The following is a 144,179-nucleotide window of genomic DNA, read 5'->3' on the forward strand; positions in this document are numbered from 1 at the left end:
TCTGTGTTTGTAGTTCAGGGTTCCTTTTACTTTTCTGTATATTGGGTTCCTGGGCCCCCGATTGTCCTTTAGTTTGGAATCTCTAGTATTTTGTAATTTGGGGTTCTAACCTTTTAGAACTTAAACCGTATGGTCCGAATTAAGGTCAAAGCCTCACTTGTTAGAACCCTTGCTGGTGTTTTGACCAGTTTACTGTTGGATGTCAAACATTTGGTAGTTTTTGACATACAATGTTAGAAAGGAAACCTGCTACATTTTTCCCATTAGTAGCAAGGATCTTTTATATGCATCGTCTCACAGACACATATACCTTTCATATACCAGTTATTGTGTACTGACTGGAATGAGAAATAGCCCAATGGGCGTACTGACGGGGATCAATTTTAAATGGATAGAACATCAGGCGAGTGCTATATCTCTGGGTTACATCCCACCCCTTGAACAGCTTCTTGGTCACAAGTTTGCAAAAACTGATTTTCCTCATCAAGAATCCTTCAGAATGAATTCCAAAGGATTGATGGGAATCAAATATCTGCCCAGAATCTGACTGTACATAATAGGCTTTATGTGTGGTCCAAATTAATGTTTTGACCAGTTACCATATAACCCCACTTCTCCATTTTATAGATCGGTATGAGCCAGATTATGCTCTGTGACTATATAGTTAAAAATAGTTCATATTAATTCACGATATTCAAAAGAAAAGTTATTAGTAATCTTTACAATTTTGTTCTGAAAATATTACAGATGTTTTTGTTTTCACCCCACTAGGTTATAGTTCGAGGAGCTGGACACATTCTTCCTTATGATCAGCCTGCGCGAGGAATGGATATGATACAGAGATTTATAGAGAACAGATAACTACAGCACCTGTTCATGTTACTCCATTTACCGGTTATAGAGAACAGATAACTACAGCACCTGTTCATATTATTCCATTTACCGGTTACATAAGTGTATGAGGTGGGGAGGGGGAACGGGTAGGAAGAATATTAACAGTTAAAAAAGTATCTGAACTATTTTTGTATCTTAATAGCAAAGCTCCATGCATTGATTTACTACCTGTCCCATCTCTCTCCTCCATGGAATATAACACCTGGACAATTTGTGATAAAAGGTCCATCACCAACCCCAGTGAAATAATAAGCATATCTATTTATTATGACATGGTGGATCAAACATAAAAGATTATTTATTTTTCTGAATATAACGAAATTTTATTTTTTATTTATCACTTCTAACATTGCAGTTGATTTATAATATACTATTTATGCCTGGTACATGCATTTGTACCTGTAACAAAACTGATGATATCAATGCATGTTGTGTATTTTTAGTGTTATGTTTCTTAAATAAACTAATTTTGAAACTGTGTATATAAGTATAGTTTTTGTTGTTGTGGTGATGTTTGTGTTCAGGGATAGATGCAGGATTTGTAGAGGGTGCAACTTAAAATGTGAACCTACTAAATTTCAAAATACTCAAATATAGATTAAATACATGTATAGAAAATGGTTCTCAAAAACATTCACCTGACCACAGTAAAAAAAAAAAAAATTATATATATATTCCTTAAATACATGATTTTCATAAATTTCAAAATTCATCAATTCTTCAGACACTTGTAGAGTCTGAAGGTGTAAATTAAAACTTTAAAGCTGATAAAACAAATTTAAAGCAAGACTTACATTGTTACACATTGAGATTAGATCTTGGAGGGGTACCTGCACCCCAAGCAGCCTTGCTTTTGAAGTCCTTGTGAAAACAGCCACTTGATCACAGCAGTCTGCAGAAGCAGATTCTCATCGACAAGAACCCTGCAGAATTAATTCCAAAGGGTTGTACACCACGACTGGTACATCAAAGGCCATGGTATATGCTAGCCTGTCTATGGGATGGTGCATATAAAAGATCCCTTGCTGCTAATCAGAAAGAGTAACCCATGAAGTGGCGACAGCAGGTTTCCTCGCTCAATGTCTGTGTGGTTCTTAACCATATGTCCGATGCCATATAATCATAAATAAAATGTGTTGAGTGCATCGTTAAATAAAACATTTCCTTCCCAAGTGTTGTAGAGACCCGAATATCTGTCCAGACTATGCAGTAGACTTCATGCTGCTGGCCTGAATCCAGCTAGACAACATGTTACATGCAGACACTGACACACACACTAAACACGTTGATTCAGTGTGTACATTCATTAAACACTTGATTTTCAAGCAGTTCAAAATTTTATAATTTTTGTTGTAGTATGTATGTGTTTATACCAACTTGTATAGCAGACAAAATGAATTTAAACACAAGACTCATTATGTTTGGATCCAGAGAGGTATGGATTACCAGTAGCCTTCCTTTGATGTTTAACTTAATTGAGTCTTGCTTTTAAATTTCTTGTGAAAACGTCTACTTAAAAAACGTTTGTTTTGTTTAACGACACCACTAGAAAATATTGATTTATTAATCATCAGTTATTGGATGTCAAACATTTGGTAATGTTAACAGTATTAGAGAAGAAACCCCTACATTTATCCATATGTAGCAAAGGATCTTTTATATGCACCATCCCACAGACATGTATACCTTTGATATACTAGTCATGGTGCACTGGCTGAAACAAGAAATAGCCCAATGGGCCCCATTAACTGGGATTGATGAATCGTAAACTGATAGGAAATCAAGCGAGTGCCTTACCACTGGGCTACGTCCCACCCCTGAACAGATATATTGTCACAACAGTCTGCAGAAACAGGCTCTCACCAGCAAGACTATTTCTCGCTCCAGCCAGTGCACCACGACTGGTATATCAAAGGCCATGGTATGTGTTATTTTGTCTGTGGGAGGGAATACAAATAACTGAGTACAAACACAGACATACATACAAACACATGTACATATGCGCACACACTCGCACAAACACGCACATACATATCCACATACCAACATACATATTGGAAGAAAGAGGTAAACAGTTTTGCATAATATCTATTCACATCACTATTGCAATACTATCACAATAGTATTTTAACTATCGCAATACTATTGCAATAGTAAAACCGACCACAATAGTCGCCCCTACCAAATATATGCCCAGACTGTATGTAATAGGCTTTATGCTGCTTATCTGCATTCAGATATACCACTTCAGGGTATTTCCGCTCAAACCTTCGTCAGCCCTGGATGCAATGAGCACAGCATGTCATTTGGGTAGCCAACGATTGGTGGCATGTCATATGCGCAGATAAGACAACATAAGTTTATTTAATGTAAACATTACACATTTGAAATAACAAAAAGTTTCAAACAATCATTACATTCTGTCTTGATGCATGTGTCTTAATAATTGTTTGAGAATGATTTGCCAGCTAACAAAAAGGAAGGAAATGTTTTATTTAACGACGCACTCAACACATTTTATTTACGGTTATGTGGCGTCAGACATATGGTTAAGGACCACACAGATATAGGGAGGAAACCTGCTGTCGCCACTTTATGGGCTACTCTTTTAACTAGCACAAGGGATCTTTTATATGCACCATGTCACAGACAGGATAACACATACCACGGCCTTTGATATAACAGTTGTGGTGCACTGGCTGGAGCGAGAAATAGCCCAATGAGCCCACCCACGGGGATCGATCCCAGACCGACCACGCATCAAGCGAATGCCAGCTAACATTGCTCATCATGATCTCTATGGAGATGGCAGTCTAATGGTCTGAGCTGCTATTCAGCTGGGTCATTGAACAGATCTTGTAACTGCCATATGAGGTGCAATGACTGATGTTCAGTATAGAGATAACATCATCACAACGGTTGTTGTTCCTGCTGCACAGCAACTTGATCTTAACTTCATCATGAATATACCGGCGTCGTGGTTAGGACATCATTCTACAGGCTGGTAGGTAATGGGTTCGGATCCCAGTCGAGGCATGGGATTTTAAATCCAGATACCGACTCCAAACCCTGAGTGAGTGCTCCGCAAGGCTCAATGAGTCGGTGTAAACCACTTGCACCGACCAGTGATCCATAACTGGTTCAACAAAGGCCATGGTTTGTGCTATCCTGCCTGTGGGAAGCGCAAATAAAAAATCCCTTGCTGCCTGTCGTAAAAGAGTAGACTGCGGGTTTCCTCTTAAAAACAGTGTCAGAATGACCATATGTTTGACGCCCAATAGCCGATGATAAGATAAAAAATCAATGTGCTCTAGTGGCGTCGTTAAATAAAACAAAATTTTACTTTCATCATGAATAACACTAGTAAATATACACCCTGTTGAATTGTCAGGAGGTTTTATAATTCTAAGCACTTTTCATAAATCGCCACGACCATATGTAGCTTAGCATTTACTCGACTTTTGTTAAAATTGGAAAATTATCTTTTGCGAAGTATCAGATGAATAATTAGATGGTTCGATGTGACTGCATGTGAAAAGAAATATTATTTTATACCAAAAAAACGTAGTTTTAACCGGAAATGTTACAGGAGGGAGGACCAATTCCTTTAAAACGCTTCTTCTAAAACGTATACTGCCACCAACATGTAACAGCAGTGGGGGTGGTGGGGGTGGGAGGGACATATATTCACTTTATATTCAAATGGGGGGAAAGCATTATCTTCAGAGTTGAGGGCATTGCTCCTTCCCTCCAAATTTGAACTGATACCAATGACGTTGTGGATAAAAATTTAGGAGGCTGGGCCCTCAGTGTTGGTTGCTAACGTTTTGCGCTTAATATTAAATTAATGTGACAGTATAACTTAAGATGGAAACCATCTTTAATTGTTTCCATATGACATTCATTTAAAGGCTGCATAATAGTGGCTTCCTGTCAAAGTTATTTACTATTAATTTTTGCTTTGAAATGTAAGTTATTAACATTGTACCTTCAGCAATGAAGAAATCTCGCCAACATTATTTATTAATTTCTGCTTTGACACATGTTACATTATATCTTCAGATACATGCCCATAAAAATTATACCAACTAATTTAAGTTTACCAGTAAAAAAAACCTATTAAATTATTAGAGAATCTTTATTAGAGAAGCCTTTATATATTGTGAATGTTGCCAACAAGTTTGCTGTCATTGTGCAACTCATTTGTCTGATCCATGTCTAACTAACGACAGTTATATTTCCAGATTTTGCCGAGTTCATACAACATGATTACAGGCATCCATAATCCGTCCCACAGGGAACGCCTTTTTCATGCTATGGTATTTACTACAAGTTATTTATTTTTAAGCCGACTGATTTCTACATTTCACACAAAAATAGTATTGTGTTGTTATTTCCAAAACCCTTTTACTTTTCTTCTTACGTGAAACCAAACTGAAATTATTTACAAAAAAATTATTTTAATTATAGAATGATGGGACGGACTATAGGGCCGTCGTACAAAACTTGACTCTTTGCACGGTGTACAATACAATTCCATTGCAATAATTATGTTGATTTGTAAATCTTTATTACAAATAATTAAATGTCAAAATAACGAAATATTGTACGATAGTTTCAACTTCCACCTTTAACATTTAAAGGAAACATGTCACGTAAACCATATTTGGCACCAACCATGTACAATTAATTATAAATTGAATCACCTAAAAATTTTTTTTATAAAAAATTAATTACTTAAAATATCTCCATAAAAGAACCCCAGATACGAGCTCTTAGCGGAAATTGCCGATCTTTAATGAGCAGGGCAATCACGAGGTCCGTGACGTCAGAGACGCGTCGCTTGATCTGACGCCTTACACTTAAAAGCATTAGTCCGTACCACGCATAAAGAATCTAAGACTTGCACAGCTTACCAAAACAATGAGTGTTCGTTCGCAAAACGTTTTGCCGTATCAATATGAGCTGTTAGTAAATGAAGAAAGAAACATTTACTTACAACAGTGATACTGAAGAAAAAACGGATAGCGAGTCGGAGGGTGGAGAAACTGATGGTGCCAGACCAGACCGGTCGACCAATTTACAGCCCGGAGCCCGAAAGTAACCCGGAGACAAAACCGAAAACTCGGATGCTAATGCCGAGGTGTATACTGTTCATATTTAGCATAAAGATACACCTCGATATGATGTATTTAAATATGTAAAAAATATAAATGTAGGACAAACATTTTTGGGTGGGTTTTTTTTAGAAAATATCGCATTTTTTATGTTCGGGCTGTACATAATGAAATCTGTATGCACAAACGCTCTAATTTACGACAAGGCGCTTCACTTTAATTAACCTGGCTTGTAAAACAACATAAATGACTTGAGAGTATAATCAACTTTTAAACTAAATATATTTCTATTTGCATCAATAGAACGAAATGGGGTTATAGTATTTTTCTCTCATAAAAAAAAAGTAGCATATTTATTAGGCTATTGGTTGGGTGCGTTAGAGTAAAAACGACCACTCACGATACCCAAGTGATAATTTTCTTTTCTTTGGTACTACGTAATTGGTCAGTTTTGTAATTTTAGATGGGAAAGTCTACTTAATCAAGGGTTTTACAGTACAGTAATGAAGCAGGGCGGCTGATAATGTCCATTAATATTGTACTATAGTCCCGACAGGTTACGCCACAATACCCTGTGATCTTAAAAAAACTGGCACGTATTTTGTACGTATGTCTAGACCGTGGTAATCACTTACCTGGTCGATACCCTGCAATATACACCTGCCAATCAGGAATCACATGTGCAGGCCACGGAAAGAAAGGACCAATTAACTAAACAACACTCCGATTCTCAAGTCAGCCCGTGAATGAAACATAATAGTTATTTCGACACCGACAGTAGTGGTTTATTTTGTATTGAACTTCGTGTTGCTTTGGGGCTTCGGGCGATGAGGAACGTTTTTTTGTGACGTATTCCGCCCGAAGATTAAAAACATTATTTAAAATTATTATTGTTTTCTACACGTTTTTTAAAAACATATTTAAATACATCGTACTGAGATGTATCCTCATGCCAAATCCCATGTTTGTATATGCCATGTTTGTATATGCCATATTTAATTACTTATTGACGTTTCCTTCTTCGGACGGTGAATACAGATTTTGTTATGTAGGCCTACAGCCCTAACATGAAAAATCTTTTTTTTTCCAAAAAAATAAATAAATAAAAAATTCTACATTTTTGTTTTAACATATATAAATACATCATGCTGAGGTGTATCTTTGTGGCCAAATATGTACAATGTACACCTCGGCATTCGCAACCGAGTACTGTATTTGTCTCCGGGTAACGTTCGGGCTCCGGGCTGTAAATAGGCTGACACCAAAGTACTATGTCGGTGTTGGTGTCCAATCTTTTCTTTTGCGATAAAATACACGCGTCTTTCTTCGGATACAATCCTTTGGAAAACCATTAAAAAGACAATCCCGATCGTTTAAAGTGTTTATTTTTACACCCAAAGGCCGCGCAGTACGGCACTGTTGGACTGAAAAGATCGTAAGCCCCTTACTCCATATATAAACAGTTAACAACAATGGAAGAGTACAGCGGCTCTGACGTCACTTCCCTTTTTTTCCGAACGCTCACGAAGAAATATGCATAAATCGTACTTTGATACTGATTAGCGTAATTTCTTCATTTTAAGTTAACTACACGTATTTTATTGTTATAAAGTTATTTGTATATTATTTTTATATCATTTTTCTTTTAAAATGAGCTATAATATGGTCTCGTGTCATGTTTCCTTTAAAGGGACATTCCCGAGTTTGCTGCATTGTAAGATGTTTCCGACTAATAAAATAGTTCTATGATTAAACTTACATATTAAATATATTTTCTTGTTTAGAATATCAGTGTCTGTATATTCAATGTGTTTTTGGTCGTCGTCATATTTGTAAGAAGCCCAAACTGGATTTTGTCTTCAAATAATTTCGTACGTACGAAAAAATCTTTTTTAAGAAATAAAATGAAATTTAACCTAGTACAAATATTAGAACAATCAGAAACACGTTTAATATACAGCCACTAATATTTTATGCAGAAAAATATAGTTGAGATGTAATTAAAATCATTAAAAAGTCTCTGTTAGTCGATAACATCTAAAAAAAATTGCAGCAAACTCAGGAATGTCCCTTTAATAGACGCAAAATCCTGTAGGGGCGAGACGTAGCCCATTTCGGTTAATGCGCGGTCGGTCTAGGATCGATCCCCGTCGGTTGACCCATTGTCTATTTCTCGTTCCAGCCAGTGCTCTACAACTGGTGTAACAAAGGCCGTGGTATGTACTATCCTGTCTGTGGAATGGTGCATATAAAAGATCGCTTGCTGCTAATCGAAAAGAGTAACCCGTGAAGTGGCGACAGCGGATTTCCTCTCTCAATATTTGTGTGGTCATTAACCATATGTCTGACGCCATATAAACGAAAATAAAACGTGTTGAGTGCGTCGTTAAATAAAACATTTCCTTCCTCCAAGAGCCTGTGTCGCGAGCGGTACCGAACGCTCGGCCTCCTGAACGCACATCTTTTGGGTAAAAATACCAGTCTAGCGAACGACCACGAGCACATCAAGTACGTTTTGTGGTAAGTTTTGGCAACATTCAAGTAATTTCGATTCTTCTTTTGTATTTATACAATGTAAGTTACTTGTTTATGTCATTTCTAACTTATACCAACGCATTTTAGTCTTGATAGTTTATTTTTTGTTGCATAAAGTAAATATATATTACTTTTTATTTAATGTTAATACATTTTCGTTATGGTCATAATATCGGGAATTGTATAAAATTATTTGTTGGGGCTCCAGTAGCCCGAGTACTCTGACTGTAAGAGAGCTAGACGGACATTTGGACATAAACACGCTCTCATTACAGTCAGAGACCAACCTATGTCTTTTTTTGGCAATTCCTGACTACCAAACGGTAGGCAACGAGTCCCGCTCTAATACCACAACAATCCTATGTTTGACGTCAAATACCTTTACATCAATCATTTTCGAGTTAAGTGATACAAAAAAATCCACATATTAATCACTAATACACATACTACAGAAAGAAACCCGACAGCACCCACATTCAGCTACGCTTCGTGACACTCCGTCGCAACAATTACAAAGCTCGGCGATCTATTTCGAGACGTAGACCACGTGATCGCGCATTGGCAATTCCGCCTTGTGCAGCAGTTACAGGGGCCGTCTCATATCAGCGAAGTTGCAACATGGAAGAGTTGGCTAATGCCGTTTTGGATGAATTTGGATTTCATTACGTCATTAAACCAAAACAATTACACATTATTGATTCCATTTTGAATTTGAAGGATACATTTGGGGTGTTATCGACAGGATACGGCAAAAGTATGTGCTACGTACTGCCTCCTCTTATGAGATGACCCCTGTAACTGCTGCACAAGGCGGAATCGCCCAGTCTCGAAATAGATCGCCGAGCTTTGTAATTGTTGCGACGGAGTGTCACGAAGTGTAGCTGAATGTGGGTGCTGTCGGGTTTCTTTCTGTAGTATGTGTATTAGTGATTAATATGTGGATTTTTTTGTATCACTTAACTCGAAAATGATTGATGTAAAGGTATTTGACGTCAAACATAGGATTGTTGTGGTATTAGAGCGGGACTCATTGCCTACCGTTTGGTAGTCAGGAATTGCCAAAAAAAGACATAGGTTGGTCTCTGACTGTAATGAGAGCGTGTTTATGTCCAAATGTCCGTCTAGCTCTCTTACAGTCAGAGTACTCGGGCTAGGGTGAGGTGGGGATTATGACTGACAGTCTTTGGTTCTAATTTACGAAATATAATAATGTAGTGACATTTAAAAAAAAAAAAAATGAATGGTGGCAACTGTCCCCCACCCAGCAGATGTTTAGTAATGATTTATGTTATAAGGCCCCCCCCCCCCCCCCCAAAAAGAGTTGGTGATCGTCCTTTTGATCACACAGATCAGGGTGTTTTTGGGGGTGGGGGTTCTGTGAAAAACTTTATAAAACCCTGGAGACCATTTTGTTTGCGGGAGTAGCAGCCAACAGCGCATGCATGATGATGCACCTGGATGTTGTAGTTCCTTCACTGGCCGCTAGATGGACCTGGTGATGGTTTAACCCGTTACGGTGCTTACGAAAGTTGAATTGCTGCTATCTTGACACATTTTTAACAGTTATTAACAAAATAAAAAATAAAATAAATTCAGAGGCGGGTGCATGTTTCAGGTAAGAGTGGGGACGATCACCAACTCTTTTTTTTTTTTTTTGGCCTAATATAAATATTATTATTAAGGTTGACCAACAAAGTTTATGTGGCAAGATTTCTGAACGTTCCAGCATTCAGTTCATTCAAGCTTAGGTTTAGGGTTAGTGATAGTATTATCATGCATGCTTGAATCAATGAATGTTTGAAAGTCTTTCCATTTAAGTGTTAAAAGCTGAAGAAAAAAAAAAGTATCATTCATCAAATATATCATATACATGTTCAAGTAAGAAAGATTATTTCAAATACTTCAGATTACTTTTTCTTCCAGATTACAAAGCAGTGTGTTTAAAAATAGAAGATGGATTTTCAGCATCGTGCTGGTGGTAAAACCGGCACTGGGGGCGTGGCCTCTGCCTCTGAAAGCAACCGTGATCGACGAGAGCGACTTCGACAGCTCGCCTTAGAAACTATCGACTTGAACAAGGTATGATATGCATGGATATGTATTCACAATGGTTCATCTTGTTAAGTGCAGCTATTTTTCCCCATTTTTAAATTTATTAAAATAAAGCATATTATACCCCCAGAAACAAAATGCTACTGTCCACTATTTTGTTCAACGTTAGATCCTTTCCAGTCCAGCTGGAGGGAACTATACTGCAGGCTTTGACCGTAACTTTTTTTCAGTGGTAGCCTACCAGGTTATAAAATCTGGCAGCCCTCAGTAAATATTGGTAGTCCCATAATTTTAATAAATTAAAAAAAAGAAAAAAAACCAAAATCATTTAATCACTCACCCCTGAATTCCGCGGTAGAATTTGATGAATTCTGCAACATATAAAACTGAAAAATAACACTTATAAATTAAAACTAGATGTTCAAAAGGTTACATATTTATTTGAAATTCGCTAGAGAGAAGACGATTTATGTTTTAAGCAGACGGGTGAATCATTAAAACTTGAAATGGAAACAATATGGAAAAAAACTCCTATTTTTACGCTTACGGATTCTTTGTTAAATGTGATTTGTGATTACTAAATACTTAAATATAGATGCTTAACATCACGATTCCAACAATCGATACTTATATGTTAATATAATTATTTTATATTAAATAGAATGGAATTGCTAAATCCTATTTCGTATTTGTGGAATCTGTCAAAGTGTAATTACAAGCCGCCTTTGTCGGTTTCCATAACCTACACACTGAGCATCGTTCGGAACATCTCGCCACAATCTATTGCGCTCTATCTTGCGAGAATTTCCGATTCAATGACAGAAACTAAAGGCTGATTCCAAACGCAGGTTATGCAGACTAGTAACTATGAGGCGGTTACCAGTCCAGACTGTAATAACTTAAAAGAAAAGAAAGAAATGCTTTGTGCTTCTATTTATTACTGCATGGAAAGTAAACACTATTAAAATTCCATGTTTAATGTTACAATTCAGAAACATCGAACATTTTGCGGTGTTTAAGACAAATTCCACGGCCTAAAATTATGAATTCTGCACGAAAAGTGATTTTCCGTGGACGAACAACTATTCTGCACGATGTTGCAAATTCTGCAAAAAAAATTTCGCGTCCATGGAATCGCGGAATTCAGGAGGGACTGTTTAATGCTACTTTTGATTAAACATGTTTTAGGTGGTTTAGTATAGATGTTTTAAGTGTGTTGTTGATTGCAGAGTAACTGGATGTGCAAATAACCCATCTAGTAGCCCAGCGGACTACTGGGTTTAGACATCTGGTAGCCCGAGCAACAAATGGGTAGTCAAAACAGGCTACCGATAAGGTTGAGCACTGCATATAGAAGTTGTTTCCGGTCACCTGTCTGTCTGACATGTAGTTTTCTGGTAATTTTTCTTCACCATACCTCAAGATATTTAGCTGAAAAAGCGTGAGAGTAAATTATTATTTATTGTTACAATATGAATTATCTCTTCTTGTTTTAGGATCCATATTTTATGAAGAATCACTTGGGCTCTTACGAATGTAAACTCTGTTTAACACTCCACAACAATGAGGGAAGTTACCTGGCTCACACACAAGGCAAGAAGCATCAAGCAAACTTGTGAGTACTTAATATTTCATTTCATTCAATTCTTCAGTACAACCTTAGGCGTAATAAAACAAATTGTTTGGTTCCGGTTACCCGACCGTCCCTAAAGTTTTGGTGCCGACCCTAAACTTTTTTTTAACCTTTTCCCAACCCTTTTTTTTTCCACCTGTTTTATTTAATAATCCATTAATATCAATCCTAATTTTCGTCGACTCTAAAAACAACAACTGCAGAGAGATGCCACAAGATCTGTCAGTCCAAGATCTCGTTACCAGAAGACCCGGAACACTTCGCGCGCAATTTTACTTCCGAAGAGTTCCAAATGAAAAGCTTCTGAGAGCCATTAGGAACTCCTCGTACATTTCCACGAAATATAAGCGTAGCGGAATGTGACGAGGTGTTCCGATTCCTTGAATGTCGTTTCATTTGAAATTGATTTAAATACATGTGTAATATTATTTGATTTGAATGAGCACATTTTTTACATTCTACTCTGTAAATGGAAGACGCCATTGACACCACATGCTCTTGGACGTGTTCTCGTACTCATTCGGAACTACTCGGAACTTGTGAATCAATCTTCAAAATGTTACGCTAGTTTACTGTTAAAAAGCAGAATGATACAAATTTCCAGTCTATTTTGGTAGGGGAATTCCCAAAAACGTAATCGAACTTCTAGAAATACCGAGTTACGATTCAATGTTAAACATATTAAGAGTAAACATGAAAATAGCCGATTATGCTGAAAAGATTACTTAAATTAAATATTTAGACATCAACTCTATCAATATTTTGCATTTGTTTGACAAATAACCCCTGTATTTATTATTAAATATGATGATATCCATGGCATTTGAAATGAACTGGTAGTACCCAAAACCTTAAGAAATGACAACTCTTTTCACATTTAATAGCGTCTGCAGTGCTGTAGTTGTGAGGGGGTGTAACCATGTTGTGGATCAGACCTTTAAAAGCAAAAATACAAACCTGTTTTACCTCTTTGTCAACAGTGCAAAGATCTCTGCTATGAGGATAGTTAGTATGGAGATCTTTTTGTTAACTTATTTTGTTAATTTTTATTGACATCTTCGTTGTGTTCATGATGTACATTTTGTTACTGCAATACTGGCAATGAAATAGGCCGGGAAGATCAGTGTTGTTGCTGTAGTTGTGAGGGGGTGTAACCATGTTGTGGATCAGACCTTTGATATTAAAACTTTTTTCCAATGAACAAATTATAGTGTTATTTTAGTGTTATCGTAGTTTATAACCTTACCGTGTAGTATTAGACTTGGGTGGTGTTTACATTAATACCGATTGTGGTTTGACTAGGTTACGACATGTTTTTTTTTATATAGAAAATAATTAATGATTCTCATTAGAGTATGTATTGTCAGTTGCACTGTAACACAAAGAAAGAGCTTTTAATATATTAATCTGCTATACTATTCAGGAAATATTAGCTCGAAAATGGGGGGGGGGGGGGGGGGGGGGAGTTTTCCCTACCTACCTACCCTATTTGTTTTTGGCATGTAACAGGAACCAAACAATTTTTTTTACTTGGCCTTATTAATGACATTTTTTTCCTGCTGAATCAAAATTATTGATGAAGGAATAATTTTTTGTGTTTAATTTTGAGTTAATTTCATACAAATGTTACTGGTTTAAAATTGCCATGGCATTGGCATGCTCAAAATTGCCATAGGCGAGCATTTTGCCAATGGCAGAAATTGCTGTAGGGAACAGATTTTTAAATTCGAGCCCTGCTAAAAATGTATTGCTACACTTGCAGAGCCAGACGAGCGGCCAAGGAGGCGAAGGAATCTCCCGCTCAGCCTGCTCCAGAGAAGACAAAAGTCGAGATCAGGAAGTTCGTTAAGATCGGTCGACCTGGTTACAAAGGTAAACAAATCAAAGGTTCAAATTCTGTTTTGAGAGTCAGCATGCGTATGTACAAAAGTTAAGATCAGGAAGTTTGTTAAAATCAGTTAACCTGGTTACAATTTTTTTTTTAATGGCAAACAAACCAGAGAGGTTCAAATTTTGGATGAAAGTGAAGATACATAGCCTATATAGACAAAAGTTGAGATCACAGGGCTAGCTCTAGGCGAGCAGAAATTTTCACCAAATCACCTATTTAAACGTCAAAAATGACAAACACCCAATTATTACAGGAAATTTATTGATCATATTAAAATAAACTCTGCCATTTGTTTTTAAAATTCGCAGCGGGCAAAGTTGATAAGTGTCGGAGCTAGCCCTGGATCAGGACATTTATTAAAGGGAGAGTAAACTAAAACATGAGCCATATGTGTTGGAAAGATGCATACCTGGACCACCAACACATACTGACACTTTAACAGATGAAAAATGCCAAATTTTAGTGTTAATGAAAAAACGCGATTATTCCTGCTAACTGGGGGCAGCCATTTTCTTTTCTTTTCGAGGCATCCGGTACAGCTAGCTTGAGGTGAAGTGATGTCAGCTCAGGACTTACCAACTCCTGTATGCAGTAATTTTCAACAATGTGCTTCTCTGTGATCAACCTGACTTGTAAAACAACATAAATGACATGATAATCGGTGCACTACAAAGCGAGTAAAATACTCGCCATGGAGACTAAATAAATTCCCTGGCATCTAAAAAATAAAATCACATTCGCCACTTGGCGACTGTCCAATAATATAACTTTAATCCGTAAACAAAACTGGACATCGGAAAACACAGTGGACCAGTACCAATTTATCTTCTATAAAACTTGATTTCTATTGGTAATTTGTTTGAAAAATAAGTTTGACACAAGTTATATCGGACTATAAACACAGGTATCCCCAAACATTAACGTCAGATATGTTACAGAAATGTTATATAATAAGAATATATATATGTAACTCAGTGCTAGCTCTGGGTTCAGAGAACATTTTGCCAAAGTATTTGTCAAACTTCAAAAACTGCAGAAACCCAATTATATTCTAACAAAATATCAATTATTTCCTGAAATTATTTCACCAAATTAAAATAAAATTCGCCAGTTGTTTTTGAAATTTGCAATTGGCGACTGGCAGAGCTAGCCCTGTTACTATTGTATTTGTTTGGGGGTACCTGTGACTATGAATAACGATTTTCCAGTGTTCAAGAGTAAACACATTAAGGGAGGTAATACTTCGTTATGATGTTATCTCCCTTTACTTGAATTTCAAGCGTTGGGAAATAATTCTGCCCCCAGTTGAGTTTTGTACCAAGTCGGTCCTGTCCCATTTAGAGCCCGGTTTTATTTATGTATTAAAATGAGTCACTGTTTGTGTTTACTTGTCTGTTTAAAACTCAAACATATGTGTTATGCTGCGCTCCAATCGTCTCATGCTTATTGTGATAACGGGTCCTTCCCACGATTACGACTTCTCCAGTCGTGAATGTCGTTTCAATCACGTCGGAAGTCATGTTCACCAACGGAGGATGAAAACATGTTTGTATTTTCATGACTAGACGTTAGAGACACAACTAGTTACAAAGGAGTGTTAATGAATTTACAAGGCAGTATGTGGTAGAAATAAATAGTATTTAAACCAAAAGTAAGGTAGCCGATTGGTAACAACTAGTAACACGTTGAAGCCTGGTATATGTTATCATAATGCTTTTATTTAACTTTTAATGAGTACTGCAATTTAAATGCATATCTTAGTAGTGCCATTAAAATATTAATTTCGTTTAATAAAATTATTGGGTATGGAATTAGCTAATAATAGTTCACTGTTTTAGTGGAAACGGACACAAACAGTTGTAATTACTAGTTTACAACTCTGAATTATCCCTTCACAAGTTCATGCGGATGTGATCTTAATAACAATTACGACATTAATAATGTGCCGTAAAATGGCACTAAAAGCACGTGGTTTATATATTAGCTGGCTACTAAGTATTATAAGTGGCTGGCGACTAAAATATTATATTTTACTGGCCAGGAAAGAGTAAATTTGAACTTGCTTCATAGAGCACTGATAATATAATAAACTATTTAACTAAATATATTTCAAGTTGCATTAACGGAACGAAATGGGGTTATAATATTTTTCTCTGTTAAATAATCCAAACAAAAAATGTACACTAATAGACCTATTGGTATGCTATGTTGGAGCAAAAATGACAACCCACGATACCCAAGTGATAATGTTCTTTTCTTTGGGACTAAGTAATTGGTCAGTTCTGTGGTTTTAGATGGGAAAGTCTACTTAATCAATGGAATGAAATGGAATGGAAAATTGTTTAATGCACCAAATTCAGAGCAAGCTGTTGTAGCACACGCCTGTCCTGGGCATATGTACCAGCCTCAACCGGTTCCTCCGTCCAGGATAGGAAAGGGTTGGGGTGGATGGAGGAGGGACCACCTGCACTGGCAGGTTCAAGGGAACACCAGCAGTCCGACCGTAGCCGGACTTCATCAATAGTTTTACAGAACTATTTACAGTAATAAACCATGTCCATTTTTATTTTAGGGGCGACAGGTAATAGTACACAATACTGGTATGTATATTTGTGTCTAGACAACATCAATTAATTGGCTCATCTGGTTACCACTCAAATACACACCTGCCAATCAGGAATCACAGGTAGAGGCAACTAACAGTTTTATTAATTAAATATAATAATATACTTGTTGATATTAAGCAATAATGTGCATGATATATCGTTGAATATGAATACCAGTCCAAAAGCCTTGCTTAAGCATTCCTTTAACTTTTTCATGTGTGTGCTGGAATGATGCCATAGATTGATCCTTTTCATGACATCAAATTAGTAGTGGATCGCAGTTCGCCATCATGTCCACAACATAATTAAATAGACAGCGTGCCCCATGCTTGTCACACTACGTACAGATTAAGACTACAGATTTTCGAAGCTATCTCAGCACTACCGTTGTAGACTATTATTTTTACTAAGACACACGCCACAGCTTACAACAGTTTTATGATATCGAAGCGCTAAGATAGCTTTGGAAATATGGGCCCAGATATTTATTTTTAAAATTTCAGGGTTACCCAAAACATGTTTAGTGGAGGCTGGCTTGGGGTATAGGCTTCCCACTGGCACATAGAGATCACTAAGTCTAGGATGGGGCTAATGTCGAAGTAAAAAATCCTCGCAAAATTCAGTCCCACACTTTAACTGGAATGTCACTCACTAATGGGGTCAATCTTTATTTTCAGTGACGAAACAAAGGGATCCAGAAACATTACAGCAGAGCCTCTTGTTTCAGGTAACAAACATGCATTTATTTTGTTATTTTTACAGAGTATGACAAATATTTTGAAAAGTCACTAGCCACAGGGCTAGTGGGTTTGTGAAAACCACTAGCCCACCAAGATAACGCACTAGCCCAAATTCCTGATCAACTATAACTGGATTTTTATATAAGTGTTGTAACATTACACATTTACGAGTATAACAGTAAAATAAAACAAACACTTAAATCATGTTGTAACTTTCTTTTTTTTTTGTCGTGTTGTACGTTTGGTTTTTTGTCAAGTGTGATCCATCGTCATTGTTACGTTTTCGCTTTTGCTCTCCCCCCGGGGACAAAATAATTGAGCAAACTCATGGTTGCTATCTAAAACCACTATCAAAATAATTAAATTTAAATGAGGGTACGACAGTGTGACACATGGTAATAGATGTTTCATAAAAAGTACCGTTTGTCAAATATATCATATCAAAAAATTACCATTGGATATGTTTTATTTATTGTGTATGAACCATAAACAAGGGTGTAAAAAGTGACTGTCGTTAACCTTAGAAAAAAAGAGTTAACATTAAGCTCTAACCCACTTAGTTACAGTTTTGTTTTCCTCATTTTATAAAAATCAGAGTTCGACAAATCCGCTAGCCCGACACTCGTGGCTAGTGGTTTTTAAGTTCGGGCTAGTGAGAAACGCAAAACCACTAGCCCTGCGGTTTCTGCCACAGGAAATAAGTCTAATGACATGCGTGTTTTGATTGGTTGGACACGTCATGTGGTGGTTAATCTCGCACATATGTTTTAGGCTAAGAACTTGGAAATCACCAATCGCGACGACAGTTTAATCTCAATCAAGTAAACCCCAGTCATGCTTTGAATTTCAGTGTTTGTTTTATTTACCTATTGTTTTCTAATATAACACTTCGCTTGGCCTATTAACGTGCAGCGGTCTGGATAAGATAATGCGTCACAGCTGCCGATACTAGATGATACCTTTTTGGTTCATCAATTAACAACGGATTAGATGTCGCTGTTATATTCTTTTGATATCGGTCTAACACGGGATAATGCCCTGTATTTGAGCAATTGACATCACCGTTCCTGGCGACATAAATAGTAGGGCCCTAAATGTAGGGCCCTACCGAATACACTTTCTTTCATCTTTTAAAACTTAAAATTAATATTTTGTCCAGAATTAGGAAAATAAAAACATTCCGACATGTAAACATTTTTATTTTAATGTAGTGAAGTATTGTAATAATATAGCTAATTTTGAATTTGAATGACGTCAGTATTCCAGTGACGTCATTTTGCATCTCCTTATAATAATCATAAACTGGGTACATGATGTTTCCGTTTTCAGAATGCTGGACAAATTTCAATGGAAAATTGCTATTGAATTCTTTTTGTTTGAATATTACTAATGTACCTGAATGTGTTGAAGAAAATTGTATGATTAAAAAATTGTACCTTTTACGAAATATGGATTTCAAGTGAAATTACGGTGAGATATGCTATATTTATTGTGTATGAAGCCAAAACAAGTGTGCGAAAAGTGTGTCGTCGACCTTATGGCTGAAAAATATTTGTTTGGCATATTGGTTTCAGTAAAAAATGTATTAAAAGTATTTATAAAAAGTTGATAGTGCACATGTAACACATCTTTCCAGATTGACTACCCTGAAATAGTTGAGGGACTACATCCAAGATACCGCTTCATGGCTGCGTATGAACAGAAGGTCGAGCCTCCAGACAGAAGGTGGCAGTATCTGCTGTTTGCTGCGGAACCGTACGAGACAATCGCATTTAAGGTAGTCAGACTCAACCTCGTGAGACAACTGCAATTAAGTTCAGATTTGATGAAACATTACATATGTGTTTAACTCCTGTTTTACCAATTGTATTAGACCACATAATTTAGATTTCACTGCTTGTCGAAATGAGAAAACTTGGGTCACATGTAGGAATTGGGGTTTACCCCCATTTAAGCCAATGCTATATTGTTTGTGGAAATGTGTACATAAAATATTCTAATACTTCTAATTAAAAAGACTAATCTAAAATAGTGATTTTCGTAACCAATATATAGCATGTATTCTATGTTGGTTGCCAGTCATACAGTATACTAAAGGAGAGAAATTAATTCTTTCCTTTCCTTTTGTGACATTTTTGTCTATTGTAAAGGTTTGAAATGCATTTGTTTATAATTTATTTCTAATTACATGCATTGTTAATACTAATGCTCCTAATGCAGGGACATAATTCAGTTAACTGGGTGCAAGCATTTGAGATACAAGTGCCATCATCTCTTCTATCATTACATAATGTCTAATATTTTAGTTTAGCAGTAACGTTTTTATTTATACATTGAACGTATATTTTTGTTGTGGTTTGCAGAACATAATTTAAACTTCAATTGTGCTTCTCTTACCAGGTTCCGAGTCGTGAAGTGGATAAAGATTCTAAAAAACTTTGGAATTTTTGGAACAGAGAAACAAAACAGGTTTGTTGAGGGGTTTTGTCTAACCTGTCATATATACACTGTAAAACCTGTTTAAACCGGATCCTGATGGGGACCTAATATTTATCTGAGTTAGAAGGTCAAGTTTTAGAATTTAGAAAAATCGGAACCATGAAACATTTTTGGTTTTGACGGGATTTGGGTTTGTTCAGGGTCTAGTTTAGACAGGTTTCACTGTGTGTGTGTGTTATGTTTTTGTGTGTCTGTTTGTGTGTGTGTGGGTGTCTGTGTGTGTGTTGTGGGTGTGTGTGTTGTGTGTGTCTGTGGGTGTGGGTGAGAGATCATATATATATATATATATATATATATATATATATATATGATTATATAAATGTCTGTTGTCTACTCCAATCTCTAATACATTTTAGTAGATTAACAGTTAGAATAGATTATTAGCCGCTGGCGGTCCAACTAGAAGGGGGTATAGATTCTGTCTGTCTGTCTGTCTGTCCATCCATCTGTCCCACATATACTTTTCCTGACTCTTTTTGCAATGCCTCATGCTATTGAGCTGACATTTTATGTATAACATTATCATGTAGTTAAAGGTGAAGTTTGCCCTTTTTTTTTTTTTTTTTAACGGAGTTGTGGTTCTTGAACTTTGGGCCATGCATAGCTTTAACAGTGCTCTCATAATGCTTGTTGATTGTTTCCCATGATGTGTTATTAGACTGCCATGTTGTTCATTATCTAAATAGAAGGTTATTTGAAAAAAATAGGCAGCTTTATTTGATAAATGCAGTGATTAATATACTCTGTCAAAAGGCAAAATATTCATGGAATTATCTCTTTAATACAAAGTGACATAATTTTGTTATGTATGAACGTATCACAGTCAAATTTGACATGAGTATGTGACAATTTTCTTGCTATGGACTGACGGCAGTGGAAGCATTTTTGTGACCAAACAGCGACATCTCCTTGGCATAGACTGAATGAGTCTCTGAATTCGGGCACATGGAATCCTAGCCCATTCTTCCTACAGTGCATGTAACAGTTGCAGAACTGTCTGAGGCTCCGGGTCACGCTGGCGTACACGTCTGTCCAGTTCGTCCCATAGATGTTCAAAGAGGTTGAGATCTGGCGATCTTGATGGCCATGGCAGCACATTAATGTTCTCATTCTGTAGGAAGTCCATTGTTACACGTGCCGTATGCGGCCTGGTATTGTCCTGCTGAAAGAGTTCTCTCTGTCAATCCAAAATGGGAAGCATGTGACGGCGAAGAATTTCATCCTGGTAGCGTACAGCTGTCAGGTTGCCTTGTACGAACACAAGTTCACTTCTGTCGGTGTATGAGATGGCTCCCCACATCATGACACTCCCTCCACCGAATCTGTCAACTTGAATGACGCATTTGTTGGCAAAATGTTTATTGCGGCATCTCTAAACACGTTGAAACAAGACTCATCGCTGAACCATACTCGATGCCAGTTTCCCAAGTTCCACCCCTGTACATTCGTGCACCAGCGAACACGTAAATGTCGATGTTGACGTCGCAGGACGGGGCCAGCATACAGTCTCCTAGCCCGTAAACCAGCTTCTCGAAGTCGGTTCCAAATGGTTTGTGCAGACACCCTTCTCAAACCAGGTATGCATCCAGCAATGTTCGTTGCTGTGGCAGTTCGGTGATGCAAGTGCAGAACCCGGATGTAGCGATCTTGTGCTGCAGTTGTTATGTGAGGTCTTCCACTTCTGGGCCGGTCTTCAGCAGACTGAAACTGCTGGTACATGTCCGAGAGATGTGAAATTGTGCTCTGATGGACGTTCAAGTGGCGTGCGGCTGCTGACTGTGATTCACCTAACTGGAGGTGGCCTATTGCAATGTTTCGATTCGGCAGGCTTAGTCTTGGCATCTTGTAACTCGTCCACATCGAAATGAAAATGAGGCATCATTGCGAGCATTGCAGATTTATATACCCATCACTACCCCAATCTTTTCCCCAAGTTGCACGTGCATTCGCCAAAATCTGACCATTTCACGCCGATTTCCTTCAATTGTCGCACAACGTGCGTTAAATTTGTTTTAGGGTGACTTTTGGGCATACTGTACCATTCCAGGAACATTAGCAAACATGGTCATTTAGCAACATTGTTAAAAAAAATTAAAATTGTAAAATCAAACACTTTTCTTCTTTCCCTATTACCTATTCATTTCTTTTTTGACAGAGTATATAATAATAACTAGGGGGCTGTGACAGAAGCAGCAATCACCAAAAAATGGAATGTAGTGTGATTCAAGTAGTTACAACAACATTGCCTTGAAATGTATTCTTTGTAATTGTTGAAAACACCTTGCTAGGTTAAGTCATAACTAGTCCGTTATTCATGTTTAACTTATGGTTTCTCTTTTTCTAATTTCAGTTTTTCCTGCAATTTGCTTTCAAAGTTGATGCCAAGAGTATCATGCCAGACAAAATGATGCCGGCACCACATCATGCACCCATGCCTCCCAAGATGCCAGCCCCTCCCAGACTGCCCCCACCCCCAGGACCACCTCCAGGCCTAGGGGCACCGATGCCCATGCCACCCAGGCCACCACCTCCATCAGGTCCTCCCCCACTGGCACCACCCCCACACCGACCTCCTCAAATGATGCCCCCAGGTCCTCCCATTCCCATACCTCCTGGACCACCAGGTCAGCCTATTTCTGCTCCTCCTCCACCACCGGTGTTACCACCGGTCCCTCCATCAATAGCACCTCCTCCAGTGATTCCTGCACCTCCAGTACCACCCCCTCCCCCTCCAAATCCACCCTCATAAAAGTAAAGTGTAGATCATGTTTCAAATCATTATGATGAATCCATTTTAAGTCTCATTGTCGGTTTCTGGTTGTCCATTTCATAGAAAAATATTGCAGTTATGTTGCAAGTGGTGTTTAAATCATGATCATCCTATGTTGCTGTAATTATGTGAAAGAAATATGGTCACTGAATAAGTCCAACATACTATTTGTACCTATGGCCGAAAGTGAAGGAATTCCAGTCAGTCGTATAGCAATGGGAATTCACTTGAGATTACTTAGTAATTCAATACCAAAAACCTTTCTCTTTTTTCTATTTGCACCTATGGCCGAAAGTGAAGGAACTCCAGTCAGTCGTATAGCAATGGGAATTCACTTGAGATTACTGAGTAATTGAATACCAAAAACCTTTCTCTTTTTTCTTTTTAAGGAAAAAAGAAAATAAGTTTCAACATGTTCAGACTTTTTAACAATTTTACTGTCGTATGTTAAGAAAAATATGTTTTTATGATTCAATATAAACAATCATTTGTGAATTTTGTGTTTTCATTTGTTGGTGTAAACGGGTTCATTTTAATAATTTATTGTCATTGGTGAGATTAAATAGTTTAATATTATTAGGGGTGGGGCATAACACAGTGTCAAAGTGCTCCCTGGATGTGTGGCCGGTCAACGATTGATCCCCGTTAGTGGGCACATTGGGCTATTTTGAGTTCCAGCCTGTGCACCACGAATGGTATAACAAAGGCCTTGCTATGTGCTAACCTGTCTGGGATATGGTACATATAAAAGATCCCTTGCTACTAATGGCAACATTTAGTGGGTTTCCTCTCTAGGACTATTTAAAAATTACCAAATGTTTAATATCCAATAGTTGATGATTGATAAATCATTATGCTCAAGTGGTGGTGTTAGACAATACAAACTTTATTATCAGACCATGACTGCCATTGGTGCAATGTGTATAAGGACTTGTCATAATATTTTGATTCATCTCTTCAGTATATTCCTGTCATTTAATTTTAAAGTAGTATCGGCTACTAGTTACTATTGTACTTGAAATGTGCAGGCAGGGCTGAATTTAGTCCGGGGGGGGTGGGGGTGAGGCACTTCAGGTTCGGGGGCCATTCAACATAAAAATTAAATTACATGACAAATAAAAACATGAACTAATTTTATAATTATTAAAAAAAAAATTATTTATGAAGGAAGTCCTTACTCTGGGAGGCCCCTCTGGCAATTACATCCTTTGCCCCCTTATAAATGTGTCACTTAGTGCAGGGTCCCATTAAAATTAGGATGACAGTAGTTGGTGTGGAACTAGGTTAGTCAAAGACCCCTACCCCCAATTTACTAATTTTCTAATTTACTGGAATGGAGAATGGGTTGTAGTATTTAAATATCCAGAACATGTATGTTGATTTATACACTGCGTTTTGTAGTTGTAGCCACGTGATAAATGTTTTGTTGTAGGAATTTTATTTTTCGCAATTGTTTGGTATACAGGCACGGCGGAAACAAGTAGACAGGGGATGGGGCTGAGTGAGATTGAGGGCACAAAGCAGTTTTTATGGGGCTGGTGGGGGGCATGCTCCCCCATAACATTTTGAAAATGATGTCCTAAAATGCAATTTTCTGCATACTACAAGTAAAGCTGTCGGTTGACCCATTGGGCTATTTCTCGTTCCAGCCAGTGCACCATGACTGGTATATCAAAGGCCGTGGTATGTACTATTCTGTCTCTGGGATGGTTCATATAAAAGATCCCGTGTTACTAATGGGGAAAATGTAGCGGGTTCCTCTCTAAGACTATGTAAAAATTACCAAATGTTTGACATCCAATAGCCGATGATTAAGTTAACAAACCAATGTGCTCTAATGTACAATTCATCTCTACCTTCAGATTTACTACCAATCACATTTTTCATCTACCCCCAGCTATAGCTTGTTTAAATTAAAAACACACCGTTAAAGAAAAACTTCCTCTGATGGTAAAGGGTAAAGGTGCTTCATTTGGATCTTAATAATCATGACCAATCAATCGTACTTTCATAGAATGTTTTCTGGCAATTCAAAGGATTGTATGCGTATGTAGTTTCGAAATTTTAATTATATAAAATATAAATATGTTTTAGTAAAATATGTACGGTACTTGAACTTAAAATCTTAAGATGGGTGGTGCCCATTCCTGGTCTGTATAGGTTTCCAAAACCTCTAAGAACCATACAAGGAGAGGTACATCGCGGGCCCCAGCAGGGCACCACCTAATTGGTCCATATGGTTTATTGGTATCAGTTTGGGGGATAAGGCTCATAGTATTTTTTTCAGCAAGGTATGCATATCTAGAGTTGGAAAATATGTGATAGTATTGGAATAGTGGTAGCTTTTGAGTATCAATACCCTTTTCCTAACCCTACCCTAAAATAATCATTTTTAAAATACTACCAACACACGGGGAAAACAACCTCGTCAATGTCATTTGTGACACCTGTGGTAATGTTAAATAACATTTCAGAAAACATTTATTAAAATGTTGAAAGTTAAAAATGTTAGCATTGGTAATATATATATTGTGGTGCATAGATTTTGAATAATGCAGTATTTCAGTTTCAGAATTTGTTTTCTGTCATTTAGTTTGAAAATGTTAATAAAAGTTTAGGAATATATAAATTACCAATTTTATAGATGAATCCAAATAACTGAATATATTTTATGCAATTTGTATATTACAATCATTGGATCAAATTTTTTTAACCTTCCCCCAAACGAAAAACCCCACTTTTTGATTATTTTAATAAATTGTATTTTATTTCCCTGCTGCTGTTGAAGCATATTCTTCTGACTTCAACTAAACGTTTATAGTAACATGTTTTAATTGTTGTAAACCGACCTCAGTGGTGTAGTGGTTAAGCCACTGGACTTATGTCTGGTAGGTATTGGGTTCGAATCACAATACCGGCTCCATGTCAGATTGAGTTTGGCGACTCGGTGGGTAGGTGTAAGGCCACTACACTGAATTATCTCTCACTAACTACTAACCCACTGTCCTAGACCGACAGCGCAGATAGTTAAGGTGTATGCCCAGGTTAGCGTGTATGAACCTTAATTGAGCAGAAGCACGGAAATAGGTATAAATGAATGAATGAACCATTATAGACAATGTAAAGTGTTCAGAAAAAATATGATAATCATATTCATTTCCCTCATCCTCATTTGAACTTTCCCCATAGTCCAGTAGTCTACATATCAGTGTAATTTATTTGCTACACGCACGCAGTTTGGTAGTGTACTCGTCTTTGGGCAGTTTCAAGCCAGCAAATCCAGAATAACCTCGGCGCTTTCTTCTTTTTCAATCATCCGCCATGCAAATTCGGTTGTTACTCCAGACACACCCGAAGCAGTGTCTATAACCTGAAGGCTGATGACTCTACCTCAACTCTCATCACACAAAACAGGATGTACTTGGCATCACTGACCGTAGTGCATGCTGCACCGAGGACACGGAAGAGAGATGTCAATGCCTTTACTTTGGAGTTTTTACTTCTCTTGGGGGAATCTATTGCTGACCCAACTAAAAATAATGTCCTGGGTCTCCTTGAAGCTGGTCAGCGATTTCAAGGCACTTGCCGTACCTTTGGCGGCACATTAGTGGCTAAAATAGCTTTGTTAGTCTTTCTAAGTAATAAATCTGACATGGATAGAGTTCACGGTAATGGTCCAAGGGATTGAGATAAAATACCATCCATTTGGAGTTTGTGTCCTTGTTACACTACAAGGATGCAACCAAACAAAGAACAACCTGCTTTTATGGGGATCACTCTCCCTTTTGCTTTTACTTCTTTTTTTTACCTCTACACCATGTTAGTTTTCATCAGGTTTTGGAATTGATTTGCTGGTGGGTCTTTTTGTAGTCTCTCACACTTGAAGGCTTTCATGAGTCTAAAGGTGGCAATATCTCTGGGAGCTACCTTTGCAGTAGAAATGCTAATACGGTCCTACTTTTCTGTGAATAGGCCTATCCTTTAATAACAACAACTGCTGATACTGCTTCCTGGTCTTTTTTATTCTTGGTCAGTAAGTATGATGGAGTTTGGATTTGTTATCTTTTAACTGACCTAGGGATGTACTGCTGGGTTTAGCTGTTAATAATACTGTTTGATAACTCCAACATTCAGGCTCTGCCTCCAAGAGTCGGAATATCTTTATTGTGACCCCAGTGGTCTAGTTCACAGAGATCCATCCAAAATGTTTTTTTGCCATACATCTGCACTGAGATGTGGCCCATGTTTCAAGCTTAATTATCAGGATTCATCTCTGGGAAATTCGTCTTCAGACCAAAGTTTGGGGCTATATATAGGTACCTGGCATAGTTGATCTTATCATAGGCAAAACACCATAAGATCAGAGTTCTTATGACATTAAGGTGCACATTACACGAAAAGCACACAGAAAGCCAAGTACATGTATTACATCCTCTAGCATGTGTATGTAGGACATCCAGTATGTGGATAGCTCTCCAATCTTGTGAATTAGATGTTCTATTAAATATATTCCCATTGTTATCAACTCACCTAAGAGTGGACTTTTACAAGACACTATTGAATTTCTGTTCAAATCTGCGACCAACCATGCTAAGAATTATGATCAAATCACTTCTGCCGTAAACATTGTCCTGACAGCATGATTGCAGTGTTTGCCAGCATTGACCCCAGTGATGGACACCTTAGAAGAATGTTTAAAACGTGCCAATTGTTTTCAGTAGCTTTTACAAACAGCGTTTGATCCATAACTATCATAATTTTTCAACAAGTAGTTTCTCCCTGATTAGTTCTGACTGTTTGAAGATTTCAAACACTTTGGTTAACATTTGTGGTTGGTGCATTGAGAAGGGCAGATAACCAGCATCTTCTGAGCTTGGCATTTGGTTGATGTTAAATCTGGTCTACCTTGGGATTCGCAGACCCTCTGAACATGTTTGCCCTGCAAGGATCCACATCAGGTTCTTATTACAAGCAACTTTAACAACTTCCAAGGTTTTTTGGATATGGTCTCTCTGGTGAGATGAAGTCATATAGGTCATGGTGCTCAGTGTTAACAAATATCTACTTTAGTCATCGAGTCAATGGCATATACGTTTAGGTCATGGTTTATGGACCACATCGTCCTAGAGCCGAACTTCAACATATTGAAAAACTAAGGTCCACCACAAAGCTGGCTCTGGTTAGTCTGGTGCTGTCAAATTATGTTAGATCGTGTTCTATGTCGTCTGCTGCCAGATCTATGATTCATGCCAGAACAGATGCCTTGTGTTTAGTCACATTTGATTCAGTGTGTTTGTTTTTCAACTGGTACCATACTCACCAGCCTCAGCCCCAGTCCCGTCCCCTGCCCAGATGTATTTTGGGCACACACCATACCAAAACTTGTGCAGTATCTGGATGACTTCAGTGTTTCCAGTAAGTGATTTTACGAAATCCTTTGGAGGTTATGTTGTCGACATGTCACAGCAAAGACTGGACATAAGTGGTGATCCCGTATGTTTGCACCTTTGTGTCAGGGTGTCCAGTTAGGAGCCCAAAATTAAATCACTTTGGTTTATTTGGTATGTAGAAAGTAGCACTGTTATTCTTCTGAAATTTCATCAGATGTGCATATATTTATTTATGTTTAAATGATTTTAAAATATTTTAGTGGTGTGTGTGTGTGTGTGTGTGTGTGTGTGTGTGTGTGTGTGTGTGTGTGTGTGTGTGTGTGTGTGTGTGTGTGTGTGCAGGGCTCACCTTGTCCACTGCCAAATTGGCCAATTGCTAATTTTTATACTAAGTGACTACAACATTTAGTCTGGCTAAAAATAATTTTTGAAATAACCACATTTTAATAATTTTCAAAGAAATATTCATCATATCTGAAAATTAGCCAAACCAAAATTCGTTCCAATGCAATCCCACTATATATGTGTGTGTGTGTGTGTGTGTGTGTGTGTGTGTGTGTGTGCACGCCTGTAAATATGTATGCATATATGTGCTTTTATTTCAATATTTTAATTTATTAATAAATATAATAAAATAACAAGAAAAACATATTTAATAATTTTACTGTATTTCACATAATCACCTACATTCTTTTTTTATATGGTTATTTGCAAATTTCGAACTTTTGTGACCTCGAAATGACCTTTAATAATTCAAGTAACATTTAGATTGACCGATTCCTAAACGAAAGTTAATAAACGTACAATAGCACTGTCACGGGGATCCTGTAATACCCGTAACTGAATAAAACACGATTATCCAAATATCTCTCCTAACTGTATATCTATTAGATCTCTCTATATCGGGCAGGCTACTACCCGAGTGGCCCGGCTCTAGGAGTGATCAGAGATAAGATCTGATATAAATATATATATGTAGCACGTTTAGTTTACTAGAAAACACAACAAAACACAAAACATTTTGGAATCAGTATTAACTCTAACGCTGACAAATGTACTTGCTGCAGTAGTTAATTAACAACAACAATATAATAACAACCCAGAGCTAATCACTTAATTAGTTAATCACTAGGTGTCTAGTTTACACAATATTCTAATCACTTCACTGTGATACAACACACACATGTGTGATAATTGAGAAACGCTTCCAGGGGAACTTAATTAATAAAGGAATTACAACTCTATTCCTAACTGGTAAATTTTTAATTAAACCCTTAAATACTCATTCAGTAACCTTGTAATACAGAATCAATACTGGTACATATCACAATAAAGACAATAAACTACAGTTTACCTAGGTCCTCTAGGATGACCGGCTAAGCTTTATCTTACCAAATACTCGTATAAAAATATTAGAACAGTGAAGCCTACAATTTACTTCGTCAGATTACCGGAGACACTGTCTAAGGAATATTGGTATAATACAGTATTAAAATATTTAAAGTCACATCAGTCACATCAAGGTTATGCAGAAATATATATTTACCAAGTCCGGTCTGAACTAATATATTTCGTTCAGTTGGACAAAGTCCGTTCCCCTGGATACTTCCAATGTTTCTCCCCGATATATCTAAAATCCTATCTATTTATTATAAAATCCCAGACTGATGCGGAGACAGTCCGCGGGACCGAATCTTATGATGTGTATATTTCCACCGCGACCAAGACGGTATATTTTATTACAAGCCTAGACTGATCGACGCCTAGTTCGCTAGAGATACCATGGTCGCGCGGAGGTATTACGTAACCACTCTCCACATGGCCTCCACACCTGGTCTGGGAGTGTATTGGGACGCAGGACTACCACCGTCGCGCGAGGGTATTACGTAACCAAGCTGCACACGGCCCTCTAAAACAATTAACATCGCCACAGGCGAAAACATAAGAGCATGTACCGTCACAAGCACATTAAACAGAAGTCCTATCATCAAAATATATACGCTTTTCTAATTGTGATGTTTTCAAAAATCGTTTGCAACTGTTTGCTGAAATGCATACAATTAAGACGGTTTTAGCGGTTATTTGATAAAATACATAAAATATCTTGTCATATTTGCATTAAATATTATACTTAAATTAGTTCAGGGTGTTTCTGTTAAATTATTTTCAGAAAACAAACAAGAAATAAAAAAACCCATCTTTTAAATGTCTTAATTTGTGGAATTTCCTTTTTCGGGTAAGTAGTAGTGCTTACAATTTTAAAAATATTTTTAAAATATTCTTATCACATGAAATATATTTTATTAACTAAATTTCGTAATGAATTTCCTTCAAATCCAAGTATCTAAAAATGTTAATCTTTATTTAGTAAATACATCAAATAAATATATTTGTCACTCCATTTATCAAAAAAAAAAATCTGCAGTTTATTTTAGGGTAGGCTTATACACAGGGTGATAACATACTAAAAGCTACCACCATTCCAATGTTATCACATATTTTTTAACTCTATACCTTGTGAAAAATCACTATGAGCCTTTTCTCCTTCATATGATACCGGTGGCCAAAATTTTGGGGTCTGATCCTTGTCTCAAAGACTGACCACTGTCAAGGATGGCCTTTCTAGTTGTTGACAAAACGTCTTGGAGAGACTGATCAGAACAGAACAGAACTTTATTTCTCTCAAAGCCACCATCCGGTGGCATCAGAGGAGTACATTATATACATTATATATACATATACACGCATACGTTAAGTGACAAGTTTTTATAACAAACAAATAAGTAAAATTAAACTATATAAAATGGGTTTTCACACACACACACACACACATTAATATTTATAATATTAATAAGTTCACAGTTTTTTAAGGATGCTGACACGTTTACAGTTGAACAGTTCTCTAAATTTAATTACATTTGGTCTAATAACATGTGGCTTTAGTAATCTTTTTCGTTCCATGTTAAATTTATCACAAATAAAAATATAATGAAACTCATCTCCGATACATTATATTACATAATATACATGTTCTATTTTCTTTTGGAACATTTGACCACCTGCCCTTTTCAATTGGTAAGACATAATTAGATATATGGTATAATTATTCCTGTTAAGTATATTAAAGTAACTTTCAAATTCTATTTTCTCTTTAAAAAGCAGGTATGTAGAACATTTCGCTGATTCAGTAATACTGTTGTGCCAGTTCTGAATATATTGGTCTTCTAGTCATAGTTTAATGGTTCGTTTTAGACATGGAACAGATATAAAATGCTGTGCGTCCCATACGTTATTATAACCGAGTCTGTAAAATATATCTTGCATATGTACAATCCATTTATATTCTGTGCCATATTGAATAAAGTCATAAAACATTAGTTTGTAAACACACAAGGATAATTTTGTACTTCTACCTGTTAAAAGTCTAGCCCAAAAACAAACCATTCTACAAAATACAATCAGGTAAAGGGGTTTTCTTCCAAATTCACCATATAACATATTTGTAGGTGTATTCTTTCGAACTGGAGCTAGATATTTTAAAAATTGAATATGAAGTTTTTCTATATTATCGAGATTGGCAAAACCCCATATCTCGCACACATACAACAAAATAGGTACAACAACTGAGTCGAACAATTGGATTCGGTATTCTATACACAAAAACAAAATTCATTACATTTTCTTAATATATAAAACATAGTTTTCTGAGCCTGTTCAAATACAGTTTTCTGACATAAGTTAAATTTATTTGTTTTATGAAGCCAAATGCCAAGATATTTATATATGTTTAACATGTCGGCAAGATAAATTCCTTCGGCTCGGAGTAAAAGAACACACAGAGGGTACATAAAAAGCCATATACCCCTCGTGATGCTTCTACAACTTATATTATTATTTCACCATGACCGGCCGCTTTGTTCGTTTTCAACTCCTTGACTGCTTTGAGAACCTCCTATCTTGTGATTGGCGCGTTCAAAAAAGTACTCCTGTCACGTGACGCTGCAATCGCGTCGACATCACACTCCGCTTCTTCGGTCAAGTGGTATTAATCACGCGGATTCTCAAGAATTCCAAAGATTTATTTTAAATCATTCCCTCTGAATCCAGATAAATGTTCACTAACATTAAAACAGTTGATTTCTCAACATAACCCACCCACCCACACACACACACACACACACGACAAACTTAAGGAAAAACTAGATTCCCATTCCATACATCCCTAAATTTTACATATACAATGTATGTTGTCAATACGGATGGAAGGATGAATGGAAATGTTTTATTTAACGACGCACTCAACACATTTTATTTACGGTTATATGGCGTCAGACATATGGTTAAGGACCACACATATATTGAGTGGTAACCCGCTGTCGCCACTTCATGGACTACTCTTTTCGATTAGCAGCAAGGGGTCTTTTATATGCACCATCTCACAGACAGGATAGCACATACCACGGTCTTTGATATACCAGTCGTGGTGCACTAGCTGGGACGAGAAATAGCTCGTTAAATAAAACATTTCCATTCATCCTTCCATCCGTATTGACAACATACATTGTATATGTAAAATTTAGGGATGTATGGAATGGGAATCTCCATGGGCACCGCTTGTTCTCCATTAGTCGCCGATTTGTTTTGTTTTACATATTAATCAAAACAAAGGAATCTGGCTAAAACTTTTAACTTTACTTTCCGCTATATTGATGCTTCTATATCATTCAATGATAGCAGGATAACATATTACCTTCCATTGTTTACCCACAAGAGTTATAAATAGAGACATCTAAAGGTATTAAATCAATTGCATACCTCTATCTATGCATATAGATTCAAAGCGACGATAGCCTCCAAACTAAGCTGTATGACAAAAGTGATGTATATGTATAAAATTATTTTCTTCCTCTATAAATAGAAAAAAAAGTGAAATGAGATGAAATTGTTGTGGATTATACGATACTGCTTAGAGTGCGTATTTGTTTTGATCTTTTCAAAAGCTACTTCCTTTTAGGTCAGTTTATCATATGTTTATGTTCTCAAAAACAAAGCGAAAAAACAAAATATAAAATTTCCTTTACTTTCCTCTTTTTTCCTTTCCTTCCCTTAAATTGTTTACGCTTCCTTTCTCATTAATTTGTGTCATTTTGTTTTAAATAAATATTTATTGTCCCAGATTATATAGCAGTGTCGGGGAAGGGCGCCCCGAATCACTGCTTTACTGTTCTAAACAAAAATATTAAAAAATAACAATACTAACAGAAACTGATTCACACTAAAGTTCAACATATGCACACATTGGACATGGGCAGTGATCTATAATATAGCTATATATTTTTATGATCCGATATTTAAACGTGATCAGAGAAAATGGCGAATAAGTGGGACGAGAATCAGAAGGAAGAAACGTTAGAAGAATAAGAATAAGAAAAGGATTACAAGACGGAGATAAATAGCATAAGAAAAAAAAAAGATGTTGGTTTGAATAATATAAAACGTGAAACCCTGCTATCTCCAAACAAGTCATGCACTAAATCTGTCTTAATAGATAGTGCTACTGTATCTGTATACACAATATTTTCATAATGATGTTATATATTAATTGTATCTATATCAGTCATTAAAGAGATTGAGCCATGGGGCCCATTCTTTATTACATTTTTCATAATGGAAATGTTTAAAATAGAATATATCTTTGTATTTAAAGTTTTTGTTTGGTGATGATAACTAGTTTAACGTGCCCATATACCACTAGGGTTTCGAACACGCCCATCCCGAGTCCGACTTCCATTTTAGAAGGATAGTCCAAAATTAAATAAGAGAAAGAAGAAAGGATCGGACTATTTAATAATATTTAAAAAAAACAACAGAAGTAGTTTCGACATAAAATTTTGAACGCAGATCTAAAAGTTTAAAGTCCGATCGATATGTCCACGCGAGTGGCATCTACGGGGAGGTGATGATGTTCCTCTCCAGGCACCAGTCTCCTTAGCTGTGGGTGCTAAGGCAGTGGACCATCTGTGGGTAATGGGCGCCGGTGACGATCTTCATGATTCTGTGGATGGTGTTGTTATCCATGTCATGGCTGAGGAATCCCTGTCGGTAAAGATCATCCCGGCGCGACGTCACTACTATAGCTTCCACTCCCCATAGTTTGACCGTGTGGATGGCGACCTGGTGGCCATCGGGAAACGTCTTGACGTTTTCCTCGTAGACCCCGCCTGGCAGTCTGTCGGGGTCCGTGACGTCTCCCACCAAGTACTTAGAGTACTGGCCTTTGATCTTCCGCGCTGCCATTCTCCAGTCACCCGAAGAGGAAGTAGAAGGCCGCGACTTGGCTGGTTGGTCCCCCGGGGGGGGGGGGGGGGGGGTCACGGCCTTCCTCTTGACAGCCCCAACATCCAGAGTCGCCGTCGCGGAGTCCCCCGTGGGTGGGGGTCTCGACGCAGACGAACGACGAGCGGGAACAGGTGACACTGGTCGCGGTGCACTGGTTGGCTGCTCCACTTCCCGCATCTGAACAGTCGGTCCGGCTGGTTGACGAGTCGCCTCCCGTCGATCCGTCCGGTTTGGTCGTCGTGGGGGCGGTGACCCGGTGTACGCGACGCGGTACTCTAACATCGATCCATAACTAGCGATCAATCCCCCCAGGTGTGTGTGTGTGGGGGGGGGGGGGGGTAGGTCGAGAGCGCATGAAATAACGTCCAACTTCATCGCTGGTCAAGTTGAGAGTCTTTTGTTTGCAATATATTTTTAATGGCAGTGATTTCTAAACATTGTTTTCTGTATTTTTGTACAGTAAACATAGTATTTTATATTAATAATTAGCCAATTAAGAAAATTATCTTTTCATTATTTATGGAACCCAACATGATGTTATTTTTATTAAAAGTAATTATATTCTCTGTCTTAGTTAATATCCAATCTTGTACTGCATCCCATGGTCTCATTGCACTGTACGAATAAATGTGATATGGTTTCAGGATAATTACTATATAAATTGCACATATTCGAATCGACGTAACGAATCATATGTAAAAATGTAAAATGTAAAAATGTAGCTAAAATTCTTTGAACTAATCTATATTGGAACCATAACACAATTGAATCATTCACGCATTAAAAACGTAGTAAATAGTACTGTTCCCAATCACTTGGTATAAAAATACATCCTTGATTCGTGTATTTAGTTTGTGATTTTAACGTTACTAGTTTGAAGTTTGTTAGATGGTACCTATCTGCATCCTCTTTGGCTTTTCAACAATAGTTTTAGTTTAAATGGAAGAATGGGTTTATTTATTGTTGTGAAACTGTCATCTTTCAAATCATCTAAATTTTTATGTATAATTTTACTGCTTTTACATAGTGAAACATAGTATATGAAATTTGTTGTTGTATGATATACATTTATACATTTATCATAAGACAAAATAATTTGTGTGATTTTACATTCTTATTAATTTGTCCCCTAGCGGTCCAGTCGAAGAGGACTATAGGATAACATTACAGGCCGGATTTATAAAGCCTGTTTTACACGCATGTAACTACCTACATTTACAATGCTTAAAACACGGCTTGCATTTAAGAAAAACAGGCTTCGTAAATTCGGCCCGATTAGTTCATTTTTTAATAGCCATTACTGTATTGATCGTTAAAACGTAAATAAATAACATTTTACTTCTTTTGTTTGTTTTTGTACAAGACTTTATCTGAATAAAACCTTAAGGAATAAAAACATATTATATAATAAATAATAAATAAAGCCCCCACCCAACAAGCCCCATAACCGTCACTTAGTGTATTATTTAACATTAGGTCAGTAAGTCCAACTGTGAGTCACAAATGTGACGTTGATACGCGTCAGAAACTAAATAACTACAGGATTATAATACCACATGGTGCCCAATTGAATATCAACACTAAAATATGTATTTTAAATGAGCACAAATTAAGATAAAGATCCGGTTTTGGTGCACAGGCTAACAGTGATTCACCGTAAACAATTTACAAAATCCGTTCCAAGCTGTGAACCACAGCAAACAGTGTCCACAGAGACAGCGAACACTATTAATAAATTAGTTCGCCACATGCAGATGAAGATATGCTTCCGTGTTTTCTATTTAGTAGCATGCCAAACAGCGAGATAGCTGATATGCATACTAAATTATGAGCTTCTCAGCGGTTACTGGTCGTACCAGGCATGCCCGATTCTGTAAGTGGAAAAAATGCGGTTGACAAATATCATTTGAAATCTAAAGCCATTATTTATATTTAGTGTCAGAAAACGCTTCGAAGGGGACATGCGCATATTATTGTATTTTATGCTTAGCACATACTTCAAGGACCAATTTTACAAAAACATTGTAAATCTACCACAAAACCACAATTCGTACAACTACTATTAGAACTCCCTCCGGGGAATCATTGAAAAATCCGTTCCACAATACTTTTCAAGTTCTTGGATCGGGCTGTCTGTGCTCCCTTGCGCTTGATGGTTTCAGTGTGCGAGTCCCTCCTCTCTCCATAATCCTCCGCCTGTCTTGGACTGAGGAACTGGCCCACCCCAAGACAGGCGTGCACTACAACAGTTTACTCTGAACGTGCACGTTAAATTATCTCCTCCTCGTCCTAATCTTAGCAAGACTGTCGCGTCCTTCAGTTGGTGAGTGCTGGCCTATATTTTCAGACTATTACCAATTCGATCGTTAACCGATAGATCCAGTATAGGTGTGTACTAAGCTAGCAACAATGATTGAAAAGCTAACATGTTTCTGAATGCTCTGGTCGCTAGTGGCTATTTTTAGTTGTAGTTAGTTTATATAATTATAATTCCTCACCCACCATTCTGTTAAGTTATTCATTATATTATGCTTTTAAACGCTCTTCTTAACCCATTGGCATCGAACGCGGGGTTAGTATTGCATCCCCATCACTGAAAATTATGGATTGCAATTCCTCCATTTGAAAAGTAAATCCATCCCCAATCACTACTTCCCCACCACTACCAGTTGGTGACACCTTCCGATGTCTGTATTCGAATATCCCTTGAACTTGATCATTTTCAGACGTAATAAAACCACACGATCATCTATAATATAATACGCAAGGCCATTTCAACAATTTCCGACCGTTCTGACTGCTCTTCCTCTTTTGATTTGTACTGCCAACAGCCTTCTTTGTTTTTATCCGATGCCACACGACCAGGCATGTGTGCAGGAATTTTAGCATTGGGGTCTAGATCGTGACGAGCGAAGTTTATGGGGCAGGGGTCGCTCGGATAATATATTGGACAAAAAGAAAATTTGATTAAGCGAGGAGGGGAGAGTGGATCCTCAAACTCCACGCCCTGCACACACGCCAGACTTCGGAAGGATATATATTTTTTTGGGAGGTGCAGTCGACTACCCTAAACACATGGTACTATAGATTGCGTACAATGATGAATTCCATAAATACAACTGCAATGGAAGCTACCATCTTTGTCACTTAACTTAGAAGTGGCTATCTACACGCCGGTCGTATAGTTTGGGAAAGCAGAGTGTTAGGCCCCCACACCCCCTCTAAACTTTCCCGTGATAACTACGTGTTACATATAGTATAACAGAGAATAAAACTCTTTAATTTAATAACAACATTTAATATCCACCATGAAGGCACAAAATGCGAAGAAACAAAATAATCATACACGACACGGGCATTATTCGTATACACAATGTATATAATTATCACATATATCACGACAAATACGTTTATACAATAGAGACAGACTTTTAAAACAGCTTTTTGTCTTACATCACAAACACAACACAGCAATGCAGGATCATAGAACTATCTGGGACTGCGTCTGGTTTACATACAATATGTAAAACGTGGACAATCGACGCAACTGAAGGACATTTCTATAGAAACACAGTCGCAGTCTGCACCGGACAGATATTCACCAATCCGACGATCATCCAACGCAGAAGTCTCTTTAATCGACCGCCGGCCCGTTTCAGATAATTTTCAGACGTAATAAAACCGCACGATCATCTATAATATAATACGCAAGGCCGTTTCAACAATTTTCGACCGTTCTGACTGCCTCTCCTCTTTTGATTTGTACTGCCAACAGCCTTCTTTGCTCTTATCCGATGCCACACGTCCAGGCATGTGTGCAGGAATTTTAGCATTGGGGTTTAGATCGTGACGAGCGATGTTTATGGGGCAGGAGTCGAGTCATGCTCCCTCGGATAATATATTGGACAAAAAGAAAATGTGTTTCAGCGGGGAGGAGAGAGTCGACCCCCAAACTCCACGCCCTGTACACGCGCCAGACTTCGGAAGGGTATACCAGCCTCGGTGGCGTCGTGGTTAGGCCATCGGTTTACAGGCTGGTAGGTACTGGGTTCGGATCCCAGTCGAGCCATGGGATTTTTAATCCAGATACCGACTCCAAACCCTGAGTGCTCCGCAAGGCTCAATGGGTAGGTGTAAACCACTTGCACCGACCAGTGATCCATAACTGGTTCAACAAAGGTTATGGTTTGTGCTATCCTGCCTGAGGGAAGCGCAAATAAAAGATCCCTTGCTGCTAATCGGAAAGAGTAGCCCATGTAGTGGCGACAGCGAGTTTCCTCTCAAAATCTGTGTGGTCCTTAACCATATGTCTGACGCCATATAACCGTAAATAAAATGTGTTGAGTGCGTCGTTAAATAAAACATTTCTTTCTTTCTTTCGGAAGGATATTGTTTGTGCTCAGGTGCGGTCGACTATCTTAAACACATGGTACTATAGATTGCGTACAATGACTCCATAAATACAATTACAATGGAAGCTACCATCTTTGTCACTTAACTTAGAAGTGGCTATCTACACGTCGGTCGTATTGTTTGGGAACACAGTGTTAGGCCACCACGCCCCATCTAAACTTTTCCGTGATAACTACGTGTTACATCTAGTATAACTGATAATAAAATTCTTTGCATTTGATAACAACATTTAATATCCACCATGAAGGCACAAAATGCGAAGAAACAAAACAATCACACACGACACGGGCATTATTTGTATACACAATGTATATATTTATCACATATATCACGACAAATACGTTTATACAATAGAGACAGACTTTTAAAACAGCTTTTTGTCTTACATCACAAACACAACACAGCAATGCAGGATCATAACGGAGTACCTCACAGAAATATCTGGGACTGCGTCTGGTTTACATACCATCTGTAAAACGTCGACAATCGACGCAAATTAAGGACATTTCTATGGAAACACAGTCGCAGTCTGCACCGGACAGTTATTCACCAATCCGGCGATCATCCAACGCAGAAGTCTCTTTAATCTGCGTCGACCGCCGGCCTGTTTCAGATTGTATGTAATCCAGACTTTAGTGTTATCTGTAACCCATTATTCCTGCCAAACAATTCTCTATGAGATCGTTTACATTCAGACTATAACAGAAGCGCTAACCTTGTCATTAAGCATTGTACAATATTTTTGAACTATTACCAAAATTACTAATTTTTGCAAATCCAACGTCTTTCTAACCGTCTTAGTTAGTGTGTTTAATAGCTCAAACTGAAAAGTAGGCCAAGTGAAAAACGTTGGGCTACCGTACCTCAACATGTCCTTAAGAACCACTGGAGTGGGATTTGTGCCCTCATCATGTCCTTAAGAACCATTAGAGTGGGATTTGTGCCCTCAACATGTCCTTAAGAACCATTGGAGTGGGATTTGTGCCCTCAACATCTCCTTAAGAATCATTAGAGTGGGGTTGGGCACAAACCCCGATTGAAGATGAAAATGTACGTTTTTTTAGTCCTACTCTGTTAATAAAGATAAAAAAAAATCTGGCTTATGCCCCTCTTCTCCTTGGAGATTGGACACCTGTACTAGAAATTGTGCCTCCTCAACAGAGAATGTGGCCCCCTCCCCCCCCCCCCCCCAACCTTCAAATCTTGTTCCTACGGGCATACTGAAAACACAAAGCGGATCAGAGACGTTAAGTTTCTCATCCATACCTTTTGAGATAATTATTTACCACCACGACTAACACGTGTATACAATAGAGATAGACATTACAAAAATAAACAACACACACATTTCAATGCAAAGGCAAAACATTATTTGGAACTGTCATTGTTAAGTGTTGTCAGTAAAACCCGTTATTCCTGTCAATTAAACTATCCCCTATGACGTCGTTCATCATAAGGCTTCCAGTTTACCTTTCAAAACACTTTATATTAATTTTCATGTGTATATCTATTTTAAAATACAGTACCTGCCCTGGGTATATACCACGGCCATCTGGGCTATATGTCCCGGTCCGGGGTTAGCGATTAGTTAGTGATGCTTCCAAACTGAATCAGAGACAAAAACAAATCTTACGCCTGCAATATCGCCTACCCATCTTATAATGGAAAACCCGTATGTTTTTGCTATCGGTGGATCTCGTTCATTGCCTATATACAACATACAATGTACTCAGTCGCCATTTTTAACTAAACAGCACACCAGTCGTATTACATATATAACATTTGTAATATTACGTATACTGAGCTCCATTGGAAACACACAAGTCAAATTTCTAGTTGTAAAAAAAAAGATATGAGAAGAAATAACAGATTTGACCGATTTTGTATAATTGGAATGTATTCTAGTAGATAACAGATGACTACCACTGGATGCAAGGGTTAGGGCGATTGTTAGGGTTATAAGTGTTTGCTGGTAACCTCATTGTGTGGAATATATGTAATAACTGAAAATCTGATAGTGTGTTTTCAGTGGATGTCAGTATATTTTAACGAAGAAAGGCCTGTCATCAAACGTTTGGCAAGCAGATTCAGGAGATATTCTCAGATATATCCCTCCAATCGTTTTGCGCACCATACACATACTCTGTCACTTGATAATTCGACAACGACACAAACCTTCCGAGAGAAGTCGGAAGTCACGAGATGTCAATGGCACCGAATATGAAATGTCTTTGGCTGTGACCTAGTTTGCACATAAATATATATATATAGGAATCAGACATTGGCACAATGCATGGGATAACCACCACCACAAACGATGATGATATATTCTGAAAGCTTAAATATTATTAACTGAAGATTTCAGTTCTTTACTTATAGGATTATCAGCCTGAACCGTTTAAAAACAAAAACAATATCCTGGGCTATCAAAGAGATGGAGTGACCTTTTTTGGTCGTGGACTTCAAGGTATACAGTGATTTCCAATCCCGTCTGTTGGAAAGAGCATGTAAACGAATCTATTGCTTAGATGCAGATCAGTAGGCTTATTCCAGCTAATGCTGCATATATACTATTACTACTGTCTGCGGGATCCCGGTGCATATAAACGATCCACTGGTGTTAATTGAAATGAGTAGCCCGTAGAGTTGTGGCACCGCGTTTCGTTTCTCATTATCTGCGAGGTCTTTAAAGGCGCAGACCCGTAAAAAATGGACACTAAGTTTAGCTAATCTACAAACCTGTAACTAATTTGGATAAAGTTACAACAGAGTGAAAGAAGAGTCTGTGGCGTTGAAACCGGGAAATATCCTTAAAAATAGACTAGAACTCAAATCAATAACCGCTACTTCTCAGATGCACATGCATTTTTTTTTAAATATGAAAAATGCATGTTTTGGTATTAAAAAACACCAGGATGACCAGAAACACTTCGGTTCTATGGAAATGGATAGTCTAAACAATACAATATAAGTAATGTTTGATTTCAGTTATCATAAACAGCACTAATTGTGAAAAATATGCTGTAGCGTTTAAAAACCAGGGTCTCTCCCTTTACTCCGACGCCATATAATGTACCTAAAAATGTGTTGAGTAAAATATTTCTTTCTTTCCGTCTATTTAGTAGGATATTCTATGTGGTAGCATTTGTCTCACTTACTAGACCAAATGTCGAAATAACCCTATCTTGGACATCAAATAGCTGTATGTTTTTCTTTGCACCACGACTGGTATATCAAAGACCGTGGTATGTGCTATCCTGTCTGTGGGATGGTGCATATAAAATATCCCTTGCTACTAATGGAAAAATGTAGCGGGCTTCCTCTCTATGGCCATATGTTTGACATCCAATAGCCGATTATTAATAAAGCAATGTGATCTAGTGGGGTCGTTAAACAAATCAAACTTTTAACAAGCATCTGCCCTGGGTCAAGCCACTGGTCATACCAGAGAGGAGACCCGTAGCGGACATGCCTGAATCTAAAGGATGTGGGCATGTAAAAAAGCGTTTGGATTTGGATTTAAACAAGCACTGCTTTTCTTTCCAAAAAAGCTAAGATGATATATTAAACACCACAATAGCCATGTGTCCATTACTACTGTGGTGTCTTTAAACAAACATTGCTTCTTTCCCCCCAAAAGCATTTGAAGTTGAAACTATCCTGACAAGCATTATTTTCCTTGCACTATCGCTACATGTCTGACGAGGCGCCTTGCTTGTTGTCAACTACCTCTCTCAGTTTATGTTTGGAGTCCAACAAGTCCCCTTCATAACCATCGTAAAGGTCCATCTCGTACGTTTCATTGTCTAAGCCTGTTCTCGTCCCAAAGACGCTATTCCTGGAATGGGGTCGTTTCAAAGCGTTTTTCATTGACAAGTCTTCCGGCTCATTTTGCACGGGGAATTCATGTTTTATGGAATCCAGACGAATACGTTCATGCACAGAAGATGGGGAAGAGTCAACTGTCGTCAAACGGCCATTAATAAACTGCAGATCACATGACTGGTCGCCAGAATCACGTGACCGACGCATGGCGTTTCCAAGCAGATTAGGTTCCCAGTTCTGTGGAGAGGGTAAGGGAGAGTGGGGTCCCGGAAATGGATTTCTGTCATTTTGGAGACACTGGGTGTCACCGAAAGACAACGCACAGACATTGGTCTCGCTGGATGGCTTGATGTCCGTGGGCAGCAGATACTGGGCCTTGACAGAGGCGTCCCTGATAATGTGGGGTTTCGCGCCACGCTGGCCCTTCTTTATGCTCCGCGGATGCTGCAGAAACCTGTAACGTAAAACGTGTGTTTACAATGCATTATTTATACATTGTTTTCTAATGGTAAAATAAACAGAGGGGAAATTGACAAGCACACAGTACACATGTAAAGGATAATAAACAAAAGTAAAGTTTGTTTTATTTAACGACGCCGCTAGAGCACATTGATTTTTTATCTTATCATCGGCTATTGGACGTCAAACATATGGTCATTCTGACACTGTTTTTAGAGGAAACCCGCTGTCGCCACATAGGCTACTCTTTTTACGACAGGCAGCAAGGGATCTTTTATTTGCGCTTCCCACAGGCAGGATAGCACAAACCATGGCCTTTGTTGAACCAGTTATGGATCACTGGTCGGTGCAAGTGGTTTACACCTACCCATTGAGCCTTGCGGAGCACTCACTCAGGGTTTGGAGTCGGTATCTCGATTAAAAATCCCATGCCTCGACTGGGATCCGAACCCAGTACCTACCAGCCTGTAGACCGATGGCCTGGATAATAAACAAGTTACCAGTTATTATCAAGTTTATGTCCCGACTGAAATGTTCGAGTTCGTAAGGGATCAATGGCTAGGTGTAAGGCCACTACACCCTAACCAACTAACAACTAACCCACTGTCTTGGACAAACAGCCCAGATAGCTGAGGTGTGTGCCCAGGACAGCGTGCTTTAATTGAATATAAGCACGAAAATAATTTAAAATGAAATGAGAAAACGTTTGGCATACCACTCACATCACTCCATTTTGTGCGGTAAAACAAATCAGGAAACGATAACGAGAACATATTATATAAAAGAAAATGGGCTCATTCGATACTATTTCAGTGGCACTCAACTTCCCCTTGCCAACTTGTATATGCCTATCTGACTGATTTCAGATACCCTATTAACAATGATCTATTTTAAAATAGTGAATGCGTAATCTAGAATATAATATTCAATGCCTTTTTAACAGTTTCCGATCGTTCTGATAGCTTCTCCTCTTTTGATTTGAACTGCTGACTGCCTTATTTGTACTTACCTGATGCTGTACTTCACAAGGTCTTTTTGCGCTCAAGGACAGTCGACTACCGTAAATACTTCATGCTAAATATTACGTACAAAGATGAATTCCATAAATCCAACTTGAATGGACATCGCCATCTTTATCACTTAGCATAGAAGTGGCTATATACATGACGGCCGTGTATATAGCCTCGGCTAATGAGGGCTGGTTAATTGTCTACATGGCGGATGATATTGTTTTGGGAAAGCCCAATGTAAGGCCACCACACCCTATCTAAACCTCCTCGTGCGAGGAACGACTTGCATCTAATAATAATAATTAATGGATAATGTAGCCTACATTGAGAGTGTAAAACTATATGTGACACCAGTACTATCAGCACCCAGTATCTTTTAGTCTTAATGTTGATGGCTTAACCATAACACCGCCAAGACAGGATAAACACTGTGTATATAAAGGATACTCCCCGAGTGTCTTGTGATATCATAATTTATCAGCACGAGTTCATAAAAGTATGAAACCCGAGGCTTGTCAATCAAGATTATTGATATCTCTTACAAAAGCCTTTAATGGATGATAATTAATAATATACCCCGGTGGGCCCACTGGGCTATTTCTCGTGCCAGCCAGTGCTTCACAACTGGTGTAACAAAGGCCGTGGTATGTACTATCCTGTCTGTGGGATGGTGCATATACAAGATCCCTTGCTGCTAATCAAAAAGAGTAGCTCATGAAGTGGCGACAGTGGGTTGCCTATCTCCATATATGTGTGGTCCTTAACCATAAGTCTGACGCCATATAACCGTAAATTAAATGTGTTGAGTGCGTCATTAAATAAAACATTTCCTTCCTTCCTTCCTGCCTTCTTTCGTTCCTTAATAATATAGGCTTGTTTTAGCTTACATGTATGTGAGTCGCCTGCCAGGCACCTTCTTGATTATGTTCATCTTGTAGTAATATCGTAAAGCCCTGGACAGCTTCTCGTATGTCATGTTAGTTCGATTTTTCTGCAGGCCCCAGAGTTTAGCCAGCTCGGTAGGGTTGAGAATTCGGAATGTAAGGTCGGCCTCGTTCTCCCACACCACGTAGCTTTTATACTTGCTGTCTATCAGCAGCTGGTGAATAAACTCCCAAAGTAGACGGCAATCTGAGAAAAAACAAGACGAAAAAAACACAAAACCGAAATGAAATACTTTTCTGTATACTATTTAGTGAAATATTTGAAAACATCAATGAAATAATAGTGACTAGTTTCATTAATAGGGCACAGCGGAAGCAAATAGACATTATTTTTTTTAAATATTTTTATATTACTATTTATTATTTTTTTATTTTTATTATTATTATTATTATTATTTTATTATTATTTTTTTTTTTTTTTTTTTTTTTTGGGGGGGGGGGGGGGGGCGGCTGACTGAGATCGAGGGCATAAAGCAAAGTTTCTAGGAGGTTCGGAGCTATGCTTCCTCGTAAAATTTTAAACTAGATGTCCTGAAATGCAAGTTCCTGCATTATACAAGTGAAATTCATCTCTGTCTTAATATTTACTACCTGTTAATATAAGTGTCGATTTTCAAATGCGCGGGTATTAAACAGTGTAATCGCCGCGTATATAAAACATTGATTCTAATGTTATCAGTGGCGGATCCTGAAAATCCATTTGGGGGGTTGGGGGGGGGGGCAATGACATGAGGCGGAGTGTCAATGGAACTTTGGGGGAGGTTTGAAGGGAATCGTAAAAAAAGAAGAAAATTAATATATAATAAAAATATAACTGTCGCAAAATTTAGGGGAGGGGGCCGGGCCCCTGAGACCCCCCTAGATCCGCCTCTGGTTATCAATAGCATTTTTTCATTCATATTGTGTTATGGTGGCGAGTTGCCCCACTGATATGTAGGCCTACCTAATGACATTAACACACCTTTTGACGGCTAACTATGTAATTGGTTACAGATTTTATTGTTGTATGTCACACACGGTACCATAACAAAAAAAGGTGTCCCAAATTGATGTCCTAATGTTTGCAATTAGAGGACATAAAAAGCACATTTTGAAAAGCTGGGTATAAAAATAACACCCGAAGAAATAAAGAAGTTCTTTGTTTCGCAGGCCATGGATCAAAATGATAATTTCACCATCTATACACAATAATATGTTGAACTGATTTTAAGCAAAATTCCAATGTTCTGCATTACACACTTTTTACATACAAAAGTGGGACTCTATTTGTTTTAGGGCCCAATCGTAAAGCGCTCGCCTGCTGCGCGGTCGGTCTAGGTTTGATCCCTGTCGGTGGGCCCATTGGGCTATTTCCTCTCTAAGACTAGGCTATATGTCGGAATTACCAAATATTTGACATCCAATAGCTGATGATTAATAAATCAATGTGCTCTGGTGGCGTCGTTAAACAAAACAAGCTTTAACTTCTTTTTTAAATCATCTATTAAATTGTATAATGTTCAAATGTAAAACATACCACCATCTTCTTTCTTCACTGAATCCTGGTGATTGATCAAAGCAGACTGACATTCCTTTTCTTTGTCCGCCTCCCCCAAATCTATCGTCATATCATCTGGGGGAAAAGAGAATCAGTTTAGTAGCTGTCAATATTAATAATTATGCAGTGCTAGCCCCTCCTCGTTGCATTCTCCTGTCAATAATAATAGTTATTTATAGCTAGCCACTCCCTTTTTGCATTTAGTTGCCAGTATTAATAATAATGTGTGGTTAGACGTTATGTCGGAAATATTTATAGGATATTAAACGAGCTTCCATTTTGTATCATGTTTATGTCCCGAGTGAACTAATTTTCAGTTGTCACGAGCTTTATCCTATTTATTACCCATAATCGATCTTAATTTATATCACTCAACTCGTTTGGTTGACGTTCCTGTAACTGTAAGGTTGTAGTGCGCCAATTGATGACGTCATCGTGTGACGTCGAAGTGTTAGGCCCAAAATACACCGGGTCTGGGTCTGGGTCTGGTGAGTATGCATCTTCATAAATCAAGGCTAATATTCGTTCCTCGTATTCAGCCTTGATACATGTCGTCAAGAAATCGTGCCACAAAATGCTTAAATTTCATTGGATGCGATGAGATCTGATTGCAACGAATCGCAACGCTCCTTATAGATTCCCTTGTTATTGTAAACAAAGATGGCAGCGTCAGCGTCCGTGGAAACGTGTCGTGTTTGTCACGATATGTTAAAAAAAAGGTTTCGGCGGTTAATTTTTAATATGTTACCGATGCTATGATTGGTCAGCGATGTCATCGTGTAAGGGACATAATCGGTGTTACAAATTTTCTTCCAATAGAGGGCGCTAGTAGTGGATATCAGTAATCTTGACTACATGTATCAAAAGGCTGAATACGAGGAACGAATATTAGCCTTGATTTATGAAGATGGTGAGTATGGTACCAGTAGAAAATGAAACACACTGAATAGAATGTGACAAAACACACGGCATCTGTGCTATCGCGGAACTAAAGATCTGTCAACAGACGACATAGAACATACGCTATATTTTCAGACTGCACAATGTTCGAACCTTATTCGTTTTTTCTTTTTTTTAAATAACCAACAGGAAAGGTATACTAAGGTCGACGACAGTCACTTTTCGCACCCTTGTTTTGGCTTCGTACACAGTAAATAAAAAATATCCAACGGTAATTTTTGTATATGATATATTTGACAAAAGGTACTTTTTATTTCTTTCATCTTTTGAAACTTAAAATTAATATTTTGTCCAGAATTATGAAAAATAACAAAATACCAACCTGTAAACAACTTTGTCCGCTTGTTATAGAAATTGTACAGGGGTCAAGGTTAGTAGACCAGTTTTTATTTTAATTTGAATGACATCAGTATTCCAATGACGTCACTTTGAATCGCCTTACAATAACCATACACTGGGTACATGACGTTTCCGTTTTAAGAATGCTGGAAAAATTCCAATGCAAACTTGCTATTGAAAATGTTTTGTTTGAACATTACTAATGCATCTGAATGTGTTTGAAGAAAATCTTGTGATTAAAAAATTGTACCTTTTACGAAATATGGATTTCATGTGAAATTACAGTAAGATATGCTATAGGGCATACCCCTATACGAACCCAAAACAAGGGTGCGAAAAGTGACTACGAAAACTACGAAACTACGAAAAATTACTCTCCTACCTTTAATTGCCGTTAGATTTCCTCCAAAGTTTGTCCAGACACAAATCTTGAAAAAACCATTATAATGACACAGATTCCACATACCAGATGATAACCATGTCACCTATATCGACTTCGCTGAGAGTGCATAGGGAAAAAAGCATGTAATTTTGTATCAGCTGCCATTTTGACTTTTTATGGAATATTCTTCAAGAGGGATGAAAGGATAGGACTTAATCTAACAACGTCATAACATGTTATGATATAAAAGCAAACGTGATGACGTCATATTATTATTATTTATTATTATTATTATTATTATTATTATTTTAATGATACCACTAGAGATCATCGATTTCATATTAATTGTGTCACATATTTTGGAGGCTTTCACCCCTCTTGAAGAGTATTCCATAAACAAGCAACATGGCAGACGGCAGAAAACTGCATGTATTTTTCCCTATGCAATCTCAACAAAGACAATATCGGCGACATCGTTGCAGTCTCGTGTGTGGAATCTGTATATTTGTAGTGGTTTTTTTGCGATTTGTGTCTGGACAAACTTTGGAGGAAATCTAACGGCAATTAAAGGTAGGAGAGTAATTTTTTGTAGTTGTTAACAATTTGGTTCGGACAATAGTATATTAATCAATGTGGATTTCTCATACTTATTGTTGGTGTTTATAAAAGAAAATGTATCAATAGATATGAACGCATCAATATACTTGTATATTGATGACACGTAACAGTTACAGACCCAGACGTCAAAATACACCAGACTTGGCGTTTATGCCACACTCGCCAGACCCAGACCCAGACCCAGTTTCGATGTGTTTTGGGCTTTATGTCCCACTTGGCGTTCTAGTGGGACGTATCACTTGATATGTACCAAGATGTTTTAACCATATTGGTAATAATAACAAATATTAATTTGTACAGTTGCCACTCCCAGCTGCATGTGTTGTTATTTATTTATTTTTGTTGTTGTTGTTTTATGTGTTGTTGTTGATGATGATGTTTTAGTTATAATTACAAAAGATAAACTACGTCTGATTTTACCAGTTTGTATTGAGTCTGCGTCAGAGACAGTGCTGTTGGAGTCGGGACTGGTCGAGGCTGGCGTCAAGACACTTTCTGAAATAAAAACGACAAACGATCAGTCGTATCTTCGGTAGCTGGGGACGACCCAAACATCGTTGTAAACGAGATCTTGCAGACCCTGTCGGTGGGCTATTTCTCGTTCCAACCAGCAGGCCAGTAGGAAACGCGGGGCCGGAGGGAGGAGAGGGGGGATGTGCCTAACCCACTCGAAGACAAAAATGTAATTTGTTTTCGTTTTACTCTATTAAAATAAAGATACAAATATGGTTTGTATCCCCCCCCCACCATATAAGCTGTGAACCCCCACTACAGGTTGTGACCCCCCCCCCCCCCCCCCCCAACTCCAGACATAGTTCCCATGGGCCTGAACAGTGCTATACAACTAGTGTTTCAAAGGCCGTGGTGTATAAGTTATAGTTATCCTGTCTGTGGAATGGTGCGTATAATTAATCCCTTGCTGCTGATAAAAAAAAGAGTAACCCATGGAGTGACGTACGGTCATATGTGTATGGTCTCCCATTTTTGTAGTGGGGCAGGCTGAGTTTTACCCGAATTCAACGCAAATGCCCGAATCTGGATAGCAACATTTATTCGTACTAAATTAGCAATACTGCCAAACAGCTAAACAGGGTTTCAAACGAATCACTATGCATTTTTATATGGCATACAAACAATTATAGGTTGAATGATGGAAATCTATGGTCAAAAGGTTTCAGGCCAGGGCCCCGTTCCACGAAGCGATCTTAGCCCAAAGATCACCGTAACTGCACAGCTAACATATGCACTTAAGGGGATCTTAGGGCTAAGATCGCTTCGTGGAACGGGGCCCTGGTAATTTTGCCCAAATTTCTCTAACATTTTTGCCCAAATTTGATGATGTCCTTCAGCACTGCTCTCCCCCCCCCCCCCCCCCCCCCCCCCCCCCCCCCCCCTTCTCCTCTGTCTCGTACGCTTATGACGGCAGTGGTTTCTTAATCGTATATTCAACGCCATATAATAGATAGAGAATACTACATGTGTTACCGTTAGATGCCGTTTATCTCACAAGTTGTTTTGAAATGTATTTAACGAGCGAAAGCGAGTTTGATACGTTTTTAAACATCGAGTTCTGAGATACCGTAAATAGTATCTAACGGACACAAATGTATTATTCTCTTTCCTACATGTTCTAAAAAAAAGCAGGTTTTAACCAAATATTTTAACATCTTTTTCGACTGAAAGTCATTTACAGCCGTTGCCCTTGTAGCTGACTTACGCGTCACAGACATATGAATGTCAGGTTAACTATACGTCACAGACACATGAAACCGGCCTCGGTGGCGTCGTGGCAGGTCATCGGTTTACAGGCTGGTAGGTACTGGGTTCGGATCCCAGTCGAGGCATGGGATTTTTAATCCAGATACCGACTCCAAACCCTGAGTGAGTGCTCCGCAAGGCTCAATGGGTAGGTGTAAACTACTTGCACCGACCAGTGATCCATAACTGGTTCAACAAAGGTCATGGTTTGTGCTATCCTGCCTGTGGGAAGCGCAAATAAAAGATCCCTTGCTGCTAATCGGAAGAGTAGCCCATGTAGTGGCGACAGCGGGTTTCCTCTCAAAATCTGTGTGGTCCTGAACCATATGTCTGACGCCATATAACCGTAAATAAAATGTGTTGAGTGCGTCGTTAAATAAAACACTTCTTTCTTTCTTTCAGACACATGAATGTCAGGTTAATTATACGTTACAATCTAATCGATTTACATCGTGTAGTTTTTCATTGAAGGTATGATATTGGTTATCTGGTCATTACCTATGAGCAGCCAGTCGAATATCTTGAAATTGTTAACACGTACGTTTGGTACACACCCGTTGATGAGAAGACCATGTGTTATTTCTGGTTACACATGCTTGTTAACAACCATGTGTAACCAAAAATAACGCATGGTCGTTCTCACCAACGGAAAGAAAGAAAGAAATGTTTTATTTAACGACGCACTCAACACATTTTATTTACGGTTATATGGCGTCAGACATATGGTTAAGGACCACACAGATTTTGAGAGGAAACCCGCTGTCGCCACTACATGGGCTACTCTTCCGATTGGCAGCAAGGGATCTTTTATTTGCGCTTCCCACAGGCAGGATAGCACAAACCATGGCCTTTGTTGAACCAGTTATGGATCACTGGTCGGTGCAAGTGGTTTACACCGACTCATTGAGCCTTGCGGAGCACTCACTCAGGGTTTGGAGTCGGTATCTGGATTAAAAATCCCATCCCTCGACTGGGATCCGAACCCAGTACCTACCAGCCTGTAGACCGATGGCCTGCCACGACGCCACCGAGGCCGGTCTCTCTCACCAACGGGTGTGTAAGAAATATAAATTACAGTGTATTGAGTGCATCGTCAAATACAACATTTCTTCTATCACAACAGCAGCCATTCCTTTAACAATATGGAGATACTGTAATTAAAATTCAAACTGTGACGCCACTCGATAACCTGTCGGTCACACTCATTAAATTTTACAATGATATAAATTTATAAAATTGTAGTAAATAAAATTATTTGGATGTAATTTATGTGGGCATGTAGGCTACTTCTAGATATCATCGTAAAGGGACATTCCTGAGTTTGCTGCAATTTTAAAGATGTTATCGACTAACAGACGTTTTAACGACTATAATTACATATCAAACATATTTTGTCTGCATAAAATATTAGTGGCTGTATATTAAACGTGTTTCTGATCATTCTAATATTTGTACTAGGTTAAATTTCATTTTATTTCCTAAAATATATTTTTTGTCGTACGTACAAAATGAAAACAAAATCCAGTTTGGGCTTCTTACAAATATTAAGACGACCAAAAACACATTGAATATACAGACACTGATATTCTAAACAAGAAAATATGTTTAATATGTAAGTTTAATCGTAGAAATATTTTATTAGTCGGAAACATTTTACAACGCAGCAAACTCAGGAATGTCCCTTTAACGTTTCACAGAAATATTTTTGTTTTTGTTCATGCTATATTTTTGGGACTGCCGCTTTAAAACCGCTAACAAGCTAATAAAGAAGTGATATGACGTTAATCACTTTACGACTACCTGGCACTGCTTGTGGGACACACGGACTGCACTGTCTGTCAGCGGAGGGCGTGGCAGGTGGGCGTGGCCACGGCAGGATGGGGACGAACGGCTGTTCGGACTTGACAGCAGTAGTATTTATAAACGATGCACTGCTAGTAGACACTTGTAAAACGTCATTTGGTCTCGAGTTCAAATTCGCTGAAATGATGATGAAAGAAAAAAACAGGTTTAAATTCAAGACTGCGCACATACAAAAAAAACCCCAAAAACCTCCAATAAAAACATCAAACACGCAAAAAAAAAAACCCAAACAAAACAAGCAAAGACAAATTAAAAGAATTGAGAATACCAGCACAAATTAATAACAAATAGAAGAAAATATCGAAAATGGGCAAAAATAGAAACAACAAAAATCAATTCCCCACTTACCTGCTCAACAACAACAAAAAAAAAAAAAAAAAATCGATAAGTAAAAACCAACAAAACACTGCACAACCTAAAGCACGACATTCACTTATAAATTGTTGGATGCTAAACCTCGACTTTTACCACAGAATCCTATAGCAAATGGCCAATCGATCCTTACAAACTCTAGTAGGAGATACCGTCTTTTTAAAAAGTTCAATGTTAAACATCAATTTTAACAAAAATAAATAAATAAAATAAAATAAAATAAAATAAAATTAATTTGGAAATATCTTTCGACACGTTTGTAAACACGGCCTCTAAGTAAGTTCCAGAATGATCCAGTCAAAACTCTAGCTAGCAGACTGAGCAATTTTCAATGTTAAACATCAGTTTTAATTTTAAAATAATTTGATTATTATGTAGATACTGCCCAGAGAATTCCTGTATCAAGCCTCAGAGCGGTCTAATACCTAGGATGTTGACTTCATATTTTCAGGAGGGGGCTGGGGGGGGGGGGGGGGGGGTTAAGTACCTCCTTTCCACGTAACTCCAAGTAGATATAACCATATTATTTTCCTTTCGACTATCAAGACATTAATTTCCAAATATTTGTTCTTTATTCACAGTTTACTGTGTGCTGACAGGTGATGTGGATAAACAACTATTTTGACTGGATACTAGTTTGTCACTTTTTGTTACAAACCATTCAGAAATTGTGGTTATGGAATATTTCCACTTCATAAGTAGCATTCTTGAATATACCGTTATGGGTAAGGTCACTGATCCTGGCTATCAGCTACGTACCTTGTACAATGCCTCTAGAGATACTACAAACATAAGGACGAACAGAAAAACTTTGGATTTATTTACATTATATATATATATATATGTCACGGGGATTCTATAATTCCCGTAACTGAATAGAACACGATTATGAAAATATCTCTCCTAACTGTATATCTATTAGATCTCTCTGTAACAGGCTGTTAAACCCTAGTATGGCTCGTTTCTAGGTATGATCAGAGATACGATCTTATATAAAGTATATATTATTATAGCACGTTTAGCTCTCTAGAAACACAACAAAAACACAATACACTTTGGAATCTGTATTAATCTACGCTGACAAATGTACAGCCGTAGTAGTTAATTAATAACAGCAATAATAACAACCCAGAACTGATCATTTAATTAGTTAATCTCTAGGTGTCTAGTTACACAATATGCGAATCACTTCACCGTTACACCACACCCACACGTGTGATAATTGAGAAACGCTTCCAGGAGAAGTTAATTAATAAAGGAATTACAACACCATTCCTAACTGGTTAATTTTTAGTTAACCCTTACTACTCGTTCAGTAACGTGTGATAAATTAGGAACGCTTCCAGGGGAACTTAATTAATAAAGGAATTACAGCTCTATTCCTAACGGGTTAATTTTTAATTAACCCTTAACTACTCTTTCAGTAATCTTGTAACACAGAATTATACTGGTACCTATCACAATAAAGACAATAACCTACAGTTTACCTAGGTCGTCTAGGATTACTGGCTAAGCTTTATATTACCAAACACTCGTATAATGTTAGAACAAAAAGTCTACGATTTACTTCGTCAGATGACCGAAGACACTGTCTAAAGAATATTGGTATAATACAGTATCAAAATATTTAAAGTCACATCAATCACATCAAGGTTATACACAGAGCAGAAATAAAAATATTTACCAAAGTCCAACGGACTACGTTCCCTGGGAGCCGTCCTTTTCGTTCTCCTCGATATCTCTAAAAACTAGCTATTTATTATAAAAATCAGAATTGGACTGGGGGTACATGGCGGTACCTCCCCCTATCATCTGATATTTCATCTCTACTAGCGTCGGTATATTTCTCTCTGATCGTCAGACTTACTGACGTCTTGGTCGCCAAAATCACGGTCGTCGAAACCGCACTCGCAGAGGTATTACGTAACTACTCGCCACATGGCCTCCACAGCTGGACTAAGTGCATATTGGAATGCCCGATCGCGCGAAGTATTATGTAACAAGTTGCCACCTGGGCTACGGGCAATAAACTGCACACGGCCCTCTAACACAATTAAAATCGCCACAGGCGAAACAAATTTAAGAGCATGTACCGTCACACACACCCACCTCAAAAAGGATATTTCCTCTACTCAAGGAATAGGGAAATATACTACATTAAAACAAAGGGGTGCGTTAACCGACGCATACGGGTATTTATAACACATGTAATAATAAGGTGACTACCAGTAATCACACTGAGTCTCTGAGTCCCTGGTATACAAATAAAATATATATAAACAAAACAGAAATAAAGAATGTCAACACATTATCATAACGTTCAACTTCGGGACAGGGCATCAGCGATTACATTAGATGTGCCCTTGATATGTTCAATGGTAATTGGGTATTCTTGCAGAAGAAGACTCCCTCTCAAACTCTCTGGTTGGAGGCTTTCATTAGGATGGTTCAGTCCGTCTTCGTCTTCTTGGAACAGCACAGCTCCAGCACCCACGTCACTGGCACCCACAGCTAGCTTGAACGGCACTCGGTAGTCTGGTGCTGCCATCACGGGAGACGAGTAGCGCCTCTGCTTGAGACGGTTGAATGACTTCTCGCATTCACCTGACCAATGGAACTTCGTTTCCTTCTTTTTCAGCGTCGCACGTTTTCCAGGTTTTCTCCGATAGGCACGCTGTCGAATCGGTGTAGCGTTGGGTTCCAAGCGCACATCTTGGCTTAAGGTATTGGTAACCGTTGGAAGGTCCCGACAAATGGAAACATTGTCTTGTATCAATGTAGTCAGCTTTGCTCGCTGGGGGTTCAAGTCTGCTAGAATCTGGCTGTTGGCCAACTTGATCTCCGCAGTCTTGACGTCATCACAGGAAATTGAGTGTCTCTCAATTTGGACCGGTCTCTCTGGAACTATCGGCAGTCTGTCAAAATAACCTTTTAGCAAATTGATGTGACAATACCTACTTTTCCTAACCCTATCAGGAGTGTTTATCACATACCCTGTCTCATTAACTCGTTTGAGCACAACATAGGGCCCGAAATACCTGTTCTGCACAGAACCCCGTTTAATGGGAAGGTACAGCAGCACCTTATCCCCTGGTTTAAATTCCCGACTCTTAGCCTTCCTATCAAACACTGATTTTATTTTGCTCTGAGCATGGCTCAGTTGCTTCCTAGCTAGTTCGGTCGCCGGCAACCTCCCATCTCTAACTCACTTATTTATTAATACTTCCTTGTCCACAGTTAACAAGGTAGTGCGAGCTGCCAACAAATTTGGATCAGCCCCCTGCTCTAGAATTAACTCTTGTCTATTACAAGGTAAATCCCCTCTATCAAAGACAACTGGTTCAATTCCCCTCTGCGGGAGATCAACAGGTTCCACCACATTTAATTCCTCAGTTGACTTGTCTACCATTTTACTGATAACCTCATCCACTCCAATTTCATGGCTCACACACGTATCAGACAAATCACAAATATCCTCTGCGTCTTGTGCTAACCTACTGGTCATATCCCTAGTCATTACACACGCAGGATATTTAATCTCATCAACCTCACACTCTTCTATTGGTAACGTGCTGTCTTTAATTAACAGTTGGTCACATTTCGGCTGACAACACTGACTAGTCAAATCATTTCCCAACAAAACTCCTATGTTTTCAACAGGCAAGTCCTTCACAACACCCATAATGACTGGTCCCGTCACAAACTTCGAACACAAGAAAACCTTATGTAACCTGACAACCATATTTTCTCCAGTAACCGAGGTTAAAACCAAACTACGTCCTATGTCTGAATTTTCAATACCAGCTAAACACTCTTGCGTTATCAGACTCTGACTACACCCGGTATCTCTATAGATTGATATTGCCTTAGGACACAACTCTTGTTTCACATCACAAACCATACCAGTGGATACATACGGGTTTACTTTCTCTGCCATGGGACTAACCATTAACTCTCTCGCTAACGGAGCTGACCTCACTAAACCGACTACTTGCGCATTATCGCGTTTCCTTTTAAAACAGTCCCCGATAAGATGGTTATCCTTTTTACAGTAACTGCAATGTGGACGAAAAGTTCGTGCATTGGCTGATAATGCAGGTCTATCCTTACTTTGCCCACCAGGTGCATTCCTTGCCTGACTAGCTGACCAACTAGATGACTCTCCCCGATAGTTACTTTCCCGGGAAAAACCTGGCTGAAATTTCTTCTTATCACCCTGTTGTAAAGAGCTACCCGGTACTGCCTGAGCTTTGTGTATTAACACGTAATCATCTAACACTATGCCTGCCTCCTCTATCTTTTTGACATCACGATCCTCTAAATGAATACGTAAGCTAACTGGTAATCCATTTTTAATGTCCTGTAAGATCAACAACTCCCGTAACTCGGTATATGACTCTACCTGATGAGAAACAACCCATTTATCAACCATCCCTGCCTTCTTAGCCACAAACTCACTATAAGACTGACCATGCGTTTTTCTCAACTCGCTATACCGTAAACGATAATCCTCAGGTCGTAATTCATAAGCCCTCAACACTGCAGTCTTAACTAGGTCGTACTGACTTGCTCGCTCATCACTCATTGAATTATAAGCTATACTAGCCTTCCCCTTAAACTTAGACACGGCTAACAATGTCCACTTAGACTCCGGCCAATTTAGCTGCTTAGCGGCCCGTTCAAAAAGTTGGAAGAACATGTCTACCTCCTGATCGTCAAATACAGGCACTGATCTATAAGCCTCCGACATGTTAAAACCATTTCCTGCCTCACGTCTAACTTCTTCAGTATTCAACTTTAACTCATGTTCCACTTTTAATTTTTCTAACTGGAATTCTCTATTCCTTTCTTCTTTCTCTCTATCCCTATCTTCTCTTTCTCTCTCTCTCTCTCTCTCTCTATCCCTCTCTTCTCTCTCTCTCTCCCTTTCTCTATCCCTCTCTCTATCTTCCCTATCTCTATCTCTATCTTCTCTATCCCTCTCTTCTCTTTCTCTCTCTCTCTCTCTATCTAATGCACGTTCTTCTCTTTCTCTCTCTTTCTCTTCTCTATCGTACTCAAGCTTTTTAAAAGCTAATTGTTGTTCCACACTTAACTCATTTATCTCTATCTCTGGAACAATCTCACTTTCTTCCATAACAGGCCTATCACCAAAAACTTCCTGGACAATAATTGTCTTTATATCACCTAAGGTTTTAGCTGATGTTAAATCAATTTCTCGCTCACCCGCGATTTCAACTAACTCGGCCTTACGTGCTCGCTTAATCTCCACTACACTAAGCGTAGGCCTATCCAGCAAATTCTTATCCATGTTTAGATATGACGCACTTATTATTAATTAATTTTCTAGTGAACAACGTGCTACTTCTGGTAAATTTGTAAAAATAATTTATAAAGCCCCCATTTACAAACAATACTTTTTTAAATATGCATGTCCCGTTTCAGATCCGGGACGAGCGCCCCAATTTTCTACTCCTGTCACGGGGATTCTATAATTCCCGTAACTGAATAGAACACGATTATGAAAATATCTCTCCTAACTGTATATCTATTAGATCTCTCTGTAACAGGCTGTTAAACCCTAGTATGGCTCGTTTCTAGGTATGATCAGAGATACAATCTTATATAAAGTATATATTATTATAGCACGTTTAGCTCTCTAGAAACACAACAAAAACACAATACACTTTGGAATCTGTATTAATCTACGCTGACAAATGTACAGCCGTAGTAGTTAATTAATAACAGCAATAATAACAACCCAGAACTGATCATTTAATTAGTTAATCTCTAGGTGTCTAGTTACACAATATGCGAATCACTTCACCGTTACACCACACCCACACGTGTGATAATTGAGAAACGCTTCCAGGAGAAGTTAATTAATAAAGGAATTACAACACCATTCCTAACTGGTTAATTTTTAGTTAACCCTTACTACTCGTTCAGTAACGTGTGATAATTTAGGAACGCTTCCAGGGGAACTTAATTAATAAAGGAATTACAGCTCTATTCCTAACGGGTTAATTTTTAATTAACCCTTAACTACTCTTTCAGTAATCTTGTAACACAGAATTATACTGGTACCTATCACAATAAAGACAATAACCTACAGTTTACCTAGGTCGTCTAGGATTACTGGCTAAGCTTTATATTACCAAACAGTCGTATAATGTTAGAACAAAAAGTCTACGATTTATTTCGTCAGATGACCGAAGACACTGTCTAAAAAATATTGGTATAATACAGTATCAAAATATTTAAAGTCACATCAATCACATCAAGGTTATACACATTCCAGAAATAAAAATATTTACCAAAGTCCAACGGACTACGTTCCCTGGGAGCCGTCCTTTTCGTTCTCCTCGATATCTCTAAAAACTAGCTATTTATTATAAAAATCAGAATTGGCCTGGGGGTACAAGGTGGTACCTCCCCCTATCATCTGATATTTCACCTCTACTAGCGTCGGTATATTTCTCTCTGATCGTCAGACTTACTGACGCCTTGGTCGCCAAAATCACGGTCGTCGAAACCGCACTCGCAGAGGTATTACGTAACTACTCGCCACATGGCCTCCACAGCTGGACTAAGTGCATATTGGAATGCCCGATCGCGCGAAGTATTACGTAACAAGTTGCCCACCTGGGCTACGGGCAATAAACTGCACACGGCTCTCTAACACAATTAAAATCGTCACAGGCGAAACAAATTTAAGAGCATGTACCGTCACATATATATATATATATATATATATATATATATATATATATATATATATATATATATATATATATATATATATATATATACACACACATACACACACATACACACGCCCAAATGTGTACTATTTTTTAAAAAAAAGTTTAAATTTAATCACTCATTCCTGTTAACCTCAGAAATCTTTTTTTCATGTACGAATGTTCGTTATTACTGGTATAATTAACCCTGATACTGCCAAATTTATTTCTGGATTTAATCAACTTTACAAAAACAAAAAACAAAAAAAACCAAGAGGAAAAGACTCATCCTCGCCCTGTGGACATGTGATTGGGTTTTGTTTTTGTGTGTTTTGTTTTGTTTCTTCATGGTCAGTTTGTTTTTGCTTAGTATGCGGTGTTTTCAATGTCTTGAAAATAAAAAATAATCAATAAAATGTCATCCCCGCTCCATTCTTGAAAAACATTTTCAATGGAAATCTAACATTTATTTTGTTATGGCCAAAACGATGGTCAGTGCCTTAAACATAACTGTGATTCTACTACGTAGGTTAAGCATATTGCCGTAAAGTGTTGATTAGTTAGGTGTCCGAGTTTCATTCTTAAGAAACTGCGAGTTGGTTACCTGGCGACGGATGACGCAATTGAGACCTGTTGTTGGAAGGATCATGGTTCTCTAATTTATAGGATGGAAAGTGTGGTGCGTTCAAAACTGTTGCTGAAAAAAAAAATACATGGGATATTCAACAATAATTCAACATGTAACCTATCAACATGATTATTTCGACATAAGGTACAATAACAGAAATGAGAGAGAGAGAGAGAGAGAGAGAGAGAGAGAGAGAGAGAGAGAGAGAGAGAGAGAGAGAGACGCAGCCACTGAGTTACCAATGAAACGCATCTCGCATACGTCTGCGGTTTGACAAAGACATCAAAGTCAAAGAGATTACAAATCTACTTCCGGTTGTCTTGGATATGCCATAAATTTAGAATTTAAACTGTACGCCGTATCACTCAATGGAGTTAGTGATATTGTAGCCCGATTACTATGCCTTTCCAGAGCTAGACAGACATTTGGACGGTTATGAACCGTACAAGCATTCGGGTAAACATAATCATCTCCCCGCCCCCTTACAGATATGATAACCTATATAATGGCTGCTTGAACGACTGCATAAATGACGATTCAACAATGATAGAAGTATGAACACCGGAAATGAAAATCACGAACATGTTTGAGTTATACAATGAATAAATTTATATAATAACAATATCAGCTGATGCATAATGATTATTTCAAGTGGTAGTACAAACGTATTTATCCAATTTTATAATTGTCATATAATTTCTTCGGAAATTTGTTCCACTCTTGGTAACATACATGACACATGTTTCTTAAACACATGCAACATTTGAGTTCTAACAACTACAGTCCGTGTGAGTGAAAAGGGAACCGACGAATTGGCATGTGAGTCCTAACAACTACAGTCCGTGTGAGGGAAAAGGGAACCGACGAATTGGCATGTGAGTCCTAACAACTACAGTCCGTGTGAGGGAAAAGGGAACCGACGAATTGGCATGTGAGTCCTAACAACTACAGTCCGTGTGAGGGAAAAGGGAACCGACGAATTGGCATTTGAGTCCTAACAACTACAGTCCGTGTGAGGGAAAAGGGAACCGACGAATTGGCATGTGAGTCCTAACAACTACAGTCCGTGTGAGTGAAAAGGGAACCGACGAATTGGCATTTGAGTCCTAACAACTACAGTCCGTGTGAGGGAAAAGGGAACCGACGAATTGGCATGTGAGTCCTAACAACTACAGTCCGTGTGAGGGAAAAGGGAACCGACGAATTGGCATGTGAGTCCTAACAACTACAGTCCGTGTGAGTGAAAAGGGAACCGACGAATTGGCATGTGAGTCCTAACAACTACAGTCCGTGTGAGTGAAAAGGGAACCGACGAATTGGCATGTGAGTCCTAACAACTACAGTCCGTGTGAGTGAAAAGGGAACCGACGAATTGGCATGTGAGTCCTAACAACTACAGTCCGTGTGAGGGAAAAGGGAACCGACGAATTGGCATGTGAGTCCTAACAACTACAGTCCGTGTGAGTGAAAAGGGAACCGACGAATTGGCATGTGAGTCCTAACAACTACAGTCCGTGTGAGTGAAAAGGGAGCCGACGAATTGGCATGTGAGTCCTAACAACTACAGTCCGTGTGAGGGAAAAGGGAACCGACGAATTGGCATGTGAGTCCTAACAACTACAGTCCGTGTGAGTGAAAAGGGAACCGACGAATTGGCATGTGAGTCCTAACAACTACAGTCCGTGTGAGGGAAAAGGGAACCGACGAATTGGCATGTGAGTCCTAACAACTACAGTCCGTGTGTGTGAAAAGGGAACCGACGAATTGGCATGTGAGTCCTAACAACTACAGTCCGTGTGAGGGAAAAGGGAACTGACGAATTGGCATATGAGTCCTAACAACCACAGTCCTTGTGAGGGAAAAGGGAACCGACGAATTGGCATATAACTCTACAGTGAATAATGTTAAATCTTATCTTAACATATAACTGAGTTTTAAACCCATACCAACTCAAAAACAAAACAAAAACATTTACTAAAAACGTCTGTGTTACTTAAAAAGTAGCCATCAAATTATATAGATTAATATAATTTTTAATACAGGGGCGTTGCCAAAATGCTACGTGAAATGTAATGAAATGGTTTATTTAAGGACGCACTCAACACATTTTATTTACGGTTATATGGCGTAAAATAAGATTTAGCCTATGCAATTTGATGATGATTTGTAAAGAAATTTATTTAATTTACACATAATTGTTTGTTTTAAATTTGTTTTTATTTGAGTTGATATGGGTTTCAAACTTAAACATATTTTTTAAATTTTAATTTTAACTTTATTCATTAGAGAGAGAAAAAAAAATGTTTTATTTAACGACGCACTCAACACATTTTTATTTACGGTTATATGGCGTCAGACCACACAGATTTTGAGAGGAAACCCGCTGTCGCCACTACATGGGCTACTCTTCCGATTAGCAGCAAGGGATCTTTTATTTTCGCTTCCCACAGGCAGGATAGCACAAACCATGACCTTTGTTGAACCAGTTATGGATCACTGGTCGGTGCAAGTGGTTTACACCTACCCATTGAGCCTTGCGGAGCACTCAATCAGGGTTTGGAGTCGGTATCTGGATTAAAAATCCCATGCCTCGACTGGGATGCGAACCCAGTACCTACCAGCCTGTAGACCGATGGCCTACCACGACGCCACCGAGGCCGGTCTTATTCATTAGAGAGTTATATGCCAATTCATCGCTTCCCTTTTGACGCAAATAGACTGCACACAACAATAAAAGACCAGAATTTCTCACAATTAAATGTCTCACTAATCTTAAATGTATTCCGTGTCGCTCATAATTGCATCCAGAGATGTTCAATGCATGTTAAAGGCAAATTAATTAACTTTTAAATTTTAAGTTAATGAATTTGATAAATTTCAAATTGCTTTAAAAGCCTTCAAATGAACAGAGATACAACTATAAATCAGGTTTTATTGATCTAGGACTTATAACCTGTACAAAATGGACATAAACGCGAAAACTTGATATAAATGTGAAAATGTAACATTGAGCTAAATGCTAAATAATTAATTAAACATTATAACTTTGAAATAATTTTTTAAACATACATACATAGGCACAATTGTAAACCAAGTTTCATTGTATACGACTTTTAGGTTTTGAGAAATGGAGCTAAAAGTAAATTTAACGATCAAGTCATGTAAACGTTGACACCGTCGCCAATGTCGTCGGAAACGTAATGTTGTCATGGTAATTTACTCTAAAACATTATATCCTGTTATTTTGCTTTGTCATACAGCTTTCCATAAAACCACTTCAAAACATAAAAAAAAACAAGTTTTAAAAAATTCTAGAGTACCCATGAAATGTATGCCCTAAATAAAATTCACAGTAAATTTTGAAGAGTAGACCAACATTTCATAACTTTTGAGATGATAAATTTTAAATAAAAGAATGGTTTAAAAAGTATAGCAGAAGGAAGAGTTCACCATGACCAAAACTTTTAACCTTGGCTCTCTGGCTAAAATCCAAATCAAATGTTGTACACGGTTTCGCTGTTTTATTTTAATTTACACGAGTACATATTAATTTTTCTACAAATTTCAGTTAAAAATCATTATATACAGATTTTTTTTTATTCCAAACGATCGAAATTACAGAAAAATTAAAATCAAATTAGAAGTTATCATCGAACAAGTTATTTAAAAGACAAATTCACAAGCAAAACGTGTCGAGTAGGACATATTTACACCTTTATTTTCTGATTTGGTTGTGATTTGTTTTTGATGTACCATTAAGACATCAAACTGGTTGTATAAAAACAAAACCTGCTTCCGGAGGAATTATTGTATTTACTGGCTTATTCACATCAAGCACTAATGTCCCTGTTACTTAATTACGTTTGTGGGGACCACTTGGCTAGAGTGAAAAAGGCAAGACACCAAGTTTTAGACAGAAAAGGTCAAACATGCTATACAATGGCAAAGTACCTTTTATACAATTCGGTTATTTTTTGAAGACCTAACCGTGAAAACAAATGAGAGGAGGTATTAATGTTTCCCCTAACTTAAATTATGGGAGACCATTTTGAGATATTACTGTACTGAGCATTGATATTTCATCATTTTACAATCCTTTTAAAAAAATCACATACTAAGGGAAGTAAAAAATTACCCTCTTTGAACTGGTCTCTGGGGAGTGCTCAGGGAGTTATGGAGGAGCCAGACGCGAGTGCTACAAACGAGAATAACCGACTGCATAACAGTCGTAATGTTGTCGTGTCTCAATCGGCTATTCTAGTGGCTGTTCTCGTATCGTTTGACGTCACCCAAAAATTATGTAGTTACACGCATACAAGTCAAACACAGGCTTTGTAAATTCGGTCCTCGATATTTAAGATTTTTAATTATTCTTACCACTGTGTCTTTTTAGGTGACGTTGAAGAGCATTGAACAAGACGTCGCCTGACTTGGGTGCTCGGTCGATGAAGTCCTTCTTAGTGAGCAGGTCAAGTGCCTTGCCTTTGTGGATAATAATAATAGAAACATGTATTGGCATTTGAGTACATACAAAACAACCCATACGTTAAAAAAACATACTGGTTTCAAGCATAATATTTTTGTTAACACAATGTTTAAATAATAATCACTGAAAGAGTTAACAAAGCAAAAATTTGGCTTATTTGTGCAATGTGCAATACAATCTAAAATACATAAGGAACACGATGGAACATATGACGCCGCATAAGCCTGTCGGAGAAGTATGGGAGCTTGGGGACATAAATATAATAATAGTTTTTATATAAAAGGTCGCAAACTACCAAAGGACAAAATGGGCGTTATCATGATGCCAAGCTGTTGGTGAAAAAACTGTCCTGAGTGAGCTGCCTCTGTAATGAATGACTAAAATTAAATATTAAAATTTAATACATTGTCTTCTTTCGAAAATCATTGTCCGTCAGGGTTTCTGCCAGAAAGAACGTTTTGGGTATGGCGCTATGGAATTGAACATTTACAATGTGTGTGCTGAATGCAACCACAGTCAACAGGGGGTATTGAGGGGTGGGGGTGTGGGGGGGGGGGGGGGCTCCCCAAGAACGAAACTAGGTTAGGTTTAGTTTTAGGGTTAAGAAAATAATACAGTAATGATAAGAATCATTAATTTTATCAAAATATGCAAACAATTTGGGTATGGCGCCATGCCCGTTTTACCCTCTGGCAGAAACCCTGTCACAAATTCGGGCACAAATAATAGATATTCGGGCAAAATGAGCTAACCTGAGACGTTTTTACCATGTATTTCCATCATTCTACCCGCAACACCTTATATAGCTGATTGGAGTGGGGTGGGTGGGTGTAGTGATGGTGGTGGGGGTAAACATCATTATAAAATGGAATGGGCCACAGAACACACCAACCCGGTTATATTTAACGTACCGTTCATATCAAACGTTCCTGGACACACGGGATCTATGGAGTATTCATCTGCACACCATCTCAACCAAATCTTTACCTCTTCCTTCGTCCAGGCATGAGGGTGGCGAGCTAATAAAAACACAAAACAAAACACGCGATCATCAGAGGCTTTCAAGAACGATAGAAAACACGCGCTACAAGCAGGCCTACGCCTCGCTGTCAAAGTCGCTAAGTATATTGTTCGCCTTTTCATAATATCACATTAAAAACAAAAGTAAAGTCGCTGTTTTCACTTTAAAAACAAAGGTAAAGTCAACTGTACATAAGAAAAGGCTTTGTCAATACAATACATCTATTAGAAGTCGGCCGATATCAACCCGTTAACGTTAGATCTTAAAGGGACATACCCTAGTTTTTAAACACTAAGGCATATTTTTTTACTATTAGAGCCATTTTTGATAACTAAAATCATACTTTATTTAGATTTTATTGTTTAGATTATCCATTTCCGTACATTCGAAGTGGTTTTGGTCATCCTGGTGTTTTTAATATCACAAAATGCATTTGTCATATTTTTAAAAAACGTACGTGCGTCTGAGAAGTAACAGTTATGGAGTTCACAATAAGCACTTGTCCGTTTGTCCCGACAAGTGAAAATTTATTCGGACAAGCATAATTTGCCGTAGTGGTTATCCGGTGGACAAGTAAAATGTTTAGCAATCAGTGGTGTCTCATCGCAAACTGTTGTACAAATATCGTGGTTTGAGAGTTAAATAAGCATGATCTTGATAACATAATGGTCTTAGCTCGTGAATATTGGGAATACCTTCGAACTGCGATTGAGTTCCGAATTCCCCACTCGGAACATCTCGGCTAACATGAATAATTTATTTGATCGACAAAATATATTCGATACCATTCGTATTTAAAAAAAAATATGAAAAAAAAAAGGTTTATTGTTTTGTTTCACCCAATTGTAACTTTATCCAAATGTGTTACAGGTTTGTAGATTAACTAAACTTAGTATGTGTCACGGGGATTCTATAATACCCGTAACTGAATAAAACACGATTGTCCAATATCTCTCCTAACTGTATATCTATTAGATTTCTCTGTAACGGGCGGTATTTACCCGAGCATGGCTCGTCTAGGTATGATCAGAGATACGATCTTATATAAGTATATATTATTATAGCACGTTTAGTTCACTAGAAAACACAACAAAAACAAAATACACTTTGGAATCTGTATTAACCTACGCTGACAAATGTACAGCCGCAGTAGTTAATTAATAACAACAATAATAACAACCCAGAACTGATCACTTAATTAGTTAATCTCTAGGTGTCTAGTTTACACAATATGCTAATCACTTCACCGTGACACAACACCCACACGTGTGATAATTGAGAAACGCTTCTAGGGGAACTTAATTAATAAAGGAATTACAGCTCTATTCCTAACTGGTTAATTTTTAATTAACCCTAACTAATTAATTAATACTGGTACCTATCACAATAAAGACAATAACCTACAGTTTACCTAGGTCTTCTAGGATGACTGGCTATGCTTTATATTACCAAATACTCGTATAATGTTAGAACAAAAAGTCTACGATTTACTTCGTCAGATGACCGAAGACACTGTCTAAAGAATATTGGTATAATACAGTATTAAAATATTTAAAAGTCACATCAATCACATCAAGGTTATACAACAGAGCAGAAATAATATATATTTACCAAAGTCCAAACGGACAACGTTCCCTGGGAGCCTTCCTTTTTGGTTCTCTTCGATATCTCAAAAAAACTAGCTATTTATTATAAATCAGAATATCGCCTGGGGGTACAAGGCGGTCCTCCCCCTATCAAGTGATATATCCCCAACTCCCAGAGACGCATTTTTCTCTTTGATCGCCAGACTTACTGACGCCTTGGTCGCTAAAGATTCCATGGTCGCGCGGAGGTATTACGTAACTACTGGCCACATGGCCTCCGCACCTGGCTGGGTGTGTATTAGACGACCGTCGCGCAGAAGTATTACGTAACAAGTTGCCCACCTGGCTAAGTGCATTTGGAACTGCACACGGCCTTCTAAAACAATTAATATCGCCACAGGCGAAAAGAAATTAAGAGCATGTACCGTCACAGTATGCATTTTCATGGGCTGAAACTGGGGTCTGTGCTCTAAAATGTTCAAGTATACAACAGGTCGTAAACTGGGTATGTCTGCAAGTTTCCATCTCTTTCATTGTAACAAGGATGTTTCTCACAGTCAATGACATCTGAGTTGGAGCTGGCGAAGAACATCACCTGTTACAAAAACACTTAAACCACGTACTTTTAACGCACCTGGTTAATATTCTAGAAAGAAAATCTTTGTTTTCCATGGTTTTCCTTCATATTCTAGGAAAAGTAATTATTATTATCTATCCGCAATCGTAGTAAGGATACTAAAATGTCTACCGCTTTATTTCCCTATTGTTTTTACAAAAGTCACGCCATTGTTGATTATCTTAGTAGATTTCCAACCATAATCAACATTTGGTCCCAGTCGTTTTCCTTCTTTTTTTTTCTTTTTTTTCTTTTTTTTTTAAAACAATAATCTTGTGATACTACGTGGAAAAAATGGAATTTTAAATGACTTCCGAGGTAAAGCGTAAGAGGTCGACTCGGAAACGTTATTTCTTAATTGCTTAAAATATCTTTAGAGTGTTAGTGGGGTCAACTTTGTATTATACCCACCCGCAACAAATGAATGTTCTGCAAGGTAATTGAACACCCTACACACAACACAGTTTTTGATAACTAATATATTATGTGGTGTTGTAGTTTCCTGGCCACAGTTTAGTGTAATATGTCTTGTGCTACAGATGAAATAAGGATTAGTCATTTGATAGCTCGGCAAGGTAACCGAGGTGGAGAGAGGTGCTTTTGTCCCATCCTACAGGTATATAACCTCTCCACAGACATAACGTCCTTAGTGCCCCCTGCACTCTCAGCTTGGTACACCACACTAGCTGGGGCTTTGCGGCTCCCCCACCCTCCCCCAGCAGCAGCTGGAGCTCCAGTATTGGGGCATTGCCCTCGAGCAGCTGGAGCTCCAGCATTGGGGCATTCCCCCTGAGCAGCTGGAGCTTCAGAAGTGTAGTGTGCGTGACCCATCGGCGCAAGGACACGATCTGACACTCAACAATCCAGCTCCAACTAAGGGTTCACAAATAATAATTAATATGGACAGATGATATCAGTAGTGAAATAATATCTGTCTGGCAAAAGGAAACTTTGATTTACAAAATCGGACAAGCAACCATTCTAGAAGAAGGCCAATTGACAATCAACCATTCTAAGAAAGGCCACTTGACAAGCAACCATTCTACGAGGTGACCATTGGACAACCAAATATTCAAGGAGAAGGCCACTTGACAAGCAACCATTCCAGAAGAAGACCACTTCAAAATAAAAACGGACTATATAGGGTGTATACTACCAAATCAAATCCCATAGACGACAATAGTAACATATGTGGCTAAAACTCCTACCTGCAACGTATCAACCGACATAAAAACGCCACGGATATAAATACTACCACCCCTTACACTTAAAATGAATCAGAAAAAAATGGGGGTCAAGCTGCTCGTTTCTGAGATAACGGGTAGCGTCTATGACTACTCTAGTTTCGCACAAAATTCGAGTACTTTTTTTTTACAGGTACCCCATACATGTTTCAAGCACAAGGCTACTTGACACATTGGTACTAGATGAAATAAAATTGCACATTTTTTTTACCCAGATGAAACTATTATTTTTTACAAACAACACACTCACATTTATAACCAATCACAGGACTTGTGGTGTTCACTTCTCTATCGAACTTTGACCCAGCCGGAAGTTATTTGGTTTAGTACTACCTAGAAAGGGCTCATTATCCTAGCAAGAAAACCCTACTAGGACGAGTAAAACTGAATGAATGTTTAACGACACCCCATAAAAAGAATACATCGGCTACTGGGTGTCAATGCAAAACGAAATGCCTTGTTTAATTTAAAAGTTCCATTTTTGTCTTTTGTCAACAGCTGGTGAAGATCCTATGTTACCATGGCTTCTTTTTTTACCCCCATCCCTCCCTCTTAGCCTAAGTACGACCCTGTGGGTAATAACGAACAACGTTTGTCGGATATGAGGATGGTATCTAGGCCAGTAGGTAGAGAACTCGCTTGAGGTGACTGGGTCGTAGAATCGGACCCCTCAGCGGACCATTTGGGTTTGTTTTTTTGTCCAACCAGTGCTCCACTACTGGTATATCAAACGACATAATTCTGTGCTATCCTATCTCAGGGAAAATTGCATTTAAAATCCCTTGCTGTTTGAGGAAAAAAAATTTATCGGGTTTTCTTTAAGGACAACAAATTTCCGATAATTCATCAGTGTTGTTGTTAAATAAGACAGACTCAAACGTCTACCTTTAACATCCGGGTTCTCGGGGCGTTCGGCACAATATGTCTGCGTTTGAAAGATGCGAGTGTTTAGTAGGACTCTCAGCGGTGGGTGTGTAACAGGAGAAACAGGGAAGTTCAAGGAAGCGTGTAACAGAGGAGGCGTTTTCTTTTTAACAATGTCCGCTATCTTGTCCACGGAGAAGGCAATTCGCTTACCTGGGTGTAGCCGGTTTACTTCTCACAATGCAGCGCTCAACGTGCACGTCATAAAATGTTTTTGTGATGAATATAATCATATTATGTAGTCGAGTTTCAAACCACGTCATGGGTAACTAATACAGGCATGGGTTGGAAAGGGGATAACCCTAATTTACTACAGTTGACTAAATTCGCGACGTCCGAACTTGTAGCGATGATGATGATGATGATGATTATGATGATGATGATGGTGATGATAATAATAATAATTTTAATGATGATGATGATGATGATGATGAAAAATAAAATAAATAATATGAGGCAAAAAACCCCAAAAGCAAACTGGGAATAGGCTTGAGGTGCGTGAACACACGCAGACACACACACACGCGCGCACGCATACATATGCACACGCGAACACATGTACACAAGCACATGTAAACTCGTAGGCACACACACACACACACACACACACACACACACACACACACACAGGGCGACGGCACTGACGACAATTACCGTGGCTGCGATATGAATTGCCGAAGGGATTTACCAAATTACTGCCGTCGGTTGAAGGGTTAATGTTTGGTTTTTAATTTTGTTGCTAAAATTACTGATGTAAAATTGTCGAAGACAGGCTACGACAGAAACTACGACAGAAACCTTTCAAAATTGTCGTAGGTAAAACATTGTGAAGATCGAGGTAAACAATAACATTAATGTAAGTATTCGTTAATAAATATGCCAACAAGTCGAATGAACAAGTTTGTAGCGGTTGAAAAGCTGACAGGTATATTAACATTTAAATATGACCGATGAACAAGGACATTGTATGATTGGTAGGGTGCGGGAGACAGAGAGAAATATGTTATTTAACGACGCACTCAACACATTTTATTAACGGATATATGGCGTCGGACATATGGTTAAGGACCACACAGATATTGGGAGAGGAAACCCGCTGTCGCCACTTCATGAGCTACTCTTTCGATTAGCAGCAAGGGATCTTTTATATGCACCATCCCACACACAGAGTAGTACATACCACGGCCTTTGATATACCAGTCGTGGTGCACTGGCTGGAACGAGAAATAGCGGGCCTGTGGATATTACGAGAACGATAGCTTCGTCAAATTTTGCTTAACCTATTTTTCCTTCGTGCATTATGCAAATACTACAAGGTTCTGCTAAACGTACTACTACCACCACCACAACCATCCACCACCACCACCACTACTACTACTACTACTACTACTACACTACTACTGCTATACTACTGCTACTGCTACTACTACCTCTACTACTACTGCTATACTACTACTACCTCTACTACTACTACTACCACAACTACTACTACTACTTCACTACTACTACTACTACTACTACTACTACTACTACTACTACTACTACTACTACTACTACTACCACCACCACCACCACCACTACTACTACTATTGTTTTACTACATACTACTACTACTACTACATCCACCACTATTATTACAGTAACTACTACTACTACTACTACTACTACTACTACTACTACTACTACCACCACCACCACCACCACCACCACTATCACCACACCTACTACAATACCTACTGACATATACAGAAAACAACTACACAACCGGAATTTTAATTAAGAATTATTTTTTAAAAGGTATGATCGTGTGTATAGGCACGCTACGATTCTTTTAAAAGTTCTATCCTTTTAAGTTTACTTACGTTTCTAAGAACAAGAAAACTTACCAAAAATGCTGGGAATAAGTGGCATCTGATACTGTCCCGAGGGGCCGGCCACCGACACGGAAAGGGGTGGGTGAGGTGACGGGGGCCACGGCGAAAACATTAGGTTCCTGTCTGCCACTGAAAATACAAACAACAAACGATAAGCTATTAGAGTGCTACCATAAGGTCATTTGCATATTGTTAACACGTAGGTCACAGTAGGTAGTTCTTTTTATAGTACACAGTGAACGAAACACTACTAAGTATAGACATTGATACAGCTTGTCGTCGTTGGTTGTTGTTGTTGTGTTTTAAATAAATAAATAAATAATTTTTAAAAACCAGTTATTATTATTATTAATACTTTATATTGTTATTATTATTATTACTATTATTATGATTATACATTATTATAAATTATTATTATTATTATTTCTTTTCTTTCTACAATTAAAATTAATCATATTTATATGACTCCTCCACTCTCTCCTACCAACACCCCTCTACATGCACTCACCGTATCAAATTATTTATACCTCTATTCTATTTTTCATTAAAAGACACTCTTTTATTACAAGCTTGTTTACAATGCATGTATTTGTTATCAATATGATTATTAATAATTATAATTATAATAAATATTTTTTATAATTATTATAATATTTATTATTAATATTATTATTATTATTATTATTATTAATACTATTATTATTATTTAAATACATTACGTCGAGTCATCCACTTTTGTTCCCAAAAACTCACTTCCAAGAAAAACGTACACCTACTAACCCAAATTGTTCACATAAAAATACAGTACTCGGTTCAAAAGGTAATAAAATACCGCCAAGAAAGGCAACTCGGTGTCTAGGTTATTTTTCGTTGACCTCTAAGGTGTTTTGATTGTATCCGAACCCGGAAACAGAGGGTATAGCACGCGAAAGCGTCCAATCAAATACGTGTATTAACTTCCTCCTTGCTTAGGAAACACAATTTAATTGTTGTGTTGTCGGTGTACGGAGACGTATTTAAGAGCATGAAAATGTGCTTTTCGTGTTGCATTGCTATACCATATATAATACGTAAATAAACAATTATTAGAATAAAACATTGATAACAATGTCTACTGTCACAGGTATAGCGGACTGAACACTTGAAAAGATGGAGGGAATTAACATGTCACAACCATCACCAACTGCTAAGTACTGCTGTTACTGCTATTGCTGCTGCTACTGCTACTGCTACTGCTACTGCTACTGCTACTGCTACTGCTACTGCTACTGCTCCTGCTGCTGCTGCTGCTGCTGCTGCTGCTACTGCTACCATGGTCGTAGCTAGGATTTTTTGTTTGGGGGGGGGGGGGGGGACAACTGAGTAGTTAATAGTCTAAAACTCCTTAAACAGTTAAGAAGAGAATTTTCTTTAAGTTTCTATAATGCTTTCCGGATCCCCCCCCCCCCCCCCGCTAGCTACGGCCCTGGCTACTGCTGCTGCTACTATTGCTACCGTCACCACCACTACTGCTACTACTAGTACTACTTCTACTACTGTTACTGCTACTACTACTACTACTACTGCTACTGCTACTGCTACTGCTACTGCTACTACTACTACCACTACCACTACTACTACTACTACTACTACTACTACTACCACTACCACTACCACTACCACTACCACTACCACTACTACTACTACTATTACTGCTATTACTGCTACTTTATGCTTTATACTACTATTGCTATTACCGCTACTGCTGTTGTTGTTGCTACTTCTACTACAGCATAATCGTGGGGATACGAATTACTATAATTTCTATCTTCATGCACACTGGTTTTGTTAGTCACGAACAAGAAAACGCAAGTGGCCTATCGAAGCCACAGCCGATAAAGGAAGGTATTTTCTATGCAATTAGGGTCAGCGGATAATACACTATTCCAAAATAAGCGACTCGGGTCATAAAAACCCTACCTGATATACATATACATTAGTCACCCAAATGGTTTGATGTCTTGGCGTATAATAATGCACACTCATGCTGGTCTGGGGTGAATCTACGATTTATGAAACGGGGGAATTTTAATTTCTTTTCGTTCATTTTACTTGAAATGTTCAGTTATTAAAGCTGCTGTCTCGAGTATATACATACTTTTAAAAATTATAAAACAATTAAGAATAAATCAGTGACGTCAATTTTATTATTCATGTACACCATTATTCGATGTCATTTGGCCATACTAGAGTACGGAGGATTACAATACAGTGCAGTGCAGTGCAGTGCAGTACAGTATAGTACAGAGCAGGATAATACAGAACTGGAGAGTACAGTATATAACTTAACAGAGAAGTGCTGTAGTATAGTACAGAACATGGTACTTAGTGCAGTATAGAACATAACAGACAAATACAATACAATACAGTACAATGTAGTTCAGTTCAGTACAGTACTGTTCAGTGTAGTTCAGTACAGTACAATAAAGGATTTTTTTTAAAAATGTATTTCATATTTTTAATCAAGGATGCTCGAAAAAACAAAAAAACCGTTTGAGTTATATATTATACATGAGATCGATTAAACTGAATTATTTGTCACAAAAATAGCGAAATATGAACACACTACTTGCAACGTTAAGAATGCATCCTTAGCATAAGGATATTTCAAAAACTTCAAAGTGTTTCATGTTGCGGACACAATCACCAACTCGCCAGATTTGCAACAAAAAGTTTAAACAAGAGTTTCGCATCGGGGACTCACTATGCAACTCTCCAAATCTGCAACAAAAAGTTAAAATGTTCGCATTGCGGACTCGATCTACAACTCTCCAAATCTGCACAAAAAGTTTAAACAATAGTTTCGCATCGGGGACACAACCTCCAACTCGTTAGATTTATAACAAACAGGGTTTAGGGATGGGGACGGTCGTTACATTATTAAGCTGTCAACAGTCTGCCAGGTCCTATCTATTTTGTTTTCTGTGAATCTAGTGTAACAAACTGAACCGTGTACATACCCAGTTCCATAGACGGCCGGCTGGTTAGCTAGATGCATTTCTTTAGAAAGGTTCAAAGGTGGGCAGATTATTTTCCGGTTCGAAACCATTTCCAAGAAGTTAGCTACATGTAGTGTACCACAGATAGCCCTTGAACATGTCGATGCACGCTGTGAGTTTGTATTAAACTGTAGTCGTACTAGCACTGATTTACCGTACTGTACTGAACGACGTACGTTATGTTCAACTGTAATAGCACCAGGACTGATTACTGTATCAGTGATCCAACTACACAGTTTATACACTGGTTTGTACATTCTTCTCACAGATTGTTATCAGATTTTGTTTAAACGCATTATTTGATGAAATCTTTTTTCTTACTGTCGTTAAAAATTAATTTGTGTATTTGTCCGCTGGTCTGTCAATCCATCCATCCGTACTTCCATCTCTCTCTCTCTCTCTCTCTCTCTCTCTCTCTCTCTCTCTCTCTCTCTCTCTCTCTCTCTCTCTCTCTCTCTCTCTCTCTCTCTCTCTCTCTCGCTTACTCTCTGTGTCTCCCGCCCCCAACGTGGGACCAATATAACAATATTGTACCAGTATAGCCGACTGTCTCAACCCATGTAGGCCTTTTGAATGGTCACATTCACAGTGTGAGTTGGGACCTGAAAATAATACCTGTCCATCATACAAACAGGAAGTATCTTTCCGAAATTGCCCAAACCTTTGTTGTATGAGAGAAAGATAGTGTGCTTATTTAGAATAGAAATGTCACTTGATAAGACATTTACATACTAACTACATGTATTTAAACCACCAAATAGAACCGTTATCGTTCATACCTGGGTGGCTTTCTGACCATCTGTCTATTAGTCTGTCCGACTGTCAGAAAATTCATCCACTGATTCTTATAATATATATATATATATATATATATATATATATATATATATATATATATATATATATATATATATATATATACTAGTTATGATCAGCAAAGGAATGTTATATTGTTCAAAATTACTTATTATTTTATTTTCAGTTGACTATATTGATTTTTAAAACCGGTTTGCAGACGTTTTAATTTAAAAATTGGAAACAAATTTTTGTTATTTAAAATAACAGATAAGTGACATATTATAGTACACAGCAGGGCAGTACAATACAGTACAGTATAGAAGATAACAGATAACTATATAGCAGGGTAGTTAGTGCAGCATGGAGCATAACAGAGAAATAAATACAATACAGGACAGTGCAATGCAGTTAGGCAATTAATATGTTTATGTACTTCATATTTTTAGTCCGTGATTCTTGAGAAAACTATTGTTTACGCCGAGTGGAAACACATTAAACGTTTTATATTCTTGAGTTAAACTGGCAAATATTATATACGAGATCGATTAAGTAGGAATTATTTATCACAAAAATAGCGAAATATGAGCACTACTTGCAACGTTGAGAATGCATCCTTAACGTAAGGATATTTTCAAACTAGTGTTTCACGTTACGGATACAATCACCCAGCGGCGTAGCGTGGGCGCAAAATTCTGGACTAGTGGAAGTGACTCGGGGATTGCTAACGGTCGACTGGTTAGGGGGCGCAATACTTGCCTTGCCCCGGGCGCTGGAAACCCACGCTACGCCACTGCAATTACCAACTCGCCAGATTTGCAACAAAAGGTTTAAACAAGAGTTTTGCATCGCAGTCTCAAACTCAAACTCTCCAAATCTGCAAAAAATTTTTAAAAAAAGAGTTTTGTATCGCGGACACAAACTCCAACTCTCCAAATCTGTAACAAAACGTTTTTAAAAAGAGTTTTGCATCGCGGATACAAACTCAACTCTCCAAATCTGTAACAAAACGTTTTAACAAGAGTTTCGGATCGCGGACACACAATTTCCAAACCTACCATATATATTTTGTGTAAAATTTCTATACATGTATTTTCCGTCACTGACAAAAAAAAATAGCCTTTTGTGACGGAGCTACTTTTATACTAGTTACTATCAGCAAAGGAATATGCTGCTCAAAGTTATTTATTATTTTATTTTATTTAAAAATCAACTGTTGTTATTTGAGAACTATTTAGTTTTGGTGTATGACTATTGTAGACGACAAGACATTCAACAAGTTTGGACATACAGTGATACCACCATTCCCAGTCAGGAGCTCGCCGTTGTAACACGTGCTGGTTTCACGTGCTTTTGTGCGCTCGACTTGAGAATCCTTCATTTTGTTTTGTTTTTTGTCAACAAAATGGAATTTTCTACTGGGATGTATGTGGCCATTGTAATTGTCTGAACGCTAGGACGCTTCTTGTTTCGACAGCCTGCACCACCAAGTTGGACTCGTTTTTAGCAAGATTCCTTGCCTCCACGTCATTCCATGCCTCCTCGAATGACGTTTGTCGACACATGTTTCGTATGACGGCTGCTCTGCAAAACGCCACGGTTGTTCGTGTTACATTTCTACATGTCCGAGCCTGCCCTAGCAGCACTGAAAGATTGACCGCTCCACTCTAAGAAGAAATGGGACTTTACTTGGTTTTATATTGATACCATCTCGTATCATCCGGAATCGGGCCCGTCTATACCAACCATGACGACTGGATTATTTCCTAGTCTGATACTCTCTTGTTCAGACGGATCAAGATCTGTATTTCAGCACAGCACTACACCTTCCTTCTAATGACTGTCAATCTAGGGGTTTTCTTGACGGGATGTAACCCATCTCGTCCCTACAAGCTGTGCATCTTAATGGCCTTAACGACATATAGATCGGATTTTAACATTTTAAACCTTTGTTCAAAATTGTATGTCGAAATTGCTTATTTAATATATATATATATATATATATATATATATATATATATATATATATATATATTTATTATATTATATAGTCGATCCTTTTCTTTCTCTTATTTATTTTTGGACTGTCCTTTGGCTTTTTAACTTTTTATTGATTTAAAAAAAAAATTCTATTAACTGTTTCACTAATTACTATTTCCAAAACGTTTCCCATTTCCAACTCTACCCCCAACCCATCCTTTTACATTTTTACTGTTTTCATGTACATATTATTTTCTTTTTAATTAATACATTAAAAAACAACAAATTAGGGTGGGTTTTTTTTTTAAGTAGGACCGAGTTCCCGAAAACATACATGTTTTTCTTTTACACCTGAGTAATAACACTTCATTCCAAATTATATGTTTCAATATGATAACAGTACGAAAGAATCTATGCAAATTTTGCATATGGATGCTTAACACATGTATGCAACTGTGTGCACAATTTAATAATAATTTTTGCTTTATTTTACGAGCTATCGTATTTTGAATCTCGGAACCATTTTTGGCGGCTACTGAGCTATTTGTATGGGCTTTTTTCTATGATTTAGTATTTTTATGCATAATATGAAATACATGTATACAATTATTGAATGTCAGTGATGTGGGGTTGACTGCTGTTAACACGGTTAACGTCCTGGTACTGAAGATTCGAGGCTTGGTTACTGTTATTGTTTATATGATTCCTTATTTTGTTTTATTTGTTTCCACCAGTAAAAATATATATATATATATATATATATATATATATATATATATATATATATATATATATATATATATATGTTTGTGTGCATGTATGTGTGTGTGTGTGTGTATATATATATATATATATATATATATATTATTTTATAATTATATTTCTACCTAAAACTATTAAGGTTCAACTAGATCTTTAATATTATTTTCAACAGAATGGATTTTTAAAAAAACAATTAATTTCTATCATATTTTCTAAAACTGTATTAATACTTAGAAGTAAAGTAAATTTACATATCTATTCGAAGTTCCATTCTTTTCTAATCTTCTATCTAGTTCTTTTTATTGGGTCCTCTATAGATTTTTTGTTGTTACAAATACATAATTAAAATACCTGAAAATTATACATAAAAATTCAACATATTGAGAACTGAACATCCAGTGTAATTCTGATATCGTCAACTAAATAGAAGGAAGTTGGAATTACTGGAAACACCTATGACGATCAGAAACGCAATGAATAATCAGACACTCAAATCCTCCTATACAAGAAAATGTATTTTAGTAAGTAATTGTATTATTTGAAAAATCTCTGTTACTAGAAAACACTTTACCAACGACAGCAACTTGCGGTCAGACCCTTTAATTGTTTACTATATTAAAGGGACATTCCTGAGTTTGCTGCAATGTTTAAGATGTTATCGACTAACTGAGACTTTTTAACGATTGTAATTACATATCAAATATATTTTTCTGCATAAAATATTAGTGGCTATATATTAAACGTGTTTCTGATCGTTCTAATATTTATACTAGGCAAATTTCATTTTATTTCCCAAAATATTTTGTTTTCGTACGTACGAAATTATTTGAAGACAAAATCGAGTTTGGGCTTCTTACAAATATTAAGACGACCAGAAACACATTAAATATACAGGCACTGATATTCTAAACAAGAAAATATATTTAATATCTAAGTTTAATCGTAGAAATATTACATTAGTCGGCAACATCTTACAATGCAGCAAACTCAGGAATGTCCCTTTAACGTGTTAAAAATTTCTACATCCAGGAGAAAAATATACGGTGAAATCGGGTCGCCTTGCTAATGTAAAAAAAAAACAAAAAAAACATACACATTCATTTACAAGCACGCTAGCCTGAGCCTGAAATATATCAATCCATTTTGTATTTATTGACCAACACAAAGACATTTCAGTACATCTGAAATAAAATTCCAATTGTCCGAACTAAATGCTTTTTTCAAAGTCGGTTAAGAATAGTAATCCTTGAATTTGTTTTATTTCACTGTGAGTCATAATAGTCGTACATCAAACGTGTCATTTCTATACATCACCAGGTAAATAACTTCTTGTTTTTCTTCACCTATTATTTTAGGCAATACGAATTTAATTCTTCTAACTTCTCTGTTATCTATGCGGAAATCGAGGCACATTAAAAATTTGTAGGGTACTTTTCTTCAGACACTCCTAAAATGTCCATCCCATACGCCATTGATAGATAGATAGATAGATAGATAGACAGACAGACAGACAGACATACATATAGACAGACAGACAGACAGACAGATAGGCAGGTTGGTAGTTAGATAGATAGAATAGAATAGATGTTATACGACACCCCAGCACGAAAAATACATCGGTCATTGGGTGTCAAACTATGATAAATGCAAAAGCCATACGCCACTGAACGCACTGTTATATATAGCTTTCTCGAGCGGCACACACACAACACTTCTAAAGTTAAAGGGACTTTCCTGATTTTGCTGTCATTATAACATGATGACTAAAATTACATATTAAAGTGGTTTCGAATAGGTTTGTTGTCATCCTAATGTTTTTATCGCCCAAACCGGATTTTACCTTCCAATAATTTCGCATCCCTCACACCCCGGCTAGTTACGGCCCTGAAAGCTTGGTACACAGACCAACTATCAACATAATTGTCCAGCCGCTGCTATTCTGTCTTCTTTAAGTTAACCCCTTTATGTATAATATTTTGTCTGTGTATAATATCCACGATGATTATTTAATTAAGTGAAACACTCACGTGTTCAAGTAGGCCTACTCATCTTTGAGTTAATCTGAGTCGATCAAACCATTTGCGGATATAATTCGACAAAAATAGGAACTGACCTATCTACAGGGTGAATTTCCAGGAAAACACTGTCAGGTCGCGTTACTTCCATGTAACGTTTTGATAAGGTGTGGGTATGATGCTCCGCCCACTGCACACGTGGCTCCGCCCACAATACAAACACGCCCAAAATGCTTTGATAACGGCATGCTATAGGAGATGAAAATACGATGACCGGCCTTGGTGGCGCAGTGGTTAAGCCATCGGACTACGGGCTGGTAGGTACAGGGTTCGCAACCCGGTACCTGCTCCAACTCAGAACGAGTTCTTAAGGACTCAATGGTGTAAGGCCACTACACCCTCTTCTCGCTTACTAACCACTAACCATTTAACAACTAACCAACTGTCCTGAACAGACAGCCCAGATAGCTGAGATGTGTGCCCGGGACAGCGTGCTTGAATCTTAATTGGATATAAGCACGAAAATAAGTTGAAATGGAAATACGAGTTTGAACATCAATGAAATATGTTGTTTTAATGAAAGTATCAAGTATCATTCTAAGTATTATGACCGGATTAAAACCAGGCAGACCATGGCCTAGGTTCCCGCTCTTACTAGGATTAGGCGTACAAAATAAACAAGCAGAATGATAATTGAGTAGACAGATAGTTTAAGCTTAAGACCCAAAACATATCGAATTTGGGTCTGGGTCTGGGTCTGGCTCTGGCGAGTGTGTGGTGTATTTTTACGTCTGGGTCTGTAACTGTAGGTAGGTAACTAGTTTTACCACAGGGATTTCGAACACGCTGTTATCAATATAATCGACTGTGTTCATATCTTTGGATATATTTTATTATATAAACATCAACAACAATTACGATAATTCTACATTGCTTTATATATATATATATATATATATATATATATATATATATATATATATATATATATATATATATATCTTTCATGTTGTTTATTAAGAAAAATAAAAAAATAAGGCTCGAACACTGTGCAGCTGCCAGTCTAGCAGTGTGAAAATACAGCGCATGTCCTATGACATCTGTTGCCAGATATGTAGTTCGACTGGTACCATACTCGTCAGACCAAGACCCAGTGTGTTTTGGGCCTAGATTTAGTGTGGAAGCAGCAGTAGTTTTAAAAATAAAAAAGGCACTTCGTTTGTCTGTTTTAGTGTTATTTTGTTCTTGTGCCTTGTGGGTTGGTGGGTTTTTGTTTTGTTTTTTGGTTTCTTTATGCCGGGGTGGGTGGTGTGTCTTTTTAATCGGGACGAATGTATGATTTAAATATCGAGTCATGCTCCCCTGGAAAATATATTGAGAAAAAAGAAACTCTGTTTTGACCCCCCCCCCCCCGAAACACTCCCCCCACTACACACGCGCCTGTATCCATCTCATTTCTTCCCGATCTGACAGCTTCTCCTCTATTTCAACTTTTGCTGTTATTCGTCTTCACATCCCAGTCCTTGTCTCTTCAAACGCGACCTGTGCTTGTCTCTTGTGGCCATACGTATCACACACCAGCTATTTTCCATCAATTTCTGTTGTAGGTTTAGTCTAACCACTTGGGTATAGTGTAGGAAAATTAGAACTGTTCTCTTTTTTGTTTTGTTTTGTTTTGTTTTGTTTTATTTTGTTTTTGTTTTGTTTTTGTTTGTTTTTTTAACAATATAGTAGATACTGGTAATGACAGGATGGTATTTGAATCACTGTCGTTTTCAAACAGCATGTTTTTTGCTTTTTTTTCTACTAAAAAATAATATTAATAAATACCAGACCAAATAAAACCATTACCCCCTACCCTGGTATATTAAGTTTTGTAGGTAATATCGCACTGGTGGGCGTGTCGTCGTAAAAATGAAGGAGTGAAGCGATGTTACATCCATGAAGTTGAGCTATTTGGAGGAGTGCCTGCTTCGATATAAGTGATCGGCAATTCAAATAAACATATTCGTATTTGTATTTATATGCGTAACGTAACGTACCGTTACATAACAATATAATATAATATAATATAATATAATATAGTATAATATAGTATAGTATAATATAATATCATATCATATCATATCATATCATATCATATCATATCATATAATAAGATATATCATATCATATAATAAGATATGATATATGATATGATATGATATGATATGATATGATATGATATGATATGATATATGATATGATATATGATATGATATGATATATGATATAATATAATATGATATAATATATTAGAGTTGTCACGTTTACTGTGTAACTGACCCAACATTTAACTAATGACTATTAGTAAATCAATATAGATATTTAAAACTCCATTTAAAAATATTTCATACGAACTGGGAATAATTGATGTTTCTAGGTTATCATAAACACACTATTACGATAATTCTTTCTTAAATATATATACCATACCTCAACTTTATAAGAATGGTTTAAATTAAAGTTGAAAAGAGAAGTGTATTAAGTTTCCACTTGCGATCTTCTTTCAAAAAGCTTTGTTTTTCTTTTTGCACTAGCCTGGTTTTATAGCCTACTACTGTTGGACATAAAGCGGCCGACCCCTGCGAGTGCTGTAACCTCACCGTGGTGCAGGGGTGTAACATTCTCTTTGAGAATGGCCAATACAGCACAAATTGAAGTTTAGAGTAAAATTCGGTGTCCGTAAAATTCTGTGATATTTGTATTTGTATTTTTGCACAGTTCTTTACACTGTTCTTGTTTAAACCTTGAATTTTTATATTGATGTTGATCATCACTTTATTTATTTGCATTACCATAGTTTGACACCCAATAGTCGATGTATTTTTCGTGTTGGGGTGTCGTTAAACATTCATTCATTCATTCATTCATTTAAAGCGGTCGAATCTGAAATTCGTGAGACGCGATCGTCAGAAACAATGTTGTACTACATCTGTATGTGCTAATACATACGGTTATTTCCTAGACAACCATCTTGAAAGGCATATTTCCGATATAACGTAGATACTAATCTTCGAAACAGTTAATGACGTGTGCTATGAGCTTTATTCTGCCAGTGCAAGAATGCAGAATTCCAATTCACCCAGGGCAGGACAAAGCCGATATTCTTCGTCATAACTGGTTATGATCTTTATCCTATAATACATCTAGAATTGAGGAAAAGAGAATTTTATTCCTGTTTAACTTGACTATACTGTAGGATTACGCAAAGTAAATTAACTGTTTTATGATATCTCTATTGATTGGTAGTGACTATGTTATGCTATGTAAGACCATTGAACCATATCCATTGTCGTTTTTAGGCCTGTAGGACTTTAAAATGTCTTATAATGCTAATACGGAAATCTGACGATAGAACAACCACCCCCGGAATGTTCCGGTGCCCGGAGGCATCTCCCAAGCAGCCTGATGTGACAAACAAACTGTGTAGTGGATGTTGTGCTCAACCCGTTTTAGCTGGTATTGTCTCCCGGACTACTCCTACTGAAATAGACGGAACACCATGTCGTTCACAAGATTCTACACCTCGTAGTAGGTGATCTCTGCCAGGATGTCACCTCGGGACCCACTGACAGCTGCAGCAGCTGCTATCTGACTACAGCTCTGCCAAACGTCATCGCCACACAGCAGACTTGCATGTAGATGGAAACCAGCCCCCCCCCCCCACACACACACACACACATTACACCACCACCACAACCACCCGCCAGCCTCTTTGGGGGCTCTTTCAATATTTAAGAATTTGACTTTTCAATCGGACTTTAATATTTTGAACCACCTTCTAAATTACTGTTTATGTAAATGAAAACCAGAAGTCCTCCACCTCCGCCAGCCATTTTGAAGGTTGTTTCACCATTTGTGAGTAGTTTATGACTTTTCAATCGGACTTTAATATTTTAAACCACCTTCTAAATTACTTCTTCTTTTCTTTTCTTTTTCTTTTTTGTAAACAGTCCGATGTTCTTTTGTTTAGTAATTTTCGTTGTCTAAATTTAATTTACTTTTAAAACCTTTTTGGACGACGAATAATTTTTAAAAATTCATAAATATTTTATCCAGTCTTGTACAAACTGTTAAATGTTTTTCAGAATTGTCTACAGCTCGATTTTGACAGCTTCCGGATGGTCACTGATCGGACATTAAAACCTTCGGAATGTTCATCAAAATCTTATGTCGACATTTGTATATATTTAAGGATTGTCTGTTATTTCTTTTACGTTCATCGGGGTATGAAAAAAAAGCCGTTCTCACATAAGTTTGCGGATAATTTATTTTGTTCATACCCAGATGAACGTATAAGAAATAACAGACAATACTTATAATTAAAATTGAATCATATTTGCTAATAATAACACTAAAAGTTTATACTTTATTTTGAATTACGTTTGGTCCATAAAGAATAACGCTCAATAAGACAACTTGCCCATATAAAAAGATGTCATCAGATATGACGTTCCCTGACGACGTAATTTTTACATTCATCGAGAATTGAACAAACTGCCGTTGTTACGTTTCGTCGTCTATTCTATTCTAATTTCGTTTTACAAGTTTTGTCATGTTCCTAGCTTGTTATTCATACAAAATAATAAAGAAATTATTATCCACATGGTTCAACATGATCGAGTTAATAATAATCATACGAAGCACACGTGTAATAACAAGTGTGATGGCGTAATTTTGGGAAGCGACGTCATAACATGATGTTGCTTCAACAGGCCTAACTCAGACTGTGCATTTGAAATATGACGTCATTTCGTCATCTCCTTCTATTTGTGGCTGAAACATTTTTAGTTGGGTCTTGCTATTCATAAATAAAACAACAATAATAATATGGATAATAAACAAATTATTACACTCGCGTGTGAGTCTTACTAATTTTATGAAACTCGTGCCAGGATTCATGTATTACCCTCGCTCTCGCTCGAGCAATACAAAACTCCTGACACTCGTTTCGTAAATTCAGTACGACACACAAGCTCGTTTAATAATCTTTATTTATTACACTCGCTCAGGTAATACAATAATCCAGTAATAATCGTTTCGTAAATTCGGTACGACACACAAGCTCGTTTAATAATCTTTATTTATTACACTCGCTCAGGTAATACAATAATACAGTAATAATCGTTTCGTAAATTCAGTACGACACACAAGCTCGTTTAATAATCTTTATTTATTACACTCGCTCAGGTAATACAATAATCCAGTAATAATCGTTTCGTAAAATCAGTACGACACACACACTCGTATAATAATTTCTATTTATTTATTTAATAGTCCAATCTTTTCTTCTTTCTTTTTTCACTTTGGTCGTCCGTCTATAGTCTGTCCCATCATTTTATAAAATTTTGGGTTTTGTTGTTGTTGTTGTTGTTTTGTTAGTGTGTTGTTGTTTTGTTGTTGTTGTTGTTGTTGTTTGTTTGTTTGTTGTTGTTGTTGTTGTTGTTGTTTGGGGTTTTTTTGGGGTGTGTGTGTAAATAATTTCAGTTTGGTTAGACGAAAGAAGAAAAGTAATGAAAAATAAAAATTTTGTGTGAAATTTACAAATTAATCGGCTAAAAAATAAATAACTTGTAGTAAATTTTATAGTATTAAAAAGGTGTTCCCTGTGGGACGGACAGTCACGGACTATAAATTGCTTCAAATTATAAAGACACTTTTTGATTGAGCAGTCTTTGTTATTGTATCTTTTAGTTTAGCCTCTAATTACTGACTAGAATAACCTTTATGGAATTTACCAATTTTATTTCGAATTCAGCCTGTGAACCCCTCACCCCACCATGTTCTGACCTGGACTTAGTCACTGATGAAATCAGATACTAAGACCAGGGTGGACGTGCTTGAACCTTCAGTGGATATACGCACGTAAACAGTTTTAACTGACTAACTATATATAAGCCGTCCCATCATTCTATAAAAATGTTGTGGGTTTTTTTTTGGAAATAACAAAACAATACTATTGTTGTGTGCAATTTACAGATAGGCCTAAATCGGCTCAGAAATAAATAACTTGTAGTAAATTCCTTAGTGTGAAAAAAATATGCGTTCGCTGTGGGACGGCATATAACTTTGCAAGCGTGACAACTATTCTCTCCCTCAGGAATCTCCGCTAAATACGGCCCTCATGAACATAGCGTACATTTTTTAGTTAACTTAGTTATTGTTTTGTTTATAATAATATTAATTTATCAAAGCATAGATATTTAAAATTTCATTCTATACTATTTTTTTACAAGTCAATTTAAACGAAACAGTTTTATCTTCTCCCCATGGCAATAGTTCAGTATATATATATTACAGTTTTATCTTCTCCCCATGGCAATAGTTCAGTATATATATATTACAGTTTTATCTTCTCCCCATGGCAATAGTTCAGTATATATATATTACAGTTTTATCTTCTCCCCATGGCAATAGTTCAGTATATATATATTACAGACTGGCTTATTTTTGCTACTTTATTTTTGCTTTAATGCTGCTGCCATATGAATTTTTACCACTGAATGTTTTCTTGTTACATGTTTTGTTTTTTGTTTGTATTTTTTGTTTGTATTTTTAATTTTTTTTTTACAGCCAGTGTATGATGTAAACATACACTGGCTGTAAAAAATACACGTCCCTTGTTTACAAGCAATGTGACGATTCTAACATTGGAGCACCAGGATTTTATATGGGGTGGGGTTGGGGCACACACATGGACGGGTGTGTGTGTGTGTGTGTGTGTGTGTGTGTGTGTGTGTGTGTGTCATTCGCATTGTCAATAGGACTGTTTATTTCCGTTTTAAACATGTTATGGGGCGACAGACAAACAAAAGATGATGGGGAAAACTAAAGATGCACCGCTTTGGCCATGCAAGTGGTTTCCATTATAATTTTAAAAGTTCCAAATTCCGTCAATTCAATTCAGTTCTATTCTGTTCACTTCATTTCCGTGTGCCATAACGAACACATATATATATATATATATATATATATATATATATATATATATATATATATATATATATATATATATATATATATATATATATATTAGTATACTGGCCTTCGAGCATTCATAATATACATAGATATAAAATAAAACAGCATAACATATGGTGGTATATGCACACACACACACACACACACACACACACACACACACTATATATATATATATATATATATATATATATATATATATATATATATATATATATATATATATATATATGTATAAGCACACAAAAAACTGCAGTTACGTGAACAGGTAATTAATTAAACATATACTTAAATATTGTCGTGTTACGGAGAAGCTTTAGATATATAATATATTATTCCTTAGCTGAAATGCTTTAAAACAATACAGAGCTAAATTTCTTAATACCTGAGCATTATTATTGTTACACAAATCAATGAATTTGAACATACTAGGGTATTTTCTAAAATATGAACAATGCCGTTTACAACACAAAATATTAAACAAAATGGTGAACTAAATAGTTAGGGAGCCACACTTGAAAAGTGGCTCAAAATCAGGTTCAAGGTGAACCCTTCTGCTATACTTTTTATTTTGATATTTCCAAACAGCTTAGATATTTTGAATGAAGGATTTTCAAACAGCTTAGATATTTTGAATGAAGGATTAATTGGTCTGAAAGTCAGTTTCTATTGAGAAAAAAGTTATCGTATAACATATCGGCCATAAAACATGTTTACATAATGAAACGAATAGTGATTATTTTCAAACCAAAAAAAAAAAGAAAAAAAGAGAAAACAAAAGAGGTAATTTAAAATTGAGATGAAACTTAGCATACACATAGCACATATTATAGAGAACATTTTTAAATTAAATGTAATGAAAAAATATTGTGTACTAGCAAAAGCGACCATTTTTCAAGATGGCCGCTCTTAATATGAAAAAACTTGTTTTTAGCTATAAATATGAAAATTATAAAAACATGTTATAGCAGATTTGCATGCAGTTAGGTTATCTCATGCAGAACAAAATGTGATAAGAGGACTTGCACAACAGCACCCCTACAGGTCATGTGACGTCATATCGGAACATCGCCCCTCCTATATTTGACATGCATTATCATTGGCAAATTTCCATGCATTATGCTAAGTATTTACATTAAAACATTTTAATGCTATTTTAACCCTCTTTGTTTAATACAGCTTTTGTCTGATTAAATTAACACTATGATAACCGTGGCAATTAATCAGGGCACTCGCAATGTCGTGGTATTTTCATTTTTCCGCGGCAGTTACATATATTTTGTCGTGGAACCTTCAAAATTTTAATGTCACTTTCTTAATTAATTTGTTTTGTAATACTGATAAATTAAACTCCTTTCTAAGAAATTTTCTGCAAAACTACCATGGAAAATGGCGTGGAGCCTATTTTTGTACGGCATTTGTTTTCAGTCGCTATTTTCTTAATTACAAGGTTATGATAATATTAAAATTGTCTAATGGTCTGTGCATAAGCATAAACATTATAACATTATAAAATGCAAATAGATGATATAAATGCAATTATATAAAAAAAAATGTTTATTAAATATAGTATGATGAAGATATTATGACACATTGTATTTTTAAAATCACTTTTTATTCCAGTTGGGGACACCATTTTTATATTCACAAATACTGAATGTGATTTTAACCTAAATATCTGTTTTCTTCAGGTAAAACATCCAGGCCCAAACCCATACATATTTCATTTTAAGTTAATCAACTAACATATCCAAAGTATTGTTGTTTTAGTATACATGTACATGTATATAAACACCATAGCCATGACCATTGATCAACAAATTTAAAGGATTGAATTTTCAAGCCACTTAATGCATAAGAAGACAATAACTTAGCTACCACATGGTTACTAATCTGAAGGTGTTTATCTACTTTGAGAGAGCAGGAATCCGTGATTTAAACAGAAAACAAGTTAACGTACTTAGTTGTCGCTGGATAGTTACTGTGTGAAGGAATTTGAATGTGATGTGGTTTTGCAGGCTACCAAAATTGATGTATTTAGTATGTCCTACCGCGTATAAATACCAGGCCTAAAAGAACTGTGGTAAATCTGTGCCTATTCACAGTATTGCTGCTTATACACCATTTAGTCTCACTGCCATGGTGTCCTTTGTTAAACAGTACAGTATGATACAACTATCTTTTGTATTAAAAACAGTAGTTGTTGAATTTTTCATTTTCAGACATGCAAAGTTCAGTTCTTAACATGTGTGAAATACATCGGTTCAGTGTTCAGCTACGCATTAAGGATCATGATATCGTGTAGACATTTTCCATTCATTATTACCTGCCACAAAGCGACATCTACCATAACTAGCTTGACCTACAATGGGGTATATATACTCAACAACGAAAGTTTAGCTAATGTTAAAAGACATGGCATAGCATTTATAAATTAACCTATTTTTATTAATTATTATTCACATCTGAAATGTTTACCATTTACAAACAACATAAACTCATCAATCTTTGCCGTAATACAACAGGAGGACCTAGTTTTCTTTTACGTTTATTTAACCATGGCAAATTTAGACGTCATAAAAGATATTTGCTAAACTTTCGTTGTTGAGTATTTACCCACACCTCAGTATCATTACAGTTTTGGTCAAAATGGCTCCTCGAGTGATGCCTCCGATTTCCCAAAACCAAACATATACATGGTTAGTGACTCATACACATCTGAAAGAGTGGGTACAACTAATAACTACAACAAAACATTATTGGTGTGGATACTCAAACTCTAACAGGTATTTTGCTTAGCACAATATTAATAATAATATGCATAATTGTTATTTCAAGTGGTAGTACAAACATATTTATACAATTTCATCATTTTCATATATTTTCTTCGGAAATGTACTATTGGTTCCACTCTTGATATCAATAAAATACTAGAAATCCTCAGAATTAAATGTCTCGATAACCTTTAATTTATTCCATGTCGCTCATAATTGCACCCAGAAATGTTCAATGCAAATTATTTAATTTTTAAATTTTAATTTAATAAATTTAATAAAGTTCAAATTGCTTTAAAAGCCTTCAAATGAACAGAGATACAGCTATAAATCAGGTTTTATTGATCTAGGACTTATAACCTGTACAAAACTGACATAATTGCGAAAACTAGAAATAAATGCAAAAAAATGTAAAATTGACCTAAATGCTAATTAATAGTATTTTAATTAAAAACTATAACTTTAAAATATTTTTTTAAACATGCATTGTGATAAACATACATACGCACAGCTATAAACCAAATTTCACTGATGTAGGAATTTTAATTTTTGGGAAATGGAGCTTAATGTAAATTTAACGTTCAAGCCATGTAAACATTGAAGAGGTCGCCAACGTCGCCGGAAACGTAATACCTCTAAATATTAATTTTCTCGTAGTATATTCACTCTAAAACATTACTTTCTGGTAGTTTGCACCATTTGTGATATAACTTTCCATAAAACCACTTTTTAGGATGCCCATGAAATATGTGCCATATATAAAAATTTCTTAATTTCTGAGATAATAAACTTAAAATAAAAAAATGGTTTAAAAAGTACAGCAGAAGGGTTCGCCTTGACCAAAAAGTTCAACGTTGGCTCCCTGACTAAAATATACAAACTATATTAGCAATACAACATAACATAAGAGTAAATATCAATTATTAAAAAGATGCATTTAACTATTAGATTTGGTGGGGATACAGCTAGAGAGGTTTAGCAACATATGTACAGATGTTAGTAATGGGCCTAACATTCATACTTGAATTATGTAAACTGAATTGGTTTGAAAATCAATAGTTTACAATACAGTTATATTTTTAAATGTATTTTAGGGCCACCGGAACGATTGTGACATTGGGTCGGCCGACTAGCGATGTTGAGGGCTACGAAGTGCCCGAATTTGCTAAGGGATATCCGGGGGCTAACGCCTTCGGTCAAAAATTACATTTGTGGAATCAAATAGACAACAACACCCGCAAATCTAAAATCTCCGTATGGTTATCTCCTAAATGACTATTTAGCACACCATGGCAGGCGTGTCGGATAGGGATATTAATTATGTAGATCTATATACAAATATAATATTAATCTATAATGGCAAAACTGACTTGGACCCGGACCGTTGTGCAATACAAATAAACTTTTGTAAAGTGGTAAAATTCTTTGGACGGCGATCTCAACTGGTCAAGTTATTGGAGCGGCGGCCGCTGCCACTGCCGCCCCAATTCCGGATTGAATTGCGGGCATACAAGTATAAAATAAAATTCATCTTCAATATCCCGTTTATTACAGAATATACAAACACATTGGTTTCTATCTAAACGTTCCCGTTTAAACTTATATACTATATATATTTATTGAGAGTGTAAACGATATTTTGATTTTAAAATGTATTTAACACGGATTGAATTGTAAGCTTACAAGTATAAAATAAAATTCATTTTCAATAGTTCTTTTATTACAGAACATAAAAAAACTGTTTAAATTGACAGATGAATTTTGTTTCATTTGAAACATGTTGAAATGCCCATGCATACGCAAAACCATTTTCACTCACGTAGTAATTTATTGACATACTAAATGCAATTAAATCAAATTTAATTCACCACGAGTCATAACAATGTGCGCTAATTTGACACGTTTAAGTTAAAACTAGGACATAAATTGTTCACAAATTTCAACTTAGATCAAACAAAGTATTTGAAATATTTTTTAAATTTAACCTTATTTCAACATACTTTATTTATTTATTTTTATTTATTTATTTTATTTATTCTTAGAAACAAGTAACTACTGAAAGTAACTCTCTCTTTTTTCTTTTCCTTTTTCTTTTTAAATATCAAAAATGGTCCAAACATAAAACATTATAAAGTGTTGCACCCTAACCTCCTTTCACCCACAATCTTTAGCTAATCATTTCTGGAATAAAACTGACTCAACAAATTAAAAGGTTTAATATATTTCGTAACAAAAATGTCTTAAACAAAAAAGTGTGACAGGTGTACTCACCTGTCGTAAGATTTGGACGTCCTACGTTTTTCAAAGTCGGTTGACAAGTCATAAAAGGTAATGTGAATGTCGTTGTCTTTTTTTCAGGAAGGAACGAAATAATTGCCTAGGGGTGCAGCTCTTCTCACACCAGGAAACGCGGAGCATGCGGTCAACTGCGCACTCGGTAAACCGGTAGCGAGTTACTATAACGTTTTCGTTTCCTCAACACTACGTCTATCACCTGAGACCGCCAAGTAAACATGGACCACAACGTATGGAAAAGCGTTCACAAGTAGTGGATTGTCTCTTGGGTGACCAGTGTTAGGTCACCGATGACGTGGGTGTCGTCTTGGTATTCATTCACAAACGACTACTATGTATGGTCACTTCCGGGAGCGGGGTGTAGTACTTGGCCCAGTGGTAAAGCGTTGGCTTGATGCGCGATCGGTCTGCGATCGATCCCCGTCGGTGGACCCGTCGGGTTATTTCTCGTACCAGCCTGTGCATCACGACTGGTTAGCTCGAGTGTCGTCTAGCATTATTCTGTTATATGTGAGAGGACACACGAGCTACACGACTGGGATATCAACGACCGTGGTATGTACTCGCTTGGTGTACGATCGGTCTAGGATCTATCCCCGTCGGTGGGCCCATTGAGTTATTTATAGTTCCAGCCAGTGCACCACGATTGGTACATCAAAGGCCCTGGTATATGTTATCCTGTCTGTGGGATCGTGCATATAAAGGATCCCTTGCTACTTATGGAAACAAATGTAGCGGGTATCCTCTCGAAGTCCCCTGCGTGTGCTGTAACCTCACCGTGGTGCAGGGGTGTAACATTCTCTTTGAGAATGGCCAATACAGCACAAAATTGAAGTTTTGAGTAAAGTTCAGTATCCGTAAAATTCTGTGATATTTGTGTTTTTGCAGAGTTCTTTACACTGTTTTTGTTTGTCTTGAATTTTTATATTGATGTTGATCATCACTTTATTTATTTGCATTACCATAGTTTGACACCCAATAGTCGATGTATTTTTCGTGCTGGGGTGTCGTTAAACATTCATTCGTTCATTCCTCTCGAAGACTGTATGTCAAAATTACGAAATGTTTGACATTCAACAGATAATGTTTAATAAATCAATGTGTGCATTTTAATGTTTGAGTCTAAATATGATATAACTAGTCGATATCCCGAGGAATGAAATCATACTTCCATCATACTTCCCAGCTTCCAGGAGGGGCGGGACGTAGATCAGTGGTACAGCGCTCGCTTGATGTGCGGTCGGTCTGGGATCGATCACCGTCGGTGGGCCCATTGGGCTATTTCTCGTTCCAGCCAGTGCATCACGACTGGTATAACAAAGACCGTGGTATGTGCTATCCTGTCTGTGGGATGGTGCATATAAAAGATCCCTTACTGCTAATCGAAAAAGAGTAGCCAATGAAGTGGCGACAGCGGGTTTCCTCTCTCAATATATGTGTGGTCCTTAACCATATGTACGACGCCATATAACCGTAAATAAGATGTGTTGAGTGCGGTCGTTAAATAAAACATTCCTTCTGAATCTATATACGGGCGGAATCTAACTCAGTCGGTAGAGCACTCGCCTGAGATGATTGCGTCTTAGGATCGAATCATCTCAGTGGATCAATTTTTTTTATTCCTTCCCCCGTCGTCCCAGCCATAGTTCCCACGACTTGTCTATCAAAAGCCGTGGCATGCGTTGTATTGTATGTGAGAAAATGCACATAAAATATCCCTTGCTACTAATATAAAAGTGTAGCGGGTTTTGTCTACGACTTCATGTCAAAATTGAGCAAATGTTAGACATTAATCAATGTGTTCTATTGGTGTTACCAGCCTCGGTGGGGTCGTGGTTAGGCCATCGGACTACAGGCTGGTAGGTACTGGGTTCGGATCCTAGTCGAGACATGGGATTTTTAACCCTGAGTGAGTGCTCCGCAAGGCTCAATGGGTAGGTGTAAACCACTTGCACCGACCAGTGATCCATAACTGGTTCAACAAAGGCCACGGTTTGTGCTATCCTGCCTGTGGGAAGCGCAAATAAAAGATCCCTTGCTGCCTGTCGTAAAAGAGTAGCCTATGTGGCGACAGCGGGTTTCCTCTAAAAAAAAACCAGTATCAGAATGACCATATGTTTGACGTCCAATAGCCGATGATAAGATAAAAAATCAATGTGCTCTAGTGGCGTCGTTAAATAAAACTACTTTTTTTTACTATTGTTGTTGTTAAATATAACAAACTTTACTTTCACATGACACTGTATCTATAAAAATGCAGTCGTCGTTGCTGTGGCACCAGGTACAAAATATGTCTTTTTATAGTCGGGTGTTTGATTGTGGATTGGATAACAGTTTGTCCGTGTGTGGTTTTTCAGATTCACTGACGGCTGGAACTCAGGGGCTTATTTGGTCATATAAAATAATTAAATCCTATGTCTCTTTATCTCTGAAATGATTCAGTTGACATACATGAAAAGAATGGGTGGCAGACGAAAAAAAAAAAAAAAAAAAAGGTCCAGCCTAATTTTGTACCTGTCTCATTGAAGGCAGAAGTGGTGCCGCAGCCTGAAAATATATAGGACACCGATATAGTTGTGGTTTCCCGACGTCAGCACTGACAATATTCAACTTAAAAGTCTTCTTCGTACGGGTAAAGAGTCACCTTCTCTATGGTTGTCTATGGATATAATAACCAAGATATCGGTGAGGTACATAACGCGCCCGTCAAAAGTAGGTCGAGGTGACCAAGTTATGGGACGCAACGCATATGTATGGTTTGATGATCATATATATATATATATATATATATAGATAAGGTTAATATGGCCCGGACAAGGCTTTCCTTTAATGCACAGTCATGCATGAAAAGTAGACCGCGGCAATCTAGTTATGGTACGCGATACGCTGCCATCCCAAGTTGGACATGCATGCAAGGTTTGATGATCATGTATTAAATATTAAAAGATAAGAAAGGTAAGCTCCCGACGATACACTCACATTTGTTGATCACTTTGCTACGAGTGTTCCTGACACCGAACAAATATTATACGCAGGGGCGTAGTGTGATCTGGACCTGGGGGTTCGAATATGAACCGAGTGGACCCCTTTTCTATTTTGTTTTTGTACCACCAGAAACTCCATATGTATAAACCTGCATGTTTTAGTTCTGAAAGCGAACAATTTGCTTCAGCGGGAGGGGACGAGGGTATAATAAATGTATATTATAATAAATATCCCATTTCATGGTGTTTATGTTTGATGTGTAAAACCCATATTTTCACGAATTGCGAAGCAATGAGTAAAAATATGGTTTTCACACATCACGAGTTGACATAAAAATCGTATTCGAAAAAACACTATGAAATGGTCTATTATTATATACATCTTTCCTATTTTTTGACAATATCTTTCGCTGTTTGCTAATATCTTTCGCTTATCCCATCGAAAACATGTAACGCCTTGATATATTTCTTCCTATAGAACTTTTCCAGAAAATTTACTTCACCATAGACATTTTAAAATAAATTTGAATAAAAATTGTCTTTATTTCATTATTAAATTAACATTTATTTAATAATACTGCTGTGCAAGCATGCCTGACAAAGCGATAATTCAAAAACAAAACGAATCGAACGCCGTTAAATTTTTATACTTACACTCAAAGACACTACATTGTGTCATCATTATTTAACTTCGTATTCAATTCTTTTAGATATTTTATCGTAATTGCACTTCATATCCTTTACTTTATAGGAACAGTTGTTTAAATTACCTTTTTTATTTTTCAAATACGTTCAGATGCATTGTTAATCGTCAAACTTAAATACAAAGAAACGAGACAAATGGAGATAATTTAATCATGCATTTTTACAAAAAAATAAATACGATTTCTATATTTTCACTGTAGCTAAAATACAGTGAAAATAAGACTTTTCACCGGATATCACTTTTATGGTTTCCGTAGATCTACATATTTCATTGCTATGTATATAATAAAGAAAGTTATTAAACACAATTTGCAAAAACACTGTCCTAACATAATGTGGTTTTCCGGAGGATTTCGCAGATGTGTTTCATACATTTGTGCAAGGAGGGTAGGGCTTGAAAAAAACCGGAACTACCAGAATTCCGCCAGATCGCTGGCATGTTTGTGATAAGTTCAATACCCGATGATACCCTCTCACTTGTTGATCAGTTTGCTACGAGTGTCCCTGACACCGAACAAATATTATACTGAAATGTAGTTTCTCTTTATTTTATTTTTTTCAACATATTGGCCGTTGAGAAAAAATCTTCTTATATCAACTGTTAATTATCTGAGTGGGAGAGATTTCGTTTAATTTACCATAGTTGCTCGTCTGGATGGACCCATTAAGGACTGTCCTCTTCAATTTAGTGGTATGTGCTGTCATACTGTTGTAAGATATTTACCAAATGTAACTGCATGAATTACACTTATTTTAGCATTACACACAATATATATATATATATATATATATATATATATATATATATATATATATATATATATATATATATATATATATATATATTTATTTATTATATATACATAGCAATGAAATTATATATAGATCTACGGCAACCATAAAAGTGATCCAGTGAAAAATCAGATTTTCACTGTACTTTAGCTGTAGTGAAAATATAGAAATCGTATTTACCTTTTTGTAAATGTTCATGAATTATGTCCATTTGTCTCGTTTCTTCGTATTTAAGTTTGATGATTACCACTGTATCTGATCGTATTTGAAAAAAAACAAAACAAGTAATTTAAACAACTACACCCATAAAAAAGGATATTAAGTGCAACTACGATAAAATATCTAAAACGAATTGAATACGAAGCTACATAATTATGACACAATGTACCGTCGTAAGAATTTAAAGGCGCTCAATCACGGATGGTTGACCTAATTATTGACCCAACAAAGTATCATATGACAATATAAATCGCCAGGATACGTTTTTACATTGCCAGACTCACCAGACGCTTAACTTCACCGTTTTTAAAATTTTTTTTTTTTTTTTTTTTTTTTTTTTTTTTTTTTTTTTTTTTTTCTGGTAGCATCGTTGGCCCTTGGGCCTAATTTTTGATGGGGGCACCGAGACTGGAGGGCACGACGGTTGGGTTGGCCGGGGTGGGGGGGCTGGGGGTGGGTGGGGGGGATACTCCACCGGAAGATGGTTAGGGCGGTAGGCGTAGGCTGTTGCCCCCCCCCCCCCCCCCGGAGCCTTCCCCGGTTTGGGCCACACCGAAGTCCCCAATACGGTTGGGTGCCCCTAACGATGGGGGCACCGAGACTGGAGGGTTGGCCGGGGGGGGGGGTGCTGGGTGGGTGGGGGATACTCCACCGGAAGATGGTTAGGGCGGTAGGCGTAGGCGGTTTTGGCCGTGAGGGTTGTTAGGTTTGTCCGGGGGACTGCCCCTCCCCCCCCCCCCCCGGAGCCTTCCCCGGTTTCGGCCACACCGAAGTCCCCAATACGATGGGTGCCCCTAAGTAAAACATATCCCCCTATTAATAAAACCTCCTGTGGCTGAAGCCTAACCTCCTAGTCACCTGCCACCCCTATTTTGAGGGCTAATTAATATATATATTTTTTTTAATTAAATATATTTATATTTAGGACTGCCCGATCTAAATTTGCGTTACAAATTGTTAGTTGTTTGCTGTATATTAAATATTGTTTGGGAAAATAACGCACAAAATTATTTATTGTAAAGTCCTTTTTCCCTGTTTGTTTAAATATCAAAATTGCCCCAGTAATTGTTCTGTCCCAGGTTGGACTACTGGCATCCGGTGGCCGAACCTGGGATAGACATGCTCGAAACCTTCGTGGTATAGGAGCATGTAAATACTTTATTGATTGATTGATATAACAATATATACATTTGATTTGTACCTAAAAGTACTCTACTGAACCATCTACTTGCCCAGCATATTCCACTTATTATTGATATTTTATGATTAAAAAAATTGAATTATGTCGACGGTCCATAATTCAGAGGTCAGGTCAGGTCATAGGGTTTTACGTGCACATTCAGAACAAGCTGTTGTAGCGCACGCCTGTCGTGGGCACAAGAGCCAGCCTTGGTCGGCTCCTCCGTCCATGACAGGAAAGGTGGGGGGAGGGGAGAGGAGGGACCGCCTGCACTGGCAGGTGCAAGGGAGCACCAGCAGCCCGATCAAATCGGTAGCAGGCGGGTGGGGGTGGTGGTTGTGCTATGGAATTTGAATGGAGCAGTTAAATGTCAAAGAGAAAAGGGTGCGCAATTTTGATTGAGGGAATTTGGCGCAATTTTGAACTGTCGGTCGAAAGGTAAATGATGATTCAGAGAAAAATAACGTCTATTTGGAGAGCAGAGGTGTGATGTATTATTTTTAGTCACGTGACAGGTATAACCGCAGTGTCAAAGCGATTTACCAAGCTCGTGTAACGAGAACGCTTGACCGTCCTCTGCGACGTAGGGTAAATATATATATAAACATGTATAATAGCTTACTTTCATTTTCATTATATATATATATAAAATGAAAATGAAAATAAGCTATTAAAAATTAATAAAAACATGTACTGAATGATAATAACCTTATACATTAATTTATTTTAGTAAAGGAAGCATGCTAAACGTCGACAATCCCGACTAGTTAGGCCTTTGCATCTATAGGTAAATTTATCGTTAGTCGTAGCCTACGCAAAACACTCTAAATATCTGGATCACAAACACCTTCTTTTTCCACCTTGTCAAATTCATTTTATGCAAAATATGCCATAAGAGCTGACTTGGGATAGGAATTGTTACATTTTAATAGAATACTCTGAACTAGACGGTGTTTACATACGATGTGACTCCGCTAACAGCAAAAATGTATATAGGCGGTAAATAAGTATTTGATTGATCCATATTACCGAACCATCTGGAACAGGAGGAATACATACTAAGTACTGTACGAACAGTGCGTTTTCCGAACTGGGAAGACGGGGGGAGGGGGGGGGGAGGGAGGGGGGGGAGGTATATGAATCTATCGGACCCTTTTGTCTACATTTTCCATAGACATATGAATAGCGTAATATTGCCCGTACAGTACTAACAAAAAATGAATAATAATAAATAAATAAATAAATAAATAAAAATAAAAATTACAAATTATCAGCTGCTGAGGTAGATTATCTGAAAGAGAAACTAACTTCGGACAGAACACAAACTAACAACAGGGCTTGAACTTGATAATTTTTCACTGATTGACATTTTGAGGCTCCTTACGTAAAAAAAAATTTAAGTTAATTTTACCGCAAATAAATATGACTAAAAGGTTATTTTGCTGTATTTAGTCATATTTTTAAATGCGCAAAATTGCAAGGGGCAATAAAATAATAATAATAATAATATATTATTATTATTATTATTATTATTATTATTATTATCATTATTATTAGCCTACTACTACCTTTTTGGGGCGTACTGGGCGGTGTTTTATCTGGGGTGGGGGGGGGGGGGGGGGGGTTGGCTATAAAAAAATGTAAGATTAACGTGCGTGCACACACGCACAAACGGCAGGCTGAACTTGTCCCTGTACGTAGAACTGGATTCAACTGGGTTAAGTAATAATTATGCCAACATTTGAACGGCAAAACATGTGACAGCAGGCCCCTATACTCTTTTGTTTTGTTTGTTTGTTTGGGTTTTTTTTACGCTGTACATTAAACCGAATGACCACTTTGCGAATCAGTCGTAGGGGCCTATGTCACATTTGTGACGCTGGGAAAGATGTTATCCGTTTTCGAACCAAGCACTATAGCGTTGTAACCGTCTAGACTCTCTCCCCTACTAAATTCCATGCACACGCGCCTGATAATAATAATAATAATAATAATAATAATAACAATAATAATAATAATAAATGGCGAGTTCATGTTCCGACTGTTTATTATTTTATTTCAGCGTATTCGCAGTTATTTTCGTCATGAAATATTATATTTTTTTGTATTCTTTTATAATATAGCCGGCCCTTATTTGCCAAGTCTCTATACACGGCAGTCGTTTATGTAAAATTCTAAAATATATTATACGGTTGTCGTATATACAACCTCATCACTACGTGTCTATTTTGCCGTATTTTTTATGACTTTTCACAGGAAGAGTTCCAAATTTTAAAAATGAAGCGTGTCATGGAATTCCCTCGATCGTAGTTCAATTAAAATGGTTTTTCACTGTGTTTTGTTTTTCTGTCGAATTCAAAATATTGCGCCACATATTAAAGGGACATTCCCGAGTTTGCAGCATTGTAAGATGTTTCCGACTAATAAAATATTTCTACGATTAAACTTACATATTAAATATATTTTCTTCTTTAGAATATCAGTGTCTGTATATTCAGTGTGTTTGTGGTTGTCTTAATTTTTATAAGAAGACCAAACTGGATTTTGTCTTCAAATAATTTCGTACGTACGAAAAAACATTTTAGGAAATAAAATTAATTGTAACCTAGTACACATATTAGAACGATCAGAAACACGTTTAATATACAGCCACTAATATTTTATGCAAAAAAAGATATTTGATATGTAATTACAATCGTTAAAAAGTCTCTGTTAGTCGATAACATCATAAAAAATAGCAGCAAACTCAGGAATGTCCCTTTAACAGTGTATGAACGGAACTGTATAGATTGTGGAAGTTGTGATTATGTCTAGCGACGATCGGTCACTTGCTTTTGTCAAGATGTTCCATCAGTTAATTTATTATTATTATTATTATTATTATTTAAAATCATATTTATTTTATGGGCTATAGAGAAGAGATTAATAATATAAATGGTTTATTATTGTAACGATATACCATTTAGGGCTTAAAAATTAATTTTTCACACTTTTTAAAGTCAGTTTTGTTTGCAAATCAGTACGGAAAATGGCAAAACGTTAAATTCACCCGCGATAAGATCATTATTATAACAATATTTCACTAAATCTGTTCTAATATCGATTACGTTTATATTTATTAATATATAACTTATAATTGTGTGACGTTCAAATATAAAACAATAACCAAGAATTAGATGTACATATAAGCGTTTTCCATCCTTACCCATTTCATCTTCACTGTATATAATAGTTGCTTGCAAGATAATATTCGTATAGTCCCTTGATATCTGTAAACATATACATGTATCTGTATAATCACTTGGTAGATTTAGCGTTTGCTTTATCAAGTGAATAAAATAATTTAGCCACTAAATTTAATTAAACAATTGATGCAAAACAATTTTTTATTTATTTTCAGAATATTTAAATGTTAGAACAGTTGTTTTTATGAATACCAGCAAGTGACTATACAAATCAGATTTGAAGAAAAACTAGTAAAAGTCTTGTCGGTTGCATGTATATTATTTTTGAATTTTTCAACTTCAGTGAACACTATACCATCCGTACATCATCAATACAACAAACATATTTCGAAATTGTGTACACAATCTGCTTTCGAAAGAAGTCAAAATGGATTTTTAAAACTATTTTTACCTGATAGCGATAAATAAAATGTTTTCATATGTCTGCTCGTTTTTATTAATATGTATAAAATTTGGTTGTGCTAATTTGAGATGGATTGTTTTTGTCACAACAATAATTTATATTTTGTGTTTATACCTATACTCTTCAAAAAAGTAGGGAATTTACAATTGGCAAAATTGTAAGGTATATTAGCTATGGAGAATGGTTATATGATAATAGTGAATTAATTGGGCAAACATTACAACCAGTAGTTCAGTATTACAGTAGGTTTTATGACCACCAAAGATCTTGAAGGACGACTGGGGTCAGAAGTGAAATTTGAAAGTTGACGTTTTTTAATCAGTAAATCGCAAATTCAAACAATAATAATGACTAAAAACAAAACAATAACAACTGTATGATCAACAGAATGAAAAAGATTGACAGAAATAATGTTCCACAGTGATTAATGGACCTTCCTGGAAATTGTCAAAATCGAGAATGACACCCCACGCACGTGTACAGGGCAACTGCGTGATGCATGTGCAAACTATGGAATGTGTTTCGGTGTTTTGATAAATAGACCTTAGCGTTCTTTACTAGGATGTCTGTGATCAAAACGCATGTTCGGTCTAATAGTTGATATTAACATTAACATTTCAGGTTCCCCTACTTATTTTGAAGAGTATAGAAAGAAGATAAATATGGTCAAATGTACCCGGACTAAAACGTCCACCTGAACCGAACGTTTGTGATCGTTGCTTAACATACACACAGCTCCCGAAAACTATGCAGTTCCGTTCATACACTGTGATTAATAGTCCAGAGGATATGTTAATTGTGAATGACTCGTGCACTTTTTGATAAAAGCATGAAACTTGGCACACACATACATTATAAGAGATTAATTTTAAGAACGGAGGCATTCTCAAAATGACATGTGTTGGTAATTTCTCTATACAAAAGCTTCGTATTAAATAACACTAAATAATATTTTGTCATTTTATGTTGAACTATTTCCATGAATGAACCTCTAGAATTAAATACATAATTAAAACATTGACCTCAGGTGACCTTTAGAGGTCATAACTGTAAAATTTGTCTTAACGAGTCTTTATTAAAGTTCTTAATGGCAGCTTCCCACTAAATGTTTTTATTATTTTTTTATTTTTAAATGTCAAAATTATACCTTCAATTACATAAAACAATACAATAAAATAAAATAATTAATTTAATAGTAAAAAGTATCGATTTTATTTTGTTTTTGGGTACATATATTTTTCACTAAAAAATTTCTGCCAATAAATCTTTGTATGCGAAGAATTGGCGGCTGGTTTGGTGAATACTTGGAGCAGATTTTTTAGTTTCTCCTTATTTTTATCATAAATTCTTGAGGAAGTTAGTTTACGATGAGTGCCAGCACATGACAAATTCAATATTATCGAGTTAAATGTAATTATGCAGATTATATATGGGATCAATTAATCTGTAGTAATCTGTTACAAATAAAAAAATGTAATTTAAAATTAGCTCAGTATGACACTTGCAACTACGATTATTCCTATAATGGTTCCTGTATTACATTTTATTTAGCAAAGCTTGTGTTATGTGGTTATCAGGCCCATTACCCATTCTTGCTCACACAATGGGCGTCGATCGGTGGGTGACAGTGGGGTCGCGTCCCCCTCACTTTTCAACGCCGGGGCACAATCTATATAAATGCCCCCCCCCCCCCCCCCCCCCCCTTTTTTTTTCGTTTAGCACACACACACGTCCCCCAATTTTAAACCGGATCGACGCCCATGGCTCACACCCACCAGACTTGCAGATTTTTCTGGTTATTGTGCGGGTCCTTTGCAGCTTGTTAATGCCGTCCAGTTCACCTTCCACCCAACAGTCCTTTCGAACAATGCCAAGGAGTAAGGTCTGCTTGGTACCTCACACTAAAAACATAACGTTGGATTAATGCATCCCGTGTTGATTTTCTATTTGTCCGACTTTTCGTGTGAACCTGACTTTTAAGCTGTTTACACTACCCTCTGCTCTTCCATGGTCATACATACCAATAATGTATCTTAGAATGGATGTTAATACATTGTTCAGACTATTTCAATTGGGCACACAACTAGAGCAAGAAATGCCGGCCATGCACTGCATCGAGGTACAAATTTGAACAGGACTTTGTTACACAGGCAATGTTCCCACATATTTGCAGGTTTGACGTTCTAAGCTGTATTCTTTTGCATGTCGAACGTTTTAAGCTGTATTCTTTTGTAACGTTTCGTAGCAGTATATTGTAGAAATATGTACGCGTTTTCTTGTTGGTACATGGTGACGAATACTTTACATTAGCAGCCTCTGAGCACATTATGTCTTCTCTATAACATCAAAAAACATTTTGGTGGCTACTTTTCCACTTAAAATATAGTGAACACTTCTTTGTTACACAGGAACTCGAGGAACAATCTTCCCATTCCCTAATATGTATTAATTTGATCTGGTTTGTTTGCCTTGAGGCTGGCTCGACTTTGTACATATGAAAGATAATGTCAAACAATCTGTGAACTATGTTTATGTAGAACATCAACCTAGATGGATCCCGTCGTGGTTAGGCCATCTGGCTACAGGCTGGTAGGTACTAGGTTCAGACCCCAGTCGAGGCATGGGATTTTTAATCCAGATACTGACTCCAAACACTGAGCGAGTGCTCCGCAAGGCTCAATGGGTACGTGTAAACCACTTGCACCGACCAGTGATCCAGAACTGGTTCAAGAAAGGCCATGGTTTGTGCCATTCTGCCTGTGGGAAGTGCAAATAAAAGATCCCTTTCTGCTAATCGGAAAGAGTTGCCCATGTAGTGGCGACAGCGGGTTTCCTCTCAAAATATGTGTGGTCCGTAACCATATGTCTGACGCCATATAACCGTAAATAAAATGCGTCGAGTGCGTCGTTAAATAAAACATTTTTCTTTTTCTTTTTAACAGCATTTGGCTATACTCGTTACCACCCTCAAAATGTATTCTCCACTATAAAACTGTTAAGCGGGCCGTTTCATGGATGTAGTCTACATCGGGGAGTGACCGATTTGTTATATAAAAAGGTAGATTTAGGATAATTTTAATACAGACCTCTCAACCTCGAGGCACTGGAAACCTGGATACTGAAACCCAAAAACCTTGAGATTTCAGTAAAAACCTGAGACTGACCTATTCATACATAATCAAGTGCTAAGCAAAATAAAGTCGTCGTTCTTTTGTGTAGAAAGCAATATAAGTACAGCACGAGTTTAATAACACACCATTTAATGTTCTTTGTTACAGCTACGTCACGAGTACAAACTCTTGACGAGAATGCGAGACCGATAGCGATAACCTTATTTGGCATTGATCTTCTAAATATGAACCGTTGTGTCCAGTCCTCTCATTTTGTTTATTTCTTGCCGGTCTGGCCGAGAACGCGACTGACCAAGAACAGAAATTGTTATTATTACAATGGATTTTTATCGCATGAGAAAAACCGTGAGATTTTCGCGGCTTACCGCGAGATTTTGCTCAAAACCGCGAGACTTAAGAGGTCTGTTAATGGGATCCTAATGCATGTGCTTGCTTAATTTGTTAAAGCTAGACTAATTAAAAATATATAGAGGTCACAGCAGGCTGGCGACACCCCCACGCCTAAATTCCGTGCCTCAACCGTAACATGACCAAGTCGACATCTTAAAGACATTATTAAACCGGTTATTTTCCTTCATATACTTACCATTTGTGACACCAAATACCCGACGTGTATTTTTGTGCTAGGGTGTCGTTAAACATTCATTCATGAACAGCTTATTTTCGAATCATCACACTAAATAATTTAGATCACCGACAATTTTGAAATCTTCCATAGCGGTGCAATATAGGTAAACGTGATGTAACGATGTGGAGCGAAATTGGTCTCAACCAGTTAACCTGGGACCTATGGCATTGGTAGCAGGAATGGAATTACTGCTCAGCAGCACATAGGCCAGGTTCCACATCCTCATATTGTCTCATTTTCCTCCAACCCACCAAGTGTCCTTAAGCAACACATTATTCTGACCATGGCCTGGCTACAGCTCCAATGTGAATGCAATTAAAACCTAACCTGGTTTACTGGAGCAGTCCAAAGAGGTTCTTCCCAAGACACCTCTACTTCAACAGGCTATTCTCTAGGCTCAGAACATCTTCAAGGCCAGTGTTATCATATCCCACCCATTTCAAATATTTAACTTCATAGCCATAGATTATAAAAAACAACATCAAGCATTCTTGAGAACTTTTAAATCAACACGTCCCCTATTCCTCTACCAGGACACAAATTTTCTCCCAAGTTCAAGGGCCGTAACTGTTAAAAATGAAAGTCAATCGTTACGACAAAATTATTCCTAAGAAATATAAGATCCCAGAAATTTTTAATGAACCTGAAATCCAGACGAGAAGACGGAATTGCAGGTATTTCAACACCTTGAATTTGAAAACTTGATTGTAACGGTATGGTACACAATGAAAACACTAAATTTCTTGGGGCAATGCTAAAAGAAAAACGCAGAGAAAAAACAAAAAAAGTATTAAAAACAAATGTTCTTATCTCCAAAGTCCAAAGCCCATAACTGTCAAAAATGGGTAAATCGCTAACAAACAAACCTTGTTCTGTAAATGATAAAGCTACATACCTAATTTCAGCCAATATCTCTAGGCATTATGATAAAAAACCAAACAAACAAGACCGGAAAACTATATGCGAGACCGACAAAGACAAAGACCTATAGTGCCCTCCAGATGGACTGGTACAGGACTAAAAAAACAAGAGCGTTTAGTTAACAATAGTGGATAACATATAATAGCTAAAGAGTATAGGGAAACATTGGAGATTAACTAAAATGTGTCAGGCAGTACATAATAGATGCTGATGTTAATGAATTCAATATACAATTCTGTTAAAGTATACCTTTGTGAGATGTGGTATAGGTTACTCTTCCACAATAGCACAAATAATAATAAAAAGAACAATCACAACATTTTATTGTTAAATGAAACATGTAATGATACAATTTACATAATTGTGAATGTGCAAATGATGAAAATAAAAAGATTTAAAAAAAGAATTGTTTTTAAAATGGATAGATGAAGCTGAAATTGGTATGCCTATTACAAACATTACAGCACATATGAACTGAAAACATTCAAGAAGTATACATGGTTTACAATATTGGTGAACTAAATTATGGCCATCTGCACCAAAACCAAGGCTCAAAATGCCGAGAATCAATTTGGACAGTGTGAAGTCTGTTAGTTAAGGCCATCGGAATAAGCTCAAGGATTACATGACAGTACACCAATAAAAATATTCTATAGTATATAGCAATATGTCAACACTATTTAGTTTACATAAAATGTGTAAAATTGATAGAAATACATGTGGTCTAGAACTTTTTTTTATTACCTGACATTTTCATCTAGATTGAAATTTGAAAAAAAAGTAGTTTAATGACAGATTAAAATTTGAAAGATTACTTTCCACTCCAAATATTACACCTTGAGCACCAATATCATCAAAACACACCAATATACAAAATATTTGTTTCATCTAACTCTTGACCCCCACTGTGGAATTTTTATTTGTTCTTATGAACTCTACCAGTTAATGTTAAAGATAATTTACTTTTTAAAAATCTTAACTAATTTTGGATATTGGAAAAAATCAGTCTTCAAGCAGTACCAAAATACATGGCTCAAAAAAATACTAAATGCACAAATTTTTTTGGTAAAATAAAAATTACGTACTTTTCTAAATATTTCAATGAAACAAATCTGAAACTTTTCATGAGTGACTTATGAACATGAAATACAAAAAAAAATGAAACAAAACGTAACCATGCAGGTGTAAAATATCAACTGACACAAACTGCCAAAGGATATCTACAATTTGTCTTGTAATGATTAAAGTACTGTACACAATATAACATGTGACGTCGTAAACCACTTCGCGTTCTCTCCATCTTGCTCTTGTAGTTTACCTAGCTCAGTCTGCATGGTCATCCTTGCGATCATCGCGTGATCGGGATCTGAAAATAAAACCTAAAATTATAACCAAGACCATTTTATGTAAGCAACTTCGGCAAAATGTGTCAGTCACGTTACAAAACACCCCCCCCCCCCCCCCACCAAAATTAAATCTCAAACACATCGTAAATCTACATAAGTCTTAAGTGTCAGTTTGGTGCTTAGATTATTGAAATATATTAATTTTTGACACAAATGTGTGATGGAATTTTAACATTGTTTGGAGAAAATGGCCGCAAAAGAAACTAATATACACATTTGATGGTAGTTATTGTGAATACAATGTTCAAATTTCCTCAAATGATTATACTTTCAAAATATAGCACTTGCATCAACTTGGTGTTTTTGTGTAATTTTTACCATTTCAAAAAAAAATTCAGTATATTTTATTTTGATTGTTAGTATATTTAACTGCATTTATTCTGTACGTGTGTAATCTATGGATGTTACAAATTTCAAGATTATTAATAAAGCACTTCCAGGTATATTCATTAACGTTTGAACAAACTCATTTTCCATCGAAACATTTCAAATGAAATATGCTTAAATGGTTCAGACCTAGGTACTTATGGAAAGCACTGAACATTTACCAAAAATAAAGACATGTTAACATTGGATATGATTATCCAAATTTCAACAATGCCCGGTGCAAATCATCCGAGACCAGTGACGACCTCACAATCCATGGGCTGTAATCAATTAACCAAGATGTCAACTAGACAACAAACACATTTTGTTTATGGTTAGTTCTTGATAGATTCATACTGGCTTTGAGAGATTGTATGAAAAAATGAGAAACCCCATTCACCCCTAAACATTCTCAATGTACCTGCTCATTCTGGGGCTTCGACTTGGCTACATCCCGGCCCCCACTGCTAATAAACATTCTCAATGTACCTGCTCATTCTGGGGCTTCGTCTTGGCTACATCCCGGCCCCGACTGCTAATAAACATTCTCAATGTACCTGCTCATTCTGGGGCTTCGACTTGGCTACATACATTCTCAATGTACCTGCTCATTCTGGGGCTTCGACTTGGCTACATCCCGGCCCCAACTGCTAATAAACATTCTCAATGTACCTGCTCATTCTGGGGCTTTGACTTGGCTACATCCCGGCCCCAACTGCTAATAAACATTCTCAATGTACCTGCTTATTCTGGGGCTTCGACTTGGCTACATCCCGGCCCCAACTGCTAATAAACATTCTCAATGTACCTGCTCATTCTGGGGCTTCGACTTGGCTACATCCCTCCCCCAACTGCTAATAAACATTCTCAATGTACCTGCTCATTCTGGGGCTTCGACTTGGCTACATCCCGGCCCCAACTGCTAATAAACATTCTCAATGTACCTGCTCATTCTGGGGCTTCGTCTTGGCTACATCCCGGCCCCCACTGCTAATAAACATTCTCAATGTACCTGCTCATTCTGGGGCTTCGACTTGGCTACATCCCGGCCCCAACTGCTAATAAACATTCTCAATGTACCTGCTCATTCTGGGGCTTCGACTTGGCTACATCCCGGCCCCAACTGCTAATAAAATTCTCAATGTACCTGCTCATTCTGGGGCTTCGACTTGGCTACATCCCGGCCCCAATGCTAATAAACATTCTCAATGTACCTGCTCATTCTGGGGCTTCGACTTGGCTACATCCCTCCCCCAACTGCTAATAAACATTCTCAATGTACCTGCTCATTCTGGGGCTTCGACTTGGCTACATCCCGGCCCCAACTGCTAATAAACATTCTCAATGTACCTGGGGCTTCGACTTGGCTACATCCCTCCCCCAACTGCTAATAAACATTCTCAATGTACCTGCTCATTCTGGGGCTTCGACTTGGCTACATCCCGGCCCCAACTGCTAATAAACATTCTCAATGTACCTGCTCATTCTGGGGCTTCGACTTGGCTACATCCCGGCCCCAACTGCTAATAAACATTCTCAATGTACCTGCTCATTCTGGGGCTTCGACTTGGCTACATCCCGGCCCCAACTGCTAATAAACATTCTCAATGTACCTGCTCATTCTGGGGCTTCGACTTGGCTACATCCCGGCCCCAACTGCTAATAAACATTCTCAATGTACCTGCTCATTCTGGGGCTTCGACTTGGCTACATCCCGGCCCCAACTGCTAATAAACATTCTCAATGTACCTGCTCATTCTGGGGCTTTGACTTGGCTACATTCCGGCCCCCACTGCTAATAAACATTCTCAATGTACCTGCTTATTCTGGGGCTTGGACTTGGCTACATCCCGGCCCCAACTGCTAATAAACATTCTCAATGTACCTGCTCATTCTGGGGCTTCGACTTGGCTACATCCCTCCCCCAACTGCTAATAAACATTCTCAATGTACCTGCTCATTCTGGGGCTTCGACTTGGCTACATCCCGTCCCCAACTGCTAATAAACATTCTCAATGTACCTGCTCATTCTGGGGCTTCGACTTGGCTACATCCCGGCCCCAACTGCTAATAAACATTCTCAATGTACCTGCTCATTCTGGGGCTTCGTCTTGGCTACATCCCGGCCCCAACTGCTAATAAACATTCTCAATGTACCTGCTCATTCTGGGGCTTCGACTTGGACTCCTGCTCAGGCTCCTTCGGCGATCAGATCGGCTCCTGCTCCTACGACGACTTCGGCTCCTACTGCGACTTCTGGAAGCACTCTTGGATCGACTCCTTAGATAAATTTTTAAAAAGAACGTGTTCAAAGAAGTGTTTTTGTTGTAGGCAGAGTAAATGACTGACCAACTACAGCACTGAATATTAACTTCAATATTTTATTCAAGTAACAGTGAACTGCAGTCAAAAAAACAATATACTTTAAAAAACAGAAGAGAAAAGTGGTTCGCAAAGACTTGGGGGGTGGGGTGGGGTGGGGGGTGGGGTGGGGTGGGGGGAAATAGTGTTGTCAACAGCAAAACACTGACTGAAAATGACTGCTTCATTATCACAAAGAACACTTAGTCACAAACGCACATAAATACAGTCATGATATAAAAAAGAGAAAATGTCCCAATCCAACAAATGGATTGAGGCCAGTGCTTAAAGAAACTGTTGGTTTGCTGACACAACTGCAGAAGTGTGTCTGTGGGTTATGGGTTATGTTATCGTTTTTTTCTAAAAATAGTTGGCAATTAAAAATAATATCTAAACTTATGTAGTCACCCGTTTTAAAAGATGCCCTATGAAAAAATAAAACAGTTATCTAATATAACTAGCCAAGAAAACAAGCTTGTAAGAAAATCAAATATTTCAACCCACCCCCACCCCACTAAGACTAACTTTAGGACAACTGAAAAACCAAACCAAACTAGAATTCTGCTTAACGTAATGTCTCCATTACCATATAATAATTGGTGTAATATGCATTTCTTTACCAATTTTGTTTGTCATTTAAAAAAACAAATTTATATTAAAATATTTTTAACCTAGATTTCGATGACTGCTCCAATATATATATATATATATATATCAATATATATATAAAACAAAACAAAACAAAAACCTTGAGAAAGGTAGGTTATTCAACTGTTATTGAAATAATTTCACCTTAAGCAATACAACTTTGTCAGATGACAAATATCAATTATTAGCAACAAAAAAAGACTAGCTTATTTCTTTTAATTTTGAATCACAACACTTTCAAAGTCAACTTGCCTCAAAAACTAACTTTTCGTAATCTTTATCATCAAATGCTTTAAACCAATTCAACAGAATTTAAAAAAAGAAGAAGAGAAATGTTTAAATCTTTTATGTTATTTCGAGCTAGCATTGCCGAAAACCTAACGCCTGTAAAACCCACAAACACATTGCTGATTGCAGACAAGACCTCATCTAGACTTACACAACTTGATGTGATGAGTAATGGAACAATATGGCTGGTCATCTCTATCAACATTCGTTCAGAGAACAAACAATGACGAAATGATGCCGATTCCCATCTAAATGTGACGGACGACTTTTGGTAACAAACGATCGTTCTCTTTTGGGGTCGATATTATTCGCAGATTTTTGGAGTCGTGCTTTGATGTAGGTCAAAGATGACAACTCAAGTGTTGATCAAAATCTGCCGACACCACGAGGCGATCTAAATCTGACGGATGTTATGAAGATCAAAGATCTGAAGGTCATGTGCAGATTCATTACTATCTGGTGTGTCAAGGGGTGTCATTATCAGGTTCGGCAGATGGAGTGTTGCAAGTAGGATGATGGACGACTTATTTCGTGCAGTAATTGTGCTGATATCTGATGCCAGCCTAAGGGCTGGTTAGATCATTGGTATCGGAGCAGTAGTGTGAATGAGTGGTGAAGACTTATTCGTGTAATCTGGGGCCGCGGTTGCAACTGCAAGTCTGTCGCGAAGAGCTGTCTCATCTTTATCTAATGATGTTAAAGTCTGCAATGCAGGGCACAGAAAGAGAGTCAAGACAATGTGGACAGCAAAAGTCTTTAAAAACAGTAAACACCCGTTATCATCTGAACTTGGCAAGCATTATCTTATTGCATAATCATTAATTAAATAGACTAAAACACACACACATATATATATATATATATATATATATATAGACATAAACAGAATTTAAAACAAACCTAAAAAACCACCCCCCACAATTTAGCTACATTTTTGCAAATTATAATTAGGGATGGGACAATTCCGTGGGTTTTTTTTAATTCAATTTTCGATATTTGGTCCACGGTTCAATTTATTTGAGATACATTCTACAAGTCACCATTGCCCATACAGGCATATCAGGTGCAACAGAATCAAGTGCCGTGATTGGCCAAAATATTTTACCGGTCAATGGGATTACCAGCAAAGGTGCTGAAAAGTTTATACATTTACCATAAAAAATAAAAATAAGCCGTAGTACACAAATTGGAAAACGGTGCATCGAATCGTGGGCCTAAAACTGATTTTTGTGAACCGTGATTAATCATCCCTTCCCTAATTATAACAGTGCAATATGCAGTGTGTGTTTCGAGTCTGGGAGCCCGAGGCTCGCAAAAATAACATAGGACTCTCTACCTTGGCTAGCATACGAGTCCGCATGGCTCGTAAAAATTATTTGTACAAATTACATTGATTCTTCGAAATGACAGTCAACATATATCTCGAAATACTGGGAACTAGTCCTGAATAGCGATCTTTCCCATGGTTTCATGCAAAACATTTAGTGTATCTTGTGTATTTAGTGTGACACACGGCAGCACTCACTGGGTTGGTGGCGGGCTCTAAAAATTTGCAAATAGGGAGTCTTTATGACACTTGAATTTTTTAAACCAAAATAGCACATCGATATGTTTTTTTGTTTTGTTTTAAATTATAATTTCCCTTAGCTCAAATTCTGTAACCTAGCTGGTCAATAAAAGTTTTAAGTTCTGTTTACAATCATTACTAGAGTATATTGATTTATCAATCATCACCTATTCAGGGTTTCTGCCAGAGGGCATGGAGGGTAACATTATGTACCCTAAAATCTTGAAAATTAATGGATATATATTTTTTTTTTTTTTTAGATAAATGAGGACTGCTGTTTAAAATTAGTAAAAGTACATTAAATACAGTGTCCAATTTCAAAGCATTTAAAATCAATAACCATCTAGTAGGGGTACTTATTAGCTGTTAAAATTATTTTCTGGCAGAAAGCCTGTCATTGGAAGTCAAACATATGGTAATTCTGACAGGAAACCTGCTACATTTTTACCAATAGTAGCAAACACTCTCTTATAAGCACAATCCCACAGACAGGATAGCAAATACCACATCTTTTGATATATCAATCAAGGTGCCCTGGCTGGAGAAATAGTCAGGCGAGTGATTCACCACTAGGCCACATCCCTCCCCAGCCAAAAGAAAGGCCTGTTTGTTTAACCAGCATCTTATTACATATTGTGTCTTAAAAATTACATCACAGACTGCCTCACTAAACATTTCATTCTGAATGGTTTTAACACCAATTATTTTTAATCAATTACTTTCAATCACAACTCAGAAACCAGTTCATGTTCAGGTAACTATTCACCCAAGATCAAAGTGACTTACAGTCAATGTTGCCACTGGTACACATCTCAGATGAATATAAAATCACGTCTACTTTCATCTGTGCCCAAAACATGGATTTAAACAAATAATTTTTTTTATCACCCACATCAATTTAATTTTCATAATGAACAAATAAATAACACACTGACTGATGGTTTTTGTAACTTATCACAGATAACATTCACTGAATGCATAATATTTTTTATTTCCCCATATATGTATCGTGCTTAAGAAATATTTCCCCCCCCCCCCCCCCCCACACAACTGAGGTTACAGCCATATGAAAGCAGCATGCTTTTATTGTTCGCTCACTCACTACCTTGGTCTTTACAACTACCATACAGTCACTGAAGAGATGGTGCAGTTGCAATAATTAGGGAATAACTACAGTATGTTACATTGGACCTCAAACCACAATCTGATGTTAATGCTGGCTTTACTGGTGCTCGAGTTTTACCGGGGACGCAAATGTGAGTCGGTAAAGCAGACATGTGATAGTAAAACCAGCATTAACATGCACAAATGGTCAAACACAGTACAGATATCCTCATTCCCAATTTCATAAGTAACTTTTCTCATCAACTGTTTCTTAAAAATAATTTGGTTTTGAAAACAATAACCCAAAGACAGTTAACTTTATCCTGACCACTGCCGTTTTTTGATCATTGTACAACACTTCTGTGCCTATATGATCTGTGGATAGGTTTAGATTTCACAAAAACTTAATTATTAAAGCTATCAAATGTTAATACTTAGGGAGAATTGGACCAAAGCAGCAACATTTTATATTTAATACATATCAAAAGTTTAGTACAATTATTCATGTAAAAATCACCTACGACCATAAAAATTATTCAAGATTGAATACACTTAGGATACCTGAAAAACAAGCATTAAAACAAGGGAAGGAACCATTTCATAAAAAAACCTAAACAGCTGACTAATATAGCATACAAAACACAGTATGAATTGTTATATGAAAAAGGTAGTGTAACCAATTATAACATCATTATCAAAAAAAAATTGTTGAAAGCAAGTTCATTTAATAAATTATTCAGTGATTTTTGTTTACTAACACCTTATTCGAGTGCACTGCAGAGGCAAGAGGCTGTACTGCTTGTAAGTGTAAGTAAATAAAATGGGTTTTTGAAAATAAGTTGCAGTAAAACACTTGACAAAAATAAAAAATTACTCAACAAAAGATCAGAATCTGATGTACCCCTGGTAACAAATAGATATTTTCTTTAGATGACCAACACGTATCATGTAGCCGTACACACAAATGACAGTACAAAATGTTGTGCTAACCTTGATCGTTTTCGCCTCCTGCTCAGTCGGTAGCAGTCGTATGCATAGTGTCCTCGCTCGCCACACTCATAACACTTGTCATCAGGGTGGAATGCTTTTCTGCTCCGTGGGGGACCACGGTCCATGCGTCCTCCCCCACCACCTCTCTGCCAGGGCTTCGGCCTCACTTTTCCATTTGAATGTTCCACACGGACACGCGCACCACAGATGGTCCTGTAAATTACAACAGAAGCAGTCTAAGTAATGCGGAACTATATAATTCAGAGAACTCCATTGTATGCATTCAGCGTAGAATAAAAGCATCATTCAGAATTTAGTTTATACGTTGATTCAATCAATTTACTTTTGCAAAATAATGCACTATGTATAGCTCGTAACATTGCAACCGATTTGAGACCATTTTTTAATTTTTGGCGACTAAAGCATTTCATACTATCTATATAACAAGAGTGCTGGTGACGTACATGAAACCGTATAATGTTCAGAGTACCGTATTTGACCGGAAATAAGCCCAGGGGGCCAAGACAACTCATTGTGAGCTTGGCATGGGGTGGGCTTATTCCCAGACAAGGGGCCAGTTTTGTTGAAATTTTTTTTTAATAATAATAATTAAAATAAATAACAATATTTAAATGAACTAGGAAAAAAAACAAAAAACGTTCAGTAGCACAGCTATTAATTAGTGTTCCATTTGTTATTAATAAATAATAATTGTTTATTAATTAAATTGTTTGTTTTTTTACTAGTATCTAATTATCAGAAACACACCTTCTATGTTACAATTACTTACCAGTGCTGTTTATTTACATCCAAAATTTAATGCTGAGAAGACTTAAAACAACAGCAATTAACAACAAACTCAATAACCTATACACACGTTGCTGACACGGGCAGCTAGCTTACACTGCAAAGAATTGTCAATCTAAGGTCATTGTTCTTAGCCAATCAGAATACGGTATTTGCTTAATTAGCATTAACTGCGGACCCAGTGTGGTGGTAAAAATAGACACTGATTTTTAGTTCATACTTGGCTTGGATACTTCCGAGAAATACTGCAGGCATGAAATTGAAAACAATGTTACACACTGTTATTGTTAGACTGCTAAATCTCACTGGTGGTAAAATATTGTGTTACATTTGTGTTTAATTATCTGCAGGAGGTATGACCTTTTAAATGAACTTTGAGCAAACTTGCAATTTCATGTTATTTATAAGGTGACGAAGTTGGGGGTGGGCTTATTTACGAATGAGGGCCTAATTTCTTAAATGCTATCAAAACGGAGGTGGGCTTATTCAAAGACATGGGCTTATTTCCAGTCAAATACGGTATAGACAAATTATTTGATTTATTTGTATTGCAGAGACCTAGTAATTGTATGTGACACACCACTATCCCAAGTTGTTCCTACATGTGAGGTTCGATGGTCCTGTATGCAAGATATGGTCCGGACAAGGATTTACTGTTAGGTGCAGTAGACCATGAAAAGTAGGTCACAGTGACCTAGTAATAGTACGCAAAAACAATGCCATCCCAGGTTGTTCCTACATGTGAGATTTGATGGTCCTGTATGCATGCATCTGTTTGTATTATATGGTCCGGACAAGAAAAAGTTGACAGACAGACATATAGACAGAAAAACGCTATACCATAATACTACCCACAATAAACAGGCGTATAAAAAACAGATGGATCCTAGATGTTAAAGATAACGTAGAGGGCTGAATGTATTTAAACTAAATTACATTAAAGCAGTCGACAATACTTAGCACACTAATTATAGGGATTACTGGTTACTCTCAAAACCAGACACTCATTCTGCACACAACTGGTTTTGATCGAGACTGAGGCCACTGTATAAGCTCAGTTTATGTAGCACTAAGTAACAGGTCCTTAACCTTCTGACCCAGGGCTAGTTCTGGCACTCGCCAAATTCGCCAACTGTGAATTTTGAAAGTGGTTGGTGAATTTTATTTTAATTTGGTGAAAACATTTCATGTAATAATGGACATTTTAAAGAAAATAATTGTTGATTTCTGCTATTTTTCAAGTTTAATAGACAATTTGGCAAAATATTTTGCTCACGCAGAGCTAGCCCTGTGATCAATGCAGACGAGATATCTCGCCCGAAGGTCAAGCCAGTCGACATACTGTAGACTGAATAGAGTGCATTGCCCAATTCATATTTCCCGCCGTTTTGCACACGACACTCACCAGAATCGATTTATTAACAGGAAACTGAAGGCAACTTGGCTTCCTTAGTCTTTAAATTTAGATTTTTCACTGTAAAATGCCATGGAACAATGGCGGCACACCGCAGTCATTTTCAGGGATCGATAGCCGATTGTAACAGCCAATTCGATAATAAAATTTGATCGTTTTACCAAAAACGAAAATCACCAAATATTGGGATATGAATCGTAGTTGGGTTTTTTAAAAACAATTCTGGTCAGAAAACCACTTATGGGAATAATGGACAAATATTGGACAGCTGGCCACAAATGTCCTAAGTAAATGCGATTTAAAAAAACATTTTGCCTAATTTTAATCAACATTAACTGATCTAAAATATTATTCAAATTTGAAAAATCCACGAAAATAATACTTTCTGATTCAAATATCAACTTTATTTTATATATTTATAAAACATATATGTGAGCAAAAATTATAAACTTGTACACACTCAACGTGGATTTTGTCAAAAATTAATCCAGTAGTCTAAAGGTTAAAGGGACAGACCCTAGTTTTTAAACACTACGGCATATTTTTAGTTTAGTTTATGATCACTGAAATCAAACCTTACTTTATTGTTTAGATTATCCATTTCTGTACAACAAGAGTTTTTCTGTCCTGGTGTTTCTAATACCACAGAATGCATTTTTTAATATTTTTAAACACTAACGTGCGTCTGAGAAGTAACAGTTATGGAGTAGAGTTTTAGTCTATTATTTTTAACGGTATTTTACCCTTTCAACTTCACACTCGTTTCATTCTCTTGTAACATTATATAAATGTGTTACAGGTTTGTAACTTAACCAAACTTGTCTCCATTTTTACGGGTTGAAACTAGGGTCTGGGCCTTTAAGCTTTGCTGCATTTAGCCAAAATCTATGAGAGACTTTTTAGGCCAGCTACATGCATAATGCTGGTAACTTTCTTCATTCAAATTCTGGCAGTTTAAGCAAAATTCTGGGATTCACAAATCATGGAATTTTGTAAAATATGCAGCATGCATGCACTGAAATAGGGACATTAACTTAATGATATGCAGAACTCCCCAAATTATTATTAGGTCAAACCCTGCCATTTAAGGGGAACCATCATTCTGGCTCCACATCACTGCCTCAATGACAACAATGAAAACAAATAATGGGCTTTTGGTTCCATGATTTTGAAAACGCTACACCGGAAGAGTGTTTTCTATGAAATACAGATCTTTAGTACCACGATTTTGCCGACATGCAACCGGAAATGATGATTTCTGTGAAATAGAGAGATTTGCCGTTTCAAGATGTTGCCAACACGTTGCAGGAAACAATGGTTTCCGTGACATATAGATGTCTACATCCCAGAGCTAACAAATGACACAAACATGTACTGAATCAACCAGGTTACAACAGGGTTTGGCCAAATGACGTCAGTCGTAGTAACTGTCAGGAATAGGTGATAATTAGTTCAAATAACTGTTTACGTTTGTTATCGACCTGAGCAAAAGTATGACAATGAACATCATGAACAGAATTAAAATTGAGACTCTGGGTTGAATAGCAAATACCAAGAATACAATATTTAGAATAGTGATTGAACCCAAACGTTCGAAATAGGCACTTGTCCGTTTGTCTTGACAAATGAATTTCTGTTTGGTCAAGAACAATATGTACCGTAATGGTTGTGCAATTGACTTTTAAAAAAACCCCATCTTCAATGCAGTTTCATTTTGAGTAAATGAAAATATCGTCCTCGAAAAACAAAAAACATTTATTTGGACATGAGAAAATATTGGCGAAGTATATTTTTTTTTATGTACTTGCAGGACTCGAACTTAATGATGGCACCGACAGCAATAGGCGTAGTTGAAATATAAATATAAATATAAATTGACAAAGGTAAAAATCATCACTTCTCAATAATGATAAAATGTATACACCTAATGCAGGGGTGAGAATGACAAATTTCAAAACCAGCTGAAACGTTTGTGAGACATGTACACAAGGGTGCAATGTCTACGCATTACAATAACAAAACTGACATCTTTGTTTGATTATTTGGGAATCTTAAGGGATTTTTTCACCACCCTTTTCAATCTTTAAAATTTCAATAAATTTTATCCTTTCCCCCTTTCTTAATTGACACAAACTGAAATAAAAATAACATTTAGTCACTTGATTTTTACATGAAATTTGAAGATATTTAAATGGACTGTCTATGGTGGGTTTGGGGGCATGTTTGTCTGGCAAAATTTGAAATATAGTCTGAAACAATTTCTTTTATTTTTAGTGATTACTTTGTACTATTTTACGGTGAATTTACTTTGTAATAATGTGCATAGTAATGAAGTTTAAAAACATTTTTGATTTTCAAGATAAGTCCAATAATTTAAAGATACTAACCTTATAATTAAATATCTGTAAATTTCCTGAACATAGTACAGTGTATATATAATTAAATGCATTCACATATCTTCAGTTGTTCTATCATTAACATTGTCGACAGAATAATAAACCATATAAATACACTCGTTTTAGTTAGTATCTGCTCACATCTGTGGGGACAGAGTAATTCAACCAAGCATCTTTTTCTTGTTGCTCATTTGAATTATTTTTTCCTTCACATTTTTAAAGCATATATATATATATATATATATATATATATATATATATATATATATATTAGAAAATTTGTTTCTAATTTTCATTATTATTCATACTTACCTAGTGCTAGCACAACAAATATGCTATTCAACCTGAGTCATACCTACACACTGCAGAATTCTCTCCCTTGCCAGATATGCGCAATGCTATCCTTGCACGGGCTACCTGTAACTTCATTCTCGGTTCAAAGTCCACCCACCGAGGGAAAGCCTCATAGGGGTGGGTGGGAGGTATAGTTTGTTGTGCTAGCACTAGGTAAGTATGAATAATAATGAAAATTAGAAACAAATTTTCTAATAGTCTTATTCAACTTACTGTGCTAGCACAACAAATATGCTATAACGGACGTGCAATGACACCGTTAGAGCACGTGAATTCAACATTAATGGGAGGAGGTAAGAAAATAGAGGACTTACCCGTACCCAAAAAGCTCCTTTGAAGTAATGACATGGAGATAGGACGAACCACGACATACGGTAACAAGGAGTCAAAAAAACTTTTGGGAATAAAAAGGGGCTTCCCAAAAGAAAAACTCATCCCCATGAAAGGGAGGAAAAAACATCTCCCCAGGGAGAGGAAACGGTAGACAACACTACAAAAAACCCCATCCCTCAGAAAAGAGTGGAGTGTTAAACATGTCCGAAGCGTGAATCGATGGCAGTCGGACGGAAAAGAGGTCGACCCCTTTCCGTTGCCCTGCGCACAGACAACAAGTTGAGCCGCAATGACTGTCTGGATCCTACGCGTACCGTCAGGACCAACCGCCATATCCCGGAAATAGAAACGGTCAAAAGTGTGCCGTCCTTTCCAAACCCCTGCATTCATGACCTTTATAATATCTAAAGAGTCATGAAAATTCAGGGAAGCAGAAATGGCTCGGATCTCATGTGGTTTAACAGAGAAATTCCGTAACACATGATCACCCGCCATCTCATATGCTAGCTTGATGGTAGCTGCTATCCATCGAGACAAAGCATTTTTTGTGACATCACCCGGCCTAATGGTATAAGAAATAAACAATCTCTTTTTACCCTGCCGCCGGTTTTTCGTACGCTGCAAAAAATAATACTTCAATGCTCTCACCGGGCAAAGAAGTCTATCCGAGCTATCAGATGACAGTGTATGAGATAAACTGTAAATGACAGTAGGTGGAAACTCTTCCCCTGGAGACTGGTTTTTAGCAACAAAGATAGGGTCGGTACGTAAAGTGACAGACCCGTCCGAATTGTAATCAACCAAGTCATGCAAAAAAGCATGTATCTCACTGATCCGACGACAAGCTGCCAGTGAAACCAGAAACAGAGTCTTCCACGTCAAGGCACGAAGACTAGCAAACCTCAACGGCTCATAAGGCGCACCCTTAAGAGCATGTAACACCAGAAAGACATTCCATTTCGGAATAATGGAAGGTCGTTCAACCGTGGATTGTAATGATTTAAGTAAATCAAGCAACACCAAGTTGGTAGAAAAGTCACGACATCCACACTGTTTAAGAGTAGTGAAAATCGCAGCTCTGTGACTTTTCACTGTCGTGACTTTAAGTTTCCTTTCTTGGACCAACGCCAGAAAGTACTCCGCTAAATCGTTGACAGTAGGCGATAAGGGATCGAAATCCTGTGCGTTCGCCCAACGAACCCACATACGCCAGTGACACTGATAAACCGACTCGGTAGATTTGCGCTTTGCTGAAGAGACGAGATGCGCAATTCTTGTCGAAAAACCTCTGCGTCGCAAGGAAGCCCTGATAACCTCCACGCGTGAAACCGGAAGACCTCCGGCTTCGGATGCCACACCGTCTGACTCAGTCGCTGGCTGAGTAGATCGGACAACACTGGTAATCGGAACGGGACTGCCAGCAACAGTGACAGGAGCTGTGAAAACCAGGGCTGCGCCACCCACAGAGGAGCTATCAACGTCATGTGACAAGGTTCCTGGACCACTTTGGTCAACACCTTGCCGAGTAAGACAGGAGGAGGGAAGGCATAAAAATCCAGTCCCGTCCAATCCATACTTAACGCGTCGTACTCCAACGCCAATGTGTCCGGTACCGGGGACACGAACACCGGCAATTGGTTGTTCAACCGTGTGGCAGCAAACATGTCCACCTGTGGACTGCCCCACACCCGAAGAACCGCTGCGACCACCCCTTTGTTCAACATCCACTCCGTCTGAACAGGGGTATGTCGACTGAGGGCATCTGCTAACACATTCACCGATGAAGGAATGTGTTTCGCCCACAGAGTGGTCCCTAGTTGGTCGCAGAATTCCAAAATCACAAGAGCTTTGCGACCCAAAGTCTCCGATTTGGTTCCACCCCAACGATTGAGATATGCCACTACCGACGTATTGTCGCATCTCAACAGAATTCGACGGTGTCGAAGAACACACCGGAAATGAAGACAGGCACGATGCACTGCCTCCATCTCCAAACAGTTGATATGAAGCTTCCTCTCGGAAAGATTCCATACCCCTGAAATGTGTTGATCCAACAGATGCGCCCCGTACCCGTGCAGCGACGCATCCGTGAACAGGATCAGATCCGGAGCAGGGGGGTGCAATGGAACCGATAGGGACATGCACTTGTCCGACAGGCACTCCTGTATCGGATGAGTGAACCATGGGCCCAGAGGCACTATCGTGTCCCAATTGTGACCGTCCCACCGTGGGGACAAATGCCACTGGAGTGGTCGTTTGAATCGTCTGAACCGCACGATCAATGAGGCCAGAGATTCGAGGTGGCCCAACACCACGTGGAGAGATCGTACCGTAGTACTTTTCTCCCCCATCAAACGTCGCGCCGACGTTTGGAAATTGTGGATACACGCATCTGTGGGACGATCCGACGCTACCACAAGATCGAAGACCACTCCGAGATATGTGAAAATCTGAGCCGGCGTTAACTCCGATTTCACCCAATTGGGAATAAAACCCAATTGGAGGATCGTGTCCAAAACCAACCCGACATTGGTCTGACACTCCTGTTGCGACGAAGCTGGGATCAACCAATCGTCCAGATAGGTATGCATTCGAACCCCTAACAAATGAACATGACCTACCACCGCTTTTACCACACGTGTAAAAGCATGGGGACTCGTCGCCAAACCGAACGGGAGCACACGAAACTCGTACGCTTTCCCGTCGAACAGGAAGCGCAGAAACTTCCAAAACGCCTTGTGCACCGGGACATGGAGGTATGCGTCTTTCAGATCGAATGACGCAGCCCACTCCCCAATTTGAAGCAGGTTCCGGACCGAATGAACCGTTTCCATTTTCATGGAAGGAACATCGACGTAGACGTTCAGTGGCTTCAAATTTAGGATTGGTCTCCATTCCCCATTTTTCTTCCGGGCGAAGAAAAGATGAGAATAAAATCCCGGAGTGTCCAGACTGACTCTCTGGATGGCCCCTTTGTCGAGAAACTCGGCAATCATACTCTCCACTAAAACGCGCCGATCCACGGACGGTAACGGCGGCATTCTCGGAGTGGAAGTAAGAGGGGGGCTCGAAGAAAAGGGTATTTTGTAACCGTGTCGAACGACCGACAGAACCCAGGGGTCGAGACCAGGCAGCTTGCACCAATTTCGAAGGAAATGGCGGAGCCTGCCCCCCACGGGTATGGTTGCTAACGGTACCTCCGAAAGCAACTGCCGATCGTTCACGTACCCTCACCCCAACCGCTTACCACCCGTAGGCGCAACGCCTTTGGTGGACTGAGAATGGAACGCAGTACGACAGGAGGCGGCTTGAACCCCGAAAACGTGGACCGACGTTTACCAGAGGTTGAGGGTCGAGTGTTCGGGACTGGTCGCGACAAATCCTTGTCTAGGACAATATTAAAATCGGGACCGAAAAGTAAATTTTCCCGTACCAAACGTGTACGAAAAAACGTCTTCGCAACGTTTGACGCACTCAAACCCGCCAGGTAATGGTCACGCCGTAACAAAAGACTGTTCGCAAACAATCGGCCAGATAACTGAGCGATATGCTTAGAGGCTTTTGACGCAGCCTCCAAACAGCCTTTCGCCATCGCAGGAAGGCTCTCGACAGCCTTATCCAAGCCAAATAGGAACGTACCTAAATGGTTATTAACCTGGAACATCGACTCAGCCAGCCGTTCGAACGATTCCAGATCCGCGATTGGCAATGACACATGCGGCGATGGGGAACAAGCTCGGACACTAGCGGGAACGACCGCCGGATGTTCGAGAAAATCCGCCCCCAACGTCTCATAGGAGTCGGCACGAAAAATGCGCGCTCCCGTTTAGATTTTCCCTGTAGGCAGTGCCGTTGGGTACTCATCAACACCCACTCCCAGGATACGATCACTGCCAGTGATCAACACATCAATGTCACAAAGTGAACTGTGCGCCTCCTGTGCAAGTGGTAAACCCGACTCCTCACGAGGTGTGACCAAATTCAAAGAACGGTTCCCGAAGGAGACACCCTTGAATGTAGGCTGGGCCTCAACCTGAGGTATAGCGTCCCCGCATACCTGTCGGACCTGGTCCCTGACAAAAGCCAGAACCGCCGGATAATCGCACTCCTCCTCTACCTCCGAACCGAAGTGAGAGAGAGCTGGGTCAGCGACAGAATCCGGTCCAACCGACGCTTCCTCTGAAGCCAGGTCACTGTCCACTGGATCCCGAAGATCGATATGGACTCCTCCCCCTAATCGAGACGCCCCTGGGGCAGCGTCTCCCGAGACGGAAACAATAGGAACCTAACGACAATCCCTAACTGCATCGTCAAACTGCTGTCGAGACGCAGTTTCTGCTGGTTTTGGCGGAAAACCGGGGGGGGGGGGGGGGGGGGGGGGGGGGGGGGGAAGAGAAATGGGAGCTGCACCCGACGGTCCCGTCTGCGAAAGCAATGATCCCAAATGAGGCGAAGCGTTCAAAAATTCCACAAAACTCCGAAACAACGTTTCCTGAAAGCCTAACGGTCATTCCTGTGCCAAGTGCGGAACGGTCGGAGTTTGCGGCCACAGAGTACCCCCAGCCGAGTAAAGTCGAAGAGGTAGGGACCAAAGACGGTGCAAACTGTGAGGAGATGTCCGTTGCTACCGAAGTCACCGGACCCTTGGGGTAAACATATGCAAACGGAGGACCCAAACGGGATGAGTCCTCCACCCAACGGTAAACATCGGTCGGGATGCCATCAGAGACGGATCCCGGCATCGGAACAACTGGCTCAGTTCGAAGCAAACTGGCAGAACTCTCCTCGGGCCTTGAGAATGCTGAGGTGCCGAAGCGACTGTCAGCAATCGAAGGCAAAGTCGGGGCCACCTGCTCTGCGGACGAAGCAGTGGACCTATGCACAACGGAGTGCATGTGCTCGGTAACCGATGAAGTCGTCAAAACCGGTGCCGCGACGACTCCACCCTGCCCCCCTTCTGTTTGTAAAGGTAACCGTAACGACGATGGCGACGAAGCCACACAAACAGAAGAAGGCGCCGTCACTAACGAAGACGGCTCACGTACCACGGTCACAATAGATAGCCCGGGGGGGGGGGGGGGGGGGGGGGGGGGCGCGCGCGCGCGCGCGCTCCCGAAGTATCTGTAACTGTACTCGTAACACGGACCGAAGAAGAAACACCCTTGTGTTTCCCCCCTTTCCGGACACTTTTCGAAGTGTCTACAGACTTATGGGACCTACCCACTAAGTCCGACTTGCCGACTACTGCCGAAGCAGACGACAAGATTTTGCTGGTACCCGAAACCTGAGTCTGCGAACCGAAATGAACCCACTGGTCAGGAGACCACGTGGCGCAGATCTCACACTGACGGTCTTGAGAACAAGACCGACAGTCCGGACACAACACGTGTGTGTCTTTACGTCGTAAAGGAAATGGACAACCATCTCGCGCACAAACTTTCCGTGCGCTAGCTGTCAACGAACTCGCGTCGGACATGGTAAATTCAACACAGAATTCCCAACTACCAACCGCATGTCAAGTTCAACCAAAAAAACAAACACAAAATTACAAGTAAAGAAAACTTTTTGCCAAAGCTTAACAGGTATTAACAGGTGGACTGCAGAATTGAGAATGAAGTTACAGGTAGCCCGTGCAAGGATAGCATTGTGCATATCCGGCAAGGGAGAGAATTCTGCAGTGTGTAGGTATGACTCAGGTTGAATAGCATATTTGTTGTGCTAGCACAGTAAGTTGAATAAGACTATATATATATATATACACACACACACACACACATATATACATACACACACACACACACACAAAATTCCTATGCCATATGGCTATACTCAGTAGCGACTCTTCACAAATGTCTGTCAGTCTGTTTCTGCTTACAGATACAAATTTCAGAATTAACCACTGCCTCTCATTCCCAAAATTAAATTTCTAGCCTTGTTACATACTTTGTGCCGTAGGCTACCATATATGCATGCTACAGAAATGGTATAACTTTGGCAATTATGTTACCATTTCATTCAATGAAAATTAAACGATTTGAACCTAAATTATCAGTTATAGTGGAGAAACTGCTACACATTAAATAAAACTAGAAATCTGGTGAAAATGAAAATTAAACAAAAAATCTGGCATAGCCCATTTTCATTTTAAACGGAAGCAACTAAATGTCAAGAATATGTTAATGAATGCGCTTGGGAATACATTCCTTGTACATACTTTCGAATATGCCCACAATCAGAATCTACCACATTCGTAAGAGATCGGAACACCGAAACCTGCCGAAGTCTTCCGAATAATATGTCGAATTAACTGAAAAATACCTTCTTCCTGTTGCACTGTACGAAGGCGACCGAGTGAGAATTTTCTCGTGAAATCAAAGCAAATATTTGTTATATCAATGAAATTAAATCAGTGACCTATTTACAAATCTGCAAGCACATACCTCACCCCCTTAGAAAAAAACTCCTCGGATTTACATCCATCTTAAAACTGACCAATTTGGTCCCCAAAATGAGGATTTCAGCGGATTCGCCTCACCCCTGCTATATTCAGTGTGTTACGGTCAAGGCCTACGTTATTACTTACCCTCCTACCAGTGTGCTACGGTCAAGGCCTACGTTATTAGACTTAGCCTCCTACCAATGTGCTACGGTCAAGGCCTGTTATTAAGACTTACACTCCTACCAGTGTGTTACGGTCAAGGCTTCGTTATTACTTACCCTCATACCAGTGTGCTACGGTCAAGGCCTACATTATTACTTACCCTCCTACCAGTGTGTTACGGTCAAGGCCTACGTTATTAGACTTGCCCTCCTACCAGTGTTAAGGTCAAGGCCTACATTATTAGACTTACCCTCCTACCAGTGTTACGGTCAAGGCCTATGTTATTAGACTTACCCTTCTACCAATGTGCTATGGTCAAGGCCTATGTTATTAAGACTTACCCTCCTACCAGTGCACTATGGTCAAGGCCTACGTTATTACTTAACCTCCTACCAGTGTCTTACGGTCAAGGCTTCGTTATTACTTACCCTCATAACAGTGTGCTACGGTCAAGGCCTACGTTATTACTTAACCTCTTACCAGTGTGTTACGGTCAAGGCTTCGTTATTACTTACCCTCATACCAGTGTGCTACGGTCAATGCCTACGTTATTAGACTTACCCTCCTACCAGTGTGTTACGGTCAAGGCCTACGTTATTAGACTTGCCCTCCTACCAGTGTGTTACGGTCAAGGCCTATGTTAAGACTTACCCTCCTACCAGTGTGCTTCGGTCAAGGCCTACGTTATTAGACTTACCCTCCTACCAGTGTGCTACGGTCAAGGCCTGTTATTAGACTTACCCTCCTACCAGTGTGTTACGGTCAAGGCCTATGTTATTAAGACTTACCCTCCTACCAGTGTGTTACGGTCAAGGCTTACGTTATTAGACTTGCCCTCCTACCAGTGTGTCTTACGGTCAAGGCCTATGTTATTAAGACTTACCCTCATACCAGTGTGCTACGGTCAAGGCCTATGTTGTTAAGACTTACCCTCATACCAGTGTGTTACGGTCAAGGCCTACGTTATTAGACTTGCTCTCCTATCAGTGTTACAGTCAAGGCCTATGTTATTAAGACTTACCCTCCTACCAGTGTGCTACGGTCAAGGCCTATGTTGTTAAGACTTACCCTCATACCAGTGTGTTACGGTCAAGGCCTACGTTATTAGACTTGCTCTCCTATCAGTGTTACAGTCAAGGCCTACGTTATTAGACTTACCCTCCTACCAGTGCGCTACGGTCAAGGCCTACGTTATTAGACTTACCCTCATACCAGTGTGCTACGGTCAAGGCCTGTTATTAGACTTACCCTCCTACCAGTGTGTTACGGTCAAGGCCTATGTTATTAAGACTTACCCTCCTACCAGTGTTAGTCAAGGCTTACGTTATTAGACTTGCCCTCCTACCAGTGTGTTACGGTCAAGGCCTGTTGTTAAGACTTACCCTCATACCAGTGTGTTACGGTCAAGGCCTACGTTATTAGACTTGCTCTCCTATCAGTGTTACAGTCAAGGCCTATGTTATTAGACTTACCCTTCTACCAGTGCGCTACGGTCAAGGCCTACGTTATTAGACTTACCCTCATACCAGTGTGCTACGGTCAAGGCCTATGTTATTAAGACTTACCCTCCTACCAGTGTTAGTCAAGGCTTACGTTATTAGACTTGCCCTCCTACCAGTGTGTTACGGTCAAGGCCTATGTTATTACTAACTTTCATACCAGTGTGTTACGGTCAAGGCCTGTTATTAGACTTACCCTCCTACCAGTGTGCTACGGTCAAGGCCTGTTATTAGACTTACCCTCCTACCAGTGTGCTACGGTCAAGGCCTAAGTTATTAGACTTACCCTCATACCAGTGTGCTACGGTCAAGGCCTGTTATTAAGACTTACCCTCCTACCAGTGTGTTACGGTCAAGGCCTGTTATTAAGACTTGCCCTCCTACCAGTGTTAGTCAAGGCTTACGTTATTAGACTTACCCTCCTACCAGTGTGTTACAGTCAAGGCCTATGTTATTAAGACGTACCTTCATACCAGTGTGCTACGGTCAAGGCCTATGTTAGGCGTATCATAAAATATTGTTTGTTTCCGGTTACCCGACTGACCCTAATTTGAACCTGCTGACCCTAAAAAAAAAATTGTATATCCAAAAATGTTTTTTTAATATAACAACGATTTCCACGAAAACATTCCAAAACTATCACAAGCACTAATTTGGTGTCATTTAGGGGATAACCCTACTGTGTTTTCCGATTTGCGGATGTATATCGGTGGTTTTACTGTCGCAAATTTTGTTTCATTGGCAACCCGTTAGCCACGAAATGTTTTCTTCTAACAATTGAATGATGGCGTTACTTCCCTTCAAATTGAAGTTCGGTAACTTTCGTGAGACATCGGGCGAAGAGTCGGAAAATTGTTTTCACGAATATATGCCATCTTTTCCGATTTACTCTACATCTAGCATAGCGAGGTGTTCCGGTTAATAATAATAATAATAACTGTATTTAATGATTTACTCCAGCGACAAACTGGCCGTGTAGAAATTTAGTGACATTCTGATAAACTAGGGGAGGGAATGTTTACCTATACTGATGGAGTTTACTGCCAAATCAAATGATTAAATATGTCAGTAAGATCTCGATGCGTTTTTGATATCTTCCTACAGGCCGTGTATATTAACAAATTCTGGGTACTAGGCCTAAGCAGTAGCCAACAACGAAAATTGTACAAAGTCTTCTTCAAATGACCTTCACCTTTGCATGTGGAAAAAACGCGATGACTTGTAGTCTGTGCATGTGGTATCGAGAAATCCTTTATTGTTTTGTTGAGATCGCACGTTGTTGTTTTTGGAAAATAAACCTACATTGTATGAGATGACTGGAGTTACAATAATACGATATATTTTCCTCTACAGGCCTACAGTATTTAGCAGTTTGTAATAAAAGCTGTTTAATCGCCACACACGTTACCGTACTGGCATGCGATCTCGTGTGTCACCAATTACCGTGGTACCTAATAAGAGCACGTGTTATTAACAGTGTTCTACACTCGGTTTTATAACTTACTCTTCTTTGGCTAGTGGACAAACAAAATTTACTCGCCAAGTTTAAAATGTTATTCGCCACAGTGCGACACTACTCATTTTGTATCATTTATGAATGTGTTGTAAGTATCTGGATTGTTTTTGCCAAATTACTAAAATCAACGATGAGTTCCGAATTGTACCAACAATTAATACGGAATTCACAGTGATCAATCGGACAACTTCGTAAATAGTGAAATGTTCCGACTGCACAATGATGACAACAAATTTCAATTGAACGCACATGGCAAATAATTTAATACTTAGACATTTTTGGAGTCAGTCACCAGACGGCGACGATAATAAATTCAATCGGTCGCCACGCCAACATTTTGGTCACATTGGTGACCATTTTGGTCGCAACGTAGAACACTGGTTAATGATTCCAATTTCAGTGGGGGTGTATAAAAACCATCGCTGCTGCCCCACACTGATGTGTAAGAGTTATCCTACTTGAGTACTTCTGTCGTCTGCTTTGTCGATCCGCGACCACAACTTCTCTGTGTGCTTCCCCCCACCCCAGCAGAAAAAAGTTCAGGGTCGGTGGCAAAATTTAGTGTCGGTCGGGTGACCGGAAACAAACCATTTTTTTTGTTTGGCCTTAGACTTAGCCTCCTACCAGTGTGCTACGGTCAAGGCCTACGTTATTAGACTTAGCGTCCTACCAGTGTGTTACGGTCAAGGCCTACGTTATTAGACTTACCCTCCTACCAGTGTGTTATGGTCAAGGCATAAGTTATTACTTACCCTCCATCCAGTGTGTTACGGTCATGGCCTACGTTATTACTTACCCTCCATCCAGTGCTCTAACTGCATCATCTGCATCTCGGTGGTCTTCGAATTCGATGAATGCAAAACCTGGTGGGTTTCGCGCCACCCACACACTCCTTAGTCGTCCATAATAACCGAAGTGGCGCTCCAGTTCCTTCTCAGATGCTTCTCTGGGCAAGTCTCCTACATACACTTTCACATCAAGACCACCATCTCTGTATCTAGACATTCTGAAAACAAATAAGATGTTTTAAAATCCACATCAACAACTAAGAAATCATAAAAACTGTCCTTAGTTTTGCCAAAAGATGTTATTCTTTTCAGACAGGTTATCAGGCCAGGGCTTCTAGAATGTTTATAAAATCCACTAGCTATGGGATCAGTGATTTTAAAAAAATTACTAGCCCTACTTTAAGTGTATACAATTTTACTAATTAATAAAAATAATCGGATACGTCACCTAAAGAGGGAGTGCGCTTTAAAACACTAACATTGGGAGGTTGTGGTGGGGGCAGAATATTCATATATATACAAAATAAGACTTAACTGCAGCATGACCTTTTCTTTTCACTAGCCGTCAGGCATGGCAATAGTAGTTATTTACTTGCACAACACTGAATATCACTAGCCATGGGAGTGGGGCTACCATAATCTAGAAGCCATGCAGGGCTTTAGATCTCACTAATTTGGGCACAACAGACTTTGTTGGAAGGTTGTTTTAGTTCAGTGCCGTCATTAACAGCTGCTGTCGAGTTGTCAACATTTAGAAATGCATTTCAAGTTATTTTAATCTAATTTAAAATTAACTTTTCAGTGTTTTTGAGTTGAAATATTTTTGAGGTCAGCGTATTTGTCCTTCATTTGCAGATTATATTTTTTAAGTTGATCTCTTGACAAATTTAATGACATCACTGTACGATTTTGTTTCTGGGGGAGGCCCCCCATACCCCATATCAACATTGTAAATATTCCAATTCCATAGCGCCATATCCAAAAATTTCGACATTATTATTTTGGTCGGTGCTTTATTCTCATTTTTGTACCTTACTCTTCTTTGGCTAGTGGACCAAAAAAATTATTTGCCAAGCTTAAAATGTTACTAGCAACACTACACAGGGTACCCACAGAATTTTCAAATTTAAATTCCCTGTATTTACCCTGTTGTAAAATATTTTTCCCTGTCTGATATCCATGTTTTTTTTATTGTATACAAAAGAAGAAAGAAAGAAATGTTTTATTTAACAACGCACTCAACACATTGTATTTATGGTTATACGACGTCAGACATATGATTAAGGACGACACAGACATTGAGAGAGGAAACACGCTGTCGCCACTTCATGGGCTACTCTTTTCAATTAGCAGCAAGGGATCTTTTACATGCACCATCCCACAGACAGGGTAGTCCATACCACTGCCTTTGATACAGTCGTGGTGCACTGGCTGGAACAAGAAACAGCCCAATGGGCCCACGGGCTGGAATTGACCCCACACATTATTGCTTAATATCAACAAGTAAATTATTATAAAAATAAAAATAAAAATCACCCAATCCCTGTTATTTTTATTATTTTGTATTACAGATGTTTTTAGTAAGAATTCGGGATGGAGGAGAAATAAAAAAATAAAATAAAAAAATCCAAAAAGGTTCCCAGCCTTGATATACTTTAGCCAGGTATTGCATGCAGACCTGTCAACCCTCCCGGATTCCGCGGGAGTCTCCCGGTATTTGATCAAATCTCCTTTCACCTGTGCGGGAGACAGTTTCTCCTGTTAAATGACATTTTTGTAAGCATAAAAACAAAATCGATCCTCTTTTGTCAAAATAACAGAAGGGAAGTAACTCTGCCTTTTTTTCTCATTCGGAAAATGTCGACTACTTTCGGTTTCCGAGAATGTAACAGGCCGAATTGTCCCGACTGTTTAACCTTTGCCGAAGTGAGAATTGTGGGATAGCCTATTTATATTGTTAAAAAAGCACATGGAGTTTATAAAATGATGTGTTATTATAATGTTTTGTTGTCATCGTAATGGCTACGAAGCGTGTTGCCGCTAATTAAACAGGCTGTGTATTGACATTCAGTGTTGCCATATAAAAAAAAAAAAACTATCCAATTTAGTTCCAATAGCCGATGATAAGATTAAAAATCAATGTGCTCTAGTGGCGTCGTTAAATAAAACAAACTTTACTTTTAATAACACCTCTGAATTGTAAAATGTCTCCCACTGGATTACATAATGCAACTATGACAAATCTGAGTTGACAGCGATACACACGATGCATGTTAAAATCACATGTCACAGCAAGACAACGAAAAGACCAATTAGCTGTATAAACATACTTGTGTCAGTTATTTTGTATGTTTGTGCGGTAAATGTTGGTTATAAGGGTACACTTCAAGAAATTATTTTTGTACAATTAAAAAATGTTGTTTGACATTGACATAAAGTTACTCACGGAAATGGGTATAATTCCGGTATATTTCACACGATGTCCGTAATGAGGTTTTACTTATGATTAATGAAAATACAATGTTTATTGCATCATTATAATGATTTTAAATCAGTACCACGCCACCGTTCCTCATTATAGTAAAAACTGAATATTAATTTATAAGATTTATATAAATTTGTCTTTGGTACTTAGGTACACTAACCACAAATGATAATGTAACGCAACCTGTAAGGCTGTAAGTGTAATACCGTAAATGTACTAATTTTTTTTTTTTTTTCTTCTTCATGTTCTTAACATTTTTGGATAAAAAAAATTTTTTTTTTAAATATGTATTAAATCATAATAATATTTAAACTTAAAAAAAAAAAATAATAATAATAATTTTTTTTTTTTTTTTTAATGCCAAGATCTAAAGTTAAGAAGTATATATGACATTATAAAGTATTCATATAACTTATTGTAATAAAATTTTTTTTTAATCTTGCGATTTTGGGTTAAATTGTGTGAATTTAAAAAATCTCCTGCTTTTTGACCAAATCTCCTGCTTTTTCAACACACACCTCCTGCTTTCTCTTGACTAAAGGTTGACAGGTCTGATTGCATGCCGTGTACTAGAGGAAACTACTATCCACCAGCCGCAAAGGAATATAAAAAAGAACAAGCCAAGATTAAAAAAAAAAGATACAAATTGTTTCATTAGTATTTCAGAAGGGTAGGGTATAAATTAAAATATTAACACCATTCAAAGCATACTTTGCACTATTTTTAATGAAAATTCAGTAAGATAAAATTTAAATAAACATATTAATAAAAATGTCAGGGGAGAGAACTATTCTTCGGCACTCCGTTTCAGATGGGATTGACGAAAATAATTAACCATTTCAATGTCTAAGAAATAACATTTTAAGATTTATTGGTCTAAATGTTGTAATCGAGTGGACGAATTGTCCAAGGTCACGAGGTGGGTGGACAAAACGTCCAGAGGACGAACCATCTGAAAAGCTGTAAAATTACAACAAAAGTAATATATATGACCCAAAAAATTACCCTAATCTAGCAAGCAAAATGGAGCTCACCAACCCACAAAATTTGGCTAACTCATCAGGTTGTTAGTTGAGATTTATATCAGGACTGTCTGCCATTGTCCCATGTTTGATGGGATTAGGAAACTTAAGCTGCACACCCTAGTTCCATCCAGCGAAAATAAATTATAATTTGGTTAATCTACAAACCTGTAACACTTAGATCACGTTTTTATCAAACTGAGTGAAAAAGCAGGTTTTATATCGATAAATACCATGGGAATCCCCATGTCCCAATTGCTTGAAATAATTTTGAAAGTTAGTTTTCTATTGTCACCGGTAGAAGCACAACAATGCCTACGTCACGACAAATTTAACAGACTTGGGGTGCGTTCGTTTCACCTCTCCTGGACATATTCCAACTGTTCTGTCCTGGTTGTATCCCCTCTCCAGATATCGTAAGACTTAGCAAAATTATTGGTTTTAAGGGTTTGTAACGTTTTGTATTGAGACACTTACTTGTCTGAACTTTACTGTTACTGAAAATGTTCACGAACTGTGAAGAAAAATCTCACAAATGAACAACATATCGAATGTTGATTGCGCGAACCGTGCACAAGAAAACAAACCGAACCAAAATGATAACGGTCACGTGATATACCAACGTCTGTGACATTGAAATGGAAATATCCCCTCTAAAAATAGATTGGACCTCGCTTGCTTAACAGGTTTTTTCTCGAAAACATGTTTTGTGAAAAAATGCATTTCGTGGTTTTACAAACATCAGGATTACCAAAAAAGCACTTCAGGTGAATGGAAATGTGTATTCTAAATAATAAAATGTAAGTAAAGTGCAATTTTATTTGTGAAAAATGGGGTTTAATAGCGAAAAACAATGCCGTAATGGTTAACAAATAAACGTAACTAGGGTGTGTCCCTTTAAGATATTTTTTCAGGACACTGAATGGTACTGTGCCACTGCACTTTTTTTAAGTCACTGTTACTACTGGCATCCTACAGCAAGAACTGACAATGTTTGGTTAATGAGGCTACATCATTCTTTTTCGGTCCAATTTTCATTTGCCATTATTTTTGCGTGAAACGCATTTTCGTGATTTTTATTCACCCGCGAAAATAAGTATTTTACAGTATATTAATCTTAATTATTACATAACAGCATTATTCCACTACCGAGGTTGCTGTCTGGGACTACCTGAACAAGCTATTAACAAACCACGGCACGACAAAGTAGTTGTTCTTTTCACACTGCAAATACTACTAAATAGCCTACAAAATGGCGAACTAAAAGTTGAAACGGATAACTGTTATGTCTTGATGTTTTGGGAATATGGAAATCAAATAACTTTCAAACATATTCAAAAACAAACCACAAATACAAATATATACTACTATCAGTCACTGTTATGGCAATTACTTCAGCTTTAACAAATATTTTACCCGACTTTTCTCTTCTAACAACAAAAACAAAATGGCGTTATGCGGCGTGCCTGGACAGATTTCCGAACTTGCTGCGCATAGAAACGCTATTTTCACACGAATACGGCCCCAATTATTTATTCTCTTATACACCCACACCCTTATTTTATACATCTGTGCTGTCAACAGTTAGTGAGTTTTTTGTTTAGGACTACATTATATAATATACGGTACGTTATAATATAAAGAGTCCTAAATGTTACATTTCGCAGTTCTGGAAAAAAAACATTTATTAAAAGAAAAGATCGATGATCTAAACTACTAAGACATTAAAACATGACCAACAATCGTTTGGAGTCGGGAAGATACATCCTCAAAATGAACAGATCGATCAGCAGTTAATAAAATCAGCGTCACAATTAAGAGTCTTTATTTTTCATAAAGTATTAAACAATTTTGTTTCAAGCACAAATAGTTGGGATGGAAAGAAATGAAGAATTTTATCGGGACGATTTTGCCAGAGACGATTAACACAAAGACATACCGACCAATCTGAATATTTTTATTCCGAATACTTCGGCCAGTTACGGGAGTTTAATGTGTAGAATGTCACGAAATTTACATGCTTTTTAGTACTAGGGTTAGAGCGCCCTTTTGTTGACGAAGGGATCGGATGGTGCGCGCGCTCGTTTGAGAGAGAGAGAGAGAGAGAGAGAGAGAGAGAGAGAGAGAGAGAGAGAGAGAGAGAGAGAGAGAGAGACAGAGACAGAGACAGAGATACATACAGAGACAGAAAGAGAGGGGTGGGGGGGGGGGGGCAAGGAGAAAGAAAGAAAGTTCAAATCATTTATTTTATATACATGTATATATGAATCATACGAAATGGCATACATTTGACAACATATTAATATTTAAGTACACTTAATGTTTACAAGTATGCCTACATTAGATATATATATAATATTAATACATGCATAATAATAATAATAATAATAATAATAATAATAATAATGTTGATAATGTTGATAATATCGTGATAATGTTACCTACATATAATGTGTGCTTAGTAACATTAGTTATGTGTATTATGTGTACATCTACATGGACTATGGCCGTACCACGAATTGATTGTAAAGTCCCGTTCTCTCTCTCTCTCTCTCTCTCTCTCTCTCTCTCTCTCTCTCTCTCTCTCGCGCTCTCTCTCTCGCCCTCCCGCCCTCCCCCTCTCTCCCCCCCCCCCTCTCTCTCTCTCTCTCTCTCTCTCTCTCTCTCTCTCTCTCTCTCTCTCTCTCTCTCTCTCTCTCTCTCTCTCTCACAGGTGAATATGAAACGAGAGTCTGGCAACCTCGAGCCGTACCACTACTTTTTTTTTTTACACTGTAATATTAATATAATATAATATAATAATTGATTTAGTGCATCATACACAATAGATTTCCTAGATACATAAAGTATTTAGAATATTTGCAGTGTGTTATTTGTAAGTGGGTAGCGTTAGGCAATGTTAATTGTTCAAGGACTTGAAAAATAATTTTACAGAATTTTATATGTGATCTTTTAAAGACTGGTACGTGTATTTTAGTGACAGGTGACGCTTAGGACAGTAGCACTACACGCTGCATGGGTATTTTCCCACCTGTTCCCGTCAAATTAACCACACCGATCTCATTCATCTCATTCTTTGTTCTGCTTTTATCAGAACAACATTTTTTAATCTAAGGCTGCAAAGTCAAAGATATCTAGATATCTTTCCACATATTGTAACCTCGGGTAGTGGAAAGAACAAGACTGCCTTCCACATAAGTTCAATAAGTAGGCCTACTTATATATAAAAAAATCATTTAATTAATTATTTAATTATACAATGAGTATTCACTTTTTCGAAAACAAAGTGATATTACAAATGTGTATACATTAATTACCAATACTAACAACTTCAAGATTGATTCACAGTAAGATTTTTTTTTTTAACAAAATCAAAAAGGTTTTATAAAAAACAAAACAAAAACAAATATCCGCACCAGTCTACAATAACAGTTGACTATGTTATATAAGGCAAATGTATGAAATGTTTATATATATATATATATATATATATATATACACACACACATACATACATATGTACATGTACAGGTGTTTGTAATAAATGAGTGAATGAACAACAGAATGAGTGAATGAATGCATGAACTTCTCTATTATTATTATTATTATTGTTATCGTCATCGTCATCGTCATCGTCATTATTATTATTATTATTATTATTATTATTATTATTATTTAAACACGACTATAAGAAATGTATTATTGTTATTGCAGGTTTTTCAAGAACACCACTGAATAAATGAACCTATGTGGAAGACAGTCTTGTTGTTTTCACTACCCGAGGTTATATAATAATATATACATGTACACGTTGTGTTTTGTTAGTTTGCCATTTGCCATGCAGTAACGTGCCCCTATATCTGGGAGAGAGAGAGAGAGAGAGAGAGAGAGAGAGAGAGAGAGAGAGAGAGAGAGAGAGAGAGAGAGAGAGAGAGAGAGAGAGAGGGGGGGGGGGCGGCGGAAGACAGAGACACACACACACACACACACACACACACAAACTGCTAGATATAATTAATTCCTGTTCAAATTTTAAAGGGGTGGATGAAGTGCAATATGTTAAGAATTTGAAAAAAGATTTGCAAAAATTATAAGCTTTAAATTCATCAAAGTGGGTATATATTTTAGAAAATATTCCTCGATTCCTCTTAATGTTTCTCCGTTGATCACATTGGTAACATCTAACTACATTAGCTTACACTCTCTCCCACCTACCTACCGTAGGCTTGTCAGGTCAGGTCATAGGGCTTAACGTGCATATTTAGAGCAAGCTGTTGTAGAGCACGCCTGTCATGGGAGCAGGTGTCGACTTATGTCAGCTCCTCCGTCATGAGGTAATTTGGCGCATAATTATTTTTTGATTTTGCCCGAATTAAAAGAATTTGCCCGAATCTGGATAACAACGTTTTTCCATACTAGCATTACTGCCAAACAGCAACGGATTGACAACGAATCATGCATTTATACATGAATTACAACTAATTTTGTGGGTAAAATGATGAAAATGTTTTATACATGATAAAAAGGCTTCAGGTTCAGGGCCGTAGCTGGCAATTTATGTGTGTGTGTGGGGGGGGGGGGGGGGGGGGGGGACAGATGAATTATTGGAAGGCGCAAGACATTATAGGGTCCGGGGGCATGCTCCCCCCCCCCCGAACATTTTAAATTCTAGAGGCTCTGAAATACCATTTTGCAGCCATTTCAAGGAGGTTATATACTAGTACTTAAAACGTGCAATATCAATAATCAGTAATAAAAATTGGTGGAGTGGGGGCAACTTCCCCTTACCACACTGAGGTTAGCACATTTCCCCCGAATATGCCTATCTATGTCGTTTTTGACTGAATTTGAGGATTTGTTCCAACACTGGGGTTCCCTTTGACCCTTGCCTCGAACGTTTACGTGCCCCCCCCCCCCCACTCAGTTGCCTGCATCTTCCGACGCCTATGTATAATAATAATAATAATTCATGTTATTGAATACCCTCCCTCATTCAAAACAACAACAAAACAAATAAAAAACAAAATTGAACAAAAACAAAACCCAACAACAAATCAAACAACACAAGGAATAACAGTATATGCGTTTATATATGTAAAAAAAAAAAAACCCAATACCCCCCCCCCCCCCCAACACAACCGTTTTAAAATGCATCCGGACATAAAAGTGAATTTCGTATGAGATTGGTGGAAAGAAAGAACGAAAGAAGAAGATGGCGCATATTGTGTAGGGGGCGTTCTGTTGGTAAGCTTCGAATAAAATGTTAGCACGTTGTGCGTTAGTAATTTTTCTCTTTTCGTACAGCAGAATTGTAAAGAAGTATTTTGTAAACCATCATGGCATAAGCAGCGTAATGTGGTTTGTTGTTCGTGACATATTTTGTATACGCAAACGTTTCTTTTTTTTTTACTTTCACCTCAGAAGTGGAGTCTGCAGCGAGATTGGGGTCTCTGGCCATAGTTAATTATTTGCAGTGTTCGAGATTAACGGTATTCCGATATCCCGGGGATACCAGAATTTAATTTTGGATACCAGACTTCAATAACCCAGTATCCCGCCAGGATACTAATGTAATGTAACATTGTTGTTGGGTTTTTTAATCCTGCGTTTTCATTTTTCGCTGAAACAGTGAACGTCGGTCATTTACTGAAGTTAGGTCACGGTATTTTCGAGCTCGTGTCCAGTCTAATGCTTAGCCCGAGTACTCTGACTGTAAGAGAGCTAGACGGACATTTGGACATAAACACGCTCTCATTACAGTCAGAGACCAACCTATGTCTTTTTTTGGCAATTCCTGACTACCAAACGGTAGGCAACGAGTCCCGCTCTAATACCACAACAATCCTATGTTTGACGTCAAATACCTTTACATCAATCATTTTCGAGTTAAGTGATACAAAAAAATCCACATATTAAACACTAATACACATACTACAGAAAGAAACCCGACAGCACCCACATTCAGCTACGCTTCGTGACACTCCGTCCGAACAATTGCAAAGCTCGGCGATCTATTTCGAGACTGGGCGATTCCGCCTTGTGCAGCAGTTACAGGGGTCATCTCATAAGAGGAGGCAGTACGTAGCACATACTTTTGCCGTATCCTGTCGATAACACCCCAAATGTATCCTTCAAATTCAAAATGGAATCAATAATGTGTAATTGTTTTGGTTTAATGACGTAATGAAATCCAAATTCATCCAAAACGGCATTAGCCAACTCTTCCATGTTGTAACTTCGCTTGATATGAGACGGCCCCTGTAACTGCTGCACAAGGCGGAATCGCCCAGTGCGCGATCACGTGGTCTACGTCTCGAAATAGATCGCCGAGCTTTGCAATTGTTGCGACGGAGTGTCACGAAGCGTAGCTGAATGTGGGTGCTGTCGGATTTCTTTCTGTAGTATGTGTATTAGTGATTAATATGTGGATTTTTTTGTATCACTTAACTCGAAAATGATTGATGTAAAGGTATTTGACGTCAAACATAGGATTGTTGTGGTATTAGAGCGGGACTCGTTGCCTACCGTTTGGTAGTCAGGAATTGCCAAAAAAAGACATAGGTTGGTCTCTGACTGTAATGAGAGCGTGTTTATGTCCAAATGTCCGTCTAGCTCTCTTACAGTCAGAGTACTCGGGCTATCTAATGCTATGCCGTAACAATATCTCCCCAAGCTCATACCCAGTCTAATGCTACACTGGAGCAATAGCGGTGTACCAATAGACTGGGAATCGCTAAGTCGCTATTGTTTTTGTTGGATGTTTCCTCCCTTCAAATTTTATTTGAGATATTGATTCCACATATGCATGAAATTGATACAGGTAGGTTTATCATTAGTAATGTCAGAAACACTTATAGATTACTGCTAAATATTACTTCATGTCATTATTATGCAAAAATAGATGCAGCAAATATTTCTGCAGATTCTGTTTGATTGCCAGTTTCACAAATTCCATTATTTCGATTGCGGCGTAGCAATAGACTGGGAACGAGAACAGTTTTGTCCAAGTTTGTATGATGTTATTTATGAATTTCATTTAAGAGGGATACTAAATTCTCAGGTGGGATACCAGATTTTGAAATGTTAGTATCCAACTGGGATACTGCCCCAAAATTTTAATCTCGAACACTGATTTGCATTGTTTAACTGGAAGATGATTACCAGGGCTCACCCTGTACAGTGCCAAATTAGCCAATTTGTAATTTTTATACAAAATGGCTACAAAATTTAGTCATTGGCTAATAAATTAATTTTTATTTCATTTCTATTAATTAATAAATGTTATTTTATTTTATTTTATTAACTTTAATTTAATTTATTTTAGTTTAGTTTATTTTATTAACTTTAATTTATTTCTACTTTTTAAGTTATTTTATTAACTTCAATTAATTTTTATTTTTATGGTTTTTGTTTTGTTCATTATGGAACGAGAAATGACTTCACCGATCCTTTTCCACATACAAGATTGTTCCGAGTTTCATTTTCCTCCCATAATGCACCGCATGTTCTAAACCCAAGTCGTACAGTCAATCGTTTTTCCTTTAATTCAAAGTGAAGATCGTTTCAAAGTAAGTATTTCTTAGTCTGCATATGCTCGAAAAAGATCACACTACACGATTAGGGTGGGAAAAGGTGGTGGTAGTCGCTATTTCGACCACAATTCTGTTCCGAGCAAAATGGCGAGTTGTGTTTGCGAATGGAAAATGTCGTCGGCCCTATAAACTCAGTAATGTGCATTTACATTCGAGTTTATTTTTATGAACTAGATCGGGACTAGCCTAGCATTCTGATGACCCAGCTATGCAGTTCATCATCAAGTAACACTGCATTTTAATACTTATTAAAACTACATTCCCTGGAATATTTTTATTATTTAAGCATATAGAGCAGAAAATCCAATTACGTTTGGTGCTTATATGACGCCGCACTCTGCATTGGTTTCACTACGCTGGCTTATCCAGGTCAAAAACAAAGCCAGTATTTTGAAAGTGGGTCAGTTTTCATTGGCTTACCACAAGTATAGAATTCCCCAACAAGAGATCATGTTAGATTTCGCAATTTTTGAACAAATTTAACTGTCTTTGATTGAGGGGTCGTCTCATATCTGCAAAACATATTTATATCCATAGAGGTATGGTACAACACCTTTCCAGGGGTCGGTGAATGGGGGATTTGCCTTGAAATTTTGAAAATGGCCAGCTGTTGGCATACGCATTACATGTAAGGGGGTGTTACTAATTATGTAACGCTCTAGGGGTAGAGGAAGAGGGCACTGTGATCGATTTACGTAACATTTTTCAAGACTATATGTTATTTTTATTCATTACTTAGACCTAAAAAGGTGTTTTTTGGAAATGCGCGGTCAGTCTAGTATACAAAAAGACCATGGTATGTGATATCCTGTCTGTGGGATGGTACATATAAACGATCCCTTGCTAAAAAAAAATGTAGTGGGTTTCCAAGGCGCGTGTGCAGGGATTTCAGCGGGGTTGGGGTTATAGACTGTTGAGCGAATTTTATATGGGGCCATGCTCCCCCCCCAAAATACATTTCAGTTTGTTTTAAGCTTGGGCAAGTAAGGGTTTCGACCTTCAATACCCTCCCCCTGCACATGCACCCGATTCCTCTCTAAGATTATATGTCAAAATTACCAAATGTTAGACATCCAACAGCAGATGGAAGGAAGGATAGGATATGTTTTATTTAACGACGCACTCAACACATTTTATTTACGGTTGTATGGGGTCGGATGGTTATTAAATCAATATGCTTTATCTTTGATGTCATTAAACAACCCCCCCCCCCCAACTTTACCCTTTCCAAACAAACTAATATTTATTTGAATTTGTTGATTTTAACATGTAAAATTAAGAAGTGAAAACGTTCATTGTCTACTTTAGTATATTTTATTTTAAAAATATATACATGATTAATGTGTTACTAGTATACAAACTGAACTTTGAAACTTCTACTAACACTTTATAAAATATCAATTCTGAAATAGGAAGGTACGACTGTCGATCAAACCGGTTTTAACTAAAGACTCTAGTACCGTATCCTCAACCAAACGTTCTTCGTACAGCGCAAGATTTCTCTTTTAATTTTTTGAGACGAACCCTACAATTTGAAATTGGCAAAATGCACGTGTTAACTGAAACTGACAACAGGCTGTCGTTTGTGCTTAAATTGCCCAGCTATGGCGGCACAGGCGACGAATCAAGTGTATACGTTTGACGATATCTGTTCATAGTGAACACACACGACTTTTTTAAAAGT

The 144,179-nt window shown here is 37.8% G+C and overlaps 5 protein-coding genes across 11 annotated transcripts in view; 3 read left to right on the top strand and 2 right to left on the bottom strand.

The window, feature by feature from the left end:
* LOC121381212 (probable serine carboxypeptidase CPVL) overlaps positions 1-1,374 on the top strand; it is a 16,180-nt gene extending 14,806 nt beyond the window's left edge. For both annotated transcript variants that reach the window (XM_041510411.1, XM_041510410.1), the window contains exon 9: positions 772-1,374. In XM_041510411.1, the coding sequence (XP_041366345.1) occupies positions 772-861 (90 nt within the window). In that variant the 3' untranslated portion in view covers positions 862-1,374. The remainder of the gene's footprint in view (positions 1-771) is intronic.
* Positions 1,375-8,359: 6,985 nt separating this feature from the next.
* Positions 8,360-23,232, top strand: LOC121381135 (splicing factor 3A subunit 2-like). 3 transcript variants are annotated; one of them, XM_041510280.1, is made up of 8 exons: positions 8,360-8,519; positions 10,470-10,625; positions 12,095-12,213; positions 13,994-14,103; positions 17,406-17,455; positions 19,105-19,245; positions 19,869-19,937; positions 22,318-23,232. In XM_041510280.1, the coding sequence occupies exons 2-8, from the start codon at positions 10,500-10,502 to the stop codon at positions 22,714-22,716; spliced, it is 1,014 nt and encodes a 337-aa protein (XP_041366214.1). In that variant the 5' UTR covers positions 8,360-8,519; positions 10,470-10,499; the 3' UTR covers positions 22,717-23,232. The 3 variants fall into 3 exon arrangements, with proteins under 3 accessions (XP_041366214.1, XP_041366213.1, XP_041366212.1); XM_041510279.1 differs by having other exon boundaries at positions 8,361-8,531; XM_041510278.1 differs by having other exon boundaries at positions 8,483-8,585.
* Positions 23,233-42,161: 18,929 nt separating this feature from the next.
* On the bottom strand, positions 42,162-80,846 carry LOC121382104 (transcription factor ETV6-like). Of its 3 annotated transcripts, XM_041511603.1 has the most exons (10): positions 80,671-80,846; positions 72,081-72,197; positions 65,715-65,822; positions 64,695-64,799; positions 60,294-60,386; positions 52,509-52,691; positions 49,374-49,448; positions 46,634-46,729; positions 45,061-45,304; positions 42,162-43,158 (listed from the first exon to the last, which is right to left on the bottom strand). In XM_041511603.1, the coding sequence occupies exons 2-10, from the start codon at positions 72,178-72,180 to the stop codon at positions 42,570-42,572; spliced, it is 1,593 nt and encodes a 530-aa protein (XP_041367537.1). In that variant the 5' UTR covers positions 72,181-72,197; positions 80,671-80,846; the 3' UTR covers positions 42,162-42,569. The 3 variants fall into 3 exon arrangements, with proteins under 3 accessions (XP_041367537.1, XP_041367535.1, XP_041367534.1); XM_041511601.1 differs by lacking the exons at positions 72,081-72,197; positions 80,671-80,846 and having other exon boundaries at positions 52,512-52,691; positions 65,715-66,126; XM_041511600.1 differs by lacking the exons at positions 72,081-72,197; positions 80,671-80,846 and having other exon boundaries at positions 65,715-66,126.
* A 26,418-nt stretch (positions 80,847-107,264) lies between these two features.
* Positions 107,265-136,416, bottom strand: LOC121380456 (serine/arginine-rich splicing factor 7-like). 2 transcript variants are annotated; one of them, XM_041509273.1, is made up of 5 exons: positions 136,320-136,416; positions 131,405-131,614; positions 115,689-115,901; positions 110,888-111,010; positions 107,265-108,324 (listed from the first exon to the last, which is right to left on the bottom strand). In XM_041509273.1, exons 2-5 carry the CDS (start codon positions 131,611-131,613, stop codon positions 108,282-108,284), a joined length of 588 nt encoding a protein of 195 aa, XP_041365207.1. In that variant the 5' UTR covers position 131,614; positions 136,320-136,416; the 3' UTR covers positions 107,265-108,281. The 2 variants fall into 2 exon arrangements, with proteins under 2 accessions (XP_041365207.1, XP_041365208.1); XM_041509274.1 differs by having other exon boundaries at positions 136,297-136,350.
* Positions 136,417-140,117: 3,701 nt separating this feature from the next.
* The window catches only part of LOC121380500 (serine/arginine-rich splicing factor 7-like), a 43,806-nt gene continuing 39,744 nt past the window's right edge, over positions 140,118-144,179 (top strand). Inside the window, exon 1 of the mRNA XM_041509329.1 lies at positions 140,118-140,147. The gene's annotated coding sequence lies outside the window, so the exon portion shown is untranslated. The remainder of the gene's footprint in view (positions 140,148-144,179) is intronic.

Source organism: Gigantopelta aegis, chromosome 9, assembly GCF_016097555.1.
Source record: "Gigantopelta aegis isolate Gae_Host chromosome 9, Gae_host_genome, whole genome shotgun sequence".
In the NCBI taxonomy this organism is placed as follows: Eukaryota; Metazoa; Mollusca; class Gastropoda; order Neomphalida; family Peltospiridae; genus Gigantopelta; species Gigantopelta aegis.

Excerpts from the sequence above, each read along its gene's own strand:
- LOC121381135 (XM_041510280.1), top strand. The coding sequence starts at position 10,500 with ATGGATTTTCAGCATCGTGCTGGTGGTAAAACCGGCACTGGGGGCGTG. Across the intron at positions 14,104-17,405 it reads CGGTCGACCTGGTTACAAAG|TGACGAAACAAAGGGATCCA; the intron begins GTAAACAAATCA and ends CTTTATTTTCAG. Across the intron at positions 19,938-22,317 it reads GGAACAGAGAAACAAAACAG|TTTTTCCTGCAATTTGCTTT; the intron begins GTTTGTTGAGGG and ends TTCTAATTTCAG.
- LOC121382104 (XM_041511600.1), bottom strand. The coding sequence starts at position 65,946 with ATGAAAAGGCGAACAATATACTTAGCGACTTTGACAGCGAGGCGTAGG. Across the intron at positions 52,692-60,293 it reads ATTGCGTCATCCGTCGCCAG|CGAATTTGAACTCGAGACCA; the intron begins GTAACCAACTCG and ends TCATCATTTCAG. Across the intron at positions 45,305-46,633 it reads AGTGAAGAAAGAAGATGGTG|ATTGCCGTCTACTTTGGGAG; the intron begins GTATGTTTTACA and ends GTTTTTTCTCAG.
- LOC121380456 (XM_041509273.1), bottom strand. The coding sequence starts at position 131,613 with ATGTCTAGATACAGAGATGGTGGTCTTGATGTGAAAGTGTATGTAGGA. Across the intron at positions 115,902-131,404 it reads GTTAGAGCACTGGATGGAGG|GACCATCTGTGGTGCGCGTG; the intron begins GTAAGTAATAAC and ends TGTAATTTACAG. Across the intron at positions 111,011-115,688 it reads AGGAGGCGAAAACGATCAAG|GAGTCGATCCAAGAGTGCTT; the intron begins GTTAGCACAACA and ends AATTTATCTAAG.